The sequence below is a fragment of the Ursus arctos genome, unplaced genomic scaffold, assembly GCF_023065955.2.
Source record: "Ursus arctos isolate Adak ecotype North America unplaced genomic scaffold, UrsArc2.0 scaffold_1, whole genome shotgun sequence".
NCBI lineage: Eukaryota > Metazoa > Chordata > Mammalia > Carnivora > Ursidae > Ursus > Ursus arctos.
The window spans coordinates 4,833,959-4,978,137 of NW_026622763.1; the positions used below are offsets into that span (position 1 = coordinate 4,833,959).

Here is a 144,179-nt window from a genome sequence, read left to right on the forward strand (position 1 = left end):
ATGGCTTTTTGCCTGCAAACAACATGCCAAAGACTCAGAGTCGGTCGCAGCCTTTCCTTGCTCTGCTGCTCCCCTGAGTTTGCTTGGAAGTCTCGGGCGCGGAGAACTCCCGCAGGACGGGGAGGCGAACTCCCGCGCGCGTGCGTGTGGGGGACGCACGGGTCCTGGAGCGGGGGGCGGGGCTGGCGCCGGCGCTGACCGGAGTTGGGAATCCCCGCACTGCCGAGCGGTGGGGGCAACAGAGCGTGCGTGGGCGCAGCCGGTAATTGCGCAGGCGCGGGAACGCTCCCCTTGGCCTTCGTGTGGTGTTGCAGGCTGGGCGCGCGCGCCCGCGGCGGGTTGCGCGCCCGCGGCGGGTTCCGCTCCCGGCGGGCGGAGGGCTGCGCGCGCACGGGCGAGCCAGCCGTGACGTGCGCAGCGCTACGCCCGACGTCACGGGTCCGTGTGTAGTGGCGGCCCAGCTGCCCTCAGCGGCGGCGCCTGACGAAGGTGGTGCGGCCGCTGGGTGCGGCGTTCAGGGGTCGCGCGGCGTGGGGCGGCGACGACGAGGACGAGGACGAGGACGACGACCGGCAGGCCGGGCACCTCCAGCCGCGGAGTCGCCGCTCCCGCCCCTTCTCCGGCCTCTGGCGGCGCCCGGCCCACGGCTTCCTCCTTTCCTGCTCAGCTTCGCGCGGGCCTCGGGGCCGCGGCGGCGAGAAGTACCCAGGGGCGCCGAGAGGCCCCGGCCGGCCGCTACGGTCCACGCGCCCGCCACCCCGCCCGGCGCGGGCTCCATGTGAAGGAGGGATCCGGCCCGCGCCAGACTCCTCGCGCGCCCCTCCGGCCCCCGGGGGCCCGCGGCCTCCCCCGACCGGGGGGCGCGGTGACAGGCCGCGCGGGGGCGGAGGGGCGGGCTCGGAGGCGGCGGCGGCCCCTCCTCGGGCCTGCGGCTCCCTACGTCCCCGCGGAGCGGCCGGTACGTGCCTGTGTTTGTGTGGGGCGGGGGCCGCGGGGAGGGGGCCGCGGCGGGTCTTTGCGCAGCTACCCAGGCGGGGATTTCGCAAGGTGGTTTTCCTGCTCCGGGTGGACAGATCTCGGGGGTCTCCGCATCCTGTCCTGAAGCCCAGGTCTGAGCGAAGTAGACTGCTGGGCTGTGTATCTGTCAGACATGTATTCTGCGGGGATTTTAGAAGGAAGATTGCAGCTGGTCCCTGGGAGAAGAAATGTTATATGCCGTAAGCGAGAAAGTACTTGTCTTTGCACTGTCACATTGTGATCATCTATTGATGGGGGTTGATTCTTCCTTCAAGCTTTAAGCTAGCACTTACCGTTCAGTTGTCTTGCATTGTCTGACTTCATCTTCTCAGCACAGTGAGGTCAGTACGTGTCTCCCCATTTTACAGATGAAAAATTGAGTCTTGGGGAGATTAGGGAATTTGCCCAAGGTCATGCAGCTGGTAATCCGGGCAGCCTTGATTCAAATATGATGTCTTTTCTGTAGGACTGTATTTTTGAGTCTTGAAAAAATAAATATGTGAAGAAAATGAGAATAGTTGGAGAGTTTCTTCCTGGGAGTAAATTCTAAACGTCATAGGTAGATGTGGTTTTCTTATACCTAACGTGGGCTGTTCCAAGTGTTTTGCTGCAGCCTAGTCAAATCATTTTCTTGGCTTTTTTTTCTTCTTTTAAAAAATTACTCTTAAAAGGTGGCAGCGGGCACCTTTACCCTTTTGCAGTAGGACTGAACAGAAAAAATGTCGCTTTTATTAAAAGAAGAAATGTAATAAAGACTAATATATATTTAAAAAAGATGACAAAAGAAGAAATATAATCGTTAAAATGCATATTTCCTGAACAGTTACAATTTTATTTGTGCAGTTTTTTCTTGACACATACGGGGAACTCGCAGTTGGGTTATTAGCTTGAGATTTCCTTATTGCAAAACTTGTTGCTGAATTATGTGGCAATGGCTGAACATACTTAGTAATTGGTGCAGTCTTATGCAATATTTCTGAGTTGAGTGTCAAAATTAGTGTGTAGAATATCGTAGAAAGTTATCTTTTAATGGTGTGATTTTTTTCCCTTTCATCTGTTTGTGGTGACTGATAAGTGTTTAAAATTTGTCATTTTAGCATTGGCCTGTATTATTTCTTTGATTATGGTTAGTGAAAAATAAAATACTTCTCTTTATAGAAGAAAATATTGATTCCTTTGAGTAGTTGAGGCTTCACTTGTAGTTGCAAATGTTTAAGAAATGTACTGATGCCTAATTCCTGTACTCTATAATTTTCTCCAGTATATTAACGGGTTCAAGAAAATTTGTAGCTGAACGTTTTTGTATTCCTGTAGAGAAAAGGTCAAATTATAGAGTTGATGAGTGGTTGGTCTATAGATTGATTTGCTGTTTGGTTAAAATGCGAACTATGTTGAGTCCTGTTGATTAATGTTGAGTGTGATAGCATTATAGAACGGTTATCTTGGCATGATCTCCATGTGTCTCTTTTGAGAGAAGTAGCTATTTAAAGCTATTTTTAAAAATTGGATTACATTATGGACTCAGTCTATTAATGGGTCTTTCATTTTTAGTTCACCTTGTTGATACCAAACCGGTAAACTGTAATAGATGCTATATTAAAATGAAGTCACGTTAGGGTCCCGACAGCTTTTGGTTTTGGATTGATCTTTTTTTCCCTTGTAGAATTGGAGCTCTCTGGGCTGCTCAACACCCTCCCCCAACTTTTTTTTATTATGAAACAATTTCAGGCGTACAGGAAAGTGCTAATAGAGTGAACATCCATAGATTCAGTATTTGTTGACATCTTACTGTATTTTCTTTATCTGTAAATGTATGTGTATAATTTTTGGCTCAGCCATTTGAAACTAAGCTGTAAACATGACACTTAACACCTAAATATGTCAGCATACATTTCCAAAGATGGACATTTCCTACCATATCCAAAATACCATTATCGTTAGTTTTTTTTAGTTCAGATTGTCTAATCAATAACTAGTTGATAGTTTCTTAATTGATAATTCCTTAATGTAATCTAACATTCATAATTAAATCTTCCTATTTATGCTGTTAGGTCTTTTATGGTTTTTTACACCCACCCACACCAAACCAGGATACAAGGTTTATTCACTGCGTTTGCTTAAGTCTCTTTGATCTCTTCGAATCTAGAAGTTTCACCTCCCCCTTTTAAAATGAGGTTGCTTTTTTTCTAAAAAAAAAAAAAAGAGATCAAGTCAGTTGTCTTATAAAATGAGTCACATTTTCTACTCGTCTGTTTTGTTCCCCCCTCATGGTGTCATTTAGTGTGTTCCTTTGTTCCCCTGTGTTAGTTAACTATAAGCTAGCTTTAAAGGCTTGATTAATTTCAAATTAAATATTTTGGGCGAGAATAACCCTTAAGTGATACTGTATAGTTCATATTGCTTCCCATCAGGTCATATGCTGTCAAGTCCCATTATTTGTGGTGCTGAGTTTGATCACTTGGTTATGGGAGTTAAGGTAAGGTATATTTTCCCCACTGCAGTTAGTAATCTGTCACATGATAAATTAGCACTGAAGTGCTAGCTGTTCTCCAATAATCTGTCACTGAACAGTTGTAGCATATATTGCTGACCCTTGTTAGGCTAACTTTTGAATTTCAGGGTTAGCAATCTTTTTTTGGTATATACATAGAAACAAGTCACAGGAATAACAAAATATCCTATACAGCTATATTAATCAGATTCTGTGGGTTTTAAAAATTTTAAATTATGAATTCAATATATCTCCTGTTATGAATTAAAAAAAAAAAACCCTCGCTTGTGAAAAATGGGAAAAACTCAATGCCTGTCTTTTCCTGGACTCTGACTGAAGGAGTGCGTTTAAGTTTTACTTAGCCAATATTTGTTGACAGAAATAACTAGAAATATAATAAAGGAAGAATGGATTTACTAAAAACATTTTGAGAAACTGTCTATTTTCTGGTATAATGCAAGGAGCACTGGATTGAGGGTCAGAGGTCTAAATTCTAATTGTAATTCTACCACTGTGTGAAGTTTAAGAATTAAAAATTTTTTTAACTTCACTTAGTGTTTTCATTCCATAATGATCAAGTTCGTAAACATTTATGAATTTCTTTTTATTGAAATATAATTGACACACAGTAACCAGTTAGTTTTAGGTGTATATCATAGTTATTCCATATTTTTGTACATTACAGAATGATCCCCACAGTATGTCTAGATACCATCTGTCACCTTATGTAGTTATTATAATATTATTGGCTATATTCTCTATGCTGTATATTACTTTCCTGTGACTTGTTTTATGAATACAATCTATGATTTGTGATAATGAGGTATGTTGGCTACATTTAGAGGTGAACCTCATTTTAATTGAGCCAGGTAGAAATAAATATATGTAATATAAAATTGAATTTATTTCCCAACTAATTAACTGACATTTAATAGGTTATTGGTTTAAAAAAAATTTTTTTTAGGTTAATGTTTTAAAGAAGGTTTCATAATAGGATTTACTTAAGTAACACATTCTCTTACTAAAAATATGATTTGGGGGCGACTGTGTGGCTCAGTTGGTTAGGTGTCCAACTCTGGATTTCCTCTCTGGTTGTCTGCTTGGGATTCATTCTCTCTCTCTCTCTCTCTCTCCCCCCCCCCCCCCGCCCTTTTCCCTCCCCCAATATCGGTGGGTGCTTGCACGCACGTGTGAGTGCTCTCTCATCTCTCTAAAATAATGTTTTTAAAAAATATGATTTAATTCATTAAACAGTTTACATGAAATTTTTTCACACATCTCTTTTGTAAGTCAGGATGAACTGTATGCATAGAAATAAAGAATCTTTCCCCTTATTCTCAAGTGTTGTGTGAGGTATAGCTCTCCATCTGTACACACACTTAGGTTTATAAGAAACGTGTCTGTGTAGTTTTGTGTTCTTTGCCTTGTACATCCCTGGGATTTATTGGGAACATTGGTTGACTGCGTTTTTTATGACGTTAATCATGGATTGGCTTTGTAACATATTTTGTATTGTTGTCTTTATTGTTATTTAACTCTGAGATTGTTGCTTAATTTTTTTGTTACACTTTGTCTTCCCAACTGATAGGATAGGGTAGAATCTTTGGATTCCTTCCTCTAACTTGCATACTGCCTTTCTTACAAGTGCTCAGTGTTTTGTTTGAGATTCGTAGTACCATAAATTTTATAAGTGCTGTGTGGTTTATAAACTTTGGGAGTTTTTTCTAAAGGTAATTTTTCCCATTTGTGCGGTTAGTCATTTGTGTGGACTTTAATAATGACAAATTGAAATAATAGTTTAAGGTATGATTTTATCAGCATTTTTTGGTAATTCCCAAATTAGGTCCCCTCATCACCACTACCTCAGAATGCTCCTCAAACACACTGCACCTGCCTCTACCACGGTACTCACCACATTGTGCTATAATTATTTCTGTGTCCTCCACTAGGAAGTTAGCTCTTTCAAGGACAAAGGCAGTATTTTGTTGATTTTGTTGCACCTAGGACAATGCCGGGAGCCAAATGTTTATTGAGTAAATAACAGAATTGACAGAAGGGACGTCTTTTTATAGTGTCCTGAGATTCTTAAAAGTGGTGCCTACCAAATCACTGATCATTTACAAAACATTTCTTCTTACTTTGCTGGTTGAGTTTTCTTTTGTGGTATTATTTATTTATTTAGCACATTTAAGCAATTTCTACATTCTAGGCACTGATTTAAGTATATGCTCATTTAATCCCTGTTAACAACCCAGTGAATTAGTGACTATTATTATACTCCTATTACAGATTAGGAAATTGAAGCACAGAGACAATAAGTAACTTGCGCATGTTCACACTTCTTGGCGCATGTTGGAGGTGGAACTTGAATGCAGGCAGTCTAGTTCCACAATCTGTGCTCTTAACAATCGCACATGTTGCCTCTCTGCCTTATCAGGGCAACCAGAAAATTAGATTTGCTTTGCCAGAGCACTGTCTTTACCATCCATGGAGTGCCTACTATGTACCAGGATGGGGAGGGCATTTTAGAAGGCCCTGAAGAGGAGGCGGTACTTGAACTGAGTTAACAAAATTAGTAAACTCTACGGACTACCTGATTGTGATTATAATGTTTATTGAAAAAAATTAAATATAGAAAAGGTAAAGAAGAAAAAAATTAATAATCAGTGAAGAGTATGTACTTGGGAGTCAGACTTGAATGTGAGTCCCAGCTTTGCTGTTTATCCTTTGTATGCCTCACTTATCTGTAAAATAGAGATAACAGTACCTAAGTCATAGGTTTGTCATGAGGTTTAAATGAGATAATATGTTTAGTATAGTGCCTTGCATATAAAAAGTGTTCAAAAAACATTTATCAGCATTGTAAAAATCTCCCATAGTTCACTTAGATTATGTATATTTTGATGTATATAGAAATCATTCTCTTTGATGCAATTAGTTTAATTTTTTAAAAACATAAGGGAATTAGAAATGACACATTTTTACTTTAAATGTTTTATTTTTTTATTTTATTTTATTTTTTAAAAGATTTTATTTATTTATTTGACAGAGAGAGAGAGACAGCCGGTGAGAGAGTGAACACAAGCAGGGGGAGTGGGAGAGGAAGAAGCAGGCTCCCGGCGGAGGAGCCTGACATGGGGCTCGATCCCAGAATGCCAGGATCACGCCCTGAGCCGAAGGCAGACGCTTAACGACTGAGCCACCCAGGCGCCCCTAAATATTTTATTTTTTAAAAAAAAATGGATATGTAAAGAAGTGTGAGTTACATAATCCATCTAGAATTGTATGATTATTCCCCTTAGTCTTTTACAGTTTATTCACCTATGCCCACTTTAACGATAGTTTTTTTTATTTGAAACTTAGCCTTTGAGTCTTTCTAAACACTCAACTTCATTTTCATAGAAACAAAAACTCTTCACATTCACAATTTCATTGGTTTATATAATATTTAAACTATATAATTATAACAAGTACATAAACATATTTGATTCTTGGTAAATTGATGAATGTGGCAATGTACTGGTTTGGTAAAAAATAAGCTTAATAAATATTGAATGTTCAACATTTTATCAGAAGACATTTTAGAAAGTTAGAGAGTGTTGGTTAATTTGCCAAGTTGGTTTGTTAAGGAGGTTGGGTAAGAGAAAATGTTGATTCTTTGCCTTCTATTTCTGAGTTAATGGATGTATTATAAGATATTTAAATGAATAGGGAATGTAGATTGAAAGCTAATAGTCATAATATCTCAATTTTATCTTAGTTCTTTCAGGTCTTCCCCCCCCCCCCAATCTGTGTCTTTGTTTTTTTCTTTGTATTATGGTTCTTTGGCAGTGTGTATAGTTTTCAGATTTCCATTCTCCATCCTTCATATTTGTCATCATCTCTCAATATTTTCATCTCTGTTATTTTACTTTGCATCCGAGGAGAGCTGCTTGTGTTTGACACAGTGTGGTTGCATAACCACATTCACAGTTTTGCTCTTTTGCCCTCCAATGTGTACTAAAAAATATTTTTCATCTCATGGGTATTTTAATTCTGTAGTTAAATTTTTATTATCTTGGTAATCCTTGGTCTTTCCCATTTTTTCCCCCTCTCATCCTTGTTTTGCATCTCAGCCTGGTCTTTAGCTTTCATTTATGTTTCATAAAGGCATGTCTTCTGGCATTGAGGGAATCACACAGTTTTCTACAAATTTCAAACTGTATCTTGGGAGGAAGAAGTAACATTTGAATGTCTGTTACATGCCAGAAGCTTTACACACATTAATTTTACAGTAACCAGTGTAGACCATATTATTCCTGATTTTACAGGCAAAGAAATTAAGGCTTACAGGTGTTAAGAATCTTGTTCGTAGTCACAATAGTAGAGTTGGGGATTTTGCATGGCTCTTCTAGTTAGAGCAGGCGTTCCTTAGCCTTCTCTCTGCCTCCACATTATTTACATGAAGCATTCTCCTTGGAAATATCTTCATTGGAGTCTTCTGGGGGTAGGGCCAACATAATTTTTGGAAAACACACTCAAATACAGATATTATTCTTTTTTTTTTTTTAAAGATTTTATTTATTTATTCGACAGATAGAGACAGCCAGCGAGAGAGGGAACACAAGCAGGGGGAGTGGGAGAGGAAGAAGCAGGCTCCCAGCGGAGGAGCCTGATGTGGGGCTCGATCCCAGAACGCCGGGATCACGCCCTGAGCCGAAGGCAGACGCTTAACCGCTGTGCCACCCAGGCGCCCCCAGATATTATTCTTACCTCTCATTCTTTATAATTGCTAAATCAGAGAGTTCTGATAAATATTGGGGTAAACCTGAATGATTTCTTTGTTTGTATTAGGTACAGTTTTCAGTGGAATGAAAATAAACTGGTCCATTTTAAGTAAATGGTATGGGAAGTATGTTAATTTTTCTGGTATCTAGGAGAAGTGATATGAGAGAGTTTAATGTACTTGGTCAGAGAATTGATAAAATTTCTTGAATGAACATGAGGAATTTTCAGTGTAATTTTTAAATTAAGTTTTAGACTATCATTCTTAATAGGCTGTGAATAGTAACCCTCAAAGTCAGGGGCTTAAAACAACAAATATTTATTTTTTGCTACGGTGTGTGTTCATTGAGGGTCAGTTGGGCTGCTGCTTCTCAACATTGTCATCCTTATTTGAATCCTACTTTGGAGCCTTACCTTGGGACTTCACTTGGGAGCAGCCACTATCTGGAACATAACTGGTTGCCATAGGTAAAGGAAAAATACACTATAGTTGTGTTTTTCCTTTATATTGTGCTTCATGGGAAGAAAAAAATTTTTCTTTATCCTTCTAGGTTCTTTGGTAAATTGTCATAAGACTGATAAACTGAATTGAATTATGTATGTACGGGAGCCCCATAAGAATATGAGACCCACAGGTAGGCAGTTGAGGCTTATATGCTGTCCTGAGCAAAGGAGAAGGGGTAGAGGTCTGGGACTTCAAAGTGGGGGAGGAAAACAATTTATGGGAAGATGGGAAGAGCAGATGTTTGGTAAACATGTTTGCCATGCTTTGTGGAGACAGTTGGACAGAGAGGAATTTGCTCTCCAGGCCCTGTTAGTTCCCTTGCAATTACCATGCCTCCCCATATTCTTTGTAGTTATCTGTGGTGATAGTTTAGATAGACCAGACCCTCTATCTAAATTCTTTTAGGCAGTTAAGGGGAGGTAAAAAGCTCTTTCTGAATCTTTTGGGCCTTGATGGACTTGAGTTCAAACTAGTCTACCTGCCAAAGTGGCATATTTGAAGGGGGCTTGTTCTGAACCTCTTCACATTCAGTACTTTGACACCTCTTGTGAACAGAAATGTGTATGTGGGAGGGGTTTCCACACCTTAAGAAATTCTGTAATACCAGCCAAAGGTACTGTCCGATCCCACAGGTTAAGACTGCCCTCCTTTCAGACCCAGTGGCAAGGCTAGGTAGTTGCCTATGCTTCAGACCAGTGGGCTGTAAATCAGAGGTTCCCATCTTTGGAATTTCTGGGTTCAGTTAATTTGCTAGAGCAACTCAGCAGAATTCTGGAAAATACTAGATTACTGGTTTATTATAAAAGGATATAACCCAGAAACAAGAAGATGGAAGAGATGCATAAGGCAGTGTTTGGGGAAAGGAGGGGGCTGTGAAGCTTCCATCCTTTCTTCCGTGTGCCACTCTTCCAAAACCTCCAGGTGTCTACCAGCCAGGAAGTTCTCCAAATCCCATCTTCTTTGGTTTTTAATGGAGGCTTACCTAGGCATGATTGATTAAATTAGTTGGCCATTGGTAGTTAAGCTTAATCTCCAGCCCCTTTCCCCTCCCTAAAAGCCAAGGAAAGAGGCTCAAAGTTCCAGTCCTCTAATCACATAAAACGTTTTCTCTTGGCAACCTGCTTCCATCACTAGGCGCTTTTCAAAAGTCATCTCATTAATATAAACTGAGGTGTGGCTTAAAGGTATTCGTTATGAATAACAAAAGACACCTACATTATTCTGGCTACACCTGTGATGAGCATATCATAAAGTACAAACTTGTTGAATCACTACATTGTTCACCTGAAATTAAGGTAACATTGCATGTCAACTGTACTTCAATTAAAAAAAAAAAAGACCTGGTTTTTCTGAGCTCTTTGCCAGAAATGGGGACTAAGATCAGATACATATTTTTTATTATAAATTACAGTCTCACACCAGGACAGAAGGAAAATACAATGTGTGAAAGCACACTCTGGCTTTTAAAGCTTTTACCTGGGAGAAACGTTTACCACTTCCAACCACATATATTGGCCAGAGGAAGTCTCATGGCTGTACCTGAGTTGAACAGGGTGGGAAAGTTCAATATTTCCAAATACCCAGAAGGAGAACATCAAGTATTTGTGAACAGTCCTACCACAGAAGCAGTGCTGTGGAATACTGTTCAAAAATTATTTTTGGAAATTAGTAATAGGAGCCAGTGGGAAAAATATGAATTGATTTTTTTTTTTTTTAATCTTTGGGAACAGAGCTACAGCTTAAAATGAAGTCAGTTTGTAATTGTTTCTGTGCTATTATTTAATAATTGCTAATTGTTCTCAAGTCATATTCTGTTTTAGATTTGACCTAAAGATGCTTAATTATCATTATTTGAAAAGTTTGTGATTGCTGTAGTTAAGTTTGACTTACTTGACTGCATTTTAGTGGTATTTGTGGAGTTTTTTTTTTTTTTTTTTAAGATTTAGTTATTTTAGAGAGAGCACACGTAGGAGGGGATGTGGAGGGGCAGAGAGGGAGAGAGAGAATCTCAAGCAAACTCCCAGCTGAGCACGGAGCCTGAGGTGGGCCTTGATCCCAGGACTGTGAGATCACCACCTGAGCCTAAATCAAGAGTGGGGCACTTAACTGAGCCACTCAGGCACCACTCCCATTTTTTTAAGTAGGCCCCATGCCCAGCGTGGAGCCTAGTGTGGGGCTTGAACTCATGACCCTAAGATCAAGATCTGAGCTGAGATCAGGAGTCAGATGCTTAACTGACTGAGCCACCCAGCCACCCCTGTGGAGTTTTAATACAAAATATTTCAGTTTTTTGTTTTAATACAATAAGGAAATGAGACTAATGTCCTCTGATTTAATTTAAGGAGAGATTAACTTCATGATTTATGTGATGGCTTTAGTGTATTTTTAAATCCGTTTAAGCATTTTAAAATAGCCACTGGACTCTTTTTTAAAATTAGTAGGATTTTGTATAACATGTCAGAGAAGAGTACATCAAACTATATATAAAATATCTGAGTTGCTTAGATTACTCTAAGGAAACAAAGAAGTAGAAGGTAGCCCAGCCTTAGTATTGATAAAAGTCTACTTTGAGAGATGGTATGATGTTAACCATCTAGTTTGTAAGCAGTACATGGCTTCATTTTAACAACTTCACCCCTGAACCATATCCCTGCTTATATAATCTTGTCTTATGATTTGGGAAAGGGTAGATTAGTTATGTGGTCTGAGATCATGTAATGTATATTATTACTCAGTACTACAAAGTTTGCCCTGTAGTCATGGACTGTTGCATACTGCCTGTCAAGAGGTTTACTCAGGGATGTGCCAGAGGGATTCTTGCCTAGAGTTTTCCTGAAGGGAGTACCACAAACTATATTCCATACTGTTTGTTGAACACTAATGGTAGGTAGGAAAGCCTGAGTTCAGTCTTAAATCTGACATTAATTAGAAATAGACTGTGACAGAGGGCTTCAACATTTCTGAATTTGAAAAAGTTGCCCTAGGTGATTTCTTAAGGACCTGTCTAGCCTGTGAGACCCACAACATAATAGAAAAAGAGATTGAAGTTCTCCTGCTTGGGGGGTTGTTAAGATCACTGTAGTCCAGGGAAGATTTGTTATAGGGCAGCATTTGGAGGATAGATAGCTCTGTTTAAGTGTGACTAATTTGGCAGAATGAGATCTCTTAACGTTAGTTTATAGCCAGATACCTTGCATTGAGCTTGACATATAATAGGCTTTCAGTAAAATGCTTGTTGAAAGAGTGAATGAATAACTTCAGAACTAATGTGATAGAAATCAGAATCATATGTGAACAGTTCAGTGATAAAATCCAGGATAGTAAACATTGAGCCCTAGAAAATAACAACTGAATTATTCTCATGTTATGAACAGGGAACCAAAACTTTGGAAATACTTGAGCTGAAAAGAGAGGGAAGATCTTTTTGGAAAAGGAGCAAAAAAAGTATTGGAAAAATTGTACATTCAGTCTTTAATGCCCACTAGAAATTTTTAAATAATTTAGGGATATATTTGTATAAGCCCAAAATGATTACATAAAAAAATGAAGCTTTTCTACTTCTTAGTGGAAAAAACATTTGGGACAAACCACACAACAAATATTTTTCTTCTCAGAATCCTTCCATATCATTGTTCTTTGTTTCTCCATCTTCATGTCTCCAACCAGAGCATAGAAGTACCTTAAGTATTCTTAGCTTGTTCTTAGCTAATAAATTGATACTGATATGTTAATCTGATACCCACTCTGGTGTTTTCTGTCATTTAAATCTTGCTTTTTTTGTAAATGGAAGGATCAAGTAGGGAGATACAGTTTCTTTTTCTTATTCTTGAGGATTTTTTTGAGAGTGAGAAAGAAGGAACGTGTGAGCATGAGCTGGGGGGGTGGGGTGGGGCAGAGGGAGAGGGAGAAGCAGGCTCCCTGATGAGCAAGAGTTCTGACTCAGGGCTCAATCCCCGGACCCTGGGATCATGACCTGAACCTAAGGCAGACGCTTAACCAGCTGAGCCACCCAGGTGCCCCATGGTTTCTTTAGAATAAGGGACACTTCAACCTGTTTGGAAGCAAGGATGGGCAATGTAGAACTATAAAAGAAGGCTTGATTGGAGGCTGTGAAAAGACCAAGTGGTCTAGATTTGGTTATGCAGGAAGATTTCAGAAGGAAAGTTTGCAGAGATTTCTTGGTAATTGGATTGGGAGGAGGCTTGGGGCAGCTGGCTGGCTCAGTTGGTAGAGCATGTGACTCTTTTCTTTCAATTTAAATACAATTAATTAACTAACCTAGTGTATTACTAGTTTCAGAGGTAGAGTTCAGGATTCATCAATCTTATATAATACCCAGTGCTCATTACATCAAGCACGTAAGTTTGAGCCCCACCTTCGGTGTAGAGATTACTTAAAAAAAAAAAAAGATTGGGAGGAGGTTTGAGTAGTTGCATTAGTTAGGGTTCAGTCAGGGAAGGAGAAGTGCTGTATTATGGAATAAGGGATTTGTGGGAGAAACTCAGAAATCAGACTCTGTAAGGGGGAATTAGCAGATCAAAGTCAGTAATCAGCCTTTCTGAAGCAGTGGTGCAGTGGGTAAATCAGAGTGTAGTTAAATCTGAGGAGTCTAGTATGCCACGTGCTGGAGTGGAACCATACAGTAAAGCTGGTGGAAAGTCTGTGGAAAGCTGTTGCCTCTGCATAGCTACCTCTTCTGTGGTTTTCAGCCAAGGTTTTGGTGGTGGACCTGCAGGTGCTGTTTGGTCAGCAAGGTGCAATCAGGAAGAGCTGTATGCAGAGCAGGGGAGAGCAGAAACATGGTGGAATCTGCCGGCAACTCTGTACCTGTTTATCTAACCCTGATCTTCGGAGTAATTTCCTCCTTTGGCCAACTCTAATCTGGAGTCATATGGGAAGAGGATCCTGGGAAATGTAGTTTAAACTTAACCAAGTTGGCATAGTACAAACTGCCGTAGCAGATGAGTGTGGGGTGAGTGGGGAACTACAGTGGGGGATGTGATTGTGGTGACAGTGATATTTTATAGATCTTAGGTTCATTCTATGAGAGCAAGTTCTTTAAATTCTCCAAGCCTTTTTCCATCTCTGAAATCGGGAGATAGTATCTACCTTATGGGAGTGTTCTGAAGATGGTGAAATGTTTGAAAGCACTTAGCAGAGTGTAAGCATAGTGCAAGCTATTATAAATAGGAGCTTTTATTAAGAGTAGTAATGAGTAGTGAGAAGGGAAGAGTATATTTTGAAAATGGAGGGGAGAAGTGCAGGGAAGAGAGAAGGATGTTGAGAAGAATGAAGTAGAAGACATGGTTCCTATATTTGAGAGTGTTGTAGTCTTGATGCAGGGAACACATGTAGACACATAGACGAGTAAGGAAGCTATTATAGGAAGTAATATCCTTTAAGAAAGATGGTTCTTTGTCATGGTGAGTGGAGAGACAGCAAGTGCTGTCATTTCTGATGTAGTTTAGGTTAAGTGGTATTGTATGTGAAATGCCTAGCATACTGGAAAAAAAAGGAGAAAGGAGAAGGAGAAAAATAATGCCTAGCATACTGTCAGTGTATAGAGGATAATTATTTTCCACATCCGTCATTTATAGAGGGAAAGATGACCAGGTGAGGGCGATAGGGAAGGCTTAAACTGAGTCTCTAAAAGATGGTTTGGACAGGTAGAATAAAGGGAGGAAGCATTTCCTTTTTTTTTTTTTTTTTAAAGATTTTATTTATTTGACAGACAGTGAGAGAGGGAAATCAAGCAGGGGGAGTGTGAGAGGAAGAAGCAGGCTCCTAGCGGAGGAGCCTGATGTGGGGCTCGATCCCAGAACGCTGGGATCACGCCCTGAGCCGAAGGCAGACGTTTAACGGCTGCGCCACCCAGGCACCCCAGGAGGAAGCATTTCAGACAGAAGAAATAAAAGGTGGGCATCAACAAGACATGTAGTACTTCATTAGCACAGCTCAGTACCTGTTGATTCCTACAGTTTGTTTTTGGTAATCTATTTGTAATTTCTAGATATTGTCTCAATTGGTTCCTGTTTGAGTCAGTTGCCTACCCCTAGGGCATCAGTTTAGTGAGGGGTGTGGGACCACACTGTGCTAGTTTGGTGACACTCAGTAATTCGGTGGGCGTTTGGAGGTAGAGATGGTCAGAGGGACAAGTTTCCAGAAGAACGCCACTATGATGGGTGAATAACTTCAATCACTCCCTTTGTTGTAGATGTTCTCTATTATAATTCTACCTTGTCATCACAGTCACATTCCTTATCTTTTAAGGATGAGCAGGCTTGTTTACAAATTATTAACATTGTATATGAGGTGTGATCAACCAATTTGAAATTACATATGAGTTGTGGCTAATAAGTTATCTTTAAGAATTAACCATTCATTGCATCTAGGTAAATATTGCTTTCTTTAATCATTCTGGGAGACTATTGTCATTATATTATTTAAATGTTTTGGGAACACTTTTAAAATTCTCTTTAAATTTGAATTTTATATGGCTTCGAGTAGATTATATGTACAAAGTTTAAAAAATTTGAAAAGATACATAGTGGAAGTCTTCCTCCCCAGCCATCCAGTTCTTCTTAACCAGAGGTGACCAATATTATTAGGGAAAATCCTTCTTAGAAATTGTCTTCAGAGTTTTTGAATGCTCGCAATTAGGATATATCTGTCCAGTGATGGAAATTTTATTTTTTAGAGTCAGAATTCATTTATAGTCAGGCAAATAAAGGGGCTACTTGTCTGAGTAATAGTTTTAAAAATCAGAGGAGGGGCATCTGTAAGGTATTGAGATTCCTGGTATGACATAAATTGGCTTAGTAATGGCCAGAGTTGCAGTGCTTGTAATGTTATAGAATAAAATTTTTGTAGCTTGATTGAGATATTGACATAAACTGCACATTTAAAATATGTAATTTGGGAAATTTGGACATATGTATATACCTGTGAAACTGTCACCCTTATTAAGATCGTGAATGTATCCATCACCCCCAAAAGTTTTTCTTTTTTTTTTAATATATATTTTTTTAAGATTTTATTTATTTGTCAGAGAGAGGGAGAGAGAGCACAAGCAGGGGAAGCAGCAGGCAGAGGGAGAAGTAGGCTCCCCGCTGAGCAAGGAGCCTGATGCGGGACTCAATCCCAGGACTCTGGGATCATGACCCAAGCCAAAGGCAGACACTTAACCAACTGAGCCAGCCAGGCATCCCACCCCCAAAAGTTTCTTTATGACCTTTTGTAATCCCATCACTGTCTTACTACCATCCATTATCCTCAGGTAACCAGTGATCTGCTGCTTTTTGTCACTATAAGTTACCTATTCATTTGGTGATGGACATTTGATTTTCCAGTTTGGGGCTATTACACGTAAAGCTCCCGCAAGCATTTGTGTAGATGTAAGTTTCAGTTTTTGTTTTTGTTTTGTTTTTGAGTAAATACCATTTCTTGAATGGAATGGGTGGGTCGTAGCAAATTGCCAAACTCTTTTCTAAAGTGGTTGTACCATTTGACATTCTTACCAGCAATATGAACGTTTTAGTTGCTCAGCATCCTTGTCAGCACTTTAGATTGTCCATTCCTTTGACTCTTTCTCCCCCACCTTCTTTCCAAAGATGAAAAAGAGGGAATTTTACTTTTTTTTTTTTTTTTTTAAGAGCAGTGGTTTTAGGTTTACAGAAAAATTGAGGGTAAAGTACAGAGTTCCCATATACTCTCTCACTCCCTCCTAGTTTTCCTATTTATTACCATCTTGCATTAGTGTGACACATTTGTTATAATCGGTGAACCTATATTGATAACATTATTATTAACTAAAGTCCACGGTTTACATTAGGGTTCACTCTCTTTTGAATATTGTGTGGGTCTTCGCAAGTGTATCATGACACTTACTTACCGTTATTTCAATATCATGCTGTAATGTGAACAGTTTCACTGCCCTGTAAATCTGTGGTTGACCTATTCATCCCTTTCTCCTGCCTCCTGAACTCTGATACCCACTGACCCTTTTATTGTCTCTGTAGTTTTGCCTTTTCCAGAACGTAATATTCTTGGAATCAGTCATACAGTAGCCTTTTTACATTGGCTTCTTTCTCTTAGCAGTATGCCTTTGAGGTTCCTCCATGTCTTTTTGTGGCTTGATAGCTCTTTTTTTTTTTTTAATCACTAAATATTCCATCTTTTGGACATCCCGTGGTTTGTTTCTCTAGTCACCTATTGAGGGACATCTTGGTTGCTTCTAAGTTTTGGCAGTTAAGAATCAAGTTGCTCTAAATGTCCGTGTGTGAACATAGTTTTCATCTCCTTTGGGTAAATACCAAGACGCATGCTACTGGATTGTATGGTAAGAGTATGTTTACTTTCATAAGAAACTGCCAGACTGGGCACCTGAGTGGCTCAGTTGGGTAAGCATCTTTGGCTCAGGTCATGATCCCAGGGTCCAGGGATGGAGCGCTGAGTCGGGCTCCCTCCTTATCAGGGAGCCTGCTTCTCCCTCTCCCTCCGCCCCTCCCACCCTGCTTGGGTGCATGCATGCTCTCTCTCTCAGTTAAATAAATAAAATCTTAAAAAAAAAAAACCTAAACTGTTTTCTGAAGTGACTTTACCATTTGACATTCTCAACAGCAGTATTGTGAGCATTTTAGTAGCCAGTTTTTTGGAATCTCATTGTGGGTTTTGATTTGCATTTCCATAATGACTAATGACGTTGAGCATCTTTCATGTGTTTATTTGCCATCTGTATCTTTTTTAGTGAAATGTGTGTCTGAATTTCCTACCCTTTTCCTTATTTGGTTGTTTGTATTTCTTTAGTGGGTTTTAGTAGTATTTTAATACTCTACTTCCAAGTCCTTTGTTGGATATAAGTTTTGTACGTATTTTCTCTTAGTCTGGGGCTTGTATTTTCATTTTCTTCATAATGTCTCTTGAAGAACAAAAGTTTCTAATTTCGATGAAGTTCAGTGCATTTTTTCCTTTAAAATTTGTACTGTTGCTCTTCAAAAGATACTACTAAGAAAATGAGATCTTTGGTGCACCTGGGTGGCTTAGTTGATTAAGTGTCTGCTTTTAGCTCGGGTCATGATCCCAGGGTCCTGGGATCAAGCCCTGCATTGGGATCCTTGCTCAGTGGGGACTCTGCTTCTCCCTCTCCCTCTGCCTGCCGCTCCCCCTGCTTGTTCTCTCTCTCTTTCTGTCAAATAAATAAAAAAATCTTAAAAAAAAAAAATGAAATCTTTGCCAAACTCAAGGTCGCAAATTTTTTTCTAGTTGTTTTGTAGTTTAGCTTTTATATTCACATGTATGATCCATTCTGAGTTAATTTTTGTATATGGGGTAAGGGCCAAGGTATCCAATCGTTTTGCCACCATTAATCGAAAAGATTTTTCTTTCCCCATTGAGTAACTCTCTAGCACCTTGTCATTGAGCTGTAATTCACATATACAGTTCACCCATTTGAAGTGTATAATTCATTGGTTTTTAGTAATATTTACAGAGCTGTGCAACCAGAATTGCAATCAATTTTAGAACATTTTCATCACAACAAAAAGATACTTTGTACCCTTTCATCGTCATCCCCAATACTCTCATCTTCCTAGTCCTGGGCAACCACTTTCTGGCTCTATAGATTTGCCTATTCTGGACATTTCATTGTAAGTGAAATTGTATAATTTGTGGTCTTTTGTGATTGGTTTTTTTCACTTAGCATAATGTTTTCAGGGTTCATCCATGTTGTCTGATGTATCAGTACTTCATTTCTTTTTATGGCTGAATATAGCAGATTTGTTTATTCATTCATCAGTTGAGGGACATTTGGATTGGAACATTTACTTACACATTTTTGTATGGACATGTTTTCAGTTCTCTGGGGTAGTAGTTGCTGGACCCTATGTTTAACCTTTTGAGGAACTGTTGGACTATTTTTCAAAGTGACTGCGCCAATTTAAATTTCTGCCCGATGTGTGTGAAGGTTCCAGTTTTTGCACATCCTTGTCAATACTTGTTACTGTTTTTTATTATAACCATCCTAGGGTATGTGAAGTGGCATCTCATTGCATTTTTGATTTGCTCTTCTCTGATAGCTAGTGATGTTGAGCATATTTTCATATATTTATTGGCCATATCTGTAACTTCTTCAGAGAAATACCTGTTCAGATCCTTTGCACATTAAAAAAGTGGGTTATTTGTCTTTTTATTAGTGAATTGTAAGAGTTCTTTATATATTCTAGATAAAGTCCTTTATTATGTATATGCTTTGCAAATTTTTTCCCCCTTTCTGTGGATTTTCTTTTTACTTTCAAAAAAACTGTTATTTTAGGTGTTTTGGAAGAGAGTTATGTTTCCTAATCTATGTTTTCAGTAAGAGAAGTTTATTTAGAATGTTAAGCCAGTTTTAATCAAATATATTAACTCTACTGTAAAAGTTAAAATTTTATCAGGTTAGATAAGCATTTTTAAAATACCTCTGTAGGAGATGGTATAGCAATGTAATAAAGAATAAGGATGGAGAGTCAAAACAAATGGGTTTTGATTTCAACTTCCTTACTGATAGCTGCAGGACCCTGGGTACACACTGTAACCATTAAACATCTCTATTTTCTTTTCCTTTGTTTCTTTCTTATTTTTTATTGCTTTATAATGGACATATTATATTAGTTTCAGGTAAATAACTTAATGATTTGATATTTGTATATATTGTGTATGATCACAATAAATCTAGTTAACACCCATCAACACACAGTTAAAATTTTTTTTCTGGTGATGGGCACTTTTAAGATCTAGTCTCAGCAACTTTCAAATATGCAATGCAGAATTAACTATGGTCACCATGCTGTATGTTACATCCCCAGGACTTATTTATTTTGTACTTTTTGACCACTCTTACTCATTTCACTCACCCTTCAACTTCCAGCCTCCGACATCTGCTAGTCTGTCTTCTGTATCTGTGAGCTTGTTTTTTTTTTTTTTTCTCTTCCTTTGGGTTTTGTAGATTCCACATATAGGTGAGGTTGTATGTATTTGTCTTTCTCTGACCTGTGTCATCTAAGACAATGCCCTCAAGGTCCATCTGTGTTGTTGCAAATGGCAAGATTTCATTCTTTTAAATGAGTAATATTCCCGTGTGTCTGTGTGTGTGTGTGTGTGTGTGTGTGTGTGTGTGTATCACATCGTCTTTATCCATTCAGCTATCTATAGACACGTAGGTTGCTTCTGTATCTTGGCTATTACAAATAAATAATGCTAAAATAGACATAGGGATGCATATATCTTTTCAAGTTAGTGTTTTTATTTTCTTCAGGTAGATCCCCAGAAGTAGAATTACTGGATCATATGGCATTTCTATTTTTACATTTTTTGAAGAACCTTCATATTGTTTCCCATAGTGGGAAACCAGTTTACATGTTTACATTCTCACCAACAGTACACCAAGATTCCCTTTTCTCCACATCCTTGCCAACACTTGTTACTTTTTTGTCTTTTTGATAATAGCCATTCTAACACATATGAGTTGATATCTCATTGTGGTTTTGATTTGCATTTTTCTGCTGATTAGTAATGTTAAGCATCTTTTCATGTGTCTGTTGGCCATCTATATTTCTTCTTTGGAAAAATGTTCACTCACATTTATGAGTTCCTTACATATTTTGGACATTAGTCCCTTATCAGATATATGATTTGCAAATATTTTTCTCATTTGGTAGGTTGCCTTTTCATTTTGTTGGTTTCCTTTGCTGTGCATCTTTTCACTTACTTGATGGTATCCATTGGAACACAAAGATCTTTACTTCTGATGAAATCTTATTTATCTATTTTTTCATTTGTTGCTTGTACTTTTGATGTCATGTCTAAGAAACCATTACTTAGACCAAGGTCATAAAGATTTACCACTATGTTTTTTTCTGAGAATTTTCCAGGTTTCGTTCTTACGTTTATGTCTTTGATCCATTTTGAGTTAATTTTTGTATATGGTAAGGCAAGGACTTAACTTCATCCTTCTGAATGTGGCTGTCTAGTTGTCCCAGCACCATTTGTTGAAAAGACTATTCTTTTCTCATTGAGTCATTTAGACCCCTTTGTCATTTGCCTTGTTTTTGATCTTGAGGAAAGCGTTCAGTTTTTCATCAGTGAAAAAGATATTGGCTGTTTTTCCTAGATGCCTTTATCAGGTTGAGAAAGGTTACTTTTATTCTTTGCTAGGAATCTTTTTTTTTTTTTTTTTAAATCGGGAATGGGTGTTCGATTTTGTCAAATGCATTTTTCTGTGTCTGTTGAGATAATGGTTTTTCTTTTCTTAGTTTGCTAATATAGTAAGTTACATTGATTTATTTTCCAGTGTAAACCAGCTCTGCATTCCTGGAATAAATACTGCCTGTCTAGATAGATTATTCTTTTCAAATGTTCTTGGGTCCAGTTTGCTAAAATATAGTTATGTATTTTTGCATCTATGATAATGAGGTATATTGGTGTCTCAGTTTTTTAATGTCTTTTTATTTTTTAAAGATTTTATTTATTTTAGAGAGAAAGAGAGAATGAGAGAAGGAACACCAGTGGGGGGAGGAGCAGAGGGAGGAGGACAAGCAGTCTCCACGCTGAGCGCAGAGCCCGATGTGGGGCTTGATCGCATGACCTGGAGACCATGACCTGAGCCGAAATCAAGAGTTGGACACTCAACTGACTGAGCCACCCATTCACCCCCACATTTACCTTTTTAAAGAGATTTTTAAGATAGGAAAAATATTTCTTGTATGTATATCTACATGTTTACCATTTCCTGTGCTCTTCATTTCTCTGTTGTGCCTGACTTTTATTTGATGGCATTATCCTTCTCCCTGAATGACTCCCTTTAACTTTTTTTTGTCTTTTCGAGCAGATCTTGTGATGATTTCCTTCAGCTTTAAAACAATATATATATATACATATGTACATATACACATACATATATATACATATATATATATATATATATATATATACATATACATAGATATATATATGCAAAAGTCTTTTTTTCTTCTTTGTTTTTGAAAGGTATGTTTTTGGGTCTAGAATTCTAGGTTGATGGTTTTTTTCTTTCAGGACAGATGATCCCTAACTTGTAATGGTTCCACTTATGATATTTTGACTGTATGGGTAGTTTGAAAATGATATACATTCAGTAGAAACTGTCCTTTGATATTTGAATTTTCATATTTTCCCAGGCTAGCGATATGTGGTACAATAAATACTCTGTTGATACTGGTCAGCCAGCCACAAGTCCTGGTCAGCCACACGACTATGAGAGTAAGCAACCAATACACCTAACAACTGTTGTGTATTTATACAGCCGTTCTGGTTTTCACTTTCAGTACATTATTTAATAAATTACCTGAGATATGCAACACTTTTTTATAAAATACACTTTGTGTTAGATGCTTTTATCAGACTGTAGGCTAATAAGTATTCTGAGCATATGTGAGGGAGGCTACGCACCAAGCTATGTTGTTCAGTAGGTTAGGTATATTAAATGCATTTTTGACTTAGAATGTTTCAACTTACGATGGATTTATAGGAACATAACTCCATTTTAAGATGAGGGTGATCTGTATTTTAAAGATGTTGGTTCCCTGTCCTCTGGCTTATAGTGTTCTTTTTTTTTTTTTTTAAAGATTTTCTTTATTTATTTGACAGAGATAGAGACAGCCAGCGAGAAAGGGAACACAAGCAGGGGGAGTGGGAGAGGAAGAAGCAGGCTCACAGTGGAGGAGCCTGATGTGGGGCTCGATCCCGGAACGCCGGGATCACGCCCTGAGCCGAAGGCAGACGCTTAACCGCTGTGCCACCCAGGCGCCCCTGGCTTATATTGTTCTTGATGAGAAGTCTGCTGTCATTATTGATGTTTCCATGTATATAATGTTCCTTTTAAGTAATTTGACTTTGAGTTACTTTGGTATAGTATTCTTTGTATTTCTTGTGTTTGGAGTTTGTTGAGATTTTTGAATCTATGGTTTAAAGTTTCCATCAGTTTTGGTACCGTTTTGATATTTCTTCAAATATACTTTCCATCTTGGCCTGCTCTCATTTGAGGATATTTGTTACATGTTTATTAGGTTGCTTAAATTTTTTTTAGCATTCATTGATGCCCTCTCCATTTTTTCCCTCCACTCTTTTTACTTTTTCATTTTTTAAATCATTTTTTGGTATGTCTTTACTAATTTTTTCCCCAGTGTTTGATTTACTGTTGTTGATCCTATTCACTGTATTTTTTGGTCTTAAACATATTTTTCATCTATAAAAATTCCATTAAAAAAATAATCTTCCTGGAGTGCTCACTTAAGTGTCCACCTCTTGATTTGGGTTTAGTCATGATCTTGGTGTCGTGGGATCAAGCCTCACGGTGTGCTCTGTGCTCAGTGGGGGTCTGCTTGATGTTCTCTCCCTCTCCCGTTGCCCCTCCCCTCCGCTTATGTTTGTGTGCTCTCTCTAAAATAAATCTTAAATACATAAATAAGTAGATATCTTCCTTGTGTGTACTTAACATCTTTTGTCTACTTGAACATATGGTATGTAGCTATGATAACTGTTTTAATGACTTTATCATCTGTGTTGTTTCTGGGTCTGTTTGTATTGATTGATTGAATAATGTTTTTCTCCTTCTTTTCTTACTTGGTACTTTTCGATTTTATACAAATTATGAATTTTACCTTTTTGGGCCTGCAGTTTTGTATTCTTATAAATAGTCTTTGTTCTGGGATTTAGGTAAGTTACTTAGAAACGGATCCTTTTGTGTTTTGTTTTTAACTTTTAAGCTTGTTAGGTGGAACCAGAGCAGCAATTAGTCCATCATAAAATTTTTTCCATTGTTGAGGCCAAACTCTTTAGAATACTTTGTCCACTGCCCTGTGAATTACAAAGTTTTCCAGTCCGACAGTCTGACAGTTTTATGAGGGAAACCCATATATAAATGGTAAAATCAGGGAGTGATTGCTCAGAGCCTCATCTTCTCAATATCTCACTATATCAGGAAATATATTTGGCTGTGGGTAATAAATACAGAGGGTTACCAAATTAATTTTTTGATATAATCAGTCTGGAGACTGAGGGAAATAATCAGTACCCTTTTTAGCTTATTGCTTGTCATCCTTAGCATATGGCCCTGGATGAAAATTTCAGATTACTTTCTGTAATTTGAAATATGAAGGTGACCCATAGATTGGAAATAAAGATTTGAGGGTTATTAGCTTATAGGTAGTGGTGGTTGTAATCAAAGGAGAAGATGACGTTGCTCCAAGAGAGCCAGTAGAATGAAAAGAGCAATAGTGTGAGAATGGAACCTCAAATAACACTGATATTTAACATCCAGATAATAGAGGAAGGAATTCTAAAGAAGACAGGGGAGATGGGGGGGTGGAGTAGGGAGAGTCATGAGAGTGTATTGCTGTGGATATTTATGTTCTCAGCTACCAGCATCTAAACAGCTTTTTTTTTTTTTTTAAGATTTTTATTTATTTATTTTGAGAGAGAGTGAGAGAGAGAGAGAGAAAGGCTGAGCAGAGGGAAGGGGCAGAGGGAGTAGCAGACTCCCCACTGAGCAGGGAGTGTGATGCGGGACTCTGGGATCATGACCTGAGCCTAAGGTAGATGTTTAACCGACTGAGCCACCAAGCCACCGAGGTGCCCCAGCCTTCTTTTTTGAGAGGAATCATCCAGCAGTGTCATTTAATGTAACCTTTACTGTAGTAGAACATAACAGCAAGAAGTAGGGAAGTCAGTTATATCTCAATAAAACCAGGGTGGGGGAGGTGCTGATTGGGAAGACAAGATTATATATGGGCATGTAACCCTTGGCAAGGACTGTTGAGCTTATTCAAAATTTGATGAGAAACTCCTGAAAAGTTCAGAGCAGAGAATTAACATGATCCGACTTTATTTTTTCCTGTCTTGTTTTTTTTTTTTAAGTCTTTTTTTTTTTTTTTTAATTTTTATTTATTTATTTGACAGAGATAGAGACAGCCAGCGAGAGAGGGAACACAAGCAGGGGGAGTGGGAGAGGAAGAAGCAGGCTCATAGCAGAGGAGCCTGATGTGGGACTCGATCCCATAATGCTGGGATCACGCCCTGAGCCGAAGGCAGATGCTTAACCGCTGTGCCACCCAGGCGTCCCCCTGTCTTGTTTTTTAATTAAGACTTTTTCTTTAAAGCAGTTTCAGTTTCACAGCCAAATTAAAGGGAAAGTACAGAGATATCACACATACTCTCTCCCTCTCCCCCTCTTATGCATAGTCTCTTCCCTTATCAACATCTTCCACCAGTGTGGTACATTTGTTGTAATTGATGAACCTAGATTGATATCTCATAATCACCCACGTTCATAGTGTACATTAGGGGTTACTCCTAGTGTTATACATTCTCTGGGGTTGGACAAGTACATAATGACTTGTATCCATTTTGATGGCTCCTCTTCTTACACATCTCTCTCCCTGCCCCTCCTCTTCCAACCTCTGGCAACCACTGATTTTTTTTTTTTTTTTTTGGTCGCCAGTGATTTTTTTACTGTCTTCAGAGTTCTGCATTTTTCAGAATATCATATAGTTGGACTCATACGGTAGCCATTTAGATTGGCTTCTTTCACTTAGTAATACAAATTTAAGATTTCTTCATGTCTTTTCATGGCTTGATAGCTCATTTCTTTTAACAATGAATAATATTTGATTGAACATGTTACAATTTATTATCCACTGGCTTTTATCCACTGCTGTATGGGAAATAAATTGTATGAGTGCTTGGAGTGAAAACAGCCTGGTTAGATAGGAAGCTTTTGCAGTAATTTGTACAAGAGATGATCATGGGTTGGAATGGAATGATGGTGGCAGAGATACATACATATTTTTAAGGAAAAGCTAACAAGATTTGGAATGTAGAGTGAGAGAATGATAGAAATTAAGGATATTTCAAGATTTTTGTCTTGAGCAACTGGAAAAATAGAGGGTTTTTTTTCCCCCTATTTTTGATGAGATGGAGAAGACTGGGAACGAATAGGTAATGCTTATGTTTTTTCAACTTTGTTCTTGTTCTGAATTTTTTTTCTTTAGAAATAACCTTAAGTTCTAGAAGTTGCAAAGGTGGATATAAAGAAGTTTCTTTTCTGATCATTTGAGAATGAGTTGCCAACATATGAGGCCTCATCAATGTAGAATACTAGTTTGTAATTGCTATCAACAAGGACATTTTCTTACATATCCAGAATACAACCATCAAAATCAGAAAGTTAACGTTGATAGAGTAGTATCAGCTAATCCACAGAATACATTCAAAGTTGAGTAGTCTCAAATAATATCCTTTTTAGCAAAATAATTCAATCTAGGATCGTATTTTTATTTTATTGTTGTGGCTCTTTAGTGTTTTTCCATCTGGAACAACTCCTTCATGATCCCTTGACTTTCATGGTCTTGACAGTTTTGAAGCTTATAGTGCAGTTAATTTTTAGAATATTTCTCAGTTGGAGTTTGTCTAATAATGCTTCCCTATGATTCAGTTTAGGTTATTTTATTTTGGCAGAAACATCATAGAGGTGAATATTCTTCTCGATGCATCCTGTCAGGTGGTAAATGACTTTAATTTGTCCATTACTGGTGATCGTAATATCAATCAGTTCACTAAGCGTTCTGCCAAGTTTCTACACTAAAGAAGGTACTCTATTTTTTTCTTTATAGTTAATGAATGTTTGGGGGAAGATATTTTGAGACTTAAGTATTTCATTCTTCATCATACTTTTACACATGAGTTTCAGCACTCATTGATTTTTCTTGGCTGCATTTTAACTATTGGTGATTGCCAAAAGGTGATTTCATAATTTCATTACATTACATAATTTATTAGTTTACATTCAAGCACCCATACTTTGAGTGTCAAAAAAAGAAAAAATTTCCTCTTCTCCCATGTATTGATTAGTTTTTAAAATAATGTTTTGTGGACTCATGGATTCCTTATTTATTCAATGGTTGTAATCTATTTGGCCATTGAGAGTCCTTTAAAACTGGTTCGTGTCCCTTTGACATGTCCCATGACTCTTTGTATTCTTTCTTTCTGACACAGTAAAATGTTCCAGGCTCATCTTGCAGTTACCTGATTCATACCTGAGAATAACTCATATTTTCAAGGATCCTTGGTACCTCTTAGTGGAGATTGGTATTTAAACCCAACATCTAGCAGGTGTACACGTTGTGAGTAGGATGTCGGTGCTCCCAGGTCTCAGTAGACAAAGCTATAAAACATATATAGGTACAAACGTGTGTGTGTTTGTGTTTTATGTACATCTGTATCTATCTGTTTATCCATATATATTTTTAAAAAACATTATTTCATAATGAAACCTCTGATCTCAGTCCAGTACCACAGGGTTCATTTCTGCTTTACCCCTTTCCATATTTGCAAGAGCCCAAAGGACATTAGGTAGGGCATCTGTTGGCATAGGCAGGTGTGGTGCAGCAGCAGCCCAGCATGATACTATAATTTTTCTTCTTATCACTCCTTTATCTGTGTTTTATATAGTTTTACATATTTTAGTTCCATTTAATTTTATATATTAAGAATTTTTGAGACTTTGTCTTTTAGCTATGGATTATTTTGAAGTATGTTCTATTTCCAGATGTTTGGAGATTTTTCTGTTGTCTGTTTTTATTTGCTTGTATTATGATCAGGGAACATAATCTGTATAACTTCAATTTTTTAAAAAATGTGTTGAGACTTATTTTGTGGCCCAGGATATGGCTTAGGTCCGTCTTGGTGAATGTTCTGTGGGTGCTTGAAAAGAACGTATATATTTTTTTATTAGGTGGAATGAGGGGTGTGTGTGTGTGTGTGTGTGTGTGTGTGTGTGTGTGTGTGTGTTAGCTTTATACAGTCATGTTTCTTGAGCTTAAGAGAAGGGAAGACAAACATTTTAGAGACGCCTGGGTGGCTCAATCGGTTAAGTGTCTGCCTTTGGCGTAGGTCATTGTCCCAGGGTCCCGGGATAGAATCCCACATCGGGCTTCCCTGCTCAGTGGGGAGCCGCCTTCTTCCTCTGCCTGCTGCTTCCCCTGCTTCTGTGCATGCGTGCTCTCTCTTCTTTCTCTGAAAAATAAATAAATAAAATCTTGAAAAACAAAAAAAATTTTTTAATCTTTTAAACTTACTCTTGTACTTAACATTTCTAGTGTTTTTCATTTTTTTAATTGGATTTGATATTAGGTAGGATTTTCTTATATGTTCTTTATTAAGTTTAGGAGGTTTCCTCTTATTGCTTGTTTGTTGAGTGTTTTTATCATGAAAAGGTGTTGAATTTTGTCAGATGCTTTTTGTGTATCACATGAGGATATCTTGTGTTTTCCCCCCTTTATAATGTTAGTGTCGTATTACATTTATTTTTCACATGTTGAACTGTCCTTGTCTTTCAGTAATCAATCCTACTTGGTTATCACGTATAATCCTTTTAATATGCTGCTGAATTTGGTCTGCTAGTACTTTGTTGAGGAATTTTTCATCAATATTCATAAGGAATAATTGGTCTATAGTTTTCTTGTAATGTATTTGTCTGGCTTCGGTATTAGGGTAGTGCCTCATCATGAGGTAGGCCTCATCCAATGAGTTAGGAAGTGCTCCTTACTCTTCAGTTTTTTTGGAGGAATGTTTCAGAATTTGGAAGAATTGTTTCAGAAGAAACAGTCTATCAATGTTTGATTAAACTCATTAGTGGAACCATCTGGTCCTGGGCTTTTCTTGTTGGGAGCTTTATGATTACTGGTTCAATAGCTTTATTGATCATAGGTCTGTTCAGATTTTCTGTTCATTGTTCAGCCTTGGTAGGTTTTATGTTTCTAGAAATTTGTCCATTTCACCTAGGTTATACCGTTTTTCATGTACAGTTCATACTGCTCCCATATAATGTTTTTCATTTCCGATTTTAGTTTATTTGAATCTTTTCTATTTTTCTTAGTCTTAGCTAAAGGTTTCTCTTTTTAAAGAGCCCAGTCTTCGTTTTATTGATTTTCTTTATTGTTTTTCTCTTCTCTGTTTATCTCTGGTCTAACCTTTATTATTTCTTTCCTTTTGTAAGCTTTTGGTTTAATTTGTTTTTCTTTTACTAATTAAGATGTAGACTTAGGTTGGGTTTCTTTTTTAAAATTTTAAATTCAACTAGCCAACATATAGTACATCATTAGTTTCAGATGTAGAGTTCAGTAATTCATCAGTTGCGTATAACACCCAGTGCTCATCACATCACGTATCCTCCGTAATGCCTGTCACCCACTTATTCCATCCCCCAACCCACTTCCCCTCCAGCAACCCTCAGTTTGTTTTCTATAGTTAAGAGTCTCTAATGGTTTGTTTCCCTCTCTGATTTCTTCCCATTCAGCTTTCCCTCCCTTCCCCTATGATCCTCTGTGCTATTTCTTGTATTCCACATATGAGTGAAACGATATAATTGTCTTTCTCTGATTGACTTTTTTTGCTCAGCATCATACCCTCCAGTTCCATCCATGTTGATGTAAATGGTAAAATTTCATCCTTTTTGATGGCTGAGTAATATTGCATTGTAAATATACACTGCATCTTCTTTATCCATTTATCTGTAACTGGACATCTGGGAGAACTCATACAGGAATTCAGCAACATGGCAGAATATAAAATGAATGCACAGAAATCAGTTGCATTTCTATACATAACAATGAGACAGAAGAAAGAGAAATTAAGGAATCAGTCCCACTTACAATTGCATCCCAAACCATAAGATACCTAGGAATAAGCCTGACCAAAGAGGTAAAGGATGTGTATTCTAAAAACTATAGAACACTTATGAAAGAAATTGAGGAAGACACAAAGAAATGGAAAAACATTCCATGCTCATGGATTGGAAGAACAAATATTGTTAAAATGTCTATGCTTCCCAGAGCAATCTACACATTCAGTGCAATCCCTATCAAAACACCATTGACATTTTTCACAGAGCTGGAACAAATAACTCTAATATTTGTATGGAATCGGAAAAAACCCCAGTAGCAGAGGAATGTTGAAAAAGAAAGCCAAAGCTGGTGGCATCACAATTCTGGACTTTAGGCTCTATTACAAGACAGTATGGTACTGGCACAAAAACAGACACATATGTGATCAGTGGAACAGAATAGAAGACCCAGAAATGGACCCTCAACTCTATGGTCAAACTAATCTTCGGCAAATCAGGAAAGACTATCCAATGCAAAAAGACCGTCTTTTCAACAAATAGATTTGGGAAAATTGGACAGCCACATGTAGAAGAATGAAACTGGACCATTTCCTTACACCATACATAAAGATAAACTCAAAATGGATGAAAGACCTAAATGTGAGACAGGAATCTGTCAAAATCCTAGAGAACACAGGCAGCAACCTCTTTGACCTCAGCCACGGCAACTTCTTGCCAGACATGTCTCCAAAGGCAAGGGAAACAAAAGCAAAAATGAACTATTGGGACTTCATCAAGACAAAAAGATTCTACACAGCAAAGGAAACAGTCAACAAAACTAATAGGTTGTTTTGAAATCTTTTTTTGACTTAAGTATTTACAGCTTTAAGTTTCTTAGTATTGCTTTTTGCTGCATCCCATAAGTTTTGGTATGTTGTGTTTTCATTTTCATCTTTTTCAAGATATTTTCTAATTTCCCTGTGATTTCTTCTTTGAAACACATTGATTAAGAATTTGCTGTATAATTTCCACATCTTTGTGAATTTTCTAGTTTTCGTTCTGCTGTTTGTAGTTTCATTCCGCTGTGATTGGAAAAGGTACTTTGATTTCAGTCTTATTAAGTTATTAAGACTTTTTTTTGTGGCCTAACGTATGGTCTATGCAGAAAAATGTTCCGTGTGGACTTGAGAAGAATATGTATTCTGTTTTTGAGTGGAGTGTTCTGTATAGGTCTGTAAGGTCTAGTTGGTCTACAGTGTTCAAGTCCTCTATTTCCTTGGTGATCTGTGTGGCTGCTCTTTTATTGAAAGTGGGGTATTGAGCCTTCAGTTGTTAATGTGTAGGTATGTATTTCTCTTTAATTCTGTCCATGTTTGCTTCATATATTTTGGAGCTCCACTCTTTGGTGCATATATGTTTATAATTATTATATATTCTTCATGAATTGACCATTTTATCAATATTTAATGTCCTTCTTTGTGTCTTGTAACAGTTTATTTTGTCTGATACTAGTGTAGCCACTCCACCTCTCCTGGTTACTGTTTGCATGAGATATCTTTTTCTGTCTTTTCACTTTCAGCCTATCGTGTTCTTTGATCTTGTAGACAGCATATAGTAGGATCATGCTTTTTAAAATTCATTCTGCCATTCTGAAATGGTACTCAATATCATTAATTATCAGGTGATTGTAAATTAGAACTATAGTGCGATATTACATAATCACCAGAATGACTAATAGGTTGGTGAGGATGTGGAAGGACTGGAGCTCTTTTACATTGCTGGTGAGAGTATATAGATTGACAGCTACTTTGAAAAAGCATTTGGCCATATCTGTTAAAGTTAACTATATATGTCTTAGTGACCTAATGATTTCTTCTGGGTGTATATCCAACAGAAGTATGTGTTTATGCTCACCAAAAGATATGTTCAAGGAGGTTTGTAGAACGTGTATTTGTAATAGCCAAAAACTGGAAACATTTATGTCCATCAGTAATAGAGTGGGCAAATTAATTGAGATATAGTCATATAATGGAATATTACACAGCAATGAAAATGAACAAAATACTCAGGTAATGTGGAAGAATCTCAGAGCCATAACAGATATCAAGTGAAAATAAATATAGAAGATTATGTCTTGTGTGAGTTAATTAATATGAAATTTAAGAACAGACAAAACTAATGTAATAAATGTCAAAATGACAAAACTAAAAATAAGTTGTGGATAAGAACTTTTTTTCCTATTAACTTGTTGTACACTTATATTTTCATGTTTTTGCCACTTTTAGCTTCAGAATATTGGTAAAAGTACCACAGCTGTTTATATAAGTGCAGCCTTGAGCTGATTTCCATTAGATTTATGCCTCTTTGACTTAACTGTTGTGGTTTGGGGGAATTTTTATTGTTTTTCCTGAAAGGGATGTTTTGTTTAATTTTGTGTTCACAATATTTTTGAGGTTACTCAGGGTTTGACTTAAACATTTTAAGTTAAAAACTGAAAAATTCAGTTGAGAATTTAAATCTGTAGAAAGACAATGTACTGAATAAACCTTCTTCAACCATTTTGTGATGTTCTCTATGTGCGTATGTATGGTAGGAGAATTTCCCACACTAGCGTTTTTGAAAGGTGAATTTGAGTGACATACACAGTATTATAGAAAGTTTGAGTGAAAAATAAGAAATGAGTATTCAGGTTCTAACTTTGCCCAGCTTTATGACCTTGAGTAAATTATAGTATCTTTTGGGTCCTCAGATTTCTTATTTGTAAAATAGGGGGTTTAGCCTAGATCTTTGTTTCTCCACTATTTAAAATTTAGCCATCTACTTGCCTAAATAAAATGCCCTAAGCACTGAGGTAGCGTAGTAATTCCCCTTGGGTATAGTATTGCCAGGGTGACATAAAGGGCTTTTTATGTTTTTTGTTATATTCCATATGTTAATATATATTTAAATTTTTCTTTGATAATTCTTTACTGCTATTTGACATTTCAAAATAATATTACAACTAAAAAGAAATTAAAGCAGCTCTAATGTTTAATTTGTTTTTTCAAACTGTATGTATGCCACCCCCCCCCCCCAGTAGAGAACTACTAAAATGATGTCAGTGGTTGGAAAGTGGCAATATAAAAGAAAAATACACACAGTGATTTTTGAAAAATTTAAATTAGCAAATATTTGAAAATGAGGACATCTCACATTAAAATTTGGACCTTTTTGAAAAATCAGCTTATCTTTTTTTTTTTTTTTTAAAGATTTTATTTATTTATTTGACAGAGACAGCCAGTGAGAGAGGGAACACAAGCAGGGGGAGTGGGAGAGGAAGAAGCAGGCTCTTAGCGGAGGAGCCTGATGTGGGGCTGGATCCCAGAACGCCGGGATCATGCCCTGAGCTGAAGGCAGATGCTTAACGACTGCGCCACCCAAGTGCCCCGAAAAATCAGCTTATCTGACAATATCTGAGCCTGAATTCCTGTAGGCACCTGTTGAGTGGACCTGAGTAGCTGTTGCTCTTCTAGATGGGCAGGTGATCTCTAGTTATTAACAGAATCTCCCACTTCTGTTATCTCTTTTCTTCCTCTCCCCTTCTCTTTCTGCCTCCCCCTCTCTCTCTCCCTTTCTCTGTTCTGTTCTTCCAGGATATAGTTCATATACCACGAAATTAACTTTTTTAAAAGTATACATATAACTCAGTATTTTTTAGTATATTCACAAAGTTGTATAACCATTACCACTAATTCCAGAGCATATCATGACCTGTAGTCATTCCCTATTTCCCATACCCCCATCCTGGGAAACCACTAATCTTTCTGTGTCAATAGATTTGCCTATTCTGGACATTTCATATAAATGCAGTCATATGTATGTGGCATTTTGTATGTGGCTTATTTCACTTAGCATAATGTTTTAGGATTCATCAATGTTGGAACATGTATTAGTCCTTCATTCCTTTTAATGACTTAATTTCCTGTTGTATGGATATATATTGTTTATTCATCCATCAGTTGATGGATATTTGAGTGTCTGCTTTTGGACTCTTATAAATAATGCTGCATTGAATATTTGTGTACACATTTTTGTGTGGTTATATGTTTTCAGTATTCTTGGGTATATACCTAAGAATTGAAATAGTGATTCATATAGTTCATTTTTCCACATTTTCACCCACACTTGTCCTTGTCTGTCATTTTGGTTATAGCCATACTATTGGGTGTGAAGCGGTATGCCATTATGGTTTTGATTTGCATTTCCCTGATGACTGGTGATATTAAGCATCTTCTCAAGTGTTTATTGGCCATTTTTATATCTTCTTTGGAGAAATGTCTATTGAAACTCACTGTCCATTTTAGAATTGGGTTAGTCCTTTTATTGTTGAATTGTAGTAGTTCTTTATATATTCTGTATACTAGTTCCTTATCAAATATGTGATTTGCAGATATTTTCTCCCAGTCTGTGGGTGGTCTTTTCATTATGTTGACTGTGTCTTTTGATGCATAAAAATGTTTAATTTTGATGAAAACCAATTTATTCATTTGTTGCTTCTGTCACATTTAAGAAACTATTGCCCAATCCAAGGTCATGAAGATTTATACCTCCGTTCCCTTCTAAGAGTTTTATGGATTTAGCTACATTTAGGTCTTTGATCCATTTTGAATTATTTTTTTGCATATTGTATGAGGTAGAAGTCCATCTTCATGCATTGGTATGTAGATATCCAGTTCAGTGACATTACTGAAGATTGTTCATTCACTGTTGTCTTGACAACCTTGTCAAAAATCATTTGACCAAAGATGTTCGGATTTATTTTGGGACTCAGTTCTTTTCCACCGATCTCTATCCTTATGTTAGTACTCCCACTGTTTTGATTCTATAGCTTTTTAGTAATCTTTGAAATCAGGATATGTGACTCTTCCAACTTTTTCTTCTTCAATGTTGTTTTGACTCCAGGGCCTCTTGTAGTTCCATATGAATTTAAGAATCAGCTTTCCCATTTCTGCAAAACAAACAAACAAACAAAAAACCAGTGGAATTTTGATAGAGATTGCGTTGAATCTATAGATCACTTTGGGAGTGTTCCCCTCTTAAAAATACTGTCTTCCATCCATGAATGTGGGATGCCTTTCTGTACTTTTAGATCTTCAATTTTTTTTCTAGTAATGTTTTATCAATAGTATATATAAACTTGTGTGTTTTAAAGTATATCCCTAAATAATTTAATCTTTTTGATATTATAAATGGAATTTATTTTATTTTTTACGTGATTTTAAAAAATCTTATTTAAATTTTAGCATAGTTAACATGCAGTGTTAAATTAGTTTTAGGTGTACAATGTACTGATTCAACAATTCTGTATATTACACAATGGTCATCAAGATAATTGTCTTCACCTATTTTACTCATCCCCCCCCCCCCCCAACCTCCCTTCTGGTAACCATCTGTCTGTTCTCTGTAGTTAAGATTCTGTTTTTCGGTTTATCTTTCTTTTTTTCCTTTGTTCATTTGTTTTGTTCTTAAATTCCACATATGGGTGAAATCATGTGGTATCTGTCTTTCTCTGACCGACTTATTTCACTTAGCATTATACTCTAGCTCCATCCACGTTGTTTCATATGGCAAGATTTCATCCTTTTTGATGGCTGAATAATATTCACATGGAATTTATTTTTGATTTCATAAATTAACTTTCATAAAGTCCTTACTAGTATGTAGAAATAAAACTGATTTTTTAAAAACCTTTTCATCCTGCAACTGTATGGCACTTGTTCATTAGCTCTAATGTTTTTGTGAATTTATTATTTTTTTGTATACAACATTATCACTTGCAAATAAGGATGCTTTCACTTCTTATCCAGTCTGGATTCCATTTATTTCATTTTCTTGCCTCATCTTCTGAATAGAACCTGCAGTACGGTATTAAAAAGGAGTGGCAAGACTGGCCATCCTTGTCTTGTTTCTACTCTTAGGAGGAGGCATGCATCTAGTCTTTCAACATTAGCTGTGGGTTTTTCATGGGTGCCCTTTATCAACTTGAGGAAATTCCCTTCTCTCCCTAGTCTTTTGAGTATTAAAGCAGTCGGATTTTGGCAAAATGCATTTTCTGTGTCTATTGAGATGATCATTTGGTTTTTGTCCTTTATTCTATTTATGTTATTTATTACAATGATATTTGTATGCTGAACCTACCTTGCTTTTGTGGGACACATCCCACATGTTCATAGTGTATAATCTCTTTTTTTCATGTTCTAGATCAGGTTTTTCTAGTATTTTGTTGAGGACTTTCATATCTGTATTCACTTGGGTGTCTAGTATTTTTGTAATTTTTTTTTGTCTGGTTTGGTTATCAGAGTAATACTGGTTTCAGTACTCTTTCTCTTTCTTTTAACAGTTAGTGGTAATTTTTCCTTGAATATTTGAAAGCATCTGGTTTTGACTTCTATTTGCAGAAAATTTTTCATTTCTAAATCAATCTCATTAATTTTTATATTGAATTCAGATTTCTAAGTTTCTTCTTGAGTTAGTTTTGTTAGTTTCTAGTAATTCGTCTCTTTCATCCAGGTGATCTAATTTATTGGAAATACAGTTCGTAGTATTCCCTTATTTTTATTTCTGTAAGGTTGGTAGTAATGCTCTGTCTTTAATTCCTGAGCTTAGTTATTTGTGTCTTTTCTCTTTTTTTCTTGGTTAGTCTAGCTAAAAGTTTGTTAATTTTTTTCTTCTTTTTGGAGAACCAATTTCTTATCTCATTGATTTTAAAAATGTATATTGTGTTTTTATTTCCTAGTTTATTTCCACCCTAATCCTTACTGTTTCCTTCCTTCTGCTTGGTTTGTGTTTCAAATGCTCTTCTTTTTCCAGGGTCTTAAGGTCTTTAGGTTACTGATTTAAGACCTTGTCATTTTTTAATATGAACATTTACAGTTACAGATTTCTCTCTAAGCTGTACTTTAGGGGCATCCAGTAAGTGTCAGTATGTTTTCTTTTCATTTTCATTTATCCAAAAGTATCTTCTAATTTCCTTCATGACTTCTTTTTTGACTCTAGTTCTTTAGGGGTGTGTTTAATTTTCACACATTTGTGAATTTCCCAGATTTCCTCTTGTTGTCAGTTTCTGGTTTCATTGCATCATTGTCAGGGAACCTACTTCATACGACTTCAGTCTATTTATACTTACTGAGATTAGTTTTATCGCCTAACATACAGTCTGTTTTGGAAAATGTTTTATGTGCATTTCTGAAGAATGTATATTCTGCTGTTTTGGGGTTGAGTGTTCTATAGATGTCTATTAATCGTAGAAGTTTCATAGTGTTATTTAAGTCTTCTGTTTTCTCACTGGTTTTTCTGTTTATTGTTGAAAATGGGGTATCAAAATCTGTAACTATTATTTTTTAATTATTTCTCCTTTCAATTCTATAATTTTTTTTCTTCCTGTATTTTGAGAGTTTGTTGTTAGGTGTATACATGTTTATAATTGCTATATATTGTTGATGAGCTGGCCATGTTTTCATTATAAATGTTCTTCTTTGTCTCTAATAACAATTTTTACATTCCATTTTGTTTTCTATTAGTATAGCCACTGCAGGTCTTTTCTGACTCCTGCTTGCATGGTATATCTTTTTCCATCCTTTTACTTTCATCCTATTTTGTCTTTGAATCTGAAGTGTGTTTGTTGTAGACAGTTTATGGTTGGATCAGTGCTTTTTAATCTGTTGTGCTAATCTCTATTCTTTAAATGGTTTGTTCATTCCACTTATATTTAATGTAATGATACATGGGTAGAATTACATCTGCTACTTTATATTTGTGTTTTATGTGTGTTATGTCTTTTTTTTTGTTCCTCATTTTTCTGTTATTGCTTTTTTTTGTGTTAGATGTTTTCTAGTATGCTAATTTATTTCTTCTGTTTCTTTTGCAACTTTTTAAAAGTTTATTTCTAAAGTTGACCTGGATTAAAATTAATAACTTAAAACAATGTATTTTGGGTTGATACCAACTTAATTATAATGGTATACATACACTTTTTAATCTAATTCCATTCTTCCCCTTTGTGCTGTTGTTATACAAATTATGTTATATTATGTGCCCAAGAAAACACTTCATATTATTGCTTTATGCAGTTTCTTTGAACCTGTGTATTTCTTGTTGTTGCTTGTGTAGAAAAGAATTAACATAGCAGGCCTCACTGCATATCCTTGGAATGAACTGCTTAAGAGGTCCACCCTTGGCTAGCATCTGAGAACTTATCAGGGTCACCTGCCTAACTGATAAGAATGGCTCACTGTGCCTAAGCTCCTTATACAAACAATATAGTTTATGCTGACCACCTGCTTTTCTTCTGGGAGTTAGGAATTTTGGTATGTGCTGGGCAGAGGATACCTATTGATCAGCTCCTAATAAAAACCCTGGGTGCTCAGTCTCTAATCTTTCCTGGTTGGTGACATTTTACATGTGTTGTCATAGCTCATGTCTGGGTGGCAGGCAGGAGGAATTAAGTGTGTCCTATGTGACTCTGTTAAAAAAAGATCCTTAAGATCTAGCCCTGACCTTCCCTGGACTTTGCCTCATGTGCCTTTTCCCTTTGCTGATTTTGCTCTGTATCCTTTTGCCAAATAAATTATTAGCTTGTTGGTGTGATTATATTGCTGTCTCTAGCAAGTCATAGAAGCTGGGTGTGATCTTAAATACTCACTGCATTCTGCTGTAACAGATTGCCACAAATTTGGTGCTTAAAACCTAAGTTTATTGTCTTAAAGTTTTGGAAGTCAGAAGTCTGAAATGAGTCTCACTAGGCTAAAATCAAGGTGTCAGCATTGCTGTACTCCTTCTGGAGGCTCTAGGGGAAAATCCATTTTTCTTGCCTTTCCCACTGTCTAGCAGCTGTCCTTATTCATTAGCTCATGGCTATCCCAGTCCATTTTCAAAGCCAGCAATGACTGGTCAAGCCTTTATTATGCAGCATCACTCTGACATTTACTTTCCTGCTTATTCCTTTATTTATAATAATCCCTGTGATTATGTTAGATCTGACCCCAATAATCCAGGGTGATCCTCTCATCTTAAATTTATTGATGTATCACATCTTCAAAGTTTCTTTTGCCATGTAAGGTAATACATATGCAAAGGTTCTAGGAAATGGGATATGGACACCTTTGGGGTGGACCATTTTTGTACCTATCACATTCACATATAGAAGAAATGAAAAGAAACAAACATTTTTGTGGTCTTTAAGCTTTAGATAGGTAATTAATTACCATTACTGGTGCTCTTTCTGCATGTGGATTAGATTTACTGTCTAGTGTCCTTTATATTTCAGCCTGAAGGATTCCTTTTGAATTTCTTGTAGGGCAGCTCTAGTTGTAATGAATTCTCTGTGTTTATGTAGGAATGTCGTATTTTTGTTTTCAGTTTTACAGGATGGTTTTGCTGGATATAGAATTCTTGGTTGGTAGTCTTTTTCTTTTAGCACTCTGAATGTTACCCACTGCTTTCTGCCTTCCTAGGTTATCAGTGAAAATCAGTTAAGCATCCCTTGTACATGATGAGTTCCTTCTTTTTTGCTGCTCTCATATTCTTCATCTTTTAACAGTTTTTGTGTGATGTGTCTAGGTATAGATCACTTCAGTTCGATCCTACTTGTAGTTTGTTGAGCTTCTTGTCTGTGTAAATTGTTTCTCACCAAATTTGGAAAGTTTTTCACTATTATTTTTTGAAAAATTCTTTCTGTGCCTTTCTTTTTCTCCTGTACTTTTGGGACTCCCATTATGCGTATGTTGGTGTGCTTAATGGTTTCAGATATTACATTTTCTAACTCTGAAATTTCTGTCTGGCTCCTTTTTAAAGTTTTTGGGTTTTTATTGATATTCTCTGTGATGAGTCATCATTCTCTTACATTTTTCAGTTTTTTAGTCATGACTTCCTTAGTTCTTTGAATATATTTAAAATAGCTGATTCAATCTTTTTGCCTAGTTAGTCCAACATTTGGGCTCCCTGATGGTCAGTTTCTGCTGATTTCTTTTTTCCCCCGTGTATGGGTCATACTGTATTTATACATCTCATAATTTTTTCTTGAAAAAAATAGCGTGAAATCAGATTCTTTTCCCACTCCAGTGTGTTTTGTTTATTGTTCATATTTGTTTAGTGACTTTTGGGCACTAATTTTTTAAAGTTTATATTCTGTGCTGTGTGTGGTCACTGAAGATTACTTGGTTTGTTTAGTTGTTAGGTGAAAGCCTAGGGCCTTCTTTGGCCTTTCTTGATTATGCAACAGTTCTGGGCATGTGTGTGACTTTTAGAGCCCCAGGAATCTGTTGGAGCTATTCAGAGCACCTTACTGAAATCTCATTCCTCAACTTGTTTAAAACCTATTGTTTGCCCCAACAGTTCTCCCCTTTCTCAGACCATTGAGATATGCAGCAGTTGTTCTTAGTAGGTTTCAACAAACACCCCAAGCTCTTTGCATTGGAAGAACTTTAGTTAGGTTAAATAAAGTCAGCCTTTCAAGTTGTGTCTATTGACCAACCACTAGATAGGTCATATGGCATTTTTTTTGGAATCAGACTTTGAAGAAGTTCCAGTCCCATTCTGCCCTCTCCAGTGGCAGTCAAACTGCTTATTTTCACAGTGACTGTGAACTATTTGGTTTACATTGCTGTTTCGGAGCTGGGGATAACCGTGGGAGATAGGAATAGGGAAGGTCAGAGGCTTTCTTTTTACCAAATTTCTTAAGTGCTGCCCGCATTGCTGCAAGCCTTTGGGTAGTTCCAGAGTTCTGAAAAAGTTGATTCTGACAATTTTTTCTTTTTTGGAAGAGAGAATTTTTGTAGATAATTACTATTTTTTTGATGTTCTCTTTTTTGTCTCTAAACATGACCTTTTCTATTCATTTTTATATCTGCCCTGTAGGAATTTGAGTTTTTTTGGTTATTCCTAAGATTTTTGACTTTGCTGGGGTACCTGGGTGGCTCAGTCAGTTGAGCGTCCAACTCTTGATTTTGGCTCAGGTCATCATGTCGTGGGTCGTGAGATCAAGCCCAGCTTTGTGCTCTGCTCTCAGAGCAAAGTCTGCCTGAGATTCTTTCTGCCTCTTTCTCCCTCTTCCTCTCCTCCTCCCCTGCTCTCTCTCTCTCAAATAAGTAAATAAAATCTTTGAATAAAAAAAGAAGAGATTTCTTTGGGCAAGGGGAAGAAAAAAGAGATTTTTGACTCTGAAAAATTCTTTTTTTTCCCCCTAGTGTAGACAGACAGCCTGAAAAATACTGAGTTAAATTTAATATGGAATGCTAATGATCCTTAGTTCATTCTCAGTAATTGAGTATGTTGCAAAAATAAAGCGCTTCTCCCCAGCAAAATGTATAAAGTATTAATATTGTATTATTCTCATTAGTGTTATTTATTCTTACTTTGTGTGTGGCTGCCTCTTCTGTTTCTTTTTATTACTAATATGTTCATCGTTTTTCCTCCTAAGGCAGTAAAGAATGCTGATGGAAGAACCATTCTCCTAATTTTCAAATTGTTGAGCTGGTTGCCATGATGGGTGAGTTCAAACTAAAAGCAACTTTTGTCTGTAATTAAGGGATAAAATGGGGAAGAAAAATTTTTCTCTGTGTGTATAAAAAAACATATTTATAATGAAGTTTTATGTAATGTTTTATATTTATTTACTTTAGATTTTCAATTAAAGCACTTTTTGAGTTAACTTACAGATTTAGAATGACTGTGTCATGCAGGATATCCTAGTAGGGACATTCAAAATAAACTGCTAAGATGCATTGGGACTTACTTAGAGTCTGATGTCCAGGGAGAATACTAGATGAAGAAACCTGACTTTTAAATTGCCCTTCGTTTGTATGTCATTTCACTAAGAAGTTACTTTTATTCAAATGATCCTCTTTACCTTTTTACATCTACAATAGAAAAAACGTACTCATTTTTTTAAACAAGGAAATTAGTATATGTAAATGTGATAAGAGATTTAAGCCAGGCATTTATTTTGGTATTGTGATGTTAAACATGAGAAAATATCTAAATTCAAGTATTTAAGTTTTCCTAATGAAGAAAATAGTTAGAACATATATACATACATTTAGGTGTTAAGAGTTCCCTTCTCCCCAGTATAGGATTAAGGATCTTACCTTTCTCAAGAAGGTTACATGAGATAATTTTATTCCAATTGAGATCATTCTCAGCTAATTTTTTTCCCTAAGGGCAGATTTATTTTTATGAATAAATGACACGGTCTGGTTTAGACCTGTGGACAGCACTCACTTTGTGAGTACGTTATACCCAACTGGCTCAGTTGGTGTTTGGCTAAGCTAACATGATGAAATTTTATTTTACAAAGAATAGTTTGTAAAGGATTATAAAAATTCTCTAAACTTGGAATTTATTAATAAGCCTATGGCACCATTAATTTTAATTTTAATATTCAAATAGTTTCATTATAGAGCAGAATATATTGAGTGTTATAAAAAATTAATACATTAGAGAAGGCAGCTATTTGTGTGTTTGAAAGGCTAATGAAGCCATTGAATTGCCACATTCTTTTTAGTGATTTCTCCTTACAGGATAAAGTATGTTTTAACGATTACTACTCTGAAACATAAATTACTGTTCACCAAAATAGTTACATTTTAAAATGTAAGCTGTAAAAATTCCTCAGTTCCTTTATTGACCATTGGCTGATTATCGTTAGTAGAACTGATTTACTAGTGAAAAATCAATTAAATTGTCTCTGAACTTCTCCAGAGAGCATATAATTGGTATTACTAGGAGAGTCATGCTTATAGTCTTAGAAAGAAATTTTTGATATATTTTGGAAGAAATTAAAAGTTCGTGGTTCATGATCCTTTCACTCAGTTTTATGGATTCACTACTTTTTTCTAAGGAATACATTTTTCTTACATTATTACCTTTTAAGTTGTTACTGGCTGAGATCATTAAATAGTCTGTTAAATGTTTGTAGTCTTGTTGAACTTTATGGTGAGGAAGTTCAAGAAAACACTTCCAAATATTAGCAGGTTATTATCTACAGATAAAGCTTTTTGTTTCTGACTTGAAGTACTGATGAAAAAACTCTAAAAGAAATTTGTACTTTGAACATAAATGCCAAATAATGATGAAAGTCTGTCCCCTCCCCCAACTTGCTTTAATTAAAATTTTAGATGTTCTATTGATGTTTTATTTAGGAGTTACAGAAAGTAATTTGTTATGATGGGGCTGTTTTGACACATATACTAGGATGTTACATTGTTACAAGAATCAGAATGGCTTCATCTTGCCTGTAAATGTAACACCTAGTGTGATGCTAGTGCTTGAGTCTAGTGCAGTTTTAATGTTACTTGTCTTCAGTTTTTAAATAAAAATTTTTTCACCAAAATAACAGTGTAAGCATTGAAAATGTCCTAGATGCTTTTTTTGTGTTAAATTAATGCATTTTGCATTAAATTTCATGATCAATTTTGTGTTTGATATCTATGATGAATATTGAAATTACAATTCTGTGTATATATTATTTTGAAAATACTTAGATGATCAGCAGGCTTTGAACTCAATCATGCAAGATTTGGCTGTTCTTCATAAAGCCAGTCGACCAGCGTTATCTTTACAGGAAACCAGAAAAACAAAATCTTCATCACCAAAAAAGCAGGTATTTGTTTTAATATTTTATTTTATTTTTATTTATTTTTTTAAAGATTTTATTTATTCATTTGACAGAGATAGAGACAGCCAGTGAGAGAGGGAACACAAGCAGGGGCAGTGGGAGAGGAAGAAGCAGGCTCATAGCGAAGGAGCCTGATGCGGGGCTCGATCCCAGAACGCCGGGATCACGCCTTGAGCCGAAGGCACATGCTCAATGGCTGAGCCACCCAGGCGCCCCTAATATTTTAATAAAAATATATTGTTGTTATATGATCTATTTGTCTTGAATATCCTGATCTCATAGAGGGTTTGTTAAAGTGTCTGTCTTTTACACTTTTGAGTCAAATATTTTGTTGTTTGTCATACATTTTTCCAAATGGGTGTGCTAGAGTTTCATTTAATGTGGTAACTGCTTTCTGATGCTGATGTTTCATCCATTCTTAAAGCACTTAAGATAAGCAAATTGTTGGGGCGCCTGGGTGGCACTGCGTTTAAGCGTCTGCCTTCGGCTCAGGGCGTGATCCCGGCGTTCTGGGATCGAGCCCCACATCAGGCTCCTCTGCTATGAGCCTGCTTCTTCCTCTCCCACTCCCCCTGCTTGTGTTCCCTCTCTGGCTGGCTGTCTCTCTCTCTCTGTCAAATAAATAAATAAAATCTTGAAAAAAAAAAGATAAGCAAATTGTTTTTATTTAAAAATAGTGTATTATTCTATTTACAAATGAGCATCATTTTGATTTTTATAAGTAAAATTTGTTTCAGATGTTCAACACAAAAAGTGGTAATGCAGTATCCTATATTTTCCTCTAACAGGATTAGCAAGTGTCTCATACCCATGGTGCTAGCACTAAGACATCTTGGTGCTCTTTGCTTTCAGCCCAGATTCAGCAACATAATTCTCAAGCCAGCTGTTTGGTAGACACTATCAATTGATTGGAGTTCACACTGAAAATGAAACCCTCCTTTCCCCCTGCTCCATTTTAAATGAGTGACCAAGGGGAAAAAAAAACGAGTGACTAAGAAAAAAATAACCTAGAAATTCTAGAAATTTTGTCTGATCTCTGAAACGATTTATTGTTTCATTACAGAATGATATTCGAGTCAAATTTGAACATAGAGGGGAAAAAAGGTAAGGAAAGAAACATTACATATCAGTTTATTAATTTAATCAAATGAGTTATAATCAAAGCCATTAGAGGTTTTTTTCTGGACTTTAGTGGAGGTTCATGGCTTACAAATTGAGAATGGAATAGTCCTTGGTAATGTGTAACGTGAACTTAGAATCTGTCAAAATTTAAGCTAAACATTAGAAATGATTGTTTTTATTTTAGAAAATAAAAAAGGTCATTGCATAATGCAGCTTTTAAATATTACCATTCCCTTTTATTTTTAGTCAGGGGAAATTAAATATATTTCTCCTTATCATAATTGTATCATCCCTTCAGATATTTTATAGAACTTATATACATGGAGTTAACATTCATAATTTTGATTGAGAGGCCTCAATCATATGACTTGTATAAATTAGTAACTTTGAGAAAGATGAGTTGGAATGGTGGCTATAAATTAATCAGCAAAGGCCTAGCCTTCCACTGGATATCTCTATCTTAATGCAGTGGTGGAGGGTGGTGGTGGTGGTTGACAACAAAATTGCTAGCAAGGCCTAATAGGAGTTAATGAAGATGGGATTTCATTTCTGTTATTAGTGTCTCGTTGAAATTCATTTAATGAAAGAGCTATCCATTTTAAGGACTTTAAAAAGGCTCATAAGTCATATAACCTGAAGATGTATAAATGCTTTACACAGTGATGTCTACAAAAATGGGTTATACCAGATATACCATCCTGCTGTCCAATCTTTTTCCCCACTTATTGTTCTTTAATGGATATTTTCTCAGTTCTTTCCCATTCATTGAGCACTATTTATTAAGTAGCATAAGTACTGGTCCGTGAAGGAATAAAGTGAGTGAAACAGACATGGTCCTTCCCCCTTACAGAGTTTACAGCCTGGTGCAGAAATCTCCCAAGTTTAAGTGCATGCCTCCCCATGGGGATTGCAGGCTAATGCTTTGCTACATAGGAAGAAAATATTAGAATTTAAAATTTTTAATTTTTAAAAAATACTTATTTTGGGGATATACTTACATGATATATAGGTGCTCAAAAATGTTGAGTTGATAAGGGTACAGAAATCAAAATTTAAATCCCCAGGGAACAACTTCATGCTTTTTAACAGTTTCATTGCATTCCATTATATAGATGTCACATAGTTAAGTTTAATTTTAATCACTTTCTTCAGTGAACATTTTACAATTGCTTTTTAATATTCATAAAACAGTTTCAGACTTAATTGTGTGTTTCTCTACCAAAGAGATAGCTGTTGTAAATGTTACTTAACTATGCCTAAGAAAATTAATTATCTTAAAATTCTGTCTGTGTAGAATCCTTCAGTTCCCCAGACCAGTTAAACTGGAAGATCTGAGATCTAAGGCTAAAATTGCCTTTGGACAGTCTATGGATCTCCATTATACCAATAATGAGGTAAACTTGTAGAGTTTAACTTTCAGTAGCTCCTATTTTGAAAAGTAGTATGTTCATTTAAGAGACTGTTTTAGGAATGTTTATTTAGGGATTGATAAGGTTATGGTGTGTTAGAGAAATAAAATACTACAAGTAAATTTATAAATTTTAACTAACTGAAATGGATTTTTTTCCCATTGTGGAAGGTATTGTGAAAGATGCTACTGTGCAAATAATTGAATGAGAATATATTTCTGAAGGAGGAAATATATGTATTACTTAGAAGTTTGCTGCTGGGGCATCTGGGTGGCTCAGTCAGTTAAGTGTCTGACGCTTGATTTTGGCTCAGGTTGTGATCTCAGGGTCGTGAGATCAAGCCCTGAGTCAGGCTCCCTGTTCAGTGGGGAGTCTGCCAGAGATTCTCTCTCCCTCTCCCTCTGCTCCTTCCCCAGTTTGCACGTGCGCTCTTTCTCTTTCTCTCTCTCTCAATAAATAAATAAAATCTTTAAAAAAAAACTTTGCTTCTTATGTATGTTTTATTATCACTCTGTGTACTTTTTGGTGAACTGTCTTATTTTCTCATTCTCTGCACTTGGCTATAGAGACAATAGAGCTTTGGTAGTCAGATAGTTTAGTTAAAACTTTAAAAGGATTATTTTCATATTGGTTAGGACATGATTAGATTGTTATATTTATGTTTGTGAGTCAGTACATGTGATCTTAAGGGCTTGCTCTGGCACTGAGGAGCTGTGTTCTGGAAAATCCTCTTTTGAACTATCTGTAAAACTCAGATTGGATTAGATAATCTCTGAGGTTTCTTTCAGATCCTGTGAGATCTCAAGATCTTGAATCTTAAAATTTTCAGGGACATTGGGGTTGATTGGTTAATTTGTTGTTTTCCTTAGAAAATACTGGTTGAATTTGGCAGGCATAATGCTGTGATTTATGAATTGGAGCCCTGCATGGAGTTTATAGACTTGTGGTAAAAGCATACAATTAAATAATGAGTTGTTCAAATATATGAGGTTCTTTGAAGGACATGCATAAAATACCGTGAAAAAGAATAAAGGCAAGGCAGTAGGTGTTCTGTTTAGATAGTACGCTAAGAACTGAGGTGGTAATGTTTAATTACTGTGACTTGAGGTATGAAAAGCCAAACTTGCAAATAGTTTGAGGGGAAGAACATTCCTGGTAGAGAGAGCAGCTGAGAAAAGTGCCTACAGAGATCCTAAGATGGAAAAGACTAATATATTTTAGGAATAGAAAAAGTGCCAATGGGAGTGGAGTAACGGTAGAGAGTTTAGTAAAAATTAACTTGAGAAAACATGTGAATGCTTTGCCAATGTTAAAGAATTGTGCAAATAAATATTTTCAAATATTAGATTTTCAAATGAATTATTTAAAGCAAAAAATATGCTGATTAGTTTGTCTAAAGAAACGCTTACTGATGAAAGCAGAAAATATTTTGATAAAGTAAAAATCTGTATCCAAACAAATAATATCCCTGAACAAAGTGATGAGTATCATACTGTAGTAATACCTTAAAATTTCATTTTTCAAATACTTTTTGGGTTTTCAGTTAGCCATGAACACCTCTTGTTGCCTGGCCCTGTGTTGGCACTTATTATTTCTGTTGTGCTGGCCTTATTTCCAGCTGTCAGCCCCTGAGACTCTGAGGGCTTTTCAGAGGTACAGCTGTAGGGTCTACACCTAAAGTACATGTGGGGGTGCCAGGGAGGTGATGGGAGAATTAGACTCAAGGATGGGATGGGAGGTGGGAATGGATGGGTTCCACTTAATCACAGTGGTAACTTGTTGGATAACACACCCTTTATGGGCCTCCTTCCCTGACTTCCCCATTCCCCTACCATATTCCTAGAATCTTTTCCCATATAAACAGGCTTGAATTTGATTCTTTATTTCATGGTATGCTTTTAGGGGAACCAGGTATATCTTTGTTTTTGTTTGGTCTAAAATTATATCATGGAAAACTTTAAAATGTCAAGATATATTAAGGCTACAATATTGTCTTGACGTACCAGTCTAAAAGGTCTATCAAGAGAAATGAGATTAGTCTGACATAATTTGTTCATATTGTATCTGTTCTAGCTCCTAGAATTGCTGTTTCTTTTCTGAGTTCTCGCAAATTATTTATATAATTTTTTTTAGAGTTTTCTTGAGGATTGACATCAAGCTAACTAATCTGTAGTTTCAGGAACCTTCTCCCATTTTCTAAAAATTGGAAAATTTCTCCATTTTCAGTTTCTTTTTCTCATGCTTTCTGAAGGATTTCTGGTGAGTGCTTCTGCCATTATGGTGGCCTCTTGGCAGGAATGTAGTAGAAGAGACATTAGGGTAAGAACAATTTCTTGAAACTAAGATTCTGTGAGACTCTGTGATTCTGTGAGTTAATCATGACAAACTCAGTGCGTGCCCTTCAACACTGTGGTGACTTATAAAGTCTTAGTTTTGTGGACTTGGGGACAAGCGAAAAACTCATTTATACTGCTTATTATCCCAGTTCTGTAGCTATTTATTTCTAGTATAGTATAAATCCCTGTGTTCTAAAAGAACCATTATTCTATAAACTTGTACCTTGCCAGAATTGAAACAGTGTGAAAATGTAAGCTGGGATTGGTTGGGTTTGTTAGTTGGGTTCCTCTTTATTTAATAGTGGAGAGAGAGAGAAAGAATGGAGAGAGAATGTGTGTTTGTGTTGTCATGGGAGATGAGTGTGAGAGTGTTGAGGCAAGGTAAGTGGTTTTCTAAGATCTTTCCCATTTTAGATAGTTAGAGGAGGGAAGCCTGTTTATGGACTATTATCATGTTTCACTATGTAAAGTCACACAAATAAGTCACTTCTTTCAAATTTAGGTTCTATTTAGTGGGTTTTGGGACTCAATTTTTAGTTTACAGAAAGGATTTATATTGACAACTAATATATCAATATTAAAGCAGAGGGAAATTTTCATGAATGAGGCTGAAATGAATTCACCAAGCAGGAAAACATTGTGTGATTTATTTAATATAGACAAGTTGGGACTTGTTCTTGACTCTTAGTCCTTATTGTAAAATTGATGATAGGTGACCTTAGAACATATAAGGGGTCACATTAGAACCGTAAAGTAGTCCAGACTACCAATCCACATACTCCTCCAGAATGCCCAGATTTCACATTAGCTAACTGAAGAACAGAATCATTTATGTTAATATTCTGTTACTGTGTTTTAAATTAGTGTCTTTAACCCCCAAAAGCAACAGTATCTTGGAGAAGTAAACAATCCAATTATTAATAAATATTGTAGTTAAAGTAAACATTCAGGTTTTCCCCTGAAATGAAAAACTGGAAAAAATAATCATCATTGCTTTAAAATGTTTTCTAGTGCTTAAAATATAATTAAAAATAATACTAAAGATAGGAACAAGATATATTAATATGGTTCATAATTGATAGGAAAATGAAAGGTTATTCTTTTTCCAAATGCTTATTCTGTGATACCAAACAGTTAATATTCTTTTTTTATTAGAAAAATTCTCATAGAGGGAAAAAAGGCCTGGTTAGTAGGTCAGTTGGAATAGTACAAAACGACTAAAGTAGCTACAAAAAGAAATTGGGAATATAATTTCACGTACACATTAAGTAAATTTAAGTGGATTGCATGATAGAATTCACATTAGTCCAGAATCCACATTATTTGTGTTTGGCAGCCTTTATTAAAACAAGGACTATTTTCCATAAAGAAATCTGCAGAGAATGCATACCATGTCGGCTGAGAGGTTTAGTTACAGAGGAAGCTTTTACCTTATAATATCCATTAAACAGTATTTACCAAGTGTTTGCTCTTTGCCATGCTCTTTGTCAATTATTAGTGTCCTTGTCCTAAAGGAATTTATACTGTAGAGGACCCCAAACTAACTAGGCCTTTACATTTGAATGGCTTCTATACTGTACTTAATTAGAGCAGGGTAACAGGTATGGAATATGTTCGTTTGTTTTTATTCTGTCCGTTCTTCAGTGAGATGGAATATACATTGAAAAGTTTACATTTTTAAAAAAAGTTTTAATTTTCTTAAGTTTTGTAAATCATGACTTTCTCATAGACTTCTCAGGTGCTTTTGTCCTTTATTTATTTTAAAGATTTTATTTATTTATTTATTTATTTATTAAAGATTTTTATTTGATAGAGACAGCCAGCAAGAGAGGGAACACAAGCAGGGGGAGTGGGAGAGGAAGAAGCAGGCTTTTAGCGGAGGAGCCTGATGTGGGGCTGGATCCCAGAACGCCGGGATCACACCCTGAGCCGAAGGCAGACGCTTAACGACTGTGCCACCCAGGCGCCCCTTAAAGATTTATTTTAGAGAGCGAGCCAGTATGCATGCATGTGCATGGGGGAGAGGGTTATGAGGAGAAGAGGGAAAGAGAATCCTCAAGCAGACTCCCTGCTGAGTGTGGAACCTCACATGGGACTCAGTTCCAGGAACCTGAGATCATTACCTGAACCAAAACCAGGAGTCGGCTGCTTAACCCACTGAGCCACCCAGCACCCCTGCTTTTGTCCCTTATGACATCTGACCCATGAGAGAACTAGTGAAAGCATATATCCACATTTAGGGTTTACTTTGGATGGCTGACCCATTTAGCTTATTTGTTTAGAGTTTAGTGGTCAAGTCACCAGGGTCAGAGATGAGAGCCCAAGTGGACTGTAGATTGCAGGTACATTGCTAGTGGCCCACTCCATGGCAACTGCTACAGATGTTCATTGTATTTGCGATGTTGATAAGCACTCTAGTTGAGAATGCAAATCCATAGTTACTATAGAGAAAAATGTGAGAGTTTCATCAGTGCAGATGAAATATAGTACCTTTATTTTATATAGTTTTTGTGTGTGTTCTTCAGTGCTGTTTGGGATGAAGATACAATACCTTACGTTTCACATCTTTATGGGAATGTCCTAGAAAATTGTCCTTATGATTTTAGTGGTAGTAGGATGGGAAGAGTATAATGATTTAGATACATTTATTCATTCAGAATTTCATTATACTGACAAATGAAAGAGCCAGGGTATTTTGAAATTTGTAATTCCATAGTAACAGAGATGCTCCTGAAAGGACTTGACCTGTTGGGATGGTTGCATGATTCATTATGTTCCTTTATGTTTAGTTGGTAATTCCATTAACTACCCAAGATGACTTGGACAAAGCTGTGGAACTGCTGGATCGTAGTATTCACATGAAGAGCCTCAAGATATTACTTGTAATAAACGGAAGTACACAGGTACGAATTGAGACTTCTTTCAGTGAGGATTATAGGATTTATGCCAGTGAAAGTCAGTATATGAAACATAGTTACAGTCTGTATCATTGATACTTTTTCAGTGTAATGGAATGTAAACTTACATATTGAATTGCTATAGTTTAATATCCTTGCCCCTCAAAACTGTGTAGCCAAAATTATAAATAAGTGTAATATACTGTACATATGAAACTAATAGAAATACTGAGAACTTGGGAAGAATTATGCTGGAATTAAAATTTCAAAGAGATTTGATAAGACCTACAAACAATGTAGAATATCTAGGTTGTATTTGGTATGGGAAAGAATTCTGTTTGAAGCCCCAAGGGAGAAGAATAGCATTAATCATCCTTTTTTCTTTGTAGGCTACTAATTTAGAACCATTGCCATCACTAGAAGATTTGGATAACACAGTATTTGGAGCAGAGAGGAAAAAGCGGCTTTCCATAATAGGTAAGAATGCTAGTGTCTGAACCATAAAATGGGCAATATCTCAGTTTCTTCTCCATCCTTTAACGTAGGGTAACACCTAAACATAACCATGATAAATAGCAGCCTACCTTTGTACTCTCTGTAATTTTTCTCAGTCAACTATGTTCTAGTTTCTGATGTTCCTTGAAGAGTTATGTCAAATGTTACAAGATAAACAATCACCAACTTAAATATTTGTTTTCTTTATGTACCTAGGGTATTTTAATATTTAACAAATTTAAGTAAAACCTCAAAGAGGTTCTAATTGTACAAATAAACTGAACGGAAGAAATTAAAAGTAATTCTAATATACTTAAATTAAGGGATTGGACTAAATAAGCCTTTCTCTAAGTTTTTGTCATTACATCAAAATGAATTGCTAACAGTTTCCAGATTGTTGCTTTCTTAGTATTCAGTATTCGTCATTAATAATAGATTGTTAAAATTAAGCTTGTAGTATACAAAGAAACAATGGATCCTGTGTATTGTCAGTTTTGAAGGAGGTCTAGTAGAGAGGTGTGGGCAAGGCAGAGGTGCTCTAAACTCCCCAGTTCAGTGGATCTTCTTCAATTAGTATAAAACATTGATAATCTGCATTTTTATGTGATAAAAGTATTACATTGCTCAAAAACCACTGGTATAAATGTTTTTTAACAGGGCAGTGAATGTGATCATTAAAAACAGCATGAAAACATATGGATTTGAAAGGGAAAGGTAGAAGAGGTGAAACATGACTGGAGAGGGAGAAACAGAAGAGGGGGCAGAATAAGAGATGTTGGGAATCCAAGAGTGGTAACAGAGGAAGATTTTTAATAACAAAAGAAAAGATTAAATTGGTGTGTGGGACCCCCCCAAAATCTGTTATTCGTCTTCTGTTTTGGAACCGCAGAAGAAGCTATTTTATAACTAGTTCCTTCTAAGTATCTGCCTTACTTAAGTCCTACTTTTGGTTTCAGAAATGCTGGAAATGTGAACAGCAGAGATGATATACAAGTAAAATAGAAATTGCTTATTATCTTCATTCAAATATATTTTGTTATAGTTCAGAATTTTGGTGAAAGAACATTAGGGATGCCTGAATTCAAATTCCATCTCTCTAATTAACTTGAGACAAGTAACTTTGTTCTCATCCTTAAACCGTGGGATTCTTGGGCGCCTGTGTGGCTCAGTTGGTTAAGCATCTGCCTTTGGCTCAGGTCATGATCCCAGAGTCCCGGGATCGAGTCCTACATTGGGCTCCCTGCCAGCAGGGAGTCTCCTTCTCCCTCTGCCCTTCACCCTGCTTGTGTTCTCTCTCACTCATTCTCTCTCTCTTTCTCTCAAATAAATAAAGTCTTAAAAAAAAATCATGGGATTCTTGTGGCAATAAATTAAGAGAACTCTTTTAAAGAGCATTTTGCTTTTCAAACTAGAAAACATGACTGTTATTAAACATACATTTCTTTCTTCACTCCCTTATCACATAGTATTTATCATTTTAAAGTAAAAAATTGCCAATTCACTCTAGTTGTATTAGAATAAGCTGAATGCATTAAATTGACATTTTAAGTTCATTTTGAATTAAAACTGTACTGAATACCTCACTCTTGTCCTACTAGTAAATATTCTTATTTAAGTGCTAGCATAAGAAGAAACTGGAAATTGTAATATAGAAAATTATTGACCTTTTATTGGCCCCCTCTTTACACTTGGAATGGCTTTTATAGATATGACATTTTTCCTTATTTGTTGACAGTTATTCTCTTTAATTATTTTCATAAAAGATAGCCATTGGAAAAACTACCTTTGGGATGGAGTGTATGCTGGTGTGGAGGTCTCAACCAAGAGTGATTTGGGATATCCATTACCATCAAAAGTTAAGAAAAATGGGTTATCTTTGGGTATACATACCCAATAGTGGAATTATATGGTCATATGGTAGTTCAGTTTCTAATTTTTTGAGTAATCTTCTCCATACTGTTTTCCACAGTGGTTACACCAATTTATATTTCCACCAACAGTTCATGAACTATCCTTTCACATCCTTTTTTGGTACCTGTTGTTTCATGTGCTGTTGATTTTAGCCATTCTGATAGGTGTGAGGTGATATCTCATTGTGATTTGATTTGCATTTCCCTGATGATGAGTGATGTTGAGCATCTTTTCTTGTGTCTTTTGGTAAAGAAAATGAGATGCAAAGAAATTCGAAGAAGAAAAGCTAATTCGAAAAGTTATATGCATCCCTGTATTTTTTGTAGCATTATTTACAGTAGCCAAGATATGGATACAACCTAAGTGTCCATGGATAGATGAATAGATAAAGATGTGGTGTATATATATACAATGCTATATTGATGAGCCATAAAAAAGAATGAGATCATGCCATTTGTGGCAACACAGATGGACCTAGAGAGTATTATGCTAAGTGAAATAAGTCAGAGAAAGACAGATACCATCTGATTTCACTTATATGTAGAATCTAAAAAACAAAACAAATGAATAAACAAGCAAAAACCAGACTCTTAGATACAGAGAAAAAAACTAGTGGTTGTCAGGGGATTGAGGGGTTGGGCAAAATAGGTGAAGGGGATCAAGAGGCACAAACTTCCAGATGTAAAATAAGTTTGTCATGGAGATGAAAAGCACAGTGTAGGGAATATAGTCAATGATATTGTAATAACACATGGCGATAGATGCCAACTACACTTAGAGTGGTGAGCATTAGAATTGTCAGATCACTGTGTTGTATACCTGAAATTGTTTTAACATTGCATGTCAACTAGACTTCAATAAAAATAAAGTAAATGAAAAGAAAAATGAGTTATTAAGTAAGGAGATGAAGAAACTTTCATAGCAGTTTTTCTTCTCTATCTCCTTTTAGTAGTGAGTATACTGATCTTCTTTTGTAAATAAGGGTATATGGAAGGAATAAAAATACTAGGGGCAGAGTGATCATAGCTGTTACAAAGCTTAAGTAAATCCCTGGCTCAGAGTTGAGTTCCTAATTATTTCAGAGTCAAGTAGAAAGTTTTCTTTTCTGTGTACATCTCTTGGTAATCCTTTTGTTCTCTTTCTCCCTATCTCCTCACTAAGAAATGTTGGCATATACTTGCAGTGACCCTTTTTATAAGGCAAAGCCTTTTTGCTTTAAATCTGACCAAAAGTTAAATGCTCACATAACTTCCCCATATCTTTTTTTTAATAGTTTAATTTGAAAATATTCAGAGAAAACGGGAGAGTTGTGTTAACAAACAATGTTACTTCTATAAAACCAGGTAAAAATAAAGTGGATTATTGTCTCATAAGAAATGATGTGATTTATTAGATGAACTATATTAGATTTTCTCATTTTCTAAACTGTGAAGAAATTTAAATGCCAGGAATATGGCTTGTCATAAAACCTAATTTTAAAGTACCCAAGAATAAAATTCAGGATTCCAATTTGAAAGCACTCGAATATGGCCTAAGTGATTTAAGAAGTAATCTCACTTTAGGTTTCTTTGGGTTTTTTTCTAAATTTACTTTTTTTAATTATGTTCAGTTAGCCAACATACAGGACATCATTAGTTTTTGATATAGTGTTCAACGATTCATTAGTTGTGTGTATCACTTTAGGTTTCTAAAGATTAAGGAAAGGGAACGGAAAGAGCATCATGGAGCCAAATGTGCATAACATTTGTTCATTATGAGTAATTTTACCACAACAGTACCTTTGCAAAGGAGGGATTTAGTCTGTTTGTTTACCCTAAGTGCTGGCTTTACGTATTTTTTAGTCTATTTTTAAAATTCGAATATAATTAACATACAGTGTTATGTTAGTTCAGGTGTACAATTTAATGATTCAGGAGTTCTGTACATTTCTCAGTGCTTGTCAAGATAAGTGTACTCTTAATTCCCCTCACCTGTTTCACCTGTCCTCACACCCACCTTCCTTCTGGCAACTACCAGTTTGTTCTCTAAGAAAGGAGGGATTTAGTCTTTCGTTGACAGATGAGGAAACGGGTTTGTGGGGATTGGGTAACTTTACCAAAGCCATACAGTTGATAAATAACTAGAACTGAGATTTAAACGGGTCTAAAGCCCACATTCTTTCCACTACGTTATGATGCCTTCCATAAGTTCCGTTAAAGGGTAACATATATCTAGGTACAAATGATCCTTGGAAGTTCACAAGCAGTGGCATCTAAAAATCTTTATTATAATATCAGCCCCATAATGCAGTTGTCAGCAGTTAGAGGAACATACCACCTAATAAGTATAAATGAATATTACAGTGAGGTTAATAATTATAGTAGGGTGAGAGTTTAAAAAGGTATAAATACGTTTGAAGATTTATAGAACTGAATATTCGGATAAGTTTTAATATAAACTGGATTTCAGTAGCTAAAATTATTGGTAGTATGGTCCAGAAATCCTGTGTGCATATTTAGTTGAAACAAAAATTAGTTCCCAGTTGATATTTATAAAATTGTATAATTTTTTTCCTTTGAGGTCCCACTAGTAGAGATAGAAGCTCCCCTCCCCCAGGATACATTCCAGATGAATTACACCAGGTTGCCCGGAATGGGTCATTCACCAGTATCAACAGTGAAGGAGAGTTCATTCCAGAGAGCATGGACCAAGTAAGCAAAAGTTGGATGTCATTTTTCATTTCATTTAAAGGGGTGTTGTCAGGATTTGTGTGGTTCGGCTAGTATCCTATGTGTGTGTGAGTGTGTGACCTCTTCTCCCATCCTATATCTTCCCTTTTAAGTGAGCAAAATAGTAAAACACATAGGAAAATGTCAACTAACTTATATGTGCCTGTGTGCATTCATGTATAAACAAAGCTGGAGTAAGGCTGGTTTTCTTACTTTGCTCATCTATAAATAAATGAATGCATTTGTTTGTAATCATGGGGTTAACATTCAGATTTTTGACAGTTGAAAGATAGAGTAAAATTTCAAATATTTAACTTTGTGAGGCTTACGTTTGTCAACTTTGTAAAACGTTTTTAAATGTTTTAATAATGTAGTAGTCATGGTGTCATTTCTCAGTTTGAGTGGTGGGGGTATTGTTCAGTGTTGAGTAAGCAAAGTTATGTGAAATCTTTTAGCTTTTAGTTATTAAGCTAATAGTCTATAGAGAAAATATTTTTCTCTTAGGTAATTTTGAAGTTACCTACCTATAAGGGATCACTACATTTAAAACATTAAAAAATTAGTACTCTGAGGGGAGGTGACTGCTTTTAGATATGGGGTCTTTTGGGTACTGAAAGTGTTCTCGGATACTGGTGAGGGTTGCACAGCTCTCAATATACTAAAAACCACTAAACTGTACACTTTAAATGGGTGAATTTTACAATATATGAATTATATCTCAATAAAGCTGTTTAAAAGAAACTGGTAACTTCTGGTTATATCACATTGAATCATGGAGGAACTCTTTATTTTTCTAGATGCTGGACCCATTGTCTTTAAGTAGCCCTGAAAATTCTGGCTCAGGAAGTTGTCCATCTCTTGATAGTCCTTTGGATGGGTAATATTGATTGTAGTTCTCATTTTTTAATATATGTGGGTAAATATGTGTATATATAGCATGTCGGAGGAATGTAATTGATACTCGTCTATACTTAGGGCAAATGAATTTTTTCACAGTTTGGACAAATCCCTTAACCTCCTAGGTTAAGATACCCTCCTGGGTATCTTTATCAGGTAAAATGAGATCTGTTTATGAATATTTCTGCTTGGCAACATTTTATGTTTGAAGCTAAATGCAAACTTAGAATTTATGTATGTTTACTTTTAAAACTCTTTTGGTGGGGTGCCTGGGTGGCACAGTTGGTTGAGCTTCCAACTCTTGATTTTGGCTCAGGTTATGATCTCAAGGTCGTAAGATTGAGCCCCCACGTAGGGCTTTGCGCTCAGCGTGAAGTCTGCTTTGGACACTCTCTCCCTCCTCCTTTACCACCCCTCTTTTGTGTGCATGTGTGTGCACATGCATTCTCTCAAATAAATCTTTAAAAAAATACATTTAGTTTTGGAGGTTTCATGAGTTGTTTCACCTGTTCAGGATTACATTCATTCTGGCACCAAATTATAGATAACGTACTTTCTTGGTAATTGTGGCCCAGTATGTTGGCTGTCATTTAAAATTTAAGTACTTTTGTTTTGTGAAATAGCAGTTCAGGAATATAACTTGGGTGAAGTTGCAACTGTGAATTTTTTGTTACAGGTGCTCCTTCTCTCCTGGTCTCAATAAGACAGTGTTTGTTTACATGTAGCACACAGAGTCCATAAAATCTTTACCTATTTGATCTCCTCTGGGATTTCGTTTTGGAGCAAATTCTGAAAATGTAATACTTCATGGGAATACACATTTAATTTTTTTTACCTGTACACATGAAACCTTTGTGCCCGTGTCTACCTCAAGATAGATATTTGAAACATTTAAGAAATTCAGGAAAGTAGTAATGTGAAAGCTGTATATTGAACTCTTAATATTTGAGAGTACTGAGCACTATGTATTCACACCCACTTGATGAGTTGGAAATTATTATCTTGTTTTTATAGATATGGAAAATCTCAGAAAGGTGATATGCCAAGGTTGCAACTGCTAGTTAAGTGGTAGAGCTAGGTTTGAAACACAGGTGTTTGCCAACATCCATAATTCCAAAACTTACCATTTTTGCTGCTGTGCCCTATGGGCTAATTTTAAAAGCCAGGCTTTTGCCTCCCTGCACCAAAAAGTGTTAAAAAAGATGTCTTTTTTTCAGTTAACATTTCAGACTGAGCTGCTTTATTCTTATGTATATGTATATATGTATAATTTCCACACATACATATACTGATATTTTAAATGTCTTATTTACATTCTGTTCATTTAACATGACATTTTTATTTTTAGAGAGAGCTATCCAAAATCACGAATGCCTAGGGCACAGAGCTACCCAGATAATCATCAGGAATTTTCAGGTTAGACTCTCCGTATTCTAAATGTTTAAATATTTATGTCATTAAACAGTGCTTTGGCTGAGAGGGAGAGGGGAATTTCAAAAAAAGAAATGAATAAAAATGTGTAAATGTGTTTTTTATTTAAAATTAGAGATATTTGACTTTTTTATAACATATAACTTTCTTATATCTCAGTAGACTATGATAACCCTATATTTGAGAAATTTGGAAAAGGAGGAACATACCCAAGAAGGTATCATGTTTCATATCACCATCAAGACTATAATGATGGTAAGTTTCTGGCAATTAGACCACAGCTTGTTAAAAATCTCAAAAATAAAATCAGAATTTTAAAATATCATAAATAAACCATTAGAAATAAATTTGTTCTAAATCATTTAGTTTTCTGCTTAAAACAATTTTTGAAAGGAATTAGGTAACTAAAACTATGCTAATATCTTAGGTTTATGCCAGTTTACCTCATACTACTCTTAAGTTTAAAAATATGTAATCAAATAAGCATTGCTATTTCTGTTTCTTAGCATAGTCAAGTCTAGTCACAAGACAGACATCTGTACCTTATGTTACAAATTTTAAATACTTTCAGTTATAACATGAAGAAAAGTTGTAAGGTAATTCTGTTTTGATTTTCTAGGTCGTAAAACTTTTCCAAGAGCTAGAAGAACCCAGGGGACCAGCTTCCGGTCTCCTGTGAGTTTCAGTCCTACTGATCACTCTTTAAGCACTAGCAGTGGAAGCAGTATCTTTACCCCAGAGTATGATGATAGTCGAATAAGAAGAAGGGGAAGTGACATAGACAATCCTACTTTGACTGTAATGGACATCAGCCCACCCAGCCGCTGTAAGTAATGGAAATTGGCACAGTGAGTGTTAGTAGAACTTCTGCAGAACTTTATAGTATTAAAAGGAATAAATACCAAACCAATCCTCAGGGTGAGACAGACTTCTCAAAAAAGGTAAAAAGAATGTTTCTAAAGTTGGTTGGAATGTCAGGTATAAGCTAATTACTTTAGCTGATTCTTTTCTCTTTTGTTAGTAAAATTGTTACCAACTTGTCATTTATTCAAATATGACCTTTAAGATATAATCTAGGGGGGAGAATGGTGTGTGGAGAAATGATTATAGTACAGTATTTAATCTAGATCTTGAATGTGAGTAGGATTCACCAGTTCAGGAGGTAATATATGCAGGAAGACATGGCATGTTCTGAGAATGGGGTTCTTACTTGAAACCATAGGAAAAGGACTAGAATGGTAATTAAGGCCAGATCATGGAGTATTTGGACTTTATCATGTAAGTAGTGCATACCAAGATTTGTGCTCAAAGGTATTTATTGCAGCAGTCTTTGCATACTTCACATTCATCCCTTTTGTGCTAGTATTGTCATATTTACATTTACGCTTGTGACCTAATACTACGTTGTTGCTGTTTTTGCTTTAGACAGCTATTTTTTTTGAAGTAATTGAAAATAAGAGAAGAATATCTTTTATATATCCTTCACTTTATTTCTGTAGACCTAGGAGTTTGTAGATTATAGATTATGTAGATCCCAGATTCTGTCAGGTATCAAATTCTTAAAAGAATTGCTTTTAACCTTTCTTGTAACTCTGCTGGTAATGAATTCTTTCAGCTTTTGTTTGTTTGTAAAAAATCTTTTTTTCTCCTTTATTTCTGAAAGATTTTTTTTTTTCTGGGTATAGAATGCTGGGCAGTTTTTTTTTTCTGTTAGCATTTTAAAGCTCTCTCTCCATTGTCGTCTTCTGGCTTGTATACTTTTTGAAGAAAGGTCTGCTGTAATTTTTATCTTTATTCTTCTGTATTTATAATTTATGTATATTTATGTGTACACTTATTCTTTATTCTTGCCTCTGGCTGCTTTCAAGATTTTCTCTTGTTAGAATGAGAGTGATATTCTTTCCAGCTTCCTACATTGTAACAGATGGAAAACTAACTACAAATATTGCTGCAATAAAGATTAGGAATAGTGCATCTGACAATCAGTGGTATCCTGGATTGAGTGAAAGATGCTATTACATTTTTAATCAGGGGGAGAATATAAACTTATTGGAAAAAAATAAGACGGGATATATGAGCCTTGTTTGGGTTTAGAATTCTTAGAAAATTGACTAAGGAGAAAAATATTCAAAGTGATGATCATTGTGAATTTGGATGATCATGATTTTCCCTTTATATCTAAGCATATTCAATTAAGGATATCACTAATGCAGTTTACTCATTTCGTCCTTAACCATTTGTGTGCCATTTGGCTGTTCCATTTTAAAAAGATGTTCTTTTTTAGCACCTCGTGCTCCAACCAACTGGAGATTGGGCAAACTGCTTGGCCAGGGAGCATTTGGCAGGGTCTACCTCTGTTACGATGTCGATACAGGAAGAGAATTGGCAGTTAAACAAGTTCAGTTTGACCCTGATAGCCCTGAGACCAGCAAGGTAACTACCCAAGCTACTTTGTCACATTTATAAGAAGCATTTTTACTAAATAAATATAACACAATAGAATTTTTGTTCTTTCTTAATACGAATTATTTGCGAAACAAATCAGTCTATAATTAGATACATTTATCTACTTTGTACTGTGAATTTTTTTTCTCTCTTAGTGCTCAGTTATATTCCTAATCTGATTTAATGTTGCTTTAATATACCATCAAGGACTGTTACAAAAGTTACTGTCTAGAGACTTTAAAATGTTTATTCCTTGGGAAGCAAAAATCTCAGAATGAAATCACCATAATGGTCCATGAAGTCGAATGTTTTGCTTTACTAGCAATGCTATAAAGACTTAACAGTAAGTTCTGTCTTTCAGGAAGTAAATGCACTTGAGTGTGAAATTCAGTTGTTGAAAAACTTGCTGCATGAGCGAATCGTTCAGTATTATGGCTGTTTGAGGGATCCCCAGGAAAAAACACTTTCCATTTTTATGGAATATATGCCAGGGGTAAGTACATTTTTTGAAAATAGACATCTTCTCTTTAAAGTCTTAGATGAGGAAAGAAAAACAACAGAACTTTGATTATAAAATGTTAAACTAGTTATGGACATTAAGGATATTTTGGAAGTTTTAAATTAGAGCTGGGTAATATAATTTTGTTTTCTATCTTCATTTATCTTTGTATTTTTTAACTTATTTTTATTTCTATGTATTTCTGTGTTTTTTTAAGTCATTTAAAAACAATGCTGAGGTATACTAAAATAGGTTATAGATACGATAGCAGTCCATACTCAGATTTCCCTAAATGCTCTTAAAATAACCATAATAGCTGGTTTATCCAAACCAGGATCCAATCCAGGACCACACGTTACCTTTAACTGTTATGTCCCTTACTTCTTTTTTAATTCAGAACATTTTTACATGACACAGGTTTGACAAAGAGACTGGGCTAGTTCTTTGACAGTCTCTTCTCATAGATTTCTCTATTTGCATCCTCATGGTGGTGTTTAATTTGTTCCTTTATCCTCTTATTTCCTATAAACTAGAAGTTAGATCTAATATCTAAATTAGATTAAAATTCAACATTTTTTTATTAGAATGCATCATAGATGATGCTGTGCATTTCATGTTGTATCCCTTTAGGAGATATACAATTTCTGGTTGTTCACTGTTAGTGATGCAAAGATTGAATGCTAAATTAGGATGATTGACATCCAGATTCCTCCAGTGTAAGGTTTTGTTTTTTCCTGAAGACCAGAAAGTAACCTGAGCTATTAGCAATGGCACATAAGAATATCTAGTTCCTGGGGTGCCTGGGTGGCTTAGTCAGTTAAGTGTCCAACTCTTGGTTTGAGCTCAGGTCATGATCTCATGGGTTATGAGATCGAGCCCCGCCCCCTGCATCCAGCTGCATGCTCAGTGGGCAGTCTGCCTGAAGAGTCTCTCCCTCTGCCCCTCCTTCTACTCATGTGCACATTCTCTCTCTCAGTCCCCTCCCTCTCCCTCTCTCTGTCTTTCAAATGAGTAAATCTTAAAAAAAAAAAAAAAAAAGTCCAGTTCTGTTTCAGTCATCTAAGGTTTTTTTTAAACACAGATTGGTAATCTGCCTGAATCAGTGGTTTCAGTAGGAGTTGCAAAATGTGTCTTGCAAACTATCATTCCTTCTATGTTATTTTAAGTATTTGTAGGGTATATATTTTAATATTGATACTTTAATACATTGATACTTTGATATATTGATACTATAATATTGATTTTCAAGATGGTGATGTATTTATTCATTTAAAAATGCATGCATTCATATAATTTAATTGGTTTTATATGTTATGAAAAGATTTGATTTATGGGTCTTTAAGTGGATTGTTTATTAGAATTATATGTTTCATGTACAAAGTTGCAGTGTAAGCTTATGGATCAATATCGGATAGTCATGGTCTTAATCATCCTGTTTCACAAGACCAGCAGTTAAGTTTACTTTCTTCCTTATCATCATGAATAATTAGTTGTTTATTGCAAAGAGCCTGTTGACAAAGTAAATTAGTTTTTTTTTTTTTTAATTCCGTTGGAAAACAAGTGTGGGTGATATATTAAATGCCATAGAAATTTTAAAGCCTTTTGACCTGGTGATTTCACAGAAATTCATTTTATAGAAATAATTCAAAAGAAAGAAAAAGCTGTGTACATTTATTTTAGTATTATCTGTGATGGAAATATCAGTTCCCACAGTGGAAGTAAGTTATGATGGCATTGTCCAAGAGGATTGTAAAGGCTGTGTAGCAAAGTTGGAGGAAGTAGTTACAATAAGAGAAAATAATATAAGATACTTTTAAATAAAGATTATGATATTTTTAAAGTATCTGTATTTGGACAATGACAGAAGAAACTTGAAAATGTGTTATGTTGGGATTGTGATTGATTTTTCTCTTTTATTCAGATTTCCATTACTGTGCAATAAATATTTAAATTAGAAATAAAAGAATAATTCTGAATAAGTGTGAGTAGGGACGCAGATTATTGAAGATAAGATTAAATGGTTAATTGGTTAGAACTGATTGAAATCACAAATGGAAATGGGTGATCTTATAGATTTAGCGATCTTATAGATTTAGCAATCTTAAGACTAAGCCAGGACTATTCAGGAAGAGGTGTTAGATCATGTTTCTCATTAGCCCTACTTGGTTTTGTAAGGGCAACTGTCTCTTCAGAGTATAGGTTGTCATTGAAATCATTTTACTAAATTAATAATAGTTCATCAACAATCTTAAAATGAATTATACATATGCCAAGCCCAGGCATATATAGGCCAGACGTACATGGTCTTAGACTTTACTGAATTTCCAAGTTTGTGAATGATGCTATAGAATTTCTCTCATTAAATTTAGTATGATGGATCTTTTTGTGCCCTAGATTTCCTGGTTTGCCAAAATTGTCATTCTGTTTTTCAGTTTTCCCAAATGTAGCATTCTTTTCCTTAGGTTATCTAGAACTACTTTCAGAACAGAACCGTAACTTTATTTTCAGTCCCTAGACTAGCAGTTGATTTCTCTCTCTCTCTCTCTCTCTCTCTCACACACACACACACACACACACACACACAGTTTTTTGCTGGCACAGTGCTTTGCAACCCATTCTGCTTCTTCACACTGAAGAAGAAAACTTTCTTTGGTACACGGGGGTAAATAGATGACATCAGTGGAGCTGTTAGCAGCTGTAGGCCACTGGCCCAACTACCCAAGGCCCAGAAAAGCCTTAAGTCTGTCACTTATTTTGCAGCCTACAAGTATTTGGGGGCTTATTATTTGGGCAGCTCAGTTCTAGGTATATTATTTTGTGTATTACTACAAGTAGACACATAATAAATAGACTGAACAAATGAGCCACATTGACTTACAGGTGCTTGGCTGCCTAAGGCTTTCCACACATGTCTTTCCAAGTTTGAGTCAGCAGAATTGCATCTTGCTGTCCCTTCAGGGATTGCTCATGGATAGTGGAAACAGCAAATGGTTAAACCTGTAAAGTCTAAGGAACTACTTTCATGTGACATAGTACACCGTTGGCCAGAACTCAAGGAAAGGCAGAAACATTTGGATATATTCTCTGTTTAAAAGAAAAGATTTTGTCCCTTAGGAATCCTTTTATTCCCATCTTTTAAAGTGCTGATTAGTCATCAAATTTGCACCTTAGAATCTACCAGTAGGGAAGGTTTTTCAAAATTTAAGTGCCAGTGTCTCACCTCAGAATGATTCAGCATTCTCAGAGATGGCACCTCATCCTGCCTTTAAAAACACGTAAGAAAATTTGAAATTCTTCTTTAATATATTTTCACGTTTTGAACTAGAATGTTGAGTATGTATATAAAGGAAAAACTTAAAAAATCACGTATGTGTTCTGATTTTTTAATCATATCCACTCTTTCTCCTGAAAAGTAAAGTAGCAGATATCAACAAAATAAATAAGATTCAAGTAGGGCATATTAAGAAGAGCAAATAGGAAAAACAAAAATATATTCAGGGCAAAAACAAGATTTTAAAAAACATGATCGCAAGGAACAAGAGAGAGAACATAGCCGTGGAAACAAGGACATCAGTCAAAAAATAGTTTAAAAGGCTTCTTTCAGGGGCGCCTGGGTGGCACAGCGGTTAAGCGTCTGCCTTCGGCTCAGGGCGTGATCCCGGCGTTATGGGATCGAGCCCCACATCAGGCTCGTCCACTGTGAGCCTGCTTCTTCCTCTCCCACTCCCCCTGCTGTGTTCCCTCTCTCGCTGGCTGTCTCTATCTCTGTTAAATAAATAAATAAAATCTTTAAAAAAAAAAAAAAAGGCTTCTTTCAGCTATGACCATGCTCTTCCACAGTTCTAGTCAGGGAATATAGTAGAGTTTATGTTAAATTAGATGGCATATAATGTCCTCACTGAGAATTCCTGTACTCCCCAGCTAAAGCCTCCCACTCGTGAACTACAGATTCTTTTTTTAATAGTGGTTTTCATTTCAAACCATAGCATAGTTTTCTTTTGTTTTCTTTTATCTTAGGGTTCAATTAAGGACCAATTAAAAGCATACGGAGCTCTTACTGAGAACGTGACTAGGAAATACACCCGTCAAATTCTGGAGGGGGTACATTATTTGCACAGTAACATGATTGTTCATAGAGATATCAAAGGTAAGTAATGAGGTATTTTTTATTTTAATTACACAATTTTTTTGTGACTCTGAATGAAACAAGTGATATGATTAAGAAATTTAGCATTTAAATTACTACATCTAAATTACTACTTACTACACCTTAGGAAACAATTCTGCTTTCTCACTGACACAGTCAATATTCTGATTAGTCTTGATGTTCACGTCTCCACAAGTGGGTAGCTCATCTGTGGGGGGTCCACAGAATCAGTAAATTTCAAGTGATCATGAAAATGAGAACATGTTTTCATACATGGGACATAGGCATTGGAATATAGTGGTTAAGTGTAGGGTCCCTGACATCAGCTGGCCTGATGCAAATTTGGGCTTTATCCATCACTTTATGACCTTGGACAAGACACATAATCTCTCTATGCCTCAGTTCCTCATTTTTAAGGAGGATAATAATAGTGTCTAACTCATAGGGTTTTTGTAAGGATTAAACGAGTTAGTGTATATAATATGCTTAAAACATTGTATTTAGAAAACTCTCAAAAACTTAGCTATGCCGATGACATACTTTATGTCGAGATCATTTTTAAAGCCATGGTAATGGGTGTCATTACCTAGAGAGAGAATAAGAAGAGGGAAGAAGACTGAGCTTTGATGAACTCCAACTCAGTTAAACTCACTTTTTAAAACTCAGAAACTCGGCTGTTTTCAGGGAGCAGGTATGTAAGGGAAGTGCATGACGTGAGACAAAAGCAGTTGGCAGGGGTGTTTCACATTTGAGAGTGCTTAACACTGGTACTGCAGAGCATACCCAGAGGTCCGATTCTGTAAACACTGGGCTGTGACCCACATTTGAAGATCACTTTATTTCATCAGTAAAAATACATATGCACACACATATACAGTTGACCCTTTAGCAACACCGATTTGAACCGTATGGGTCCACCTACTTATGGATTTTTTTTTTATATAAAGTGCAGTACTGTAAATGTATTTTCCTTGTGACTTTCTTATTAACATTTTCTTTTCTCTTGGGGCACCTGGGTGGCACAGCGGTTAAGCGTCTGCCTTCGGCTCAGGGCGTGATCCCGGCGTTATGGGATCGAGCCCCACATCAGGCTCCTCTGCTATGAGCCTGCTTCTTCCTCTCCCACTCCCCCTGCTTGTGTTCCGTCTCTTGCTGGCTGTCTCTATCTCTGTCAAATAAATAAATAAAATCTTTAAAAAAAACACACATTTTCTTTTCCCTAGCTTACTTTATCATAAGAATATAGTATGTAATACATATAATATACAAAATGTATGTTAAATGTATGTTATCAGTAAGGTTTCCAGTCCGCAGTAGGCTATTAGTAGTGTCACATCATAAATATGGTCATATTCAGGCCAAAGAGAACATTTCTACCCAGTTTCTGGTGACAGAATAAAATCTGCTGCAGAATGCCTGAGCCAGATCGCTTGTATGGAATGGAGCTTGTTAGTGAGTCTGAGAAGATGCGGACATGGCTCATGATCTAAAAGAAATAGGAACCTTTTACCTCAAGATCTGCCCAGTTTAGGCAGACCTCACTAGTCAAGTACAAAACCTGATAGCTTAAAGAACCACATAGGGAAATTGTTTGTGAATTATTCTATTAGGAATAATCTATTTAAGCCAGTTTCTCTCTAGCTTTCATAATGAGAAAAGGTAAAGGAACTGAGGGCAGCAACCCCCTAGGGGGTCCTCTTCTAACCTTGCCATGAAGAATGATAAACGATTCTGGTAAATGAGTTTGGAAGCAAGCAGATTTAAAAGCATTGCATAATGGGCAAATAGATTTGTAAGAGAAAAACAAGATATAAAACTGTATATGCAATATGATTTCAAGTTTGCAAAATTAAAGTATGACCTAGGAGAAGAATTTCCATATAATTAACAGTGATTATTTCCAAATGGCAGGATGAGTGATGGTTGTTTTCTTTTGCATACTTTTACTTTTTCTGTACTTCCCAAATTTTTATAATGTGCAATTTTTATTTTTACTTTTAATTTAGTTTTTTCATTGTGCAATTTTTAAATGGTGAGGGAAAAGGAAAGATGGTTGCTTTTAAAGTTAAAACCCATGAGCTTATAATGAAACTTAAGATAGAAACTAATTGATTGTTGTTGCTAGGGAACCAACTTATTTCATAATAGGGTTCCTTTACTCTGCTTTTGTGTTACAGACTATACTATGGAGGACTAAATACTAGATGAAAGGAAACTTACCTTTATAGAAGTATGTTGGCTAACAAATGAAAAAGGAATGATAGACTAGTATCATTTTGTAACCACTAAGGAATTAATAGATATAAGTACTAAATATGAATAGTTGCTGACATCACTAAAACAGAGATAGTCCAGCATTATGTACTTCCTATTTGTAGAATAATACATCATCTGTGTAAGTAGTTTTGCCAAAGAAATTGGACCTGAATCTGATCAAGCCTCTAGATTCAGCTACTGAGTTATAGAACATATATAGAACAGATGAACATGTTAAATGACTCCTTGGGTTGGAGTCAGCAAGATCTAGACCATAAGAAAGCGATAGGAAACAACTTAGATTCTTCATAAATTATAAAGAAAAAAAAGAGAGGGAACTCTAGATTAGGAAGGACGTATCATTGAGTCTCAATGTATGGACTTTTGTTGCATTCTGATTTTTTTAAAAATGTTAAAAAATAGTATATATTTAAAAATACTAAGGAGTTATTGTCCATTTTCTTAGGTGTGATGTTTGTATTTTAAAAACATGTAGTAAACTCTTTGTTGATCATAATGTGTTGAATTTGCTTCAGATAATATGAGAGGGAGGAAGGGGTGGCTAGCAGTATGTATGGTGGGGGAAGATTGTCCTGATGGTTGTTGGGGCTGGGTTATGGGTACATATACTATCCTGTCTGCTTTTGTATGTTTGAAAAGTCTCCTTAAAAGCTTACTTTTAATGTAGTTAAAATGAGCTTTAAAAAATTAGAAAGTTATTTTGCGAGCTTGGCTACACATTTTCTCTTCAGCCCTTCATATGAGTAGGCATTGGTTCACCACTGGTTCACCACTGGTGATTATTTTATGGTTCTCCCAGTCTGTGACCTGCCCAGGACTGTTCCTTCCCAGCTCATAGACAGAAAAAACTAGTCTGTTTGTTGTCCTTCCTCTGGCTAAATCAGACAGTGGCTTTTTTTTGACAGAATCTTTCTGTAAGTTTTGGATGGTGGGAGGTATTAAATGGGCAGTGTTTTTTTTTTTTGAGGGTCTGGTACCATGGCACACGTAGGCTTATGGCATGCAGAGAATGGATCCAGGACCCTCCCCTGAAGAGAGGCTTTGGGGAGCCATCATTGACTAGGCTGAGGAATTTTCTGGGAGAACAGAAAGACAAAGTACAGAAGTCCATGATGGGGATGCACAGTCTACATTCTCTCTGTTCTGTAATGAAGATTTTCTCTACTATTCATTCTCCTTCTTAGAGGCCATTAAAAAAAAAAAAGGATAAAAGGACAAATAAGGAGTTGGGTTTTTTTTTGAAATATGGTTAAGGTTATAGAAGACTTAAAAATGAGAATAAAAATAATTTATGTAAGACAAACCAGCTTTATAATCCCAGAAGAAAGATTGAGTTCAAAAAATGATGAAAGGGAGAAGAGAGAATAAAAAAGAAATGAATCTAGATCTTGATTTCTGATACCATTCTCCACTAAAAGGAACCAGGCTCTTTGGAGGAATGACTGATTCTAAATTCTAGGATTCCTGTTGCAGGAAATATACAAGTTGAGCCCAGAGCATCTTTTAGTGCCAGAAAATAAGAAAACGCTTAAAAACCACCACCACAAAAAACCCAAACAAAACAAGAACACAGTGATTCAGGGTATGGCCAAGGGACACAGAAGCCAATACAAAGAGTTCCCAATGGCCAAAGCTGGAACAACTTGAGCAAAAAAATAAAGTCATATTTGATTATGACTCAGAGTCATATCCATGTGGTCATACCGATATAAATGAAAGGTTGAATGAATAAATGCAAGAGAGGAGACAAATGTCCCATGCAGAATAATTACAAATAATTTATGTAGCTACTCAGCCTGGAGCATAAATCCTCACACCTTGGAATATTACTCAGCTATCAAAAAGAACGATTTCTCAACATTTGCTGCAACATGGACGGCACTGGAGGAGATAATGCTAAGTGAAATAAGTCAAGCAGAGAAAGACAATTATCATATGGTTTCTCTCATCCATGGAACATAAGAACTAGGAAGATCGGTAGGGGAAGAAAGAGATAAAGAAAGGGGGGTAATCAGAAGGGGGAATGAAGCATGAGAGACTATGGACTATGAGAAACAAACTGAGGGCTTCAGAGGGGAGGGGGGCAGGGGATTGGGATAGGCTGGTGATGGGTAGTAAGGAGGGCACGTATTGCATGGTGCGCACTGGGTGTTATACGCAACTAATGAATCATTGAACTTCACATCAAAACCAGGGATGTACTGTATGGTGACTAACATAATATAATAAAAAAAATTAAAAAAAAAATCTTCACACCTTGATTGTGGGCTGCACATAGTGAACTTCTTCCAAAGAGTGCTGTAGGGAAGGGAGGGAAGAGTAACTCACAGTGGGGAGTTCAGCAAGCATTACCTCACACCTTGCAATCAAGGCCCTTTTGTAGTAAATTAAATTAAAAGTTTATTATAAAAGTAAATGAAATTTTAAAACAGAAAGCTGAGAGCTTACTTAGGAGAGATTTAAAATATAGAGAGAAATTGAGAAATAAAATTAGCATAAAACAAAGTCCAATTCTAAGAAAAACTATAAAATGTAAGATAACATTAAATTACAGTAGAAGGGAAAGTGCTAGAAGTTGTTGATTATGAAGGTCCCATAGGAAGTTCCTGAGGAGAAGCTAGCTTCTCAGGGAAATAAGTTGCAAGATGGGCTTCTCGCTTTGTCACAGAGAAACTGGGGCAGAGAACCTACTGTTGCTTTCTGTATCCTTCTCTGAGCTTCACATTCTTAGCCCTTTTCTTCTTTCTCTTCTTTGTCATCCTCACCTCCTACTGACCCCAGTCCTTATCAGTGGGCAAACCTCCTTAGGTTCTAAAGCGCACACAGCTGACTCTAAAAATTTAGTGTTTGTGCAATAAATCCTTAATGAGCCTTGATTGTGTGACTGGCATTATGTCAGGTACTGTTGGGAAGACAAAAAGCCTAATTTTGGAGACAGACTGATGAGTCTGCTAAGTAATTCTTTGCCATTGTTTTTTTTTTTTTTTTTTTTTAAATTCCAGACAGCCAATAAAAGTAATGAATTGAGGATGTTTTCATATTTTTAGGTGCAAATATTCTGCGGGATTCAACAGGCAACGTCAAACTGGGAGATTTTGGGGCCAGCAAACGGCTTCAGACCATCTGTCTTTCAGGGACAGGGATGAAGTCTGTCACAGGCACACCATACTGGATGAGCCCCGAAGTAATTAGTGGAGAAGGCTATGGCAGAAAAGCAGACATCTGGTAGGTTTTGATGCTAGGTTTGCCTAAAAACACCTGCCTTCTTACGTAATTCCACCCAAAATGGAAATTACTGAGCCAGATTTAAATGACCTTTTGTACTTTTGAAATAGGGTGTCAGGATTACAAGGATTACTTTTGTTTTAATTTTGCTTCTTTGTGGCTTAGTAATTAGCTAAATAAATGGAGTTCTTGAACCTGTCTTCCTTTGTTTAGGAAAGATGTCATCTAAAACAAATTTCAGCATTAGAAAACTACCTTTGTTTTATTTCCCTGAAGAACTTTAAGAGTTATTAATCTCTTTTGTTAGTATCATGTAACTTAATCTTTAATTGCTTAATAATTTTAAGTTAGAACATAAAATGACTATTTCCTACTTCCTACCCAGAAATGTGTTTAATAGATACTCATTTTAGGCACCTGAAGGCAAATGGAATTTCTAATGTTTGTGTTCTTTGTAAGATGAAGACAAAAAATTATATTTAATGTCAAGTTAGAGAATTATATAAAGCAAATGTTATAAAATGAATGATGTTCTTTGCCTAACCATTTGAGTTAGTCCTTAAATCGTGGTTTATTTTCATTGATTTTTTATGTTTAAATTATAGTTTTATATAATTACAACCTTTTAATGAAACTTTAAACTTGAAATCAAGTTGTATTTCAATGTAATAGACTTCAGTTCTGTTTCTCATGTTGTAGTTAAGTGGCTTTCCTTCATGATGATACTATTTGTGTAATTTTTTATCCCCCATAGGAGTGTGGGCTGTACTGTGGTGGAAATGCTAACTGAAAAGCCTCCTTGGGCGGAATTCGAAGCTATGGCTGCCATCTTTAAAATCGCCACTCAGCCAACAAACCCAAAGCTGCCACCTCATGTCTCAGACTATACTCGAGATTTCCTCAAACGGATCTTTATAGAGGCCAAACTGAGACCTTCAGCTGATGAACTGTTAAGGCACATGTTTGTGCATTATCACTAGCAGCCAGTAACCTCTCCTGTGCCTCTATGCAGCTCCCATCAATTCATTCACCTTCTCTCTGACTGCACTTTTCTTTTTTATAAAAAAGAGAGATGGGGAGAAAAAAAGACAAGAGGGAAAGTATTTCTCTTGATTCTTGGTTAAATTGTTTAATAATAATAGTAACCTAAATTTTTTATATTTAATCTTTTTTTTCCCTTACAAGAACTTGAAACTCCCTTTTTTTTTTTTTAATTTTTTATAATGTACTGATGTGGTTCAGAGAGATAAAGCACTTTAGTACATAGTTGCTCTTTTTAGTACAAATCATTTAGAATACCTAAGGATTGCAGAGTCTTTCCCCATGTCACTAACAGATTGGTGGTGTTGGGGAGACATGGAAAACAAGGAGAAGAAAATGATGTATGATTTGTAGTTTTTAGTGATTAGTATTTAAAATAGGTCCTCATTTGTGGGGTTGAGCCCTAAACTTGAGTTTAGGGTAGGTACTCAACTTAAAGAATATAGGTTCCTTCTTATATCTGTATTCTTTAGATCCTAACCTCTGTCTACCAAGCTTTTTGCTCAGTAGGAATCTTGATAGAAAATATGAATCTCTGAGAGGTATGTTTATTTGTTAATCCTAACCAGTATAATAGGCAAATACACTATAATAGATCCATGTTACTGGAATCTATAAACCTTGAGGGATAGCTTTCTGCTTTAAAAAAAAAAAAAGGTACTATTTCAGAGTAAAGCAGATATGGGAAGTCAGTGAGCAAATCCAAATTAAAAGGCAAAAAGAGATTACTCTAATTCAGTGTGTGGGCAGAAGAATCCACATTTGCCAGTTAATAGAAATAATGAAAAGAAGAACTAAATGTTGTTTAGTATATTTTAAACTATGGTCTTTATTGGAGGGATAAAGTCCCAAAATTAAAGGAAAAGAGAAATAATCAAAATCATGTATACTACATTTTCCTATTTCTAGCTCCTGATTCCCCATAGATAACATTCTTTGGGAACTAAGAATTTAACTTGGAGTATCCACATGTTAAAGCTAGTGTTATGAGATAAAAATCCTTGTTCTTGGGATCACAGAATAGTTACCGTGTAAAACTGGTTCTCAAGTGTCGGGTGGGGATCATTTTGCTTTGCATTTGGCAATGCCTGGAGACAATTTTTCATGTCACGACTAGAAGGATGCTAGTGGCACTGGGTAGTCTGAGGCCAGGGATGCCACCAAAAAAACTACACTATACAAATACAGCATCCCCATTTGCCAACAAAGAATTATCCTGCCCAAAATGTCGAAAGTGCCGAAGTTGAGAACCTGATGCAAAGACCAGCCCCAGTTATAAACTGAAAATAGCCATTTACAGAGCAGGTTCCTTGCAAAAGGTAAATTTCAGAGAGAAAGTGATGTAATGCATAATAAAGGTTTTACAAGAGCAGATACCACTACTTCAAGTCAAGGGTGAACAATCTCAACAGATACCAAATAGTAATCCTTTCCTTACCAGCTGTGTATTACACCCAAATCAGTAACTTCCACTGTAGAAACAAAATGAATTTAAACATGGAGCCTATTAAACCCAGCCATCTGGATATATTCTTTCCTCAAAAATCAGTTCATAAGTGTGGGAAAAGAAAAGCATATCAAAACAAAGTATTAACTACTTTATAGGAAGGTTTAAAACTGCCAAGTATTTCTAGTATAACATATCCACCAAAAGCAAGGACATCCAGTGGAAAGAGGCAGCTGGGAAACTCCCACTATCTCTAATGGACTTGTGCTACTGAAAAATATGAATAGTGGCAGTAATTTAGCTACTTGCAGTTTGTTTCAGCATAATAAAGCAAGTGCTAAGTACTTTTAAAGGTTAGGAAATAGTAGTCTTTCTGGAGGCCCCAAATGTGAAGCCTTTCATGGGATTCATAAGGGACTCTGGTATTTTATTTTCTGTTAAAAGGTATGCTCTTCTAGGGACTCTCTTAAAATACTTTGTTTCTGAAGTTAGGTAGATCTTGGTTTCCTGTATCAAGGTCCTATCTGGCATTTTCTGTAGGAATATATGAAATTCCACTAGCTAGTGTGAGAAAAAGTCAAAGCACAAATATGGTTGTCAAAGCTTCTCCCATACCTTTATAATCAAAGGAAGCAGCTTGCAAGGAAGAATATGAATTAGTGGCCCCTCCCCCTTGAAAATCAACTGCCAAATCTTTGCTATAAACATAGTCCCCAAGGATGTGGATCTATTATAATTTATCTTTTATGACTGAAGGCATCTCTTCTGCTTGAGCAAGATCATGGTATCTGGACCAGTGGGCTTTTCCTTCATTCCTTTGTCTTGTGTGGTTTTGATTTCCTTTTAGCTCATTTTTGGTCTGCCAGGGTAACCAGCAGTGCAGAATATGAGACAGGTGTTCTTTAGAGAGAAATCTTGGGGGGCTGTGAAGCCCAAGGCAAAATCGTTTGCTTTTTCCAGTCTCTTTTTTCATCTCTAAATGCTATGGAAGATAAAACCACCTGAAAAGAAACTACTCCTTTAACACTGCTGCAGAAGACCTTTGTTTTATAAGAAAAATATGGGAAAGTATTGTTCTTTATGTAAAGACTTAAAAATAGACTAATAGTTTACAGAATTATTATATAAAATGTGATGTGAATTTATTTCAAACAAGTTGTAAAGGTACCAAAAATGACAATAAAAGTTAATATATATAGCAACTACTAGAACAAAAAAGCTTGAAGTGGGATGAGGTATGAAAGACCAAAAGTAAATTTAAAAAATTTTTTTTGAAAGGAAACCCCTTTATTAGGGGCAGTTAAATATGACACTCCAATTTTTTTCTTTCTAATGGTATGAATCAACAAATGAAATTTGAGCTTTTAAAAGTGACTCTAAATGTATTTTGTTTTTTAAATGCACAACTGATTCTTCTATACTGTAATGTTTCTTTGCTGAGGCTGGAAAATGGCCAGACTGCTGACTTTGTGCCTTTAAAATGCATTCTGCTTTGATAGTGGCAGACTTGGTGCTGGAGAAGATTCACTAGCAGTCTTATATGTGCTTTTCAGGAAATATATTTCTACTTAGGCCTTGAGAGATTCAAAATGGCATGACTTAGGCTTGGACCAAATATAAGATCTTTTACATTGCAAACAAACTGTATTGAATAAAAGGGTTGAAAAATATCGTAATGACTAATGGAAATTTTGATGGTTGGTAATTCTTTAAAATGTATTTAAAAGTATACAGACTTTGAAATTTTCAGTATGACTATCTTGAAAATTTTTCAATTTTTCTCTTTTACAGAACATGTTTCTAACTTGAAAATGGTTAAAGACGATCGCCTTAGAAAGTTCTCAAAGGCAGTCAACCTTATATAATTTATAGAAGAGATTGAAATGTTAATGCACAGGCTGAAATGTAAAAGGAAAGTTAAAACTTATTTCAGAGTAAATTGAATTGGCTTTCACTTGAGAGAGCCATTATTTTATTCCCAATGGAAAGTACATTAAAAAGGTGTAATTATTACTTTTTTTTTTAAGAGCTCTCTGCTGTTTTAGCTCTTACATATGTCAGGTCTGGTCTGTAGTACTTCTGAGATGGAGTTGTTATAAGATATGTGAAATCACTAAGAAAATCAAATCTGGGTAGTTTATAGGGACGACCAAGTTTGGGTGCAAAAGCCAAGATATTTGTCAGATGCGAACTCTTTGAGCCACAGCAGAGCTCTGTGCCAGTGGTTTCATTTGCGGCCTAGAGACCAATAGCTTGATACAGAACCACCTGGTTGTCAGTCAAGTATAGGAATCTATCAATTTCTTTTAAAGAGGGTGAATCTTTTTCACTTGCTTATTCAATAATTGTGGCCTATTTGTCAGGTACAAGATTAACTTATCCTTGAGTAGGTCACAGTCTAGGAGGAACATGGGCAAACAGACTTATTTTATGGCATACCCTAACTCTGAAAGTTCAGCAGTGGTGTTTTAAAATGTTGCTGTTTTTTATGAAATGAAGGGAAAGCAATTTTGGGCAATCATTGGCTGTTATAAACTAAAATGCCATTAACAGGGATTAAAAGTATCCCCAAATTGGAGGGACCCCATAGTTCAGGCGGCCTCTGTCTCAGGACTCCCCCTTATATAAAAGTCCAGCCCCTACTCAGTTCTAGTGGTGAGGGGCATATATCCCATAACATAGTGAGATTTTTTCCCCCTGCTTTTTCTTTTAAAGGGAAAACTTTTTTTTTTTTAAATCTAAATTGTTAAAATGCCCAAAACATTTGATAGAAGTTGAATTCTTTCAACAGTGTTACATATGCTAGGATCAGGACAGTTTCTTGAGACCTTATTGTTGTATTAAGTTTTGCCTTTTTACAAATGTAATGCTCGTATTTATTTGAATTTTAAGATTGATTAAGTGTTAATGAAAAGCAATTTAATTGTTCATTTTTGGTAGTGCCTTTTTCTCTGTATGCCTTAATTTTATTTTATATCAATAATAATTCAAGTTACCCACCGCAGTGAAGGTTTTTCCAAAATCAATAGGCTTCAAGAGTTCATTTGGCCTTAGGACTGTATACTGGCCCATAAACCTTTCTTAATGCCTGCTTCCTCCTCCTACCCTTCTCTACCTCTTTTTGTTTTACATATATATATGTAAATATATGTATATATGTCCATATTTTACATATATATATGTTCAAAGAGAAACATTAGCATTAGTCTGTGATAGACACACTGCAGTCTCCACTAGACGTGAATGCCTACAATAAGGATAGAAAGAGGTATTCTGATTCTAAAGAGACATAGCAAATTGTTTCGCATTTTGGTAACTTGACTTTCAATCACATTGGCTGTCCAAATTCTTTGTATATCATGGTTCAGTTACGATTTTCATAGCAGAGCTAGAATGGTTAATTTTGCCCTAAAGAGGTCATTTAAATGGTTTACAAATGTTAAGGCAATGAGACTTAGGGCAATGTGCAAGGAATCCAGGGATAACAGTTCTGATCCTTACTTCTTAACTAACATTTTGACTAAAGCTCTAGCTTACTTTTCTGTGAAGAGAGAGAGAATGTGTGTGTGCGCGCGTGTGTGCACGTGTGTGTGTGTGTGTGTGTGTGTGTGTGTGTGTGTGTTTGGGAGTTGGGGCAGGGTGGGAAGGAAAGGAAAGGATGAATATTCAATTAGATTAGTCTCTGTTCTTAGAAGAACAACTGAAATGTGTATGACCTACTGATGATGGATGAGAGTAATTGTCTTCGGGTAGGAACGCCAGCACATTTTCCACAAGTAGCTAGTACAAGTGATTGTTTAATAAAGGTATTTATTGTAAATTGCCAAGCTCTTGGTTGGTAAAAGTAGATTAAAATTGAATTTATATGTGTGTATAATAGTGAGCTTATATATAATTCTGAAATAGAAAATAATTGATTTTGCATAGTTCTTAATGAGCTATTTGGAATAGAAATTCTTCCAGACATTATGAAAACAAGCTTCCTTAGCTTACCAAGTGTTCAAAAGGAAATTGTCTTATACCTCTTTTTGGTTGGCTAGGGGAGACGTGCTGTGAAGCCACTGTTCCTACTTCATAGTTGTCTTTAGCTTTGCTTTGACTTCTGCCACAGTCTGGACAGGATGCCATAATAGGTATGGGAAGTATCAGGGCCAACCATCTCTCCATACTCACCTTTCAGAGCTGTAGATGGTGATGAGCTTTCAGGGGAGTCTAGAGAATCTTCTTGGTGATAGAGCGGACATGGTTCAGTTTCAGAAAGTTGAGGGAGGAGTCATAGTTGAAGAGAATACATTTTTATTTGTTGCCTGTATACAGTCTCATATGTAATTCTTCATATTTTTTATAATTATGCATTTAAATTGATTGTAATGTGATATTTTTGTTAATAACAGCAAAGGCATTGAGTCAGTGAGTACTGTTATTTCCTATGCCTGATGACTCCTTGTTTGTATTTACAATCTGTATTATCAGAATCACTTTAAACCAAAGCTTTTATATTCCCTGCACACATAGCCAAAATGATTATCACTGTTACTTCTGCCCACCTGTAAGCTAATAGTATAAACATGTTAAAACAGGTACTTGTAGAATTTGTATCCCAATCTGTCCTTCAAGTAAAAAGACAGGTGCTCGGTGTTTGCATTTAGACATACAGAACTTCAGCTATTATAGAACTACATAAACATTACAATTTGAGCTTGTACGTGTGCCAATCTTACTGTCATTTGACCATAGATGCATATACATATACGTTGACATATGATGCCTCAGGTTGGTGGCATACTTTCTTCCTAGTGTCTTAACATTTATGAACTTGTGTTTGACTTGAGGGGCATTTTAGGAAAGCTGTGAAGAAAAGTAGGTTATGGGCTGATGTCTGCTTTGTGCCATGGACATTTTGGAACGTAAGGAAGAGCCTGTTCTCCAGTATACATGCAGAATTTGTCCCCAGATAAGGATTTCTGAGTCCCTTCATGCCAGTTGAGAACGGTAAAGTTTGTGACTATACTGAAAAGCACTTTTGTGTTCATTTATTTATATATTTTTAGAATTAAAAAAAAAAAACCCAACACATGTAACTAGTGGTGATTTTAGCATAAGCATTACTTGGAGGGGAGAGATAAGTTAAGAGAGTCACATCTTAAGCTCTATTAGATACTTAGGCTCCAAAGTGGATTTGACATATTCTCATTTTTCCAAAGACTTTTTTCCACCTGAAATAAGAAGAGAGGACTAGTGGAAACATTTGAGTTGGAAAGGCTTATGGGCAAAGGAAAGTGGGCCAAACCCTTGCAATATACCCTGTTCACGTGCAAGTACAGTGTCTATGGATAAGAATACTTCTTTAAAAACAAACAGTTGTTTGTAATACAATCTTAATTAGTAAGTAAAAAGTTTACATTTTTTCTATTGCTATTGGTTTTAAAATTTGCTACCCTGCATTCTGAAGTATTATAAGAGTTAATACCAAAAATACTTTTAATGTCTGACATCTCTTACATTTCACATGGTTCTTTTTATTCAAATATCATTGTAAATAAAAGTAAACTTGGATAAATTTGAGAATAAACTTTTAATTGTTGCAGACTATGATTATCAATTTGTAAATTTACCCTCTGACCTAATGTACATTTTTTAATGTAGCCATTAAATTGTCTATATTTAATCTATTAAATAGTTTCTCTCTGTAAACGTTTTTAATCTCAGTTGAATGCTGGGCAGTTTATAATTATGTACAAAGATGTTTTTTTCCTATCAGAGTTGACTTTTGCACATTTTTGGAAATGTTTAATTTGTACACTGATTTACTACTCTGACCAATAATTGTTGATGGGTGTATGAGTATCATGAATGCGTGCATTGAACTACTGTCTGTGTCTTTATGTTTTAACTTCTTTTAAGATGTAGCCATCAGTAACTGCACTGCTATTACTGACTTAAATGGACCTTCTTGCTTTTACAAAGTATACTTAACTATGGTTCTATCTTTGTTGAAGAACTCAGGAGTTCAACATCACTTTCTGATTTTATATGTATTCTAAAATCCATGACTAAGTTGAAAGTATGCTTGTAACTCTGCGTATCAGGGGATGTGTGTGTGGAGATGTCTTTCTCTGTCTGTAGGCACATGTATATATCCCAGTAATTTCTTATTTTAATTTCATTTCTACATTTTTATGAACTTGTTTTATAAGGGTACTGTTTAGTTAGAATAATTAAATATATATAAAAGCTTTCTGAGAGATTATTTACTATATGAATATATTTTCAGCTGGCTGATCAAAAATATTTTTTTAATTTTGTTTTTAACCATTTAAAATGTATTTGTATTTCCAGAATTGGATGCAAATTTACTTAGATATCAACTAAAATACTCTTGCAAGGAAGGGCATTGAATTCTCTTCTGAGAATTCTGTGAAATGCAAATTAAGAGGAAAAATAGGTTTTAAGGCAGTAGCAAAAACACACTGTCCATTAAAATGGCCTTTGAATTATCAAAATATTGAAACTAAATTGTCTTGAAGAGATGTCAGGATTTTTTTATCTCCAATTGCTGTTGGCCTGTTTGAATATTTCCTATATTCTACCCTAAAGATTTCAACTTTGAGTTTTTCTCTTACTGGGCAAAGTCAGACTGCATTTATAAAACAGTACATTGACATATTGTGATCTTTTGTAATTGACTATAAATTGGTTTAGAAATGTTTGAACATACATTGTTGTGTCTTTAGACTGTACTGTGTATTTTAAGTAACTGGCAGAAAAAGAATTGGAAATTAAATTTCCAGTCTGACAATGTTATTGTACTTAAGGAAAACCTTGTTTTTAATATGCGGTACCACGTAAAAATTATTTGTATTAGGAATAAAGTCCACTGTTGAAGTTGAATGTCACTAAGTGTATTATGTTATAAGGAGCCGGTATGATTAGAAAAACCTACCAGAAGCCAGATACAGTGTGGTATGTGCCACATTTCATGCACATTTTGACTTTGTGTTGCTCATTCAAAATTGTGCTTGTAAAAATGTATAAAATTTCTGAGTTTTACAGTTTTTTGTACTTATTTTTTCTTGCTGGTAAATAGCTTTTTTTTTTTTAAATCTAATGTGAAAGAAACCATGTTTATATTTTGTTAGTGATCAATGACTTTGTTTATATGGAAATTTGTATATTGTTGGCTCACATCTTTGTTTAGATTTATCGTGCATGAAGGCCTGCAATAATTAGCACAATGAAAATTGCTTTTTCTTACATGTTCATTTTTTTGAAAGATTGTGGTGCAAAGGCTTACTCTGAGTAACCTTCTGGACTTTGGAATGAATATAAATGAATGGCACTTTGAGTGTTAATAAAGCTGATATTTATTTCCACTGTGATTGATTTGTCCCGATCTGTTCTTGGACAGTGTGTTCTCAGTTTTCCCTCCTTTGCCTGAGTTGACCACTTTCTAGGAGACCAAGCACAGACTGACCTGGGAAACATTGCAACTAAATCTTCCCAGGATATGTCTGTAATCCTAACCCAACATGCTCTGGCATGTCTTTTAATGGACACTTCAGTTATCCAAATCAGAAGTTAACAGTGATTAAAAAAAAAAAAAAGCCTACTATCAGAGTTTAAGGAATGGGTGCTCCCACAGTATTAGAGATCGTTTAAATTAATACCTTCATCTAGAGGGCAACTTAGTGATGCAAGTCAAAAAGGCTCAGAATCTTGTATATCCTCTCAGCCAGCAATTCTCTAAGAATTAACCCTGTGGAAATGATTGCAGATGTGCTAAGGTTTATCTAGAAAAGCCCAAAATTGAGGTTCTATATGTCCCAACAATAAGGGCTGTTGTAACAAAGTATTAAAAGTAGGGGGCTTATAACAAATTTGTTGCCTCTGCTCTGGAGGCTAGAAGCCTGGAATCAAGGTGTCAGTAGGACCATGCTCCCTCTGAAACCTGTAAGGGAATCCTTCCTTGCCTCTTGTAGCTTCTGGTAGCCCCAAGCATTCCTTGGCTTATGGCAACACAAGTAACATCTTCATGTGGTGGTGTCCCTCTGTGTTTCCGTTTTTTATAAGGACACCAGTCGTAATGGATTAGGGCCCACCCTAAGAGCCCTTATTTTAACTTGATTGCATCTGTAAAGACCGTATTTCCATCAAGGTCACATTCTGAGGTACTGGAAATTAGGACCTCAAAAAAATCTTTTTTGGGGGAAACAAACCCATTACCGTCTCAACCTGTGACCCCTAAAAAGTTACATCCTTCCCGCATGGGAAGCCAATCCCAACATCCTCCAAAGTCTTCATCATTCTAGCATCACCTCTAAGGCCAGTATTTCATCCACATACCACCAATTAAACTCTCATTTAAGTCATTCAGACCAGTTATGGGGAAGACCTGGGGTAGGATTCATGCTGGAGCAAGATTCCTTTCCATCTGGGAACCCCTGAAACCAGACTAGTGATCTGCTTCTAGAACACAGTGGTAGGATAGGCAGAGGTTGAACATTTCCATTCCAGAAGGGAGAGGTCAGAAGGAAAAGGGGGGCATGAGTCCCAAGCAAGTATGAAACCTAGTAGGGCAAGTTCCACTGGATTTTAAGACTTGAAAATAATCTTCACAACCTCCATGCTCTGTTCTGAGGAGCCTGCTGGGGTGGTGACACTGCCCCTCACAACCAAGGAGGTGGCCCAAAGACTCAGCAGACTTGCATCCTGGGTCTGTCCTCTTTGGGGGGTCTCTGAGCTGCCCTCAAATCATTTTTCCCTCTTGAAGGGTAACATGTCTACAGCCAAATAGTTCTATCGGTTCTTCTCCTGCCTGCAGAATCACAAAAATCTGACAACCTGCCTTTCATCCCATTTCTGTCCCCTTCCAAGCCATCAGTGTTTCTGCTGAGATAGTTTACTGGGTCCATGGATCACAAGCCTAATATCTTTAGCAAATGGTTGTCCAGCCACAGCATTCGTGTTTTCTTCAGAGCATACTTTCCCATTATTTGCGATACTGACAGGCTGAGAATTTCCCAAATCTTCAAATTCTAGTTCCTTTTTGCTTCACAGTTCCTTCTTCAATTTATTTTTTTCCTGTCACATTTTACTATTAGCAGGCCACACCTTTGCTAAATATCCAACCTTTGCTAAATATCCAGCTTCATTGCTTACAACTTCTACCTTCCACCCAAAAGAGCACAATGTAGTCAAGCTCTCTGCCACTTTATAACAAGGATCACCTTTCCTGTAGTTTCCAATTCACTTTCCTCATTTCCCTCTGAACCTCACCAGAATCACATTTAATGTCTGTGTTTCTAACAATAGACAATCTAGGCTTTTTCTATGCTGCATCTCAAAATTCCCCCATCCTCTACCCATTACCCAATTCTAAAGCTGCTCCCACATTTTTATTTAAAAATATTTAAAATTGAACTATAGTTGACAAAATATATTAGTTTCATATGGTTTCACTCATTTATGGAACATAAGAAGCAGGAAGATCGGTAGGAGAAGAAAGGGAAAAAGAAAGGGGGGGGTAAACAGAAGGGGGAATGAACCATGAGAGACTATGGACTCTGGGAAACAAACAGGGCTTCAGAGGGGAGGGGGTGGGGGTTTGGGATAGGCTGGTGATGGGTAGTAAGGAGGGCACGTATTGCATGGTGCACTGGGTATTATACGCAAATAACGAAATCATGGAACTTTACATCAAAAACTAGGGGTATACTGTATGGTGACTAACATACTAAAAAATTAAAAAATAAGCTAAATAAAACAAGTTAAGGGATTTTAAAGAAAAAATATATTAGTTTCAGATGTACAACATAGTGATTCAACGATTCTATACATTATGAAATGCTCACCATGATAAGTGTAGTTACCAACTGTCAACATACAGAGTTATTACAATTTTATTGACTATATTCCCTATTGACTTTTCATTCTTGGCACTTATTTTATAGCTAGAAATTTGTACCTCTTAATCCCCTTCACCTATGTTGCCCACTCCCCCCAACTCTACTCTGGCAATCACTAATTCTCTGTATTTATGGGTCTGTTTCTGTTTGTCTTGGTTCATTTGTGTTTTTTGTTTTTAGATTCTGCATATAAGTAAAATCGTAAAGGGTTTGTCTTTTTCTGTCTGACTTATTTTACTTAGCATAACATGCTCTAGGTCCCATATTTAGGTATTTGTTATAGCAGCCTCCCACTTTCCTTTACCAAAATCTGTATTAGGCTTCTCCAGAGAGGCAAAACTCTGGTGTTGCAGAATTCCTTTATCCTTGGGAAACCTGTCTTTGCTCTTGGGGTCTTCAGCTGAATGGATGCGGCCCACCCACATTATTGAAGATATTTTGCTTTACTTAAAGTCTACTGCTTGTAAATGTTAATTATATTTTAAAACTAACTTAATAGCAACATCTAAGCTGCTGTTTGACCAAACAACTGGATACCATAATCTAGCCAGGTTGACACATAAAATGAACCATCACAGGGACTGAGCAAATAAACTAGTATATATCCATACAATGAAACTCTTCACCATGTGTTACTGACTAAAAGAAAGCAAGTTACAGGGGTGCCTGGGTGGTGCAGTCGTTAGGCGTCTGCCTTCGGCTCTGGGCGTGATCCCGGCATTCTGGGATCAAGTCCCATATCAGACTCCTCTGCTGGGAGCCTGCTTCTTCCTTTCCCACTGCCCCTGCTTGTGTTCCCTCTCTCGCTGGCTGTCTCTCTCTCTGTTAAATAAATAAATAAAATCTTTAAAAAAAAAAAAAAAAGAAAGAAACATGAGATGTATAGTATGATCCCACTTTGTGCTTTAAAATAGAAAAAAAGCATCGGGAGGATATATATGTCACTCAAGTGTGGAGTTATGATTGGTTATTATTTTTGCTTATATGTAATTTTTAAACTTTTATGATAAATGTGGGTGTTTTTGCCTATTACAAAATACATCCCCCCCAGCTCTATCGAGATAAAATTAACATATAACATTGTGTAAGCTTGAGGTATACAATCTGTTGAGCTGATACACTTATATATTGCAGTATGATTAACACCATAGGGTTATCCATCATATCACATGACTTCCATTTCTTCATTTTGGTGAGAACATTAAGATCTGTCTTAGCAACTTTCAAGCCTATAATATAGTATTATCAACTGTAATCACTATCTTACAGATTAGCCCCTAGAACTTATTTATTTCCTAACTGGAAATATTATTCCTTGACCAGCAACTCCCTATTTCCTCCACCCCCTCAGCCCCTGGTAACCACCACTACTCTGTTTCTGTGAGTCCAGATAGTTTTAAATTTCACTTATAAGTGATATCATACAATATTTATCTTTCTCCATCTGACTTTCCTTAGCATAATGCCTTCAAAGTCCATCCATTTTGTCTCAAATGTCAGGATTTTCCTTTTTCTCATGGCTATTTCATTGTATATATATATGCACCGCATCTTCTTTATCTATTCATGCATTCACAAACGGGTTGTTTTCATATCTTGGCTATAGTGAATAATGCTGTAATAAACATGGGAGTGCAGATATTTCTTTGAGACCCTGTTTTCATTTCTTTAGGATAATACCCAGAAGTGAGTTTGCTGGATCATATAGTAGTTCTAATTTTTTGAGGAACCTCCATACTGTCTTCCATAGTGGATGCACCAATTTATATTCCCACCAACGGCACCAGGGCTCCCTTTTCTCCACATCCTTGCCAACATCTGTTATACCTTATAGCCATTCTAACAGGTGTGGGGTGATAGCTCATTGGAGTTTTATTTTGCATTTCCTTGATGATTAGTGATGTCGAGCATCTTTTCATGCATCAGTTGACCATTTGTATGTCTTCTTTGGAAAAACATTCAGTTCTTCTGCCCATTTTTAAATTGGATTGTGTATTTTTATGCTGTAAAGTTGAGTTAATGCTATTGAGTTTTTAAAAATCTATTTTGGGATATTAACCATTTATCAAATACATAGTTTGAAAATATTTCCTCCCATTTTGTAAATTGCCTTTTCATTTTGTGATTGTTTCTTTTGCTATGCAGAAACTTTTTTGTTTATTGTAGTCCCGTTTATTTATTTTTGTCTTTGTTTCTTGTGCTTTTGGTATCACATCCAAAAATTGTTGCCAAGAGCAATGTTAAGGAGTTTTTTCCCTATGTTTTCTTTTAGGAGTTTTATATGGTCTCAGATTTTATATTTAAGTCTACAATCCAGTTAGAGTTGATTTTTGTGGGGTCCAACTTCGTTCTTCTGCTTGTGATTGTCTAGTTTCTCCAACACTATTTAGTGAAGAGATTATGCTTTCCCCATGGAGTATTCTTGTCAAATATTAGTTCACAAAATATTTTCTTAATTATGAAAATGTTAGAGTAGCCATTCTTCCTCATCACCTCCTTCACTAAAATTAAGCAGGTTTGGCAGTAAGAACTTTTAAAAAGGCCATATGTTTAACCCAGTATTTCTATTTCTCAGAACTTGACTTGGGAAAATAATCCAAGATACAGTTAAAGATTTATATCCAATGATATTCATCACAGAACTATTTATATAATAGGGTAAATTATAAATACTCCAATGCCCACAAATTAGGGTTTGGCTAAATAAATCATGATATTGTGATACCATGAAAAATTAAAGTCATTAAACACTCATTCTAACAAAGGGTGAAAGAAGCTTAAGTTAGGAGGATTATAAAATCATATGTCCAAGTAACATCTTTGTGGTGTAAAAACACCTACTTGCAGAAAAAAAAAAAAGCCTGGAAGAAAATAAACCAAAATGTAAATAGCTAGGGGTGATATTATGTATGATTTAAATAGCCTTCGCAATGCTTTTCTCTGTTTTCCAAGATTTTTACATGGTACTTTAATCAGATGGAAAATTGAAAAATGGAAAATCCAGTTTTAAAGCTATAGTTCCTCCACTTCTTGAGTGAAATTCATTTACAGCAGGGACCAAAAAACCTTCAATTTACTGAAAGCCATTTAGCTGAGAACTGATCTCTACATTGCAAATTCTATGGCTGAATTTCAGTCTTCAATTTGCTAAGCTGATCAGCAGTGTCTAATACAGCTGATCACTTCCTCTACCTTGAAATGCCATCAAATGAAAGCAGGACTTCCAGGTCTCCTCATTTCCCTACCTCTCTGATTGCTCCTTGACTCCTTGTGTTGCCCCAATTCTCTACCTTCCAGCCTCTTCACTGTGAAATGTAACCCAAACTTTTCTTTACCTACATTCATTCCCTAGGCAGCCTCCATCAGTTCTATAGCTTCTGTACCATACATATGTTGACAGTTCCCAAAGTTAGATTTCTTGGTCCCTGAACTTCAGGCTTATATCCAACTGCCTTCTTGACATTTTATTTAATTGTCTAATAGCACACTGCTATGGACAGAATTGTATTCTCCCCAAAACCTGTATGTTGAATCCCTAACTGCAGTTGTGAACTGTATTTGGAGACAGAACCTGTAAGGAAGTGATAAAATATAAATGAAGTCATAAGGGTGGGCCCTAATCTGGAAGGGTTGGTGTCCTTATGTGAAGAGGAAAAGACACCAGAGTTCTTGCCCTTCCCTCAACCCCACAGTGAGGACACGGCAAGGAAGCAAGAGGTTGGTAATCTGTAAGCCAGGAAGAGAGCAGGACTTTGATCTTGGACTTCCAACCTCCAGAGTCGTGGGAAAATAAATTTCTGTTGTTTAAGTCACACAGTCTGTGGCATTTTATTATGGCACTGAAGTGGACTAATACAGCCATTCCTATTTAGTATGTCCAGAACCACCCTTCAAACCTGTACCTTTCATTTTTACAGTTACGGAAGCCAAACATCTTGGGTGTTATCCTTTACGCCTCTCTCTCACTTTCCATATCCAGTCAGTCAGCAACTCCCACTCTACCTTAAAAATACATTCAGACTGGAACCACTGTTCATTGCCTTTACCCCTACCACCCTGGTGAAGCCAGCACTTCTCAACCGGAGTGCTGCAATCGCTGCCCTTGACCTTGTAAAGACTATCTTCAACACAGCAGCTAGTGTAGACTGACTTTTTAGTATTGAATCAGGTTGTTATTTCTTCGCTCAAGAATCTCCAGCAGTTTCTTATTTCATAATAAAATTCCAAGTTTTTCCAATGGCCTACAAGGCTCTACATCAGTGGTTCTCAAACCTGACCATCGGCATCTTGTGGAGGGCAAGACTGTTGTGTCCCTAGAATTTTGATTCAGTAGGTCTGGGTGGGGCTGATACTTTGCATTTTTGCCTCTCTAATCAGTTTGAACCATTCCATCTTATGTTGATGCAGCCAGGGGACCCCACTTTGGGAACCACTAATCTACATGCACAGTACTGGGTACTGGGTCTTCTCCCCCACTTCTCACAGCCACACTGCTGTCCTCTCGGCTTCCTGTTAGAGGCCAAACCTGTGTGGTCGAGTCCTAGGCTCACACTGCTTCTCCCTTGGGATTTACGTAGGACACTGCCTCACTTTTCCAGAACTTTTACTAGAATAACGCCACTTGAGCGAGGCATTCTTTTTTTTTCTGTGACCTCTCCCTATTTTATTTTTCATTTTTAAAAATTTAAATTAATTAACATATAATGTAGTATTTGTTTCAGGGGTACAGGTTTGTGACTCATCGGTCTTAAAAAATACCCAGTGCTCAGTACAACACATACCCTCCCCAATGTCCACCACCAGTTACCCCGGAGAGAGGCATTCTGGCATCCTTCTATTTAGAATGGCACTGTCTGTCACTCTGGGCCCTGTTTTATTTCTTCTTGGAACTCTTAACGCCGGTATCTGTTTACAGCCCACATCTCTTTCAGAATTTAAGTTCCAGGCGGCCAGAGTCTAACTCTGTTCAATGTTCTACCCCGGCCGCTAAAAACAGTGCCTGGACTTTCATAAACCTGCTCAATAAATATTTCATTGACTGACTACACGAAGGAATGGGAGGGGAAAAGGGCCTGCAGCAGGAACACACCACAGAAGAAACGCTGTCGCCAGGTTTGCGCGCCCACCTGAGACCAGGAGCTCAGAGGCGGGACTTCCTATGCGTTTGCCGAAAGAACTTCCGGTGCGAAGCGGAAGTCCCCCAGAGAGCAGCCGCCGCGGAGACCCAGTATCGTCCGCTGTTTGGTGCTGTTGATGCGATGGGCAAAAGAGAGCGAGGGGACCGCGGTGAGACGTGGCGCGGGCGCGCTGGGGCCTGCCTGCGTTCGCCGTCCCCATCGTCCTGTGTCGTAGCTGCTCCGCCCTTCTCAGCGGCTCCCGACCCCGCAGTGTCTTGCGGCTTGTACAGGCTGTCGCGACAGGCCGCTGGGCCAGGGGCGATCCTTGACCTTTGGGTGCGCTGTGTCGTGGGCCGGGTGGGCAGCATTTGAGGGGGAGGACGCCCGCGGCACGCAGGTGGCTCTTGGCTAGGAGTGCGTGGCATTGGTGAAATACGGCCGCTGCCCGGCTTCCTCGAAATGCCGCTAGGCAGTGCGTAGGGAGTCCAAGGTTCCTGCTGGGCTCACTTCTGTGTCCTTATCTGCAGATAAGAAGAAGTCCAAGAAGCGGCACTACGAGGATGAAGAAGATGATGATGACGACGTCCCTGGGAACGACTCTCAGGAAGCCGTCCCCTCGGCGGCCGGGAAGCAGGTGGATGAGTCTGGCACCAAAGTGGATGAATATGGAGCCAAGGACTACAGGCTGCAGATGCCGCTGAAGGACGACCACAGCTCGAGGCCTCTCTGGGTGGTAAGCATACTCTCAGCGAGGTCAGGACCCAGAGTTTGTGGACCCAAAATAGAAATGCAGGGTACTACCCTCCAGAGCTGACTGGGAGAGAGCTTTCATACATACTGTGAGCAGCCCAAGATAGGAATGAGTAGGTATGGCACATGTGTGCTGGCTAGACTCAGGGTCCCTTCATCTCCAACGCTTCCTCTTACTCACCTTCCCTCCATTTCTGCCTCATTTGTGGAAATATTTATTTACTGAATAAATGCCATTTATTGTGTAATACTTTAATTCCCCATTTAAAAAATTCATGGAAGTTATGTATTTTCTAGGCAGCCCTTTTGTTCAACTTGAAATAATTAATACTCTACATTCATTTGAAACCTGGCCAAAAGGTACTTGAGGATAGGCAATAAGGTGGGCTTTCCCTGTGAAGAATAGTGGGAAGCAGCTACTGATTTTGGAAACCTGTTTTAGTCTCTCCATTCCTTGTATCTGATTAATGTAACAGGTCTCACAGTTGGCTGAAGGAGTGCTTACAAAATCATCTCCCTGGTGTTAAAGATCACTTTTTGGGCAGCTTCTCTTTTTTGGATAATGATCTGGGAAAGAGTATAATAGTCTCTACAACTCATTAATTTCTTTATCTGTTGTGTCCATTTGGTGTTTCTTAGGCTCCTGATGGCCACATCTTCTTAGAAGCCTTCTCTCCAGTTTACAAATATGCTCAAGACTTCCTGGTGGCCATTGCAGAGCCAGTGTGCCGACCAACCCATGTGCATGAGTACAAACTAACGGCCTACTCCCTGTATGCAGCTGTCAGCGTTGGGTTGCAGACTAGTGACATCACCGAGTACCTCCGGAAGCTCAGCAAGACGGGAGTCCCTGATGGAATTATTCAATTTATTAAGGCAAGTGGGGGCTAAGGCCAGCTCTTTTGCCTTCCTTGTTAATGCAGTAATGAAGACAGATGCTACACATTGTCAGCCTGTGGCAGTCATGAAAATGCCATTCAGATGTCATGTGGGGAGCACACATAACTGATTGTCCCAGCTCCTACTCTTTTGGAATCCAGCATGGTATTCTTGCTGAGGCCACACTTCCCACAAGCTGCTCCAATACAATAGGTACTAACACACTGGGGCTACTAATTCAGCCCATCTGGCCAGGGTTATTTGGGAATGCAGCCAAAAGCAAATGGTGTTTTGGACTGAATTGTGTCCCCTCCAGAATTCATATGCTGAAGCCATAACCCCTAATGTGATTGTATTTGGAATGAAGAAGTAATTAAGGTTAAATGAGGTCACAAGAGTGGGGCCCTGATCCTATAGGGTTAGCATCCTTTTAAGAAGAGTCAGCCAGAAAGCTCACGTGCTCTCTTTCTCTTTGCATGTGCACAAGAAAGAGGTCATATGAGCACGTGGTGAAAAAGTAGCCAGGAAGAGAGCCTTAACTAGAAACTAATCACTGGCAACTTGATTGTGGGCTTCTAGAAATGTTTCTGTTGTTAAATCACCCATTCTGTGGTGTCCTGTGTGGCAGCTGAGTAGACTAATATAACTGGTAAACTGTCTAAGGCTGTATACCTGCATGGGACTAATAGTCAACAACTTCTGTTCGGGAATGTCAAAAAGAACTTCCAAGTGTCGAAGTGGCTAGGGTTCCATATGAAGAGCAGTTGAACATGCTTGGCTTTGTCCTGAGAGACAAGTGAATGCCATTCAGAAGAGATGGACAATGACGGTTGTTGCCCTTGGCTGATCTAAAGGGAGTTGGATTCAGACCCCCAATCTGGAGTGGCAGGTGAGTGCCATAGGCGTCCAGTACAGTAAGGCATCCAATCTCAGAAGCTGATAGGAGCCCTGGTGAGCGTTCTCTCTTTTTGTGATGTGGAAAGTTGCCCGGGGAGAAGGGCCTGCACCTTGCTGGAATGAACCCGGCATCAGCACGCTGGCTGTGCTGTCTTGGCTGGGAGCTGCCTGCAGGAATGTGGGTGTTGGTACAGTGCAGTGGTAGATCCAGAAATGCAGCAGCAGGGGCAGGCCTCAGCCCGAGATCTGAGTGGTGAGTTTCCGTGGCCACCACACAACCTCTGCTGCGTTCCATCCTAAAGATTGTTGGGAACCTGTAAGATTTTAGCTGTATTCTCTTTCATCAAGAAGCTTACATTCTGGTTGGGGAAATAGGAACATTGGTGAGGAGGCCAGGAAGCTTTGCATTTAATTTGCGCAGCAATTACTGAACACTTACTCTGTGCCAGCTTTGTGCTGGGAGCTATAATAATGCTTATGTGGCTGCATGAACCATCGGATTAGGATGGGGCCTGTGGCAATGGAGAAGAAAGGGGAAGGGAAAATAAAAGATTTTATATAGCATTTTATAAATCAAGGGATGTGTATCAGAAAGAGCCAGGCAAGGGCAAGTTTTTATTCTCAAAAGTAGAGATTAATAAGAAAAAGTTCAGTTTAGGCTGACCTAACGTCTTTAGGATTGCACACTGGGCTTTCCTAAAGGAAAATGAACTCTTCACTTGGTACGTAGTAAGACATACCCAGTAATGAATGTGTCCCAAGTGAGCTGCGTATTGCTAATTGTGCCTATTTGATGTCACTCCTTGCAGTTGTGTACTGTCAGCTATGGAAAAGTCAAGCTGGTCCTGAAGCACAACAGGTAAGGGATTCTGGGCAGGCCCACCGAGGCACTTTAACCCTGTGCATAGAAGGCGACAAGGAGCTCACATCCGTGGACTGTCTGTCTGCACTAGCACCTACTCCCCTGAGTAAGGGGATAAAAGGAATAAGCAGAGTGAAGTGACCCAAACTGGAAATTTGTTCACTGGCCACTGTGTTCCCCCTAGCAGTGGAGCTGGGACTCAGACCCTCCTTATTTGACTTTAAAGCAGGGTGTTGTTCCTCATTTGCTGTATCTTGGCCAGCAGCTCATTGCTCAGATTTGGCCAAGGCTGTGGGAGAGTAAGAGTGGAGAGAGGCACAAAGCCACTATTTCCAGACCATCTGATCAGATGAGCAACAGAACCTTCTGGAAGTGGTGTACTGGTCAGTAGTCACCTCCTTCATCCCCTCTTGCAGGTACTTCGTTGAAAGTTCCCACCCTGATGTCATCCAGCATCTTCTCCAGGATGCAGTGATCCGGGAATGCCGCTTGCGGAACTCTGAGGGGGAGGCTACAGAGCTCATCACAGAGACCTTCACCAGCAAGTCTGCCGTATGTGGCCTCCTGGGTCACCCTTGGGGGTGGGAGCATTTGGGGTGTCAGCTCTCTCAGAGGCAGTTAGTTCAGCATTTGCAACCTTGGGACCCTACAGTCTTCTTACAGCTGCTGTTCTCTGTGCAACTTTGGCTCTCACCTGGTAGCAGGAGGGCTCATTGTCGAACAGAGGTCCAGATCCTGCATTTCTCTTACAGATTGCCAAGACTGTTGAAGGCAGTGGTGGGCCTTCTACTTCCCGGGTGACAGAACCACAGGGTAAATCTGACATCCCCACGGACCTGTTTGACTTTTATGAACAAATGGACAAGGACGAGGAAGAAGAAGAAGAGACCCAGACAGTGTCTTTTGAAGTCAAGCAGGTTAGTGAAGGCACCCTGCCTAAGCTGGCCCAGCCCTGCGTGGACTGTGCAGCCTGTGGGAGAGGCTGTTCCCGTCTGTTCCTGTATTGCTTCCTCCTTTTTGGTGTCTGTGGGCTGTAGCATCGTTCCTCCTAATGGAGTTTGATCTGAGTGTCCTGTTCCTCAGGCTGGTGTGGCAGTCTTCACAGGTCCTAGGGAGATGTAGGAAATGGCCCCTTGGGTTATGTACAGTTTATGAGCATGCTTTGGACTTAAGATTATAAAACCTCTTTCATGCTCACTCCCCAGGAAATGATTGAGGAACTCCAGAAACGTTGCATCCACCTGGAGTACCCTCTGTTGGCAGAATATGACTTCCGGAATGATTCCGTTAACCCTGATATCAACATCGATCTGAAACCCACAGCTGTACTTAGACCTTATCAGGAGAAGAGCTTGCGGAAGATGTTTGGGAATGGACGTGCCCGTTCTGGGGTCATTGTTCTTCCTTGTGGTAAGTGACACCTGAGTGAAGAAGGTGGTCAGGCCCTTCTCTCTTGGTCTGCCAGCTTCCCCTCACTCTCTTTTGTGCACCTTTCTCTAAATCACACCTGGCCAGGGAGCAGCGGAGTTCAGATGACTCCCTGATTCATGACTTAACAAATATTTGAGTGCTTGCTGTGTGCAAGGCTCTGACCTCAGCAGTGGGTATACATTGGTGGATAGAACAGCACTTCTGATCTCATGGAGCTTGTTTTGGTGGTAGGGAGATGGAGGATAAACAGATCAACTAAGCTTGTGTCAGATCTTGGGGACTAGAGAAGAGGGCAGGGTGAGCGGTTAGACACTGATGGGGAGAAGGTGCTAGGGTCTCGTTCTTTGCAGTCAGTCTTGTGAGTTGTGTGTATGTGGAGACTACCTAGTACAGAAACTGCTTGTTCCTGGATGGCTTATTACAGTCTGCACGTCCCTTGGCACCTGTCTGATGTCATTTGTCCTAAGTCATGTCAGGTCCTGGCCAGCATTCTTGGCCACAGGTCACAACAGTTTCACCTGGAGGCCCTACCTCAGACTTAATGAGGTTAGAATCTTCAGGGGAGAGGCCTGTGCCTTCAGGTTCTTTTTTTTTTTCTTAAATCACCCTGGATGATTTTGATGCAATGCCTGGTAAAAGAGGAATTGCTGTTTAAAGGAAGAGCTTGGTTTTTATCTTGATCTTCAAACGGTGGGTGATAGTAAACTTGGAAGCCCTGGCATTTCGCTTCTGTCTCTGCCAGTAGTGTCCGCCTTTCCCGTATCTCAGCCCAGCATGCCCTGCGCCTGTTGCAGCTGCCTTGTTCCGAGCCCTCCTCTGTGCGGTCCGTGTGCCCCAGCAGTGCCACCTCCCCATGGCTTGGGCAGGTTATCCTCAGCTTTTACTTTCTCATGTTCAAAATGGCAACAATAGGAGTGTCTCTCACCTCTGGTTTGTTTTGAGATTTCAGCATTTGAACAGAATTCATGGAAAATGCTACAGTAGGGCCTGGGGCTTGTCTCTTTTAATTCTCATGTTTGGCGTGACCTGGGCATGTTTCCTTTTTATAAAGGAGAAAACAGAGGCTCTGGAGCAATAAGTGCCCCACAACATCCTCTGTGAGGATTATTACAAGTAATTTGCCCAGATTCGTGTGTTGATGAGTCATTCTCTCTGTCCATGTCCATTGCAATCTGGCCTTGGGTGTCATTGCCCTTTGGTTTCGCATAGGTGCTGGGAAGTCCCTGGTTGGTGTGACAGCCGCATGCACTGTGAGAAAGCGCTGTCTGGTGCTGGGCAACTCAGCTGTGTCCGTGGAGCAGTGGAAAGCCCAGTTCAAGATGTGGTCCACCATCGACGACAGCCAGATCTGCCGCTTTACCTCTGACGCCAAGGACAAGCCCATAGGCTGCTCCATCGCCATCAGCACCTACTCCATGCTGGGCCACACCACCAAAAGGTCCTGGGAGGCTGAGCGAGTCATGGAGTGGCTCAAAACTCAGGAGTGGGGCCTCATGATCCTGGATGAAGTCCATACCATACCAGGTAAGCAGGCTGAGAGCTGAGCTGCCCGCTCATCACAGAGACAGAAATTGATTGCCACTTGTTGGGTTGAGGGAAGGACTGCTATGTAGTATATCACAGTAGAAAGGCTTGGTGGGTAGAGTTTTAAAGTAAGTCATAAGCATGTGGGGGCGAGGATGAGGGTGGGTGGTGGATGGGTGTATCTCTTCACGGCTTCCTTAATCATGGGCCAGGAGTAGTCATGTAGGAAATGGTATTTCCCTCCTTTCTCCATCTTACTCTTGCAGCTCAGCTTACCCTTAACCCCCTAGTTTGTGGTACCATGAAAACTGGACCAGGAGCACTGAAGTCCTTGTCACAGTGGTGTTTGTTTTGTTTGACGCCTGAAGTTTTGATTCTAAATATATCACAGAAGCCCTACTTCTCCAAGTGTTGCAGGCAGTCCTTTTTTTTTAAAGAATAGCTGTATTGATATATTATCCACTGATAAAATCCACCCATTGTAAGTGTACAATTCAAGATTTTTAGTTAATATGTGGACTTGGGCAGCTGTCACCACGATCCAGTTTTAGAACCTCTCCCTGATACTCATTTACAGTCAGTGCTTTCACCCCCAGCCCCAGGGACCATTGAAGTGCTTCCTGTCTCTACAGATTTGCCTTTTCTGGAAATATCCTATTAATAGAATCATATAATACATATTTTCTTATATGTGCTTGCTTTTGCTTCGCATGATCATTTATCGATATTATGACACGTATTGATAGTGTCTTCCCTTTTATTGCTGAGTAGTATTCTAGGCAAATCTTTTTTTGATAAAAAAAATGAAGGGGGAGGGCGCCTGGGTGGCACAGCGGTTAAGCGTCTGCCTTCAGCTCAGGGCGTGATCCCAGCATTATGGGATCGAGCCCCACATCAGGCTCCTCCGCTATGAGCCTGCTTCTTCCTCTCCCACTCCCCCTGCTTGTGTGTGTTCCCTCTCTCGCTGGCTGTCTCTCTCTCTGTCAAATAAATAAAATCTTAAAAAAAAAAAAAAAAAAAAGAAGGGGGAGCCCTGATAAATTAAGAAGTGTAAATTGGAGATTTCTCTGAATGAAATGAAATCAGAGGCATTTTCACATAGAATATTCAAAATATGGCCTAATTGGCCCTAGCATCCGTTCTTTTCGGTGCAGTGAGAGCCCCTCAGCACTCCTGGATGTCTGAAGGTACTTAGAGATGTTCACAGCAAGCCAGGTAGGGATCAGGTTGAAGGAACAGGGCGTTGGTCCTGAGGTGGGAGAGTACTTGGCATGGTCCAACGCAGCAAGGCCATGTGGTGGGAGGGACATAGATGAGAGCAGTCAAAGCCAATGTTAGGGAGAGGCAGAATAGAGTGTGGGCCTAATGCCGTAGGACCTCATAGGTCATTGTAGAGCCTTTGGCTTGTACTGTGAGTGGGTGGGAAGCTATTTGAGGGATTTGAGCAGAGGGTGACATGGTCTGATTTATGGCTAAAAAATACCACCCTGGCTGCTGTGCCGAGAATAGACTAAAGGAGGCAAGGGTAGAAGCAGCTGGATGGGTCCCAACAAGAGTAAGAATAAAGGTAATCTACTTCTGCATGTCTTGTGAGGGTGAAGCTGACAGGCTGGATGTGAGATCTGAGAGAAATAGAAATCAAGGATGACTGTAAGATTTTTGGCTTGAGTAATTGGAAGGAAGAATTGGCCATTGATCGAGATGTTGAAAGCTATGGAAGGAACAGGTTTGAAGAGCGCTGATCAGGAGTTAGGCTTTAGACACATGCATTTGATTGCTAGTTAGACATTCTGGCAGTAGCAATGATGTTAAGAAAATGGGCAAAAGACAAGAATAGACATTTCACCGAAGAGAATGTAGAGGTGCCAAGAAGCATTGGAAGAGATGTTCCACATCATTAGCCCTGAGGGAAATGCAAATTAATACCATGAGATGAGATGCCACTACACACCCATCACAGCGGCTACAATGAAAAATACTGACAATAATGAGTACTGATGAGAGGACAGAGTAGCTGGCATGTATCACCAGAGGAATCGCAAAATGTAGTCACTGTGGAAAAGTTGGGCAGTTTCTTAGAAAATTGCCATGTGACTCAGCAGGCCCACCCATGGGCATCCATCCTGGAGAATGAAAACTCAGGCTCACACAAAAACCTGCTCCTGAGTGTTTAGAGTATCTCTAGTCAGAGTCTCCAAAACCTGGAAACAACCAAAATGCCTGGCAGTGGGTGACCAGATAGACCAACGGGTCCGTCCCTCCCCTGGAACATGCACGCGGTTGCTGTGTGTACCAGCTTAGATAAATCTCCAGAGGTACATGCTGAGTGAAATCAAGGCATCTCAGGTTACCTAGTGTATGGTGCCTTTAAAAAGACGAAAGGATAGTGGTGGAGGGCAGATCAGTGGGTGCCAGGGGTTGAGGAGGGTGTGACAGTAAAGGGAGAGCATGAGGGAGTGTTTGGGGTAATGTGTTGGTCTGTATCCTGATTATGGTGGTGGTTACACAAATCTATACATGTACTAAAATTTATAGAACCAATTCCACCCACTAGTTTTACTGTGTGCTAATTTGAAAACTAAAAGAAAAAACATTAAGGAGCAGGAAGGTATTGGGTCTGATTGGATCGGAAATTGGTGACCTAGAGAATCATCCTGCAGATGAATTTGGAATTGCCATGTAGTGGTTTAGTTGGAGGCTGTGTTTGAAGCTGGGGAAAAAAGGCTTTCTGCGCTTGCGTGTGTGTTTGGTTTATGTTGATGTTCCTCTTTAGCCTGGGTCTCAGACCCCAGAGGGTGGCTGCCAGGCTTGGGATTGGTTGTCTGGTGATGAGGATTCAGAGGTGTACCCCCACAAAATTTCACGCTTGCCATGGGTGTCTACGTGTGTCTCTTTCTTCCCTGGTTCACTGGGTCAGTTTGTCTCTGGCTGGGTAGGAGAGTGAAACCAAACAGCTGTGAAGAATTCTGAGTTCAGTCTTGTGAGCCCCTTGGCCTGAGACACTCACTGGGCCAGAGAGCCAATGTTAAATAAGGGAGTTCTAGTAAATCACAGTGAGTTTCTTGATTGTTAAACATCTACCATGTTGGATTAGGTAGAATGATCAATCTCTGAGATCTCTCTCAAAAGGTAAAGGTTGCTGTGTTGTTTTATACATCTTCCAAAAAGAGCCCTTCTGGGTCACTCTGTTTATGAGATTTGCAACTGCAGGACTTGGTGTGTATTAAGTGCTTACTGCATGCAAGACATTGGGCCAATTTCATTATTTTAGCAAGTATTTATTAAGAACCCACTAAGTATCGGGCACTGCTTGGACTGGAGATGAAGTGGGAGGGACATAAAATCACACAAATAAATGTCAAATGACAACTGTGACATAACGTACAGTGAAATAAGTCATACCCACAAAGTGTGTATTGGGATTCTATTTATATAAAGTTTGGATGACTGGAGTCGGATCATGGTTCCGTTGAGGGAGAGCGCTGACAGGAGGGGTCAGTGGAGAGACTTCCAGGTGCTGAGAGCACATTGCACAGGCACACAGCTGTGTAAAAATTGGTCAAGCCATGCACTATAGCGTATGTGAGCTCTTCCTCCAGACAGCCATATGGCTGTTAGAGAACGTGGTAGTGGGGCATGACGCGTTTGCAGGGCAGATGCCACAGGAAGGCCTTATTTCTGGCTGCAGAGTGTCCAGGCAGGGTCGAGACTCGGGCTTCCCTCGGGTTGATAGAATATCTGGGCTGCTGGTACTGCCTCCCAGGCTCCCGCATTAGGTTGGAGTCTCCATTGCCTTGGCTGCCATGCCCTTCTGACATGAGGAGCCTGGTCTGGGGTCCTTGGCTCCCCTTTTCTGGAGCGGCACAGTCCTCGGACATAACTGTGCTTTTGGTCTTTGTCTTCCAAGTGTATGTGCAAACCACGTTAGGCTTGGAAGACCTGGTACTTACTTGGGGGTTAGATAGCCCTCTGCTGTTGCGTTGTTCTTATGTTTTCGACTGGTGTGGTGTGACCCCTCTTTCCTGATGTTTAACGTCTGTTTCTGCGGTATCACTGACCTTACCTTTAATCGTATTAGAAGATAAGCATGACATGAACATTTTAACCTTCTCTCAGAGTATTAGGGTTTTTAAAAGATGAGCCCATGGAAACCCACAGTTGGATTTTTTTTTAAATTAATGTCTCATACTCACTTATGTGTTTATTTAATTTGATAAATCAGAAGGAATTTTAACATTACAAAGAGAGAGAGATGGGGTTGCTGGTTGACCAGATGAATCTAATTGGAAAAGCGCAGAGAAGAGAGTTTCCAAGGCAGGTCAGGGTGCCTGGAGTTTCATGTCTCCCTGTTTTCTCCTTGGTTTCTGGGAAGATGGTGGGAAGCTGAGCAGATCCAGCTCCTATCCTCTGATCCCCCAGTTACCCAGCCATCTTTCTGTGACCTGGGTACAAGTTTCAGGTCGAGCAAATTCCTTGCATCGTTTAGAGCTCAGTGGTATTTTAAGTGTTGTAGGTCATGTTTCAGATTGCCATTTGTGCTCCTGCTGGTAGCTTAGCTGTTGCAAGGAAGGATCCTGGGGTTCCCTAACTTGGGGCTTCCCTAAAGCCATTTCTCCCTTTTGTTCTCTTTTTCTTCCCTCTTTTGGACAGGTCTGAAAGTGATGATTAAGCGTTCTTGCCTAGTCACTCTTGGCTAGAGCCAGGTTCCTGTAATTCAGAAACCCGGGGGTTAGTCCCCATAGTGTCCCAGACCAGTGTGAAGCCGCAAGGATGTGTGTGGTCCTTGAGCGTTTAAAAAGTGATGGTGTGAATGCACTGATTGTCTCCCTAGCCAGGATGTTCCGACGGGTGCTCACCATCGTGCAGGCCCACTGCAAGCTGGGTTTGACCGCGACCCTCGTCCGGGAAGATGACAAAATTGTGGATTTAAATTTTCTGATCGGGCCCAAGCTCTACGAGGCCAACTGGATGGAGCTGCAGAACAACGGCTACATCGCCAAAGTCCAGTGTGCTGAGGTAGCCGCCTCCTTCCTGGCACTGTCTCCAAGGGAGGGACGCCCCCCCAGGGTTCAGGGGAAAGGGATCGGGTCAGCTCCCCACGGGCAGATACACAGGTCGGGACTTGGCAAAAGTGCCACATCTCAGCCTGTTGCCTCAGGATGAGGCGGTGTCCTTCCCACTCCAAGGCCTGGGACACAGAATCACGTTCCAGAGTCACACAGTCAGGAAGTGCTCACGTGGGGACGGTAATCCAGGCTGGTTTGAGTCCCAGGTCCATGCTCCTCTTCTTCTTCTCTGGGAGTGAGCACCTGAGGCTGTTCCCACCCACCCTCACCCTTGAGGGATTTTTGGGTGGTCCTGCGTGGGCAACCATCCAGGCCACGCCAGTGTCCCAGCCTCTTGGTTTTGATGCCCCCAGAAGGTACCTGTGGCCTAGGTCATTTTATTTCTGCACACATTGGGAAACATTGTCCCGATCTTCTTCTGCAGTGAATACCTGCATAGGTAAATGCTTAAAGTACACGTTCAAAGGTAAGTCTTCTCAGAAGGAACAACAACAACAATCCTTTCTGGCACGTTGAAGTGACTGTCACTCACCGGCAAGGGTAGGGTGGCCTCTGTCCTGAAAGGGCAGAAGGGGGCCTCTCGGGTCAAGGTGAGTGTGAAGAACCTGTGCCCGTGGACTTGCTCTGCCGAAAACTTCCTTACCCTGTCACTGTGGCTTCATAATCCGCCCGTTTCAGGAAGCAGAGCATTGCCAGGATCTGTGAGGCCCCCTGTTCCTCTCTAGTTGCTTCTCTCCTCCCCCTGCCAGGGTTTCTACTGTTGTGGAACTTGGGTTTGTCACTCTCTTGCTTCCCTTTATTTTATCTGTTGTGTATATTTCCCTTACCTATTCTGTTTAGCTTTGCCTTAAAAAAAAAGTCTTTAGGGGCACCTGTGTGGCTCAGTCAGTTAAGCTTCGGCTCAGGTCATGGTCCTGGGGTCCTGGGATCAAGCCCCACATTGGGCTCCCTGCTCAGCGGGGAGTCTGCTTCTCCCTCTCCCTCTACTCCTCCCCTGCTTGTGCTTGCTAACTCTCTCAAATAAATAAATAAAATCTTTAAAAAAAGTCTTTATATATATGTAAATAGAACTTGGTTATATATGTCTCTTGCTCAGTGCTTTTATTCCTTGCAGAATGTATTACTTTTTCAATGATGCAAGTAGCTGTAGTTCATTTTTTTGAATTGCTCTGTAATATTCCATTGTACAAATACACCACAGTTTGATATATGATAGAATATTACACAGCAGGTAAAAATAAAATCTCTAGTGTTGACAGACATTTAGGTTGCTAAGTTGTCTTTTTAACAGCTTTATTGAGTTGTAAGTTCATGTTTAACATTCACCTGTTGTAAGTAAATACTATGATTTAGAAATTCTGTGATCTTAGTAAGTGTAAAGAATTCTCTAGCCATCTTCACACTCCGGTTTTAGAATTGAACTTCCTACCACCCCATCACCACCCCAGAAATTTCCCTCATGCCCATTTGCCATGAACCCTTGCTTCTATTCCCAGCCCTAGTGAGGCACTGATTTATTTTGTCTCTATAATCTTGGAGCTTGGTTTGTTTGCTGTTATGACAGTGTTGCTGCATATATTTTTATACCTGTTTTTTGGGGCCTTGGGTAATTTTTTCTAAAGCAGTGTTGTTCACACTGTGCTGTGATTCCGTAGTGGATGGTGACATTACTTTATTGGGTCATGATCAGGATAGAATAGAATTTGCCAGAAAGAATAATACCTATTAAGGGTATATGTTATTTAATAAAACTGTTCGTGCATATGAATGTTTGGTTTGTGACGTAAAATGATTCAACTGTGAAGTCCACTGCTCTGGCAGATACACCTGGAAATAACATTTCTGGGCCAAACGCTACGTGGATGTTCACTTTACTAGTTGCATCCTAGAAAACTCTGTTTTCCAAAGTGTTGTATCAGTTGACACTCTCATCAAGGGTGAGTGAGGTTTTTCCACATCTTCTCCAACACATCATAGTTTTATTTTCTTTTGATTTTTGCTGACGTGGTAAGTATGAAAATGATATTCCTTTATGATCTCAATATGTATTTTCCTATTTACTGATGATGTTGAATATCGTTTCTTATGTTCTGTGAAATGCATAATTTTAAAGATTTTACTGTGAAAAAAACAATTGCTTTGTGTGTAAAGAACTAGAAATTCTAAATGGGGACATGGACAGGACATGGCCTAAGAGGAACCAGAAAATATAGCAGCAGCAGTAAAACCTATGAATTTGAGCTCAGCCCAGTGTTAGGCATATTATGATGGCAGCTAATCCCACGGTGGTTGCAGCGTGAAGAAAGGGTCTGTGATGATCACACAAAGTGGCATTGGTCACAGAATTCAGAGCCTGTCGGTATAGGCTTTATGGCCTGTTCAGTACAAAGTTTCCAGAGGGTCCTGAATGTGTGTTCATAGCCTTGAGACCTTTAAAGCCCATGGCACTTCAGTATATTTGTCTGAGCTGCTTTACCTTGCCAACAGCCCATGCACAGGGCCCAGCACAGAGAAGGCTCTCAGGAGTGTTATTGTCATTCTTATTTGAATGATCAAATTGTCTCAGATGCAACCAGTGGGACCCCCTTCCAGCTGGCTTCTCTATCCGTTTGACATGTCCCCAGCATTCTTTGAGCACTTCCTTGTTTTCTGGAACAGCAAGATATTTTAGGCTGGTACTTTCCCTACCCACCCTGGCCCTGGAATCAGCCATTGCTCCAAGGTTCCCTTTTAGTAGAGAATGGAATTTACAAACCAAGAACTAGGTGCTAGGTGACTCCCAGGATGCTAGGTGACTCCCAGGATGTCACTGCTAGGCTGACTCAACAGACAGAGCTGGGAAGTGTGTGTGTGGTTCTCCATAGCAGTACTCTGTGTAAACTTGCGTGTGAAGGGATGGTCTAAACAGGAGGGGTTACCTGGACCACTGGTTGAGAACCTGATTTCCCTTACTTGAAGCTGGTGTAAAAGTAATTCCCTGGATATCGATGCATTTAAAAATCTATGTGTTAAGAGATAAATATGAGAGTGTCCTGGTTCACCATTAGGTATTTGATTTGGGGTGTGTGTGTGTATACATTTTTTTTTTTCCATTTTAGAAAGGAGGAGGAGGGGAGGGGCAGAGGGAGAGTGAGAGAGAATCTTAAGCAGGCTCCGTGCCCAGCTTGGAGCCTACATGGGGCTCAGTCTCACAACCCTGAGATCACGACCTGAGCCAAAATCAGGAGTCCAACACTTAACCAACTGAGCCACCCATGCACCCCTTTTTGAAGCTAGTTCTGCTAAATGAATGGTCTTCGAAAGTTTCTAAGCATATGATGTTTCAACTTGCAAACTGACCCTTGGTTATTACCGTGTCACAGGTTTGGTGCCCAATGTCTCCTGAGTTTTACCGGGAATATGTGGCAATCAAAACCAAGAAACGAATCTTGTTGTACACCATGAACCCCAACAAATTCAGAGCTTGCCAGTTTCTGATCAAGTTTCATGAAAGGAGGAATGACAAGATTATTGTCTTTGCTGACAATGTGTTTGCCCTGAAGGAATATGCCATTAGGCTGAACAAGTAAGAATTGAAAAGTTGGGGTTGCCTCCAGGCAGCTTATCTTCCCCAGGCTAGAGTGCAGAAGGTGCTTGGGGTTTTTTGTGTTTTTGTTTTTTGTTTTCCTCTTCCTCTCTCGAAGCTCTCAGGAACTTCTTAGGATCTAAAGGTCTGGTTCTGTGGCCCCAGTCCCAGGAACCAGGTAAGACAGAGGAGCAAGTGGTCAGACTCAGAGGTCAGAGCACGTAGAAAAGGGAGCCTGGTCACTCTCAGCCCAGGGATCAGGGGCTAGAGTTGTGCTGCTTTGGAAAGGTGGGCGCAAGTTGGCTTCTGGAGTGGCAAGCTGAGTGAGCACTCTGGTGGAGCCGAGGTCAGACTCTATGGGCCAGGAAGGCAAGGCTGACGGGCCAGCATCCCAGCTATGGCCCTGCATCTAGAAAGCACTTCTCAGGAATCACCAGCAATGTCCTCACTAGCGCACAGCCCCACTTGGGTTCTGTGTTAGCACTACGTGTGTAGACACAAAGCTTAGATGAGGGATGATGACTCAGGAAAAAGCATAAACAAAGAAAAAAGGAAAAAGTAAAGGAGGGAATCCTGAAGAAAATGGTCACCAGAATGGTGACCAGCTGAGGGCCTATAGCCACTCATTTTTATGGCCTCCTCCTGATATACTTGCATGACGGAGGGCTTCTTGGAAGAGAGAAACCTTGCAGGAGCTCTCTTTCCCTCTGATGTGCTTTCGGGATAATTGAGGGGGTGATTCTGTGTCCTTCCTAATGCAGCTTCGTTCTTCTCTAGACCCTATATCTATGGTCCTACATCCCAAGGAGAGAGGATGCAGATTCTCCAGAACTTCAAGCACAACCCCAAAATCAACACCATCTTCATATCCAAGGTCTGTGTAGCGTGCAGGGTGGTGGTGAGGCATCGCACCCCCGGGCTGGGGGAGCTCTGGGGATTTCTAGATCGCGAATTCATGCTTGTTGAAGGGACTTGATGAAGGGTTTTCATTCCCATGTTTCTGTGTGGGGGACAGAGGAGTGCATCCTGATGGATAGCAGAAGGAGCAGATGCAGGGTTTAACGTGGATGATCTAGAAAGTCTTTTTGCTTGACTGAGATTTTTCCCGCTTCTTTTGGGGATATGGGAATTTTACATTATATTTTATTTATCTAAGGGGGAAATTTTCATTACCTGTTCTGGCCGAAGTAGGCATTCAGATGAGGTTCTCTTTGTGCAGTTAGAGATTGCTGTGGGCTGTAGGCAGCCTTTCTCTTGGCTCCTCGTGTGCCTTGATGGTGGGTGGGGAATGTAAGCTCGATGCAAACTCATGAAGGCCCAGCTTGCTGATGCTCTTAGAAGCTGTGGCCCAACAGTGTAGAGCGGACATTCAGATTAGACCTCAAAGCTCAAAATAAATGAGATTTACTAATAAAGTCATCATGGCTGGGTCAGTAAGTGCCAGACTTTGATGGGTGCTTGGGAACCTTGATGGTCGGAATCCTCAAACGGAGGCTGCTACCCGGAGCCAGATCCAGCCCGGTGTGGACAGTGGCCCCCACCAGTTCTTGTGTCCCGCACGTGCTGGTGGTTTCATTGGCCTCCGGTTGAGAGTGTGGATGGTTTTGTGCAGACATGTTTCTGTAGCAAAAAGGAAGAGGGATCATTTACAGATAGTCTCTGCTCACAGGGCTCTCTCATCTTTGGGCCCCAGCAGTCCATACTGGCAATGCTGCTGACACAGCTAGTGGGGCTGTGGGTCCTGACCGCTTCTTTAGGACAGCTCTCAGGAGACTTCACGCTAGGTCCTAGAGGCCCACCTGCATCCGTAGGACTCTGGTACAGAGAAAAGAGGATGGTGATTATCTTTCAGGATGGTGATTATCTTTCTAAATTATCAAGGGAGCTTATTTAAATTCAGGGCCAATTGATTTTTTTTTCTTTCTATCCCAAATAAAAAAACCTTCCCAGGCCCACAGCTGTTTCATTTCCATAGGTGGGCGACACATCGTTTGATCTGCCAGAAGCAAATGTTCTCATTCAGATCTCATCTCACGGTGGCTCCCGGCGGCAGGAGGCCCAGAGGCTGGGGCGAGTGCTCCGAGCCAAAAAAGGTAAAGGTGGTCTTACCCCTTCTGCTCCAGGAAGCCTTTCCTTTTGAACGACTTTGGTTAGGAAGAGGGTAGGACAAAGCTGCCTACGTGTTCATGGTGGCGAGGTTGCGCCCCCGGGCCTAGTGGACTCTGCAGGGAGGGATCCCAGAGCAAGGCTTGGCTCTTATTATTTCTCATGCCTTGGGGTTACTATGTGGATATTTTCCCTGGTAGCTGCCTGGTTCACGTGGATATCTTCTCAGCTGCGCGTTTGCGTTGGTAGGTAGTGGGGGGGCCAGGAGAGCGGTGTGTAATGGTGTCACCGTAGAGGGAGAAAGCAGAGCCGGGCCACCAGTGACGTCTAGGAGCAGGAGCTGTACCCTGGACCTTGAGTCGGAGTAAGAGGAAGGCGTGGTAGGAGCAGCTTGGGCAGCCCTGTGGCTGCCTCACACACCACCTGGGAAGAGCCCCGTCCTGCGCGGCAGCTTGCAGCAGGGGTGTTGCATGCTCAGCGCGTGAGGATGCAGGAGGTCGGAGTCTGTGCCTGATAACTGTGATCGAAGGGCGCAGACCTTGACCGTGGGCGTGGCAGGCACTGACGCTGCTGCTTTGAGATGGCCGCGGCTCTCCTCCTGGGACCAGGCAGGCTGTAAGACAGGGACCCAGGCCTTGTCCTCTGGGTATTCGCTTTCCTTTCTTAGGAGATAGCCGGACTGCTGGGATGTTCGGAAGCAAGGTTAGTGGGCGTATGTTGGAATTGTACTATGTTAGAAGACGTGTAAGAGGCAGCTAACTATTTAATAAGGAAACAGGGCACGTTAGTAGAAAGACATGTGCTTGGGCACCAGGCTAGCCTTGTGATCTTGGGCAGCTAGTTTGCCCTTCTTAGCCTTGCTTTTCCATCCAGAGTGGGAGTACATCCTGTCTTGCAGAGTTGTTGTGAGGAGTAACAGGGTATAGAAGGCTGCTGGATAAATTGCAGCCTTTATAAACCGACAGGGATATAATCTGCCTGGCATATGTGAACATAATTCGTAACTTATGACTTACTCACCACCTCCCCAAAAGAAACAAATCTAACTTGAAAACCACTTTGGATTTGAGTAGAATTTTGGTTTTTTATATTTGATATAAGGTATTTGGCTGCTTTCTTTGCATCTCTGAGCTCTTGTAAGACTAAGAAACAGTTGAATTCAGAGGCAGGACACAGATACGGAACCTGCTGACAATTGAACTGTGAAACAGAACCTGCAGATTGTCTGGAAGAATCAGCTTTCATAGCTGCAGTATTCTCTTTCCTAGTTTCTGTGATAATTCTGTTCTAGGTTTTCTCTCTGAACCGTTCTTTTCTTTTTTTTAGTAACTTTATTGAGATAAAATTCACATACCATACAGTTGGTCCATTGGAAGGGAACAATTCATTGTTTTTTTTTGTTTTCTTTTCTTTTTTTTTGAGAGAGCATGCATGAGAGAATGGGTGTGTACAGTGGGGTGGGGAGGGGAAGAGGGAGGGGGGAGAGAGAATCTTTTTTTTTTTTTTTTTAAAGATTTTATTTATTTATTTGACAGAGAGAGACAGTGAGAGAGGGAACACAAGCAAGGGGAGTGCGAGAGGGAGAAGCAGGCTCTCTGGCCAGCAGGGAGCCGATGCAGGGCTCGATCCCAGGACCCTGGGATCACGACCTGAGCCGAAGGCAGACACTTAACAGCTGAGCCACCCAGGCGCCCCGGAGAGAGAGAATCTTAACCAGGCTCCACACGTAGTGCAGAGCCCGACTTGGGGCTCCATCTCACGACCCTGAGATCATGATTGGAGCCAAATTGAACCCTTAACCGACTGAGCCACCCAGGCGCCCCCAGTGGCTTTTAATATAATTGCAAAGTGTATAACCATCACCATAGGCTATGTTTAGAATATTCTCATCACTCTAGAAAAGAAACCCTTTCCGGCTGGCAGTCGCTCCTTTCCCCTTGCCTCCTAGCCCCAACTGCAGGCGGCCATGACTCTATTTTTACCTTAATAAATGTGCCCATTCTAGACATTGCCTACATACAGAATCATGCAATCTGTGCCCTCTGCAACTGCCTTCTTTCACTAGTCTGATGTTTTCAGAAGGGTCCTCCGTAGTAGCATGTAGTAGTACTGCCTTTTTTTTTTTTAATTAAAGGTTTTATTTATTTATTTGAGAGAGCACAAGTGGAGAGCAGAGGGAGAAACAAACTCGCCACTGAACAGGGAGCCCAACATGGGGCTGGATCCCAGGACCCGAGCTGAAGGCAGATGCTTACCTGGCCGAGCTGCCCAGGCGCCCCAGTACTTCCTTCTTTTTCTTGCTGAATGACCACTCGTTGTGCAGACGTGCCGCGTCTTGTTTATTTGTTCTTCTGTTGGTGGACACTTGGGGTGTTTCCACTTTTCGGTTCTTAGGCATACTGCTGCTATGGAATTCATGCACAAATTTTGTGTGGACATATGTTTTTAGTTCTCTTGGGTATATATCTAACAGTAGATTGTTGGGTCAGCTGGGGTAACTCTCTGTTTAACATTTTAATTAACTGCCAGACTATCTTCCAAAAAGGCTGCACCATTTTACACTCCTAGCAGCAGTGTATGAAGAATCTGGTTTCTCTACATCCTTGATGGTTGCTGTAATTATCTTTTTTGATTCTGGCCATCCTAGGAAGTGCCAGGTGGTACCTCACTGCGATTTTGGTTTGTGTTTCCCTGATGACTAATGATGTCAAGCGCTTTTCATGGGCTTTTCTTTGGAGAAATGTCTGTTCAGATCCTTTGCCCTTTTAATAATTGGGTCATTTTTCTTTTCATTATTGATTTGCAGTAGTTATTTATATAGTCCAGATACAAATCCCTTATCAGATAGATGCTTTGTAAATATCTTCTCCCATTCTGTGGGTTGTCTTTTTACTTTCTTGGTGGTGTCCTTTAAAGCACAAACGTTTTTAATTTAATGAAGTGTCCGAGCAAAGTCAAGGCCATTAGCCCCCGACTGCAAAGTTCTTCCACTGCATTCAGTTGTCCCTTGAATAACACGGATTTGAACTGTGAAGGATTTTTTTGATAACTGTAGTTCAGTACTGTAAATGTATTTTCTCTTCTTTACAATTTTCTTAATGTTTTCTCTAGCTTACTTTATACTAAAAATAGTATGTAATACATGTAACATGTAGAATATGTGTTAATCAACTGTTTATGTTATTGGTAAGCCTTCCAGTCAGCAGTAGGCTATGAGTAGTTAAGTTTTGGGGGAGTCAGAAGTTACGTGTGGATTTTCAACTGTGTGGGGGTTGGTGCCCCTAACTCTCATGTTGTTCAGGGGTCAGCTGTACTTAGTTTTGAGCCCTGAACCCTCGGTGCCTAGCATTGTAACAGCCAATGTTGTCCTTTCTCCTTTCCTCTCTTAAGGGATGGTTGCCGAGGAGTACAATGCCTTCTTCTACTCGTTGGTATCCCAGGACACACAGGAAATGGCTTACTCAACCAAGCGGCAGAGGTTTTTGGTAGATCAGGGTTATAGCTTCAAGGTATGTATTCATTTGATCTCCGGTCAGAATAGAACCAAGGCTTTTTTTGTACCCGTGCCTCCAGGAGAGGTAGGCACTGCCCTTGGCACCAATGTGGGACAGAGCTCAGACAGCACAGGACATTAGGGCACTGGAAGCCCTGCCTCACATTCCCTGTATCTTGGCATGCATTGCTGGGGACTTCGAGGGAAACAGTTGTTCAGGATCCCTTCTTGCACCCAGCCTCCCACTGTGAATGGTCAAAGAATGGGGCCTCGGAAGCGAGGGGCTTGGTTCTCTGCTTGTTAACATTTTACGGTTGTCTTGCAAACAGAGTGTTAGTTGTCAGTGGGAAAATGTGCTAGCCTCACAGGACTTGAGATGCCGCGGAGCTGTGGCCTCACTGCTGCTCTGAGCGCCTTGGGGTTACTTTCCTGCCCCAGCAATGGTTGTCAGCCAGAGCTTTAGGATTTCCTGTTGTTCATAGACCTGATTTGTAATACAAGGAAGGCTGTGATGGGGGTCCCTCCAGGTGGCTGGGAGAGCCCTTCCTTTAGTCTGTTGGTGAGCCCGGGCCTCAGTGGGCCTCACGTCAGCGCTGTCCATGTGCGACAAATGGGCATTTGCACGGCTCTGGAGATGCCAAAGCTTTGGCTGATTTCCATTGGCTGAGGTGACTTCCATTGCTTTCTTTCCCGTTTATGTCAGGATTTAGTGTCCCGAAGATTTTTATTTGTGGGAGTGGATGGGGGTGCGGGAAGCAGAGAACTAAAAGGACGCTCCCTAGAACATGCAGGCTCCCAGGCTCTTGGTTTACAGAAGACTACAGGCTGCCTTTTCAGACACTTTTGATCGTGTCTTTTTACGAGTTGGTGAGTTCTCGTTATTAGCCATCGGCAAGAGGTCAGGGCTGTCCAGCCCCTCCTCTCTTAGCCAGAAGCAGTGACAGTTTCGGACATTTCATGCTGAGCTGGAGGATGGGATACTTGACTGTATTTTGAAGGATTTGTGTGAAGGCCTTTTTATGTATCTGTACAAAATGTGCGGTGATGGCAGCATTTTCATACCTCCTGATCCCCGGAGAGTCAGGGATTACACAAGCACCAGATCAGGGAGTATTCTGGGTTGTTTGAAAGGTGAGCTGGGCAGAAAGGCATCTGGGCATGTGATTTTCTGTGTTGGTTGGAGCTGCCCTTGCCTTCCTTACCTTCAGCACTGCCGGCTGAGAGCAGCCAGCTTAGAGTTTCCAGAATCATGGCCCCGGAGTTCCCGAGGGATGATTGGGCCAGGACAGAAATGCCCTGTGTCTGCGCTCTGGGTCTGTGGCCGCTTGAAGGGCTCAGCCACATCCCTGCTCCTGGGACTTTGCTTTCAATTAAAATGCTGAGAAGAATTAACAGGGGGAAAAAAGATTCCTGTACACCCTCAGTCCAGGCTTTCTTCAGGGATAGATAGGCTGTGTAGTAAGTTACCCCCAGAGAAAGGAAAACCAAATCTCCACCATGCTGTTCGCTTGCTCTCTGAGAAAACATCTTGTAAATCCCCCTCCACAGGCTCTCATTTCTGAGTGCTCCCTCCTGCTCCCAGGAGGCTGAAGACCCTGCCCAAGGGCAGCAGCAGTGCCTGTCAGTCTTTGGTCCCCTTCTTTCTCTGGTGCAGGACGGAAAACTGCCAGAAGGGACATTTTAGGGTTGCCGAGGCCCGGTTGATCTTTTGTAAGTGATCGTGTATCTGCCGTTTGGGGAGTAGGTTTCTCTGGAATTTCCTTCACCTCCTGCCCTGCAGTCAGTAGTTAAGCTCCTTGTTCCAGATGGCTCCGAAGCTAGTCTCTGGAATGCCAGAGAGGAGCTCTCCGTTGTTAGCTGCCTGCTCAGATGGGCCCGAGGGAGGGAAAACAGAAGGGGACATGTGGCCTGCGGCTTTCGGCTCTACAGGTAATCACAAAGCTTGCTGGCATGGAGGACGAAGAGCTGGCATTTTCCACGAGAGAAGAGCAGCAGCAGCTCTTACAGAAAGTCCTGGCAGCCACTGACCTGGATGCTGAGGAAGAGGTGGTGGCAGGAGAATTTGGCTCCAAATCCAGCCAGGTGAGTGAGTGGGTGAGGCTGCAGGTGTCAGTTCTCCTGAAGGACAGAAGTCTTATGCACACACATGTACTTAGTTGTGTGTGTGTGTGTGTGTGCACGTGCACCTCTGTGACCTTTGTAAAAACTTGGAAAGCCCGGGAAGCCGCAGAGAAGAGAGTAACAGAAACAGCCCCTGTGAACCTTTTGGTGTGCATCCTTCCTTCCTTCCATATTGTTTCACATGGCCAAGTCCACGGCGGCCGTAGCTGGCCTCTTGCTCCCTTCACCTCACAATGTGGTCCAGATTTTGTTAGTGCCTTGACGTTGGAGCCCGGGGTGGCACAGGTGGCCCCAGGCTTACACCAGGGTGGCTGCGGGAGGGGGTATTGTGGGCCTGCCATGTGCTAGGCCAATATAAAATGGTATAATAAATGAAAGGGCCATTATGGGGAGTTTTTATCATCCCTTCCAAGAGAAAAGTACAGTTTAGTCAGGTGCTTTGGAAACAAATTAAATTGATATTAGAGTCAAAAGGTGAGCTGTAGTTGGGACAAGGAAAGAAAGCAGTGTCCTCTGGGGAGGTGCTGTTCTCCCTCCAGGCTGAGGGCTGGATCCCCCTCTGGGCACTCTCCATGGATGGATGCTTCAGGGAAATTTCTTGCCTCTGACTGTGTGCTAAGGCCATTCGCACCAACCAGTGAGCCACCTAAGGTCAGGCTGTTGAAAGCATTGCTTGGTGCCTGTCTGCATACTTGGCTTGTAATCTGGTACAAGTAGTGTGCCAGGCTCTGAGTCAGACCCTTGTCTGTGTGATTTCTGTTCACACCACTTATGTCAAGACTGTTGAGGCTATCCCCGTTTTACAGATGAGTTCACTGAGGCTCAGACATTCAGTATTTGTCCAAAGTCACCCAGTGAGAGGTAGAGCCAAGATTCAAGCCCAGGGCTGTCTGGCTTTCCACTTGATCCAGAGCCTAATGGGGAGTCTTAAGGTGTTGGGGACTGCTGCCCTCGCTGTCGAAAAATTCTGTTTATAAATTGTCACTAAGAGAGGCAGAGTAGCATTGTGGTTAAGAATGGGGAATCTGAAGCCAGCTGCCTGGGTTCAAGTCCCATCTCTTTAAGAGCTGTGTGATCTCGGACAAGTTACTTAATCTCTCTGTGCCTCAGTTTCCTCATCTGTAAGATGGGGATTATAATAATTGTGAGAATTGGATGAGTTAATACATGTAAATACGTGTAAACTGCTTCATACAATGCCTGAGACACAGTAAGTGGTCAATAAATGTTCTTAAAAAATTAGTATTTATTAAACTTAAAAACTTTATAAAACTTATTATGATTATAAGTGTTATAAAAGGAGTGTCTTTTCCCTTGGAAACTAACTGTGGGCTGGGTCCCCCCACAGGTATCTCGGCGCTTTGGCACCATGAGCTCCATGTCTGGGGCTGACGACACCGTGTACATGGAGTACCACTCAGCTCGGAGCAAGGCTTCCACGAAGCACGTGCACCCGCTTTTCAAGCGCTTCAGGAAGTGACATCCCTCGGGCCATGTGGGTGAAGGCTGGGGGCCCGGCACCAGCTTTGGATAGGGATTTTCCATATCCGTATTTTTTCCTTTAACATTGACCAAACGGATGCAGTGTTTGTTAACTGTGTTGAAGAAAATGCATTGAGAGCTTGGTTCTGTCTTCGTGGGTCGTCCAGGGCTTAAAAAAAGTTGGGGGACTCTATTTTGGGTTTTTTTTTCAGACCCCTCTTTAATCATGGGCAGTGGTCATTCCTGTATATAAATATTTGTAATATTTAAGATGTATTTATCTTAATGTTCTGAATAAACAGAAAGGGAGCATTTGACCACTCTTGATGACAGGTGTTCTTTGCCTTGTCACAGGCATGGGCTACGTCTAGGTGACAAACCTCCATCGAGGCCCTCTTCGTAGCAGGCACGAGGGAGTGAGATGGGGCCCATCCATGAGGAGCTGTACTGGGGAGACACACCCCAAGATAAAGAAGACTTGCTAGTTGGTGTTGAGGCGTGGACAGGGCCAAGGGCCAGAGAGAGGGAAGTGCTTGAGCTGCCTGTTTGCCATTTAGCCTCTGGGCGCTCCACGCTCGGCACCCCTGTGTGCAGGTCCTCTAGGTCAGCTGGAGGCCATCGCATGCCTCGGAAGCCACCGTGCACACAGCTCCTACAGTTGGGCTTCTCCGAGAGAGTCATCTCTTACTTCTCCCCCAGATGCACTTTTGATGTTGTTGGGAGGCTGGGTTCCTCTTCAAATAGCAGTGTGCTGCCCTTGGATCTTTAAGAGCTGGTTCCTTTATTCTGACAGGTGTCTTTTTCTTTCTTGTTCCTGGTATGAAAGAAAAGAGGAAAAGGATTGTTTCATAAAAAAGAGACACACAAGGCATACATAGGTCATGAAGAAAACCTTGCTATTTTGAGGAGGAGGCTTATCCTAAGAGGCCACAGCGCTCACACGTGGGGAGTGTTGAAAGCCTGTGCTAAATAAATAAGGCCTCTACAGTTGGAGTCCCTGCCCACCCCCCCACCTCCCCTGAGGCTCCGCAGCAGCCCATTCTGTTTCCTGTGTCATCAGACATGCCTGCACGGCTGTTCTGTGAGGCAGCTGCAGACCAGGCCTGGGAAGGCAGGATCTACTTGGTCAGGAGTGCTTTGAAGCAAGAGCCACCTTGCCCGAATTCCATTTCTCAGCTGACTTTCGGGGACAAACACAGTCTGGCCAGCAGCTAGCCGCTCTGTCTGTGCAAACCTCAGAAATGGCCCGGAGCAGCCAGACCTGAGGCCTGTGCTCAGGCATGTATGCGCTAAGGCCCGTAGACCTGCTCATTACAACCCTGAGGGGCTGGCACGCAATTGTCTCAGACTTGATCACACCTGGTATTATTCCCAGATTCTTATCTGCTGTCACACTTTTATGCTTGAGATACTCAATACTAAATACATCTTGTATTTTCACATTTCTGCCCTTGGTGCTCACGGTTTTCTTGTTCTGTAACCTGTCTACTGATAATGTGGATGTTAACCCAAGCCCTGTGATCCTGGAAAACGGGGACTGTTAAAGAAGTCCTCCATCTTTTGTGTTCTGGAAGACTGCTTACTGCAGAGAGCCGCCCTTCCCCATATGACTTGGACAAGACTCGCAGATGCCCCCTTTGTTTCCCTGACAAGGCCAGGCACACATCTTCCATATTCCCATTTTTTGCCCCCGCTGTCCTATGTCCTTCATGGTGTTGGTTTTCTTCGTTTTTCACATTTATACTCTGTTAGTCTGAGTTCCATCTGGACCTTAGGAGCTGGTTGGTGTATAGTAGGTGCCCAGTTGACTGTTGAATTGGGTTCTGAAAAGAGTTTATGGACTTAAGAGAAGTTAAAAAAAAAATCTTCAAACATTTTTTAAAAACTTAAAGTTTGTGGACTTGTAAGGAGCGCTATGAACCCTGCCTGCTTATTGAGTGAGTCACCTGCTGGTAACCACCCACCCCACTATCCCCTCCTCCTGCCTCTGCCCTTAGTTAGCCCTCACACCCATGGCCGATGGGGTTGGCAGGATGAGGTACCAGAGGAGAGCTGCACAAAGACCTAGAGATTTGTTTAGGGTCCCCTGAGTTTTACACCGAGCACTGGTCAGCACAGGCATATAAGGAGCCACGTGAAAGCACTGGGGGACCACCCAGGGCCTGGTTGTTTTGTCAGCCAGAGCAAGAAACCTCATAATTCACAGGGCGCCAGTAGAACACGAAGCAAGGCTCGGCCTCAGCAGTGTGTGAAGTGAGAACTAAACTGATGCTGCCTCAGTCCTGTCTGACAAAGTTTAAAAGCAAGACCTGAAAGGATCAAACTGCCCGTAACTTACTGTGTCCCAGAACAAAGCTAATTGCTGCAATACAGAAATATCCAGCAACCAATAAGGTAAAATTCCTGATGTCTGGCAGCCAATCAGAAATTAGTGGGCAACTGGGGAGCCTGGGTGGCTCAATCGATGAAGCATCCAAGTCTCGATTTTGGCTCAGGTCATGATCTCAGGGTCATGAGATCGAGACCTGTCTCAGGCTCCATGCTGGGTGTGGGAGTCTGCTGAAGGTTCTTTCCCTCTCCCTCTGCCCCTCCTCACCCCCGTCATGCATTCTCTCTCTCTTGAAAAAAAAGAAAAAAATTACCAGGCAAGCAAAAAAATACAACTCATAATGAAATGGGAAATAAAATGGACCCAGAAATAGCCCAAATGATACAGTTAGTACACAGGCCATTAAAAGTTGTAACTGTGGTTCAGATGCTCGCAAAGCCAGAAAAATTCAACACGTTGACACAGAAGATGTAAAAACCCATGTCAGAGATCAAAACTATGATGTCTAAAGTGCAAAATCTATGGGTGTCTTGGGCAGCTTCTGAAATGGCTCCCAATTATCCCACCTCTGGCATTCAGGCCCTGGTATAATCTCCTCCCTTAGAGGTGAGCTAGAAGTACAGACTTGCTTCTAATGGATAAAATCTATCAAAGAGATGGCTATCCTTTCCAAGATTGTGTTACAAAAGACTTTGACTTCTATCTTGTTTCTGTACTCTCTCTGACACTTCTCATTTGCTTGCTTTGACCAAGCAAGCTGCCCTGTGGAGAGTCCCACACAGCCAGGAATGGAGTGCACGCAGGGGCGGGGCTAACCCAACATCCCAGGAGAGGCTGAATCCTGCCAACCGCCCCATGAGTGAGCTTGGAAACGGGTCATCCCCCAGTTGAGCCTTAGGGTTAAGGTTAGGGTTAGATGGCTAACCTGAGATGGCTGCAGCCCTAATCTAGCCCTGATTACAGTCTGTGAGAATCCCTGAACCAGAGGACCCAGCTGAGGCCCTGGACTCCCGGATTCCTGAGGCACAGAAACCATGAGATAGTGAATGTCATTTTAAGGCACTGAATTTTAAATTAAAAAACTTTTCTATTATTTACATGTCTTTTTCTTTTTTTTTTTAAAGTAGAATTGATTGCTAGGTTCTGGGGATGGTTAGTGGTCCTGGCTGCGTATAGTTAACATGGCAACAGAACAAATACCGAGGGTGGCGCGGAGGGTGGGATGCTATAACAAATACCCAGCAGTGGTGGGTGTGGCTTTGAAACTAGCAAGTGGGCAGAGGCTGCCGGGATTTGGAGGAACGTGTTAGAGCACACCTAAACTGCCTTCACCAGACTGTTAGTAGAAATCTGGACTATGCCAGTGAGTGCTCAAAAGGAAGTGAGGGACATGGTATTGGAAACTAGCGGAAGGGGGATCTCTTACAGTGGCAAAAACCTTAGTGGCACTGTTGTCTGTGGTTCTGTGGAGAGCAGGACGTTCTAATGAACTTTGTGGTCAAGGTTTGCAAGGTTTGCAAGCAGTTCACAGTGCCACCTTATTTCTTCTTGCTGCTTAAGTAGTAAGATGCAAACGGAGGACAGAACTGTTTTAAAAAGGAGCCCTTTCTTGGTGGCTTAAAAATTTCTCAGCCTCTGCCAACAGTAACTGACAGCTAAAACAGTGTGGTTATTGGAGATAGATATTGTGGAAGGAAAGATTAGTGAACTCGAAAACATATCACCTTAAATGTCCAAAATGAACCCCAGAAACAAGATGCGCAGAACATTCGTGAGCCGTGGGGCAACTTCAGGTGCATCTGTTCGGAATCCTGGAAGCAGAAGAGGAAGAAGGGAAGACAGAAAAAAGGGTTGAAGATACAATGGCTGAAAATTTTCTAAACTTGATGCAAACTGTAACCCCCTAGTAACAAGAAACACAATGAACTCCAAGCACAGAAAATACAAAGGAAACAACACCCAGGATACATCAAAATCAAATTGCTTAAAACCAGTGATGAAAAGATAATCTTAAAAAGGAGCCAGTGAGAGGACACGTTATATACAGTGAATACAGATAAAGAATGGCAGCAGAAAGAATTCGTCACTAGCAAACCTGCACTACAAGTCGTGTTGAAGGAAGTTCTTCCAAGGAAAGGAAAATAATACTAGTTTGAAATCTGTATCTATGCAAAAGAAGGAAGAGCACTGCAAACGACATTGGTGAATAGAAAAGATTTTCTTATTCTTTACACCTCATTTTGTAAAGACTTTATTGCAGAGTTCTGGAGAGAGAGATAGTGGTCATTATTGTGCAACAATGTGACTATAATTAATGCCACTGAACTGTGCACTTAAAAGTGGTTCAAGGGGCGCCTGGGTGGCTCAGTCAGTTAAGCATCTGCCTTTGGCTCAGGTCATGATCCCAGAGTCCTGGAATCGAGCCCCACGTCTGGCTCCCTACTCAGTGGGGAGTCTGCTTCTCTCTCTCCTCTGCCCCTCCGCACTGCTCATTCTCTTTCTCTCAAATAAATAAAATATTTAAAATAAGTGAGTAAAATGTTAAGTTTTATGTTATATATATATTTCACCACAATAAAAAATAACAATAGCAACAGTAATGTAGGGTGGAGTTTATAAAAATAAAATGTATAACAATAGCACAAAAGCCAAGAGGGTGGAAATGGAAGTATACTATTGTACATTTCCTGTATTATATAGAGAGCAGTACAGTATTACTTGGAAGTAGCCTGTGGTTAAGTTTAAGCAGCCTCTGAAGCAGCCACTAAAATAGCACAGCAAAGAAATATGGCTAATAAGCCAACATAGGAGATAAAATGGAATTGTGGAAAATACGGAACCCTAAAAAAAAGTGAAAAAAGGAAATAAGAGGCAGATGGGAAAAATCGAGAATAAATAGGAAATGGTCTGAACACCCTCAATTAAAAGGCAGTTTGTCAGATTCTGAGAACAAGAACCAAATTATGTTGCCTACAAGAACTGAGGGCTTCAGAGGGGAGGGGGGTGGGGGACTGGGATAGGCTGGTGATGGGTAGTAAGGAGGGCACGTATTGCATGGAGCACTGGGTGTTATACGCAAACAATGAATCATGGAACTTTACATCAAAAACTAAGGGTGTACTGTATGGTGACTAGCATAACATAATAAAAAATTTTTTTAAAGATGACATATTAGGATGCAAATGGGTTAAAAGTAAAGGAATGGAGATATATATACTGCCTTAACACCAAAAGAAAGCTGGGGTAGCTATACCAATATCGGGTGAAAGTAGATTTCAGAGCATAGATGTTATCCCAGATAAAGAGCATCATTTTATTATGATAAAGAGGTCAATTCATAAAGAGGGAATAACTCTAAATATGTTCCAAATAACAGTTTAAAAATACATGAAGCAAGAGTTGGTAGACCTGCAAGAAGGAATAGGACAAATTTACAATTATATTTAGAGATTTTAATACCTTTCTCTCAATAATCGATAGAGTAAATAGACCAAAAATCAGTTAAGACACTGAAGACAACGCTATCCACCAACTTGACCTAATTGACACTTCTAGAATACTACCCACTGACAGCAAAATACACATTCTTTTCAAGTTCAGACAGATCATTTGCTAAGACAGATTCCATTCTGGGCCATACAGCAGGTTCCAAGAAATTCAAAAGTGTTCAGGTCATACTGACTATATTCTGTCATCACAATGGGATTAAATTAAAAATCAATAAAAGAAACATCTCTCAGAAAACCCCAACTATTTGAAAACCAAGCAGTGCAGTTTTAAATTAAAAACCTCAAGAGGGAATTTAGTATTTTTAAATTGAGCGAAAATGAAAGCCATGTTGTTTGTATTTTTTTATTTCTGCATATTCCAGTATGTTGGTATCTTAACTTTTCTGGCTGGGGAGAGACTGACTCCTAGGGCTAGTCAGTTCTTGAGACGGCAAAGGGTCCAGCCAGGAGCATGTCTCTGATCTGCAGACTAACCAATCCGGAGCCGTCCCTCCTCCATCTGGCCCAGAAACCCTAAGAGGTAATATTAATCATTGCAGAGCCAGATGTGGGCAACGAGGGACCATCCCTCTAGTTTAGACCTGCTGAAATTATTCAAACTAGCCAACCCTAAAGTATTTATCCTTGCCTGTCCCACAGAAACCCAGTAAAGGTTCTAGCCCCAGCCTGCCCCCTCCCTGCCCACTCCTGCTATCTGCCTGCTGACTGCCCTGAGGCTTCCCCAGGTGGCCCTATATGGCATGGTGTTCCGTGCCTCGTGTTTCTAGGACCTGTGAATATAATAAACCTCTCCCATGTCTTCTCTTGTAGCTACGCCTGGCTGACCATGACATAAAAGAACACAGCAGAATCCGGCATATCAAGAATTGGGGCATGCAGCCAATCCAGTTCTTAAAGGGAAATATATAGCATTAAACTGTAATAGAAATGACGAAAGATCTTAAATCAATGAACTCAGCTTCCAGTTTAAGAAAGAGCAAATAAAACACAAAGCAAGGAAAAGAAAGATTTTTTTTTAAAACAGAAAATCAGTAAGATGGGCAACAAAACACAATGGAGAAGACCAGCAAAACTGAGAACTTGTTCTTTGAAAAAAATCCATAAAATTGACAAACTTTTAGCCAGACTGATTAGGGAAAACAGAGAGAAAAATTACCAATATTAGGAATAAGAGAGGGGACATTACTACAAATTCTACAGATACTAAAAGGGTAAGTGAATATTATGAATGACACACTCCTCCTCCCCAAATCATTATCTGAAGAGAGCATTACTTTGATAATAAAAGCAGACAGTTCAAGAAAACAAAAACTACAGACCAATATCTTTCATAAGCATACATGCAAAAATTCTTAACAAAATTGAAGCGAATCGAATCTAAAATAACATAACAGGACTAAGCAGATTTTATCCCAAGATTGCAAAGTGGGCTTAACATTTGAAAATCAATGTTATTCACCACACTGAAAAACCACATGATCATCTCAATAGATACAAAGAAAGCATTTGACAATCCAACATCCTTTTCATGATAAAAATTCTCAGGAAACCAGGAATAGACAAAAACTTCCTCAAACTGATAAAGAGAATCTACAAATCCCTACAGCTAACATCATCTATGATGTTGAAAGACTGAATGCTTTCCCACTAAGATCAGAGACAAGGCGAGTATGTCCATCTTCACTACTGCTATTTCACATTGTACCCGAGGCTCTAGCACGTATAATAAGGTAAGAAAAAAGGTCAAGGTCATACAGATTGGAAAGGAAGGAATAAAACTATATTTGCAGATGACATAATTATCTATATAAAAAAATCGCATGGAATCTACAGAAAAACCTCCTAGGACTAATGAGTGAATTTAGCATGATAGCAGGATATAATATCAATATATAAAAATCAGTTATGTGGGGCGCCTGGGCGGCTCAGTCTGTTAAGCTTCTCCCTTCACCTCAGGTGATGATCCCAGGGTCCTGGGATAAAAGCCCTGTGTCAGGCTCCCTGCTCATCGAGGAGTCTGCTTCTCCCTCTCCCTCTGCCCCTCCCTCAACTCGTGCTCTCTCTCTCTCAAATAAATAAATAAAATCTTTTAAAAAATCAATTACATTTTTATAAACTAGCAACAAACAGGAAATTGAAACAAAAAATACAATTTCAATAGCATAAAAATAGAAAATTAGGGATAATCATCAAAAATATCAATTCCGTCTATATTACTTTATAAATTAGATCTGTTTTGAAGATTTTATTTATTTTATTTTAGAAAGAGAATGCTAGCTGGTGTAGGGGCAGAAGGAGAGGGAGAGGATCTCATATTGACTCTGCGCTGAGCACCAAGCCCCATGCAGGCTCAGTCTCATGACCCTGAGATCATGATCTGAGCTGAAACCAAGGATGTCCCCAAATTAGATCTATTTTAAATCAAATTCTTAACCAGAATTTTCATGGAAGTTTACAAACTAATTGTAAAATATCAAAGAATAAGGAAATAAAGTATTAAAGATAATTGAGAAATGCTGTAGGCACAGGAATGGAAAAATACACCAGTGGAATGGAACAGACAGCCTAGTTAAAACTAAACTCAGCATGGAGAACCTGATTCATGATAAAAGTAGCATTATATGAGTGTATATACACACACATACACACACCCTTATACATCTATATCCATTTCAGTATTATCTAATATCTGTCTCTCCCCTTTCCTTCCTCCCACTTCCCTCCCTCCTTTCCTTCCTTCCTCCCTCTTTCCTTCCTTCCTTCCTTCCTTCCTTCCTTCCTTCCTTCCTTCCTTCCTTCCTTCCTCCCTCCCTCCCTCCCTCCCTCCTTCCTTCCTTCCTCCTTCCTTCCTCCCTCCCTCCCTCCCTCCCTCCCTCCTTCCTCCTTCCTTCCTTCCTTCCTTCCTCCTTCCTTCCTTCCTTCCTTCCTTCCTTCCTTCCTTCCTTCCTTCCTCCTTCCTTCCTTCCTCCTTCCTTCCTCCTTCCTTCCTTCCTTCCTTCCTCCTTCCTTCCTTCCTTCCTTCCTTCCTTCCTTCCTTCCTTCTTCCTTCCTTCCTTCCTTCCTTCCTTCCTTCCTTCCTTCCTTCCTTCCTCCTTCCTTCCTTCCTTCCTCCTTCCTTCCTCCTTCCTTCCTTCCTTCCTCCTTCCTTCCTTCCTTCCTTCCTTCCTCCCTCCCTCCCTCCCTCCCTCCCTCCTTCCTCCCTCCCTCCTTCCTTCCTTCCTTCCTTCCTTCCTTCCTTTCTTCCTCCTTCCTTCCTCCTTCCTTCCTTCCTTCCTCCTTCCTTCCTTCCTTCCTTCCTTCCTTCCTTCCTTCCTTCCTCCCTCCCTCCCTCCTTCCTTCCTTCCTTCCTCCTTCCTTCCTTCCTTCCTTCCTTCCTCCTTCCTTCCTTCCTTCCTTCCTTCCTTCCTTCCTTCCTCCTTCCTTCCTTCCTTCCTTCCTTCCTTCCTTCCTTCCTTCCTCCTTCCTTCCTTCCTTCCTTCCTTCCTTCCTTCCTTCCTCCCTCTTCCTTCCTTCCTTCCTTCCTTCCTTCCTTCCTTCCTTCCTTCCTCCCTCCCTCCCTCCCTCCCTCCTTCCTTCCTTCCTTCCTTCCTTCCTTCCTTCCTTCCTTCCACCTACCTACTCATCTCCCCAATTCACACTGATACCTATAATTCCAATTCAACACACAGGTTTTATCTTTCATATTTACGACTCTCTTCTCTGACAGTGAGAAAACTGATTCCCATCTTACACAATTTATTTTCCTATTTTTTCAGTCCTAGAAGGTACATCAGGTAGTTTCAGAGATGTTAATTTTTGCCTTCGTAGAAGAGAAGCCTATTAATTAGAGTTCAGTGTTTGTTCAGGGATGTTTGGGGGTTTTAGCCTGAGGGCATACATTCTAATACTGTGTTCGAACATAATTTGGGTTCTTTCCCTAATCCCCCTTCAGTGGGGTTACGTTATTCATGGGATATGCAGTTTGGCTCATTTGAAGTTTTTTTATTAGCGGTATTAAATTTTAGTCTGTATTAAATTTTCCCCCTCCTTGTAGATTTTACTTATTTTCCTTTTTTGATATGTGAAACACTAACATGATTGCAAAAGTCTGAACTTTACCAAAAATTACATTCAGAGAAGTGTCTTTCTAACTCCCCCACCCCCCAACTTCCTTTGTCTTTTCCATCCATTTCTTGACATGCCCAATAGCCATCCATCTAAGTTTATAGAGTATCTCGCATGTGTTGTTTTCTTCTCCTCAAAGAGTAAATACATGTATATTTTCTTATTTTTCCTTCTTTATTATTATTTCCTCTTTCTTACACAATAGCTAGTATACTGTATACTGTAGTAATACAATACATCCTTTGCATTTTGCTTTAAAAATTTTTTTATTTAAGTAATCTCTATACCCAATGTGAGCTTGAAGTCACAACCCTGAGATCAAGAGTCATATGCTCTGTTTATGGAACCAGCCAGGCACCCCTGCTTTTTTTTTTTAACTTAATAAATTCTGGAAAATCATATCAATTCACAGAAATCTTCCTCTGTCTTTTTTAACTGACAGTATCTATTGTGTGAAGGCACCATGTTCATTTAACCACTGTTACGATGGACTGAAGGTTTGTGTCCTCTCAAAATGCACGTGTTGAGGTCCTAACCCCCATTGTGATGGTATTAGAAGATGGGGATTTGGGGACGGGATTAGATTTAGGTATGGGTGGAGTCCCCATAACGGGATCAGTGCCCTTGTAAGGAGAGCAAGAAACATAAGAGCTCTTTCCCTCTTTCCCTCTTTCCACAAGCTTGCACAGAGGAAAGGCCACGTGAGCATACAGAGAAGAAGCTGACATCTGCAAGCCAGCAAGTGGGTCCGCACCAGACATCAAATCTGCAGGCCCTCCCATCTTTCAGAACTGAGCCACCAGTCAATGGTATTTCGTTATAACAGCTAGAGCAGACTAAGACAACTGTTTTATGTTTGGCATTTAGATTACTGAAAATATTCTGCAACTGCAAAATAATGTTCAGTAATAAACATTGTGCAATGTATTTTCTTATTGTTGGAAGTATATCTTCAGGGTAAATTCCTAGAAATGGGATCGCTAATTCAAAAGGTAAAGGCAAGTGTAGTTTTGTTGGATACTCCCAAATGACTCTTTGTGGTGGCTGTACTAATACACATTCCCTCCAGCAATGTATGAGATGCTTGTTTATACTGCCTCACCATCAGAATGTATTATAATTTTAAAATTTTGCCAATGTGATAGGTGAGAAATGGTATTTTAATGTAGCTTTAATTTGCTTTTCTCTTATGAGTGAGGTTGAAAATCTTTTCATTTTCACATACACATTTTAAATTGCCTGTTCCCGTCTTCTGCCAGTTTTTCTTTGTTTTTTTCCCTCCTTTCCCCTCAATTTTTAATTTACTTACATAGTGGCATATTGGTCCTTGCTCTGTAATATATGTTGCAAATATTTTCTCCCAGGATGTTGATGGTCTTATGACTTTGTTTATGGTGGTATTTGCCATGCAAAACCACAGTTTTTTGTCTTAATCAAATTTATCAATCTTTAATGCATTTAGTGAATCTGGATTTTGAATCATAGTTGGAAAGCCTTTCCCCATATGCAGGCTAAAGAGAAATTCATCTAGTTTTCTCCTAATACTTACATGGATTCAGTTTACATTAAATCCTGATCATTTGGAGTTTATTTTTGAATATGGTTTGGGGTAAAGCTCAATCTTATCTTTTTCCCAAATGGCTAACCATTTGTTCCAACTCATTTATTATAAAGTCCATTTTTGCCCTAGTGATTTGAGTTAATAACCTTTATCATATACTAAAACTTCATATGTACTTGAAATTATTTCTGTTTTTTCCATGCTAGACTTGATAAACTATGATAGACTCGCCTGTCTATTCATGTGTTAGCACCACACTTTTCTAATTATAGAAATTTTATAGCATGCTTTAATGATTTATAGGGCGAGTCACTTTATAGCATTTCATTTTAGTGTTTTCCTTGCTATTCTTGAATTACATGTTTATTTTTCCATATGAAATTTAGCATCAACTTGTATAGTTCCATTTAAAAAAACTTGTTAGTTGTCTTTCTTGGGATTGCATTAAATTTATAAACTAATTTAGGGAGATCTGACATTTTTACAATACTGAGTCATTATATTCAAGAACAAGAAATGTTTTTCCATTTTTTCAAGTCTACTTTAATATTTTTTAAATTTTCTTCATGTAATTTAAAAATATTTCTTATTATATTTACTCCTAAGTAGTTTATTTTCTTGTCATGTAAGTGGGATTTTCTGTATTATATATTCTTACTGCTTATTGTTTGCATAAGTTGAAGACTATTGATTTCTTTTTTTTTTTTTTTGAAGATTTTTATTTATTTGACAGAGAAAGACGGAGAGCAAGCACACAAGTAGGGGGAGCAGCAGGAAAAGCGAGAGAGAGAAGCGGACTCCTCACTGAGCAGGTAGGCTGTCGAGGGGCTCAGTCCCAGGACCCTGGGATCATGATCTGAGCCAAAGGCAAATGCTTCACTGACTGAGCCACCCAGGTGCCCCAAAGGCTATTGATTTCTATATGCTAATTTGATAGCCTGCTAATCTATTGAAGTGGTAGTTTTATCACTGATTCCCTAAGGGTTTCTGTGTTCATTCATATCACCTACAAAATAGAGGGAGTTTTACTTTTCATTAACAAATCTCATGTCTGTAATTGAGTCTCTTGTCTTTCTGGCTTGTGTCGCCAGTATCATGTGGGATAGCGGTCGAGATTGTGGGCGGACTTGCCTTGTTCGTGATCTTAATGGAAAGTTCCTAGTGTTTCCCCATTAAATGAGATGCTGGTTATAGCACAGAAGTTTTGTGTGTGTGTGAGATGTGTACATATGCACACGTGTCGATTTACATGTTAAGAAGTGTCCACCAGTTTCTATTTTCCTTAGCGTTTTTAATTAATTTTGGGTGATGAATTTTGTCAAAGGCTTTTTCAGAAAGCATCTGTGGAAATAAATCTGATTTTTCTCCTTAGATCTATAAATATGGTGTGTTTATTTATTTATTTATTTATTCATTTGACAGAGATAGAGACAGCCGGCGAGAGAGGGAACACAAGCAGGGGGAGTGGGAGAGGAAGAAGCAGGCTCATAGCGGAGGAGCCCGATGCGGGGCTCGATCCCAGAACGCCGGGATCACGCCCTGAGCCGAAGGCAGACGCCTAACGACTGCGCCACCCAGGCGCCCCTCATTTATTAATATTTAATCAACCTTGTATTCCTGGAATAAACCCCACTTGATTATGTTGCATCATTTTCATAATGTCATGTTGGATTCTATTCACTAGTATTTTATTTAGAATGTTTTCATGAATATTCATGAATGATATTTATAATCCTTTTTTACTGTCTTAATCAGGTTTTGGTAGTGTTCCTCTTTTATAAAAAGTTAAGAAATTTTCCTTCATTTTCAATGCTCTGGAAAAATTTGTAAAGCACTGCCACTCTCTAGTCTTTGAAGATTTGGTAGAATAAGCCTGTGAAATCTTAAGGACTTGGTTGTTTTTTAATGTGGAATTTCCTTGATAACTTTTTCTACTTCTAAGAAAATTAGTCTGTTTAAACTATCTACATCTAATGGGGTCAGTTTTGATGAACTGTATTTTCATAGGATGTTATCCACTTCATATAGGTTTTCATATTTTCATAGAGACCTGAGAAATGATCCTTCGGGATTTTAAAAATATCTTCTGTTTCAATGGTTATTTCCCCATTTAATATTTCTTATTTTGTATATTTGTACTTTCTCCCTTTTTTTCTTGAGTAAATGTAAGTAGCAGTTTGTCTGTTTTGTTAATTTTCCCCCCCAAGAAACCAGGATTTTGATTTACTAATTGGATCTATTACTTCTTGATTCTTTGCCTCATTATTTTCTCTTTGAGCTGAGAACTTAAGTTCTTTCATTTTATTGATAAAAATGTTCAAGGCTACACATTTTCTTCTGATCATTATTTTAGATGAATTTGATAAATTATACTATTAGTTTTCATTATCAATTTTTTAAAGAAATTTCATGATTTTGGTTTGTATTTTCCCCTTTGCTCAAGGAGTTTTTGATTTTTTTTAAAGATTTTATTTATTCATTTGACAGAGAGAGAGAGCACAAATGGGCAGAGTGGCAGGCAGAGGGAGAAGCATGCTCTCTGCTGAGCACTGAGCCCAACACGGGGCTGGATCCCAGGACCCTGGGATCATGACCTGAGCCAAAGGCAGTTGCTTAACTGACTGAGCCACCCAGATGCCCCACTCAAGGAGTTTGATAGAATGTTATTTAATTTCCAGGTGGAAGGGTCTTTTTAAAAATTGCTGTTAAAAATTTCTTGTTCTTATGTTCCAACACCATTTGTTGAAAGACTTTCTCCATCGTATTGCCTTTGCTCCTTTGTCAAAGGTCAGTGGATATTGTGAGGATCTATTTCTGGGCTCTCTATTCTGTTTCATCAAAGTGCTTGTTTATTTTTTCACAAATATCACACTGTCTTGGTTATTGTAGCTTTATGTAGGTCTTGAAGTTGGGTAGTGTCAGTCCTCCAATTTTGTTCTCTACTATTTCATTGGTTATTCTGGGTCTTTTGCATCTCCATATGAACTTTAGAATCAGTTTGTCGATAGCCACAAAATAACTTGCTAGGATTTTGATTGGAACTGAATCTATAGATCAAATTGGGAAGAACTGGCATATTGACAATATTGGATCTTCTTATCCGTATAATAGAATCTCTCTCCCGTTATTTAGATTTGATTTCTTTCACCAGAGTTTTGTAGTATTCTTCATATAAATCTTGTGCATAGTTTATTAGATGTATACTTAATATTTCATTTGCTAATGTAAATGGTATTAAGTTTTTAATTTCAACTTCCAACTCTTCATTGCAAGTATATAAAAAAAAACTGACTTATATATTAATCTCGCAATATTACTGTAATTGTTTATTCATTCCAGGAGTTTTTTTGTTGATCCTTTGGGGTTTTCTACGTGGATAATCATGTCATCTGCAAACAAAGATGGTTTTATTTCTTCCTTCCTACTCTGTATACCTTTTATTTCCTTTTCTTACCATATTGCATTAGCATGGACTTCAAGTATGACGTTGAACAGAAGTGGTGAGAACAGACATCCTTCCCTTATTCCTGATCTTTGCAGGAAAACATTCAATTTCTCACTATTAAGTATGATGTTAGCTGTGGATGTCCTTTATCAAACTGAGGAATTTTCCCCTCTATTCCAATTTGTTGGGAGTTTTTATCACGAATGGGTGTTGGATTTTGCCAAATGCTTTTTATGTTCCTATTGATATAATCATGATTTTTCTTCTTTAGCATATTAATGTGATGGATTGCATTAATTATTTTTCAAATCTTGAACCAGCCTTATATACCCAGAATCATTTCCATTTGATTGTGATGTATAATTCTTTTTATACATGGTTGGAATCAATTTCTTAATATTTTGTTAAGAATTTTTACTTCTATGTTCATGAATGATATTGGTTTGTAGTTTTCCTTTCTCCTAATGACTTTTTCTGGTTTTTTATATTAGGGTAATACTGGTTTCATAGAATGAGTTAGAAAGTATTCCCTCTGTTTCTATTTTCTAGAAGAGATTGTAAGAAATTGGTATAACTTCTTCCTTAATGTTTGGTAAAATATACCAGTGAACCCATCTGGGCCTGGTGCTTTCTGTTTTTGAAGGTTATTATTGATTCAATTTGTTTTATAGATATAGTCCTCTTTAGATTATTTCCCCTTGTGTGAGTTTGGTAGACTGTGTCTTTCAAGAAATTGGTCCATTTCATCCAGGTTATCAAGTTTATAGGCATAGAATTAATCATAATACTCCTTTATTGTCCTTTTGATGTCTATGGCTCCTCTTTTATTTCTGATATTAGTAATTTTTCTCTTCTTTCTGCTTATTTGTCAACATGACTAGAGGTTTATCAATTTTATTGATCTTTCCAAAGCTCTTGGTTTTGTTTATTTTCTCTATTGATTTCCTGTTTTCAATTGCATTAATTTCTGCTCTAATTTTTTTAAAGTAATCTCTACACCCAACATGGGACCAAACTCACGAACCTCAGATAAAGAGTCAGATGCTCTACCAACTGAGCCAGCCAGGCACCCCTCTGCTCTAATTTTTATTATTTATTTTCTTTTGCTTGTTTTGGATTTAACGTGCTCCTCTTTACTAATTTCCTGAGGTGGAAACTTAGAGTATTGATTTTAAATCTTTCTTTTCTAATATGTGATTTCAATGCTATACATTTCCTTCTAAGCACTACTTGCTTTGCGTTACTCCCACAACTTTTGATGAGCTGCATGTTTATTTTCATTTAGTTTGAAATTTATCTCGAGACTATTTTGGTTCATGAAATATTTAGAAGTGTGTTGTTTAATTTCCGAGCATTTTGGGGTTTTATAGGTATTTTTCTGGTACTGATTTCTAATTTAATTCTGTTGTGGTCTGATGGCATACTTTGTATGATTTCTATTCTTTTGAATTTGTTAAGGTGTGTTTTATAGCCCAGAATATGTCTACATTGGCATATATTCTGTATAAGCTTAAGAAAAGTATATATTTTGCTCTTGTTGGATGTAGTCGTCTGTAGATGTCAATTAGATGCAGTTTGATTGGTGGTGCTGTTCACTTCAACTATGTCCCTACCAATTTTCTGCCTGCTGGATCTGTCAATTACTGATAGAGGGGTATTGAAATCTCCAACTATAATAGTCAATTCATCTGTTGCTCTTTGCAGTTCTATCAGTTTTTGCCTCATGTATTTTGATGCTCTGTTGTTAGGTACATACACAGTAAGGATCATTGTCTTCTTGGAGAATTAATCCCTTTATTATTATGTAATGCCCCTCTTTACTCCTGATAATATTTCCTTGCTCTGAACTGTTTTTTTTTAAATATTTATTTATTTATTTGAGAGAGAGAGAGAGAGAGAGAGATAGTGAGAGCATGAGTATGAGGGGCAGAGAGAGGGAGAGAGACTCTCCAGCAGACTCAGTGCTGAATGTAGAGCATGACATAGGGTTTGATCCCACCACCCTATATCATGACCTGAGCCGAAACCAGAGCCGAAACCAGGAGTTGGATGCTTAACCAACTGCACCACCCAAGTGCTCCTGAATGGTTTTGTCTGAAAAGAATATAATTACTTCAGCTTCCTCTCCTTCTCTCTCTCTCTCTAGTGTTTCCCCACCCCCTTTCTTTTAAGTCTATCTATATTTAAAGTTGAGTTTTATTTTATTTATTTATTTATTTATTTATTTATTTATTTAGTGGACAACATACAGTCGGGCCTGGCTTTTTATCCACTCTGATGTTTCTGTCTTTTAACTGATGTGTTAGACCACTGATGTTTAAGTGATTATTGATATGGTTGGATTACTGTCTTACCATATTTGTTACCATTTTCTATTCTTTGCCCTGTTCTTTGTTTCTTTTTTTTTTTTTTTCTTTTTCTTTTTGGTTCCACTCTTTTTCTACCTTCCCTGGTTTTAATTGAGCATTTTATAGAATTCTACTTTCTCCCCTTTTTAGAATATCAGTTATATTTCTTTGTTTATTATTTGTAGTGGTTGCATTTGAATTTGCAATATACATTTACAACAGATTCAAGTCTTTTTCAATTAACACTATACCAATTCACAGGTAGTGCAGTACTTTATAATGGAGGATTCCTAAATCCTCCCTCCTGCCCCTTATAGCATTGCTGTCATTTATTTCACTTCTCTATAAACTGTCATCACTGGATATTTTGTTGCTATTTTTTTAAACAAATTTATCTATTAGACCAATTAGGAATAATACAAATAAAATATTTTACATTATCTTCATTTATTCCTTTTCTTATTTTAAAAAAATTATTTATTTATTTGTTTATTTGAGAGAGAGAGAGAGAGTGAGCATGAGTGGGGTTAGGGGCAGAGGGAGAGGGAGAGAGAGAAGCAGACTCCCTGCTGATCAGGGAGCCCAATGTGGGGCTCGATCCCAAGACCCTGGGATCATGACCTGAGCCAAAGGCAGATGCTTAACCAACTGAGCCTCCCAGGCATCCCTCTCACTTTTTTTTTTAAGTTTTATTTATTTAAGTAATCTCTACACCCAATGTGGGGCTCAAACTCATGACCCCTGATAACTCAGGATCCATGCTTCTCTGACTGAGCCAGCCAGGCACCCCTCTTTCAGTTTTTAAGAATATTTTTTCTAGTACAGAATTCTAGGTTGGTGGGTTTTCTTTTCTTTTCCTTTTTTTTTCAATACCTTAAAATTTTCACACCACTTTTCTTTTCCTTCCATGGTTTCTGAAGAGAGTTCTGGTATAAATCTTGTCCTTTCTTCTCCATAAGTAAGGTGTTTTTTCCCTCTGTCTCTTTCAAGATTTTCTCTTTGTCTTTGATTTTTAGCAGTTCAAATAAGATATGTCTGGGTATAGATTTTTTTTTTTTTTTTGGTATTTATCTTGCTTGATGTTTTCTGAGCCTCCAGATCAGTTAGCTGTCATTAATTTTGGAAAATTCTCAGTCATTATTACTTCAAATATTTCTTCTTTCCTTTATTTTTTTCTTGTATTCCATTATGTGTATGTTACACCTTTTAAAATTGTCCCACAGTTCTTAGATATTCTGTTCTTTTTGTCATTTGTATTTCTCTCTGTGTTTCAGTTTTAGAAGTGTCTATTGACATTTCTTCAAGCTCACTGATTCTTTCTTGGGCTGTAATTAGTCTGTTGATAAGCTTGGCATTCTTCATTTCTTTACAGTGTTTTTGATTTCTAGCATTAACTTCCAATTCTTTTTTAGAGTCTCCATCTCTCTGCTTACATTGCTCATCTATTCTTTCATGTTGTCTACTTTTTTCCGTTACATTCCTTAGCATATTAATCATAGTTATTTTAAATTCATGATCTGATAATTCCCACGTTTCTGCCATAGCTGAGTCTGGTTCTGATGTTTGCTCTGTCTCTTCAAAATGTTTTTGGTCTTTTAGGATTTCCTTGTAATTTTCTGTAGAAAGCCTGACATGATGTAGTGGGTAAAAGGAACTGAGGTAAATAGGCCACTAGCATGAGGCTTTATGTTTACCTGTCTAGGAGTTAGACTGTGTTTACTGTTTGTTGTAGCTGTGTCAGAGGCTAAACTTCCTCTGGTTTTTTTTTTTTTTTAAAGATTTTTTTTATTTATTTGACAGAGATAGAGACAGCCAGCGAGAGAGGGAACACAAGCAGGGGGAGTGGGAGAGGAAGAAGCAGGCTCATACCAGAAGAGCCTGATGTGGGGCTCTATCCCAGATCGTCGGGATCAAGCCCTGAGCCGAAGGCAGAAGCTTAACCGCTGTGCCACCCAGGCGCCCCAACTTCCTCTGGTTTTTGTTGTTGTTTGTTTTGTTTGTTTGTTTGGTTGGTTGGTTTTTTTTTGGGTTTTGCCTCCCTTTATTGCACAGGAGCCCTACTGATGTCCCAGTAAGATGTGTGGGAAGGGGAACATTTTCTCATCTCATGATTTGGTCTCAGTCTTTTAGTGAGCCTGTGCTGTGACCTTCTCAAGTGCTTCTCAGATTCACTACCTCCTTAGGTGGGACAAGAAGGCTAGAGGGGGCTGCAGTTGAGTATTCCCCTTCCCATAGGTTGGCTAGGCTCCGGTAAAACCTGTCAGTTAGGCTCCGGTAAAATAGCTTTTCTTGAAAGCTGGCATTATTAAAAACAGAGTGTTCTAATATATTTCCCCTTGTTAGTTTGCAACTTCTTTAGGAGCTTCCTGAGTGAATCTGAAACCAGCCCCTAATACACGGAGGGCAGGGAGAGACCAAAGTGAGAGGCAGAGCCCTCCAGATTGGTAAGGGGCAAGTTTCATATGCAAGGAGGTTTCCCGTATGGGGCTTGTCTTGGGCAGCTGCAAAATGAGTAGATTTCTGCACTTGCTCCACCAGAATCTTAAAGTTTACATAGATGCCTTAACTGGGTGCAGTCATGCATACTATCTAGATAGTCTCAGCACCACATTTCTGTCTCAAGTCTGTATCCTTGGGGCAGCTTCTGGGAACAGGGAAAGCAAGTGGAACATTCTAAAGGACAGGGGAAGGGTGGGGAGCCTCCAAGTGCCCAGTTCCACTCATGGGTTGACTGGTGGTCACATCTCCGTGACTTCCCCCAACACCCCTCCCAATTCTGGAAGTATGGTGGGATTTTTCTCTGATCTTCATTGTCAGAACCTGGTAGGACTGCTGGAGGTAAAACTCACACAAGTTTGAGGGCTTGCCTAAGAAGGGACAGTGGGTGTTTTAGTCTCAAACTTGCCCACACTGAGCCCAATGCAATTCATCAATTATAAATTCAGCTTCCCTGCTCTGGGGCTGCTTCCTGCAGAGCTTCCGCGCTCGGGCTTCATCTTTGTTATGTTGTGCTTCTCTGTTCCCACGTGTTGGTCTTACCAGTGTATGGGGTAGCAGCTTGCCCTGTGACCTCTGTTCTCTCTTGGATCTAAGAAACTTGTTGGTTTTCAGTTTCTTGTTGTTAGTACAAGAGTGATGACTTCCAAGCTCCTTATATGTCAGACCAGAGACTGGAAATCTGGGTTGCCATTTCACTTTTCTTCACTTTCTTTGAAGCACGAAGATTTTAAATTTTGATGAACTGCAACTTACTTTCTTTTCTTTCTTTTTTTTTTTTTAAAGTAGGCTCTACACCCAGCGTTGGGCTTGAACTCACCACCCTGAAATCAAGAGTCACATGCTCTACCAACTGAGCCAGCCAATTGTCCCTTTTTTTTTCTTTTGTTGTTTGTGCTGTAGCTGTCTTATCTAAGAAACCATTGCCTAATCAAAGGTCATAAACATTTACACTTATGTTTCCTTTTAAGGGTTTTATAGTTTTGGCTCTTTTACATTTAAATCTTTGACCTATATTTGAGTTGCCTTTTGCAGCTGGCATGAAGTAGGGGTCAAGCTTTATTCTTTTGCATATGAATATCCAGTTGTCCCAGCATGATCTGTTGAAAAGACTTCTTTCCCCACTTAATTGTATTGGCACCTTGTTGAAAATAAATTGCCCATAGTTTCATGGATTTGTTTCTGGACTCTCAATTCTATCTCATTGATGAAGTGTCTATCATTTTGCCAGTACAGCATCACCTTGATTATGTAGCAATCTTGATTATATAGTAAGTTTTGAAATGAGGAAATATGAATCCTCCAACTTTGTTCTTCTTTTTAAAGATTGTTTTGGCTATTCTGGGCCCCTTGCATTTCTCTACGAATTTTAGGATCTGGTTGTCTATTTCTGTAAAAAAAGTAGTTACAATTTTGATAGGGATTACAGTGAATCAGTAGATCATTTGGGGGTGTATTGCCATCTTAATGATATTAAGTCAGGTCTCTCAACTCATGTATATGGATGACTTTCCATTGATTTCTTTTAAAATTTCTTTCCATGATATTTTATAGTTTTTAGTGTCCAGTCTTGTACTTCTTTTATTAAATTTATTCTTAAGTATTTCAATGTTTTTGATGCTATTTTAAGTGGAATTGTTTTCTTAATTTTATCTTTGGATTATTCAGTGCTAGCGTGTAGAAATACAATCAATTTTGTACATTGACCTTGTGTCCTACAGTTTTGCTATACTCATATATTAGCTTAAATATTTGGTGTGTATGGATTGGTACTAGCTTAAATATGTTTGTGTATGGATTCCTTACAGTTTGCAAACACCTGGTTTTACTTCTTCCTTTCCAATATGGGTTCCTTTTTTTTTTTTTTTTCTTTTTCTTATCTAATTGCCCTGGCTAGAACCTCTACTACAGTATTGAACAGAAATGGCAAGAACGGATATCCTTGTTGTTGATATTAGGGAGAAAGCTTTAGTCTTTCTTCATTAAATATGAGATTATGGATTTTCTTATGGATGCGCTTTACTGGGCACCCAATTATTATCATCTCCATTTTTCAGATGAAAACACTGGGGCTCAGAGAGGTTGATTAAGTCGCTGGAAAACCCGGGATTTGAACCTGGTCAGTGGTCTCCAAAGGCTCTTAGTACTTTCCCCCTCTGCCTGGGAATGGCCAGCAAGGAAGGGCCCAGGAAGAGAAGAGAGACAGTGAGGGCTCAGTGGCAAGAGTGGATTTTCTCCACTGTACAAGTGACTTTGGGAATCACCCATTCACATAACTTGCCTATGTCCCACCAGGCCCTCCTAGCCCAAGACAAAGGCAAGGTTTGTGTGTGTCCTATCTCTCTACCCCTTTGTCAGTGGCAGTTGCTGAAAACTTGCAACATTAGTGCCATTTGAGGTGGGCAGGTCCTGTCTCCTGTCTCTGTCTCTTCTCCTGAGGCTGGAGAGTCCCAGGGTAAGAGCGCTTGCTGGGAAAGCAATGTGCTGGGTGCAAACAAATGATCTTTTATTTTTTGCTTTTTCGTCCAGTGTCCTATCTGCAATTTTTGTTTTCCCTTAAAAGATTTCCATAGCGGATCTTCACAAATAATAAATTCTACTGCTCCCTGACAAATTTCTCATTTTAAAGAAGGTTTTCTAAGATATATTAAGATCTCAGTTTAGAATTCAGCTATTTCTTCAGACCATCCTTTGTTCTCACCTAATTAATGAGATAGACATATCTGACATGGAGCTAAGAGGTTTGGGTGAATTCCCCATGGTCAAGTAGTAAGGTATAGGCTTAGTCAGATGTGGGTCTAAGATCTGGGACATTAGGTGTCTGCAGTATTGTTTTTTTCCATGCAATATTGCTTCACACATGCTAGGACATTTTTCAGAGACTGTTTACTGCTCCTGCTTTGCCCTCTGATGCTGTGGTGTGGAAGCTTAGCTGAGAGCATACAGTCCTTGGTTAAATTTGTGGGCTTGGAGCCCCAGGCCTGATTTGAATCTTGGTTGCACTGCTTACTGCTGGGTGGCCATGGGCTTATTGAATTGTGGGTGTCTGTTTTTTCATATATAAAATGGAGATTTTTATGAGAATTGAGAAGATGTGTGAGGATCTCTGTATTAATGCTTGGCATATAGTAAATGCTCAATAAATTACAGTTATTATTAACACTGTTCCTTCCACTGGTGAACGGAGGATAGTTTGATTCTGAGTAGGTCTATCTTGCACGGAATGCCTTGCTATTGGCCTGCTTTCATCAGGGTGTATTTCGGTGCCTGGATTTTTCATACTTCAGGGCCTGCTTTACATGCTGAGAAGACTGTCATGGACAGTGGAAACCTGTGCACTCTTCTCAATGGCCTGACAAGGACCTCAGGCCTCCGTGAAGTTAGGGTGATTTTGTGGGGAAATACTGATTCTCAGTCTAGGGAGAACTGTGAGTCTTTAAAAAGGATTAGAAGTAAAATAGCAATAATGCAGTGACAGACCCAAGGCCTCACTGAGTAGAGAGTCAACCAGAGGTCTGCTTCTCTTCCTGTTTCCAGAGGGCATGCCTGTCCCAGGAGCCCCCAACCCCTGCAAACATGCTGAGGTTTCCAGGTTACCCCTTTGTTCCTCTGGAAGCCCTGTCCGTGGGCACATGGGAAAGTGAAGGCCAGCGGTGGCAGGAGGTTGCCTCCCGCGCCTAGCGGTCTACCACTGGGTACCCCCTGCCCGTGCCCAGAACATTAGGTAGCCTTTGTTTGCTCTCTGCTCTGGAAGGCAGGAGAGCACACTTAGGAGTTAGCCTGGAAGCTGACTGGCTGTGCTGCCTGGGTGCACAGGGCCAGGCCCCTCTATTCTAAGACCTGCTGTGTGCAGTATAGCATCACGTGGCATGGCACTCGGAGCCCAGCCTGGCCCTACACACAGATAAAGCCAGCTTCTCATTCCCAGCTGTGTGATGTGGGAAAGTAGTTTCTCCTTTGAAGAAGAGGGGACAATGAAATGTTGATGGGAACCTTCAGGTGTATGGTGATGGGTGACCAGAAACATTACCTTGTTCTTAATCACATAGTTTCCCTATGCTTCAGTTTCCACATCTGTAAAATGGAGATCATATCCCTATATACTTATCAACCCCAGATAGATTTCAGACTGTTTACAGAAGAAGTCAGCGGCCAATCTAAAGGCATCACAGGCAAGATGCTGCGGTAGAGGACAGAGGCAAAGTGGCATGGAGATAGGGAAGGTTCCGTGCTGTGAGCTGGCCAACAGAACCTCCCTGAGGAACGGAACTTGAACTGGCCTTTGTAGTGGGGAGTGTGATTCCATAGGCAGAAGAGGCCAGACATGACTCATGGGCTGAAGGACGATGCTGGAAGGCTGGGAAGGAGGAAAAGCTCTGCTAGAAGTAGACCACCCTGTCCTGGGACTTTCCAGGTGTACCTCCCTTTGCTGGAAAACCATTTAATCTACTGTGGGCTCTATGTTAATTATTTCCCTAAGAAGAGATAAAAACATGCTACAATCAGTCCTAAAAAGGGCAGAAGACCTTTGAGGGCGTAAAAATGCATTGCGAATCCCACATTCTCATTCCTATGTATTTATTCACAAAAAAACCCTGTTCGTAAATGTTTAGCGTGAGTTGGTTCACAATCCCCAAGTCTAGAAACAATCCAAATGTCTTTAAGTGATCAGAATGATTAACAGACCTATGATGGAATACTACTTAGCAATGAAAAGGAACAAACAGCTGGTAATGGAACAATGTGGGTGAATCCTAAGTGCATCGTGTGGAGCGAAAGAAGCCTGACTCAGCAAGCTGTCTTCTGTACGACTCCATTTGTATGATATTTTGGAAAAGGCAGAACCGTAGGGGCCTACTCCCAACCTAGCTGGTTGACTATAGAGGAACATGAGGCATTTCTTTGAGGTGATGAGACTGGTATCTCGGCTGCAGTGGTAGTTACACAACTGTATGGTTATCAGACTGTATACTGAAAAGAGTCTGCTTGAAATTGTGCCTTGGTGGACGAAGGACACGGGAGTTGGCACCCAGGCCATTTTGTCAGCTTGCCTTGACACCCCCACACCTCCTAGCCTGCAGGAATTCAACAACTGTGGATCACCACAAGTTAACTGCAGCCTCATCAATCCTGGGGTTGGTGAGATACAGCGATATGATATTTCTAGACCTAAGTACGGCTGCTCTCAGAGTGTGTGTGGGAAGAGGCCAGGCAGGTAGGTGGAGAGAGTGTTGGCCTCCAAATTGGGAAAACCCGAATTCTCCTGGCCATGAGCCAGTGGTAAGTCTGGGTGTGCCACTCATCTCAGCTCTGATGACCAGTCACTGAGCTGTCTAGCCCAAGAGTTGTAGAGAGGGTCAAATGAAAATAATGTGTGGTTAGGTATTAGTATTGTTATTATTATTATTATTTTTATCTTCATTCACTTATTAATTAAAATACTTTCAAAAAGAAATCAAAATCTTTGGTCTAGGCTTTAAAACATGCAAATGAATGCCATCAAATATGTTTGGAAAGCTAGGTAACATGAACACCTGTCGAAGGCAAATGCTGAACCCAGTTAGTATTGTTATTGTAATTTCAAACAGGGAATGTAAGTATCAGGATTTAAGGCAAATATCCAAGAAAAGAATCCTAAAGACAGGAGTGCCTGGCTGGATCAATCGGCAGAGCAGGTGATTCTTGCTTCAGGGTCTGAGTTCAAACGCCATGTTGGGCGTAGAGCTCGCTTAAAAAAAATTCCTAAAGTGAAACTCCATCCTAAACACTTCTCAAGTTAAATGAAAAGTTGGTGCTCTCAAAACAAAATGAAAAGCAAGCCTTGGAAGAGCTATTTTAGGCAATTTAGGAGCCGTAATAATATGAACTTGCAAGCTATTTAACCCATATACACCTCTGTTCCCTATTTGTTACGAGGGAATTCATATGAAGTCCCTGTGTCCTGTGCGCGGTGGCTGGTGCGGGTATTAGCATCCATGGGGGGCGGAGCAGAGGCAACTTGTCCTCAGAGCTCCTGGGGACTGGGGCAACTGCACGGGGTCCCAGAAGACTGTAGAGGGAAATGCCCAAGCCAGCTGTTCTACACCAAATCTCCTTGAGTGGACAAGGGGCTCAGGAGTTCATATAGCTATGCAAGGTCATTTGGCTAACGTCAAAGTCATGTTTTGCCATTGCGGGGAAAGTTTCCGCTTAGCAAGTAGGTGCTTTGTGGTTTATATCTCTCAGTAGTAGGGACTGGATTCTTCATTTTGCTAACTGAAACAGAAATTTGTTTTGACATTTGTGTCACTGTGTGCCAGCTCTGTGTTAGGCTTGGGGGAATCCAGCCACAAGACAGACACAATCCCAGCCCTTAGGACATTTATAGTTCTCGACTCTGGGTGGGGAACCATTACCTACACAAGCCCTGTCAACGGTTAAAGGGATCTATGACAGACAGGAGGACGGGGCCGTCCTCACCAGGCAAAGTTCTGATAGTTTAGTTTTCAATGTCCACAGGGACAAAATAGGCTGGTGAGGTCAGTGGAAATGTTTGGTATTTTTAGAGTTTTCTCTCTTGTTGTGAATTAATCCTATTTAATTGAAAGTGCCCATTCCTTTGGGCAGGTGTTCTCACTAATGAGGCTCTAACAGAATGGACTCTCTGAATCTGCAAGACCTCACCTCGAGGGCTGATTAATTCATCAAGTCAAAGCCACTTCATAAAGGAGAACAAAAGAATGTGCTGACTCACCTAACTGGGAAATCAGGGGGAGGGTGGTAGATCTCTTCTGGGCCTGTTGGATCCAGTGTCTCCAAGGAGGGTGTCCAGGCTCTCTCTCCGTTGTGTGCAAAGCCCTCAGTGAGGTGCTCTCTGTGTGTGATGGGATAGATGGCTCACAGGGCCTTCCACACTGCAGTGCACAGATGAGAGAGCACCTGGACTGATGCTCTCGCAAAGGCCCATGAGGACTCCGACCACCCTGCAGTGAGGTGCCCAGGGCAGCCGGCCGCGGCCGCATCCGAGCTGCTTGGGCCAGGCAGAGCACTGGGAAACAAGGAGGGGGTGGCTCTCCAAGAGAGGGAGAGTGAGCACACAATTCTCATCTCCCACCAGTCTTTGGAGACCGTGGAGGGGCCTTCTGCCTCACACAGCCTTTCTTTCCGAATTCACTGAAGTCATTCTTTGTGAATCTCTCACAGCACTAGTGTCTAACAAATGGCAAGTGGTGTGAAGCGTGTCTCCTGCCGATGCTCAGAGACCTGACCTGGTCTCCATCCTTGTCGCTCACATTAAAGCAGGTGTAGGGAAAACAAAAGTAGAAGCAGATTCGCACTTAAGACTCAGCTCTTCGGAGTAAGTCTTTGAAGCCTGCTTCCTCATAGAAAATCAGGACAGTGTCTGTGTTGTAGGGTAGCTGTGGGAATGAAACGGATGAAAGGGTGCCTAGGACAGTGCCTGGTGCCCGATACATGTTAATCAACACGCAAACCAACGTTTCATAACGCTAGTTAGTGCAATCAACAGGTTTTCATTCTGGGACGTGAAAGCTATTTTGGCAGCTAGACAACTGCTTCTAAAGCTTTGCTGGCTAACGAACCCCACTGGAGAATTCTCACATACCTTTGAGGAAGAAGAAAATTTTTCTCTTTGCCTCAACTGATGGGGATTGTTGGGGCTACGTGTCAGCAGTGGCCTAAAGAGCCCCAGCTTACTCACAAAAAGAGTTGTTGAGATCTCCCAGTTCTATCTTCGGAATATCTTCATTTCATTTTCTTTCTGTTTTGTCTTTTAATTGACAGGTGTGGGGAAGGAGCAAGATCATACCACTAATTTTTTTTTGAAGCATCATTAATTCTTCAGCTGGAAAATGAAACCAATCAAGGCCAAGGAATCAGAGCATGGGAAGCCAGGATGGGGGAGAGATATTCCCCCAGACCACGGGAAGCTCGGCAAATTATTCCTGCCACCATGTCCAGTAAGTTCAGGTTTTGGAATGGAAAGCCTTGCTTCCTAGAACGTCTTGTGCACTAGTTCTCTTCTGAGATTGATCATCCCTGTTCTATTCCAAGAATATACTTCATTAAGCTTTGCTTGACTATCAGCCCCCACATTCCAGTTCTGCATCCTGGAGATTCATCGGCGGTCACCTTGATTTGAGTTCTGGGAGATTCTAAAGACTATATCTTGGTTTTACTTCCACAGATGGCTAGTTAATGTGTTTAGAGTTTATTCATCCAACTTCCAGAAGGCAACTTTATTTCCCTTTTTTTTCTCTTGGGTTAGGGCACCTCATTGTTTCCCTATGTACTGCCAATAAGCTGGTTTTGTTGAGGGAAAACAGCTGTGCAAAATCTTCTGGTTTCAGGTCAGATGGGGACAGATAGTGCTGACCTGTCTACTTGAAATCAGAGTCTCATTTTTGTTTCTCTTGCTCACTGGGGGAGAAAGGAACAAACACATGGACAGTATTTTCCTATTTGGAAAAATTCTTTTTCAGTCATTTTTTACTTGCGTTTCAGATTCCTATAACATTCCACCCTTTATTTTCTCCCATTAAACTTCCCCATAACTATGAGAATCATTTATTTCAAATAAACTATTTTTTTATTATAAAAGCAATACTCATCAAAAAAAACTTCACAAAGACCAAAGCACAATTTATAATATTTAGTTATTTAGGTTAGAGTGAAAGAAATTCTCCCGATCAGGATGATTTATTCTATTTCTGGGTTCATATACGTTTTCCACTAATAATAATAATTAGCTACAAAACAGTAATAAGAAAACAAGAAAAAAAAAGAAAACGATATACCATTCTATTGCAGAATTTCAGATTGATAATTTATCCCACTGTACTGAGATTCTAAAATAGACTTTGGCTTAGTTTCATTAGGGCTTGAGGCAAACATGAAGAACTGATACCTTTATCTGTACCCACAGTTATGGAACGAGCTTTAGACATCACCAGAGATGACATCCTAAGACATGGGAGAGCAAGAGTGCTCCCTGAAAACTTGTTTCTGTGTGTGATTAAATCTTTCTTCCTTGTCTTTCTCTATATTCTTTTATTCCCATCCACCTTCCTGTCTTCAACGACAGGCTTTTTCTTAGTTAGCCCTAATAAAGATGTAGCCATGTTTTAAATCACTTTAGTTTTTAAAAAATACTTTATTTATTTGAGAGTGAGAGAGCAAGAGTGAGGGTGAGTGGGGGGAAGGGCAGAGGGAGAGGGAGAAGTAGACTCCTAGATGGGCAGGGAACCCAGTGCGGAGCTTGATGCCAGAACCCTGGGATCATGACCTCAGCCCAAGGCAGACACTTAATCAACTGAGCCACTCAGGCATCCCAAATCACTTTATACATGAATCTGTATTTAACAGTTTCTTGTCTAGAATGGACTGAATTGCCTTTTATACGTAAGGTCCCTTTAATGAGATCTTTGGAGGACAAGAAAACCTCAGAAATACTTAAAAAAAGTCTCTTGGAACAAAGTCATTGTGCCATTCTTTATACTCTTCTTGCACAATCGCTGCCCCACTTCTGATTACTGAAATTGAGCCCCGTCTTCCAACCTTGCCGAAAATGCTACTTTTCTTGGGACGTCTTTCTTCTGCACCAGCCCTTCAACTAGGTGCGATCGCTTCTTCCCACAAATTCCAGTCATAATCTGTACCAGCTTTATGACCCTGATGACAATCCCGCTTCGATTTGTGTACCTGCTGTATTCCTCTTACAGGTTATGAGCCCTCACAGGCAGATTCAATGGCTTACACTTTGCATCCCTTGCAGCTACGGTGCTTTATAAATAAGAGTTGCTTAGTACTTACTAGTAAGTTCTAGAAATTGAATAACTGGCCATCTTTGCTTCACTTACATACTTATAATTATTATAAACCCAGTGTAGATCTAACAGAGCTGCAAAGGCATAAACTACTAATAAAAAATAGATCTATTTTTGGTTAGTAACAATACTTGGTGTTTGTAGTTTCTGTTCTTTTTCTCCTTCAGCTGCACGAGTACAAACTGTATGAAATCTTTAAGTAACGTTCTCAGTGTTCAGAGTAAGTTGTTGAACTGCTCATTCAGAATCCAGGCTCCCTTCCTGAAACCAGAGGACACACTTCTTGCCCTTCCCACGCCAAGTCCCTCCCTCATGGCCCACTTCCTCTCTGCAGCAAGGCGCTGAGCTCTGAACTTGCGCTGGCAAGCTCCTCTCTCTTCTCACCTTCCCGTGGAGGTGTGTTCCTTACTCTAAGCATTGCGTAACAGGACCAGTCCTTGTGAGAGACTGGAAACTTGCCAAACGCTCAAGCCAGTGTTCAAGCACCGCACTTCCTCACGACTTGCACTACTGTGCTGGGATGAAATCCAGGAAACTCATAAAGGCCAAATGGAGACTGCACAATTACCCTTATGGAAGCTTGTGGTAAAATAATAATGTGGCCATTTTACAACATCACGAGCTACATGCGCAAATCATCCAACATTTTTGCACGTTGAATTATAACTGTATAGCTTGAAATCGCGAAGAGCTGTTTCTAAAATACATACAAAAAAGGTGAATGAGATTTTTTTTAGGTGTACTCTCCATAGTAATTTTTAAGAAAGAAAATACTTTTAAAAATCTCAGTAGACTTTTTCTTTCTTTCTTTCTTTCTTTCTTTCTTTCTTTCTTTCTTTCTTCTTTCTTTCTTTCTTTTCTTTCTTTCATTTTCTTTCTTCTTCTTCTAATTTTTTTTTTTTTTTTTTTTACCATGGTTGGAAGAGGGGTGGAAGAGGGGGTCGAGCTTAAAATTTTGTGGTTTCGAAGAGCTCTTAAGTGGTGAATTAATGTGCTGTGAAGAAAAGCTAACCGCCTCATTCTCCTGCAGTCTGATCACAGACCACCTCTTTTTTTCCGGCCTTAGGGGAGGGAGCCTTTAATAATGGTCTGTGTAAACTGATGCCCAGGCGGTATGAGTTCGAAGAAGCGCTGCTCGAACACGTTGAAGCGGAGCAAAGACCAACCCCAAAGGGCAGCAGCTCCCCAAACAAAAAAATTGCTTCCACCAACCGTCCAACCCAAACGGCTGCGATGGCTCTGCTGGCGCGAATCCTGAAAGCCCGTGTGAGCCCGGCGCCCGGGCGGGGCGGGCTCCTGGGCGCCCGGGTCCCGCGGCTGTCCCGGCCCGAGGGCGCCCGGCTGCCTGCGGGGGCGCGGGCCGAGGACAAAGAAGCCGGGAGGCGGGGAGCGCCGCGGGCCGGGGGCCGGGCCGAAGGGCCCCGCAGCCTCGCCGCCATGCCGGGGCCCCGCACCCTCGCCAACCTGGTGGAGTTCTTCTGGAAGGACGGCTTCAGCCGCATCCACGAGATCCAGGTAGCGGGGCGCACCGGGCCGGGAGGGGAGCGGGCCAGGGGGTTGTTCCTCCGAGCGCGGAGTGCTAGAGCGCGTCGGAGGGCGTCCGGGAGGAGGCGCCGCGGAGGGTGCCTGCCCGAAGGGACTCCAGGAGGGGGCACCGGGCGGGGGACGCCGGGGAAGGGGCGCCAGGCCCTGCGGGAAGGGGACGTCAAAGAGGGGTGCCTGGGAGGGACCCCAAGGAGGAGGCACCGGGCAGCGGATGCCGGGGAGGGGACGCCGGGCAGGGGGCGCCAAGAAAGGGGCTTCAAGGAAGGGCGCCAGAGCGGGGTCACCGGCTGGGCGCGCCGGCTAGAGGGCTCTGGGGAGTGAGCCCGAGGAGAGGTGCCGGGGAGAGGATCCCAGGTAGGAGACCCCGCGCGGGGTGGACCCCGGCGGGCGGAGGCGCGGTTTGGGACTTGCGGAGCCCAGCAGAGGGAGTCGCC

At 39.3% G+C, this 144,179-nt stretch overlaps 3 protein-coding genes across 6 annotated transcripts in view; all 3 read left to right on the top strand.

The window, feature by feature from the left end:
• The first annotated feature begins 425 nt into the window (after nucleotides 1–425).
• MAP3K2 (mitogen-activated protein kinase kinase kinase 2) lies at nucleotides 426–80,765 on the top strand. 3 transcript variants are annotated; one of them, XM_026510202.4, is made up of 17 exons: nucleotides 426–958; nucleotides 40,904–40,972; nucleotides 42,966–43,084; nucleotides 44,163–44,203; nucleotides 45,516–45,615; nucleotides 50,756–50,869; nucleotides 51,253–51,340; nucleotides 55,829–55,959; nucleotides 56,775–56,854; nucleotides 58,223–58,290; nucleotides 58,465–58,560; nucleotides 58,925–59,131; nucleotides 60,590–60,738; nucleotides 61,112–61,243; nucleotides 65,267–65,396; nucleotides 70,721–70,898; nucleotides 71,653–80,765. In XM_026510202.4, the coding sequence occupies exons 2-17, from the start codon at nucleotides 40,966–40,968 to the stop codon at nucleotides 71,876–71,878; spliced, it is 1,866 nt and encodes a 621-aa protein (XP_026365987.1). In that variant the 5' UTR covers nucleotides 426–958; nucleotides 40,904–40,965; the 3' UTR covers nucleotides 71,879–80,765. The 3 variants fall into 3 exon arrangements, with proteins under 3 accessions (XP_026365987.1, XP_026365988.1, XP_044244246.1); XM_026510203.4 differs by having other exon boundaries at nucleotides 58,468–58,560; XM_044388311.3 differs by lacking the exon at nucleotides 426–958 and adding an exon at nucleotides 1,082–1,217.
• A 7,698-nt stretch (nucleotides 80,766–88,463) lies between these two features.
• On the top strand, nucleotides 88,464–112,901 carry ERCC3 (ERCC excision repair 3, TFIIH core complex helicase subunit). 2 transcript variants are annotated; one of them, XM_026510201.4, is made up of 15 exons: nucleotides 88,464–88,577; nucleotides 88,936–89,141; nucleotides 89,798–90,034; nucleotides 91,744–91,793; nucleotides 92,213–92,348; nucleotides 92,549–92,713; nucleotides 93,002–93,206; nucleotides 94,437–94,751; nucleotides 99,583–99,767; nucleotides 103,180–103,382; nucleotides 104,160–104,256; nucleotides 105,358–105,475; nucleotides 108,879–108,997; nucleotides 110,911–111,063; nucleotides 112,451–112,901. In XM_026510201.4, the coding sequence occupies exons 1-15, from the start codon at nucleotides 88,550–88,552 to the stop codon at nucleotides 112,580–112,582; spliced, it is 2,349 nt and encodes a 782-aa protein (XP_026365986.1). In that variant the 5' UTR covers nucleotides 88,464–88,549; the 3' UTR covers nucleotides 112,583–112,901. The 2 variants fall into 2 exon arrangements, with proteins under 2 accessions (XP_026365986.1, XP_057173002.1); XM_057317019.1 differs by having other exon boundaries at nucleotides 110,911–112,901.
• A 30,532-nt stretch (nucleotides 112,902–143,433) lies between these two features.
• LOC113263376 (cytochrome P450 27C1) overlaps nucleotides 143,434–144,179 on the top strand; it is a 20,901-nt gene continuing 20,155 nt past the window's right edge. Inside the window, exon 1 of the mRNA XM_026510042.4 lies at nucleotides 143,434–143,715. Coding sequence (XP_026365827.1) covers nucleotides 143,434–143,715 — 282 coding nt within the window. The remainder of the gene's footprint in view (nucleotides 143,716–144,179) is intronic.

Bases quoted from the DNA above. Each gene is read 5' to 3' on its own strand.
- MAP3K2 (XM_026510202.4), top strand. The intron at 50,870-51,252 runs GTACGAATTGAG...TTTTCTTTGTAG, and splicing joins TAATAAACGGAAGTACACAG to GCTACTAATTTAGAACCATT. The intron at 56,855-58,222 runs GTAATATTGATT...TTTTATTTTTAG, and splicing joins CTTGATAGTCCTTTGGATGG to AGAGAGCTATCCAAAATCAC.
- ERCC3 (XM_057317019.1), top strand. From the start codon at position 88,550: ATGGGCAAAAGAGAGCGAGGGGACCGCG. The intron at 91,794-92,212 runs GTAAGGGATTCT...CCCCTCTTGCAG, and splicing joins CTGGTCCTGAAGCACAACAG to GTACTTCGTTGAAAGTTCCC. The intron at 108,998-110,910 runs GTATGTATTCAT...TCGGCTCTACAG, and splicing joins ATCAGGGTTATAGCTTCAAG to GTAATCACAAAGCTTGCTGG.